Raw genomic sequence first — 123,658 nt, forward strand, 5'->3', positions numbered from 1 at the left:
CTGCATCCACTGGCTCCCCATTGTAATATTGTAAATTACAAATTGTAAATAAATAAATAAATTGTAAATAATATTACAATTGGTAAATTGTAATATTCATTTTCAATCTATACTATATACTATATTACTATATATACTATAATAGAGTTTGTTTGATTGTTTGTTTGTTTGTTTGTTTGAACGCGCTAATCTCCGGAACTACTGGTCCGATTTGAATAATTCTTTTTGTGTTGGATAGTCCATTTATCGAGGAAGGCTATAGGCTATAAAACATCACGCTATAACTATTAGGAGCGAAGAAATAAAGGAAAGTGTGGACAAAACGGGGGAAATTATTAATTCTTGAGGGCTTCCGTTGCGTGCGCTGCGAAAATGGTTCAAGATACGAAAATTATATGTATGAAAGAATTATTCCTCTTAAAATGATCTAAAAAAGTCCGCGACAGTATATGTCTATCTTTTAGGATTAACTTACTAGAATCGTTTTTATGGTAATCAAACTGGGTCGAAATTAATGCATTATTTGTTAAGAGTTGTATTAACGAAAAAATATTAATCTTTATCGAAATAAATGTGTTGTTCATTAAGAGTATATAATTGTGAACAAAATTGTCTTTGACATCACTAAACTTCAATAAACATCTTAGAAGATATTACAATTTTAAAATAACTCCGATATAAAATTCACCCGCGCCGCATGATGTGCGAAACACGACGCTGCCAGAAGGAGAGGCATTGTTTGCGAACGACGCGGAGCCTGGTGTAACTATACTCAAAAAAATTATAGTCTTACTAACGAAGTAAAACATTTTTTGATCATTGACCATCGAAAGCGTTTGTTTACAGCGTAAAATGGCAAAAAAGCGGTTTACCACACGCCCACATTTTATTGTGGCTGTCTAACAAAGTACAACCAGATTCTACGTATAGTGCAATAATATCGGCTGAAACATTTGACAAACAAAAAAATCCAGGGTATAAAATAAAAATATGGTCCGGATTTCATAACCTTGCGTCACCATGTATGAAAGAAAACATTTGTTCTAGAAAGTACTCTTTCTTTTTTTTTTTGAGGGGGGAAAATCATCCGTTGGCTACTCCTGCCTTGGGTGAAGCGAGAAGGAGTGTAAAAATCACCCCGTTCTGATTTGAGCCGGGGCCCCGGTAATCTTTTACGTTGTCTGTTAGACTATTGGGTCCCATCTGTAGTGGCCTGGCTCTTTGAGGCGCGCACAGAACGCGACGCACGGTACGCACGGGTCTGGTTTTGATCGGGCGACGAGCTACTCTTACTCGCCGTCCGCAGACCCGCGCTTACGGTGGCCGGGGATCGTCACACGATCCTCGACGCCCGGAGTGTCTTCTGCGGCGGCTGGGGCGTGATGAGGATCGTTCCCTCACGCGCTCCGCCTCCTCCTTAGCTAGGATGACTACTTCGCAGAAGGGGGAGACGGCGTCCCTTTCCCCCTCGCTCCGCACCTTGGCCTGAACTAGAGCCGGACGTAAGAGGTTACCTTCGCCATTCACATCCCTAAGGACATGGCGATGCTCAGCACATGCAATGCACACCGCCACTGTATGCTCCACCATATCTTCCGGGCGGTCCTCGCAATGACGACACCCAGACGAAACGCCCGGGTGTTTCCTCCCGCCGAATTCGAAACAGGTACCAACCGAAACTTCCGTGTCCGGTAAGTACCTGCATCAGGCGGTAGGTGAGGACGCCGTGACGCCTCTCAAGCCACTCTTCAAAGAGGGGACTTATCACTGCTATAACGCGTATGTAGCGAGCCCATCTAAAAAGTACCCTAGGAATTTTATTTCTGAAACACAAACCAGGGTGGCGGTTACCCAACCTATAGGCGCAGGTTTCCGGAAAACAGTGGAAACACATATATAGAAATGAGTGTGGATTGTTCCTTATAATCATAATCCTGTGCTATCACGAATTTTCAATGCACAAATTAACCTTGGGTAACAGCTATAATTTATGAAGCTGAGAAAGCTGTTTGCAAAAATAAATATAATGCCTAAAATAACTATTCCACGCGGACGAAGTCGCGGGCACAGCTAGTACAAAATATACGCCCGACCACATGGCGTGGTTGTGGTGTGGTTGTGGTACGTGTGAATTGACCCTAAGAAAACCATACAATAGCCTTAATCGATATAGGGTCAGGTGGGGTAAGTGAAACTCAGGGGGAAGTGAAACACCCATTCATAACTCTATAACTAACAAGTGTATCGATACTTCGCGCTTAGTCGGTAAAACAGAATGGCGATGTGGTTTTATTGATAAAACATAGAAGTCGCTATTATCATTTTCTACACCAATAAATAAAAAAGAAATTTTTCAACTGTCAGTTGTCAAAACACGAGTTGGAGGTGTGACGTTTTCGGCCTTCGTGAAAGTTTTAAAATAAGTGTTTTAAATGTACCTAATGGTAAGTACTGAGTAAAAAGTATGTACTTTCTAGTCCAATGATTATATTTCGATAATTCCTAAGGATAATTGAGTTTTGGCTTTGGTAAAAACTAAACCTAAAAAAGTGTTAAGTGGGGTAAGTGAAACTTAATACACGGGGAAAGAGAAACATATGTTTCACTTCCCCCGTATCAGAAATCACAAACATTTTTACGTGATTAAAAATGTTGGTAATCATAAATTTACTATTTGTGTCTAAATTATATTTGCGAAATTCTTATAACTTTTTTATTTTCAGATTGTCTTCACAAATATCTCGTAGAAAGAGTGGACACGGACACAGACTTAATAAATCGGTTACTAATGACATCAAAACCCTACAGTACAAGCTTACATGCCGCTCCCAAAACTAGATGTAGCCAAATGACTCCTGAAGTCTGTGAACTTTTACAAATGAGTACTATTGACATTGAACGCGAAGAAATTCAGTCAGAAAATTAAGATTCTGATACTAATAGCGATTTGGAAGAATTTCAGTATTCTGACTGAATTTCTTCCTGTTTAAGGTCTTCATGGTACTTCTGATTTGAAGTTTTAATTTTTTTTTTATACATATATTGAAATATATGCTGTGTTATATATTAATAATATGGTTACAATATATGTCTGAAACCTTGACAATGTCTTTAAATTTCATTCAATACATTTTATCTCGTAGTAAATTTGTACAGTTTGGGTTCAAGACTTTTGTCCCTTTATGAAATTACACACTGTGCGGTGTCTGATGCTTGTTTTCGTAATTGTAAGCAAACGTTAAGTCAGTAAAGAAATTTATTTTTATTTTGTTTTTGATTTCACTACCTATAATTTCTGTTTTAAATTCTATACAAATGTTTGAGACATCTGACCATGGTAACTATGTTTCAGTTACCCCAAAATACGTTTTTTGTTTTCTTTTCTAAAACTAAGCTTTATATTGATTGTAGAATATAGACATTAGAGAAACAAAATCTGAATTGTTGCCTTAGTCAAGTAACCGTTGCATAAATACAACATTTAACTATATTTCTGACGTTTGTTTCACTTACCCCTTTCCAGGGGCAAGTGAAACAAAACCATAGTCTGAAAATATTGATTGTTTTCTCGCTTATGGTAAGACTAAAGAGCTGTTTGTCATAACTCCATGAATCATTGGCTAAAGGAGAGTACTGTGCAAGCAATGCAACTGAAATTGATCGTCGCATTACTGCGTCAGATGCCGTTATGTTAAAATACAAGTAAAGTATGTTTCACTTACCCCATCTGACCCTATCGTATATTTTTAACAAGCTTGTTTTTTTGTCCTCTACGGTACTGATACCCAAAACCCTTATCGAAAACTTTACTGGATAATATAAATGTTAAATATTATGTTATCCGAAAGTACCTACCTACCTACCCATAATTTTTAATTAGCAACGAACACTTGAGTGGCCGAGTCTGGCCAACGAAAGCTGTCCAAACTACAACCACAGGGATCAATAAAATAGACAGCTATTTTAAAGAGTATTTAATAGAAATTGGACATTGGTATAAAAATGTTAATACGCACTGTTATGATTAACTGCTCGTAAATGCTTAAATAGATGTAACGATTGATTAGTTTTCAATTCGCCAGGTTTAGTTTCGCTTCTCGGCAACTTGTCCACGTTCCCCTCCTTCCCTCCTTTTCGTTCTCCCCAGATGTCGACTACAGACCTTATCTCTTCGTTGATGTGCGCGTGCAGCACTATGAGCACGTAGGAGGAGCCGATGCCGCCAGTCTTCATCACTGCACTGGCTCCACAGGATCGTATCGCCAAGTTGTCCACGTGGATATACTTGATCGTGTAATTAGGAAAATAATTTTCATACACGTACATTTGGCCTTCGCTTATTGACACTGGTGGGTTTTCTACAACGGCGGAGTCCATGTGTTTGAGGTCGTACCTCCATTTACCCAGTTCCAATGGAACTTTCGTTTTCTTACAGATCATTTTTGCATCTGTGACGATGGCTAGCAGAACTATTAGCAGCAGGTCCATTGAAGAGCGTTACATTTGCGCGATTGACTTGAAATTGTAGATTTTTTGTCTTTCTGCACCTGTAGACGATTATTTTAAACAATGGACTGATAAGTACATTACGAACAGTAGCTAACCAGCACACTTTGTTGCTTTTTTTATTTCTAGACAAAGCATGTGGAATGTGCGTTGACAAAAAAGAAGTACCTACGAATGTAAAGTTATATTAAATTAATTACTAATCCACTCGACGTCACACCAATCGCACATCTGCAAAAATACGTTGCGAACACGTCTACAATAAAAAGAAGAAGACAGCAAGGTAGTGTCTGACACTGGTTTTCAACTGCACCTACGGGTTAAGTGGTATTATACATACATTTATAATATGTTAATAAGAAAATTATACTATATAAAATAAAAATGAAGTGTAAATGTATAAATATATATTACAGGCACATGATAAAATGAAAACCCGTTCGTGCACTTGCAGTGCTGGCAACCGAGCGCGACGGACAAATGCATTACCTTTATTGATAATCAAAATCACCCAAATAGACTCGGGAGCAAATAAACGAAGTTACTAGCGATGTTTTTATGTATCTTTATAAATATTTTCAGTGGTTAGGTATGAATTTCATTAAGTTGCATTGTATACAGTACAGTAGGTACCTATAAAAAACCATTTCATCATCATCATCAACAAATTCGTAGGCCTCCAATAACTTCCAGATAGACCGGTTGAAAGCGAAAAAAAAAATAAAAGTGGTTATGGTAATCACTGATATTTGAATCGCATTCTCGCATCGCAACCTCCAGTTTCTTTTAGTTTAAACCGACGCAGGTACTCAGCGATCCTTCCATGTCCAGTCAACGCCTAAATGGGCAGGTCTCACCCAACCAAAAGATATGCTCATTAATATCAGGGAGAAACGTTTTAGTACTCTCGGATGGTTTCGTCTATGATTTTCTTTTTCACATGGGGCACAGGTACTCTACGGTAGTCAGCCGTGGTGTTATCTTTGTTTTGGCAGCGGGTTTAGCTAATTCCCTCATTTCCAATCATTCCAACCTCGACTTTCAAGCAGTAAAATCGAACCTCTTTCACCTGTTCCCTGAAGCTATAGATGCACTATTTAATTTCTTCAACCAACTAATGGCTCAACTTGGGATTTTTACTACTCTCTCTACCTACTGTCTTCCACCGTTTTGTTGGCTCCATTCAGTCCGGATTGAAAGATTGTGCAGGAAGAGTCTGGACTATAAATTCATTACCGGCAAAACATTAGGGTAAGTACTAGGGGAAGGTTGCGATCATTGGACCAGGTCTTTCATTGGACCACCACTCTATTTCCAAAACTATGCAAGCTAGCAGTACCTAAACTTAACGGAACGAGTCCGCGACGGCTCAGTTGCACCTCCCTTTTACCTCGGGGTCGCTGCGGCGCTTGGCGAGGAACCACGTGTGTCGTTGTGTTTGCGGCGGTCAAAATCTAATTATGTCGCTCAGGACAATTGAATGTAAGTATTGTAGTATTCTTATTTATTTTGGTACTATGTTGAAAATGTTAGCCAATTTAATAGTGATTCTTTGAGTATTATTTAACTTCAGACGAAGTTATCATTACCATTAATTTTTTTTTATACTAAGTTCCTTGTTGCCATCATTGGACCCTAAGAGAGTTCCACCATTGGACCGGTTCAATCATAGCAACTTTTTTATATTTTACTGGTCATAACAATGGGAATAGATCCCGATTATTTGACTAATTATGTAAAGAAGACAAATTATTAAGTTATACATGATATTTATTTTTGCAATCCTTGCGTAACCCCAGGTTGTAGTTAGTTAATAACCCACAGATAAATTATTATACATTAATTTATGATTCCAGAATGCTGCCAACAAAAAGGAATGAAACAATGTAAAATTCAATTACTTACTAATTGAAATGTTTTTGATTGACGTATGTGTATTGTTTGTCTCTACCTATGTCATAGTTTTAGAATATTGTTTATTATAATTAGTTCCCTTAATTGGACCTTTAGAGCAAACATCTCGAAGTCCGTTGATGGCAACCTGGCGGTTCATTAAATGTGCCCATGGTCCAAAGAAGGCAACAGTCCAAAATTATGTTTTCTTCATATATATTGAAAAGTATAAGCCCGAATTAATAAAATGCGTTTGATTATTATTAATAAAGGTCCTACTTTATCAAAATAATAAAATGGTTTAATTTTAACACTTATAGTTTTCGCGATTTGAGGTCGTAAAGTTAAGTGGTCCGTTTATAGCAACCTTAGGTTTGACAGAAATAATTTTGTCCTGCTCTGAGGTACTGCCTTTCATTCAAGTAAGTATCACTGGCTTCATAGGACTATGTGCCGATATTGTTCAATAGGCAATAATAAAACAGAACAAAAGGCAAAGCTCGCTAAATGCAATTTCATTTTAATGACAGTCCAGCAGGACAATTTCTCTTTGGATTTTTTTTTCACGATATTGGACGGAGAGCGGCTGTGGCGCTAAGTGTATTACGTCGTCAATAGAAATGGCAATTTGCGATTTTTTGCTTTATTCCACTCGAGGGGCTAAAAAGGTTACATTGTATGTTTCATATCGAGATCATAATATGTGTCATTTGCCATATTGTAAAAAGACAACATTTTGTTTGATGTTTCATAAAGCTTAGCATCCACAGGTCCGCATCATCGTACGCATCGCACGCATCCGACGGATTGAATAGATTGACTGCGTCCACTGTATCGGCAGCGTTCGGATTGCCGATCCCACTTTTACTCGGTTTTTTGGCATCGGCATTCCGTTTAACGTCATCGTCATATCGCATGTAGGCATTGCCATTGTTCTGTTCGGGCGGCGAGCTACCCTTGCTCGTCGTCCGCAGACCCGCACTTACGGTGGCCGGAGATCGTCACGTGATCTCCGACTCCCGGAGGTTCGTTCTCTCACGCGTCCCGCCTCCTCCTTAGCTAGCATGACTGCTTCGCAGAAGGAGGAGACGGCATCCCAGTACTCCTCGCTCCGCACCATGGCCTGAACCAATGCCGGACGCAAGAGGTTGCCGTCGCCGACCGCATCCAGACCGTATACTCCACCATGTCCTCTAGACGGTCCTCGCATTTTATTTTTATGGAACACGCCGACTAGTTGTCTATCTAACTAGTTGACATATCTCCTGATGTTAAGCAATCGCCGCCGCTCATGGACACTTGAAACACCAGAGGCGTTACAAGTGCGTTGTCGGCCTTTTGGGGGTTAGGAATGTAAGGGTTGTTGGCGAATTGGAAAGTTGGAAAGATTGGGAAGGAGGGAATTAGGCCTCCGGTAACCTCACTCGCATAACGCAAGTGTTGTTTCACTTCGGTTTTACCAATAGCTTTGACAAATTTAAGCTTTTGGGAATCAGCTTTTGCAAATTATTACTGGCATAGTTTTTTATTTAAGAAATCGGCGTGGCCGCGTGCCCGAAACGGACGCAGACCACCCCGTTTCTACATCTGCCCTTCAGGCGGGGATCCCGGTAAACCCCTCTAGGTAGTCCGCAGGTCCGGAACAGGCCTCAGTCCTACTGGGCCCCATCTGTGGAATAACCTAAACGAAAACAAGGAGATAAATAATGATTTTCCTCCAATGTTTGCAGAAATAACCATATCCGATCACACAGAAGGATATTTCCCGCGCTTATAATCTTTTTTCAATATGTACCTACTCACTATTCTGCTTTCGTGGTTTTAATGCGTTTTTCAGAATTGTGATTTTATAAATGGCTCGGTTTTACAAATTTATGTTTTTGATACTCGAAATGTAATTGTGCTATATCGGATGTTGTTGTTTTGTTATGATAATATTATGTCAGACTTAGGACTTTGTTTATCGGGCCGATGCACGTTAAATCCAAGTACATCTATACTAATATTATAAAGCTGAAGAGTTTGTTTGTTTGTTTGTTTGAACGCGCTAATCTCCGAAACCACTGGTCCGATTTGAATAATTCTTTTTGTGTTGAATAGTGCATTTATCGAGGAAGGCTATAGGCTATAAAACATCACGCTATGACCAATAGAAGCCGAGCAGAGCGGGTGAAACCGCGCGGAAGCAGCTAGTGGGTAATAAACGGCAAAGTCATGAACGGTCATGAACCATCGAATTAGTGCAAGGACATCCATCTTTAATGCAGTATTTGTAACTTTAGATAAGTTGATAACAAAAGTATGATACATTTTTATGCCGCCCGCCGAGATCAATACCGGCCCACCAAGCACAAGCCCAGCGTCGTAGAGGCGCTCGTCGGGGCCATGAAAAGCAATGACCTACAATTTGTAGATAGTTAGTTACCTCGACGCTCAGGTAACAGAATCCCCTCATAATCAGTGGTTATAAAATACCACATTACTAATCGATTTAGGAGCAAATAAATAAATTGGGTATTTAATGGAATAAAACAACTTGTTTTTCCAACGGCAGGATTTATTGTAGACTTTAATAATGGTCCCTTAATGCAAAGAAAACGTCGGAATAGTATCTTAAAATTATAATTTACAATAATTCCATGTTAACATTAACATCTAATCGATTGATGATTGAGCGACACTACAGACTTATCGAACGCGGTTCAAGTTCTTTGGTGTACCTACAGAATTTACGAAAAAAAATTAAGTGAGAAAAAAAAACTCCCAAAGTAGAGTAACATACGTTAATATATTTTACATAATAATATCACTATTTTATAACACTAATAACACCAAACGACGTACGGCTTCAAATCGATGTCGTACGCGACGAGTTCCGTAAGAGAAATGTTTCAATTATACAATTATTAAAGACTACATTGCCTTACACTACGGCCATTTAATGGCAATAAATGTTACATTTTTTGTTTATGTTTATAATATAAATGTGTAAAACTACAAAAATTTACGCGTGGTGTCCGCTGTCTTTTATAAAAATGTTTTTATTCTTTTACCCTTCACCCGACATATTAAAGTAAATGTACATAAGTAGTATAATAATACATATTTTGAATAAGAATCCAAAACTCACATGATAACACAATACAGTTTCAAGAATTTGATTTACAATTTAAACTTAGATGCCAAATAACAAAAATTAAATTAAGTAAATCGCCAATAAAGCAAAGATACAATGTAAAAATATAATTCTTGATTTTGTGATAAAATATCAATAGGTACTAGGTATAATAAAACATATTAATGAGATTTGGTGGAACTTTTTCTCAGTATTTATTTTGATAAACGTATGACACACTAAAGAGGGATGATAACGAAAACATTTTATTTGAGTATTTTCTTTTATACGTAAATCAGTCGTCACAATCTAATAGGCCAACTCTGGCAGTTGCCATGTAGAGAGAGGTAAATAAAATCTGTTGCATATCGAGTAAAAACACTTAGTTTGTAATCATTGGATTAGAAAATATAATAATATTTCAAGAACTTCCCAAATTGCATCAGACTGCATAGTTAGAGCATTGACAAATTGACAACATTCAGTATCACAACAAAAGCACGTGTTTTTGACGTTACCAATTACAACTTTGACATTTTGGTCTATACCAAAGAGAAGTAAGAGTGAATGAAATAGACAAAAAGGATTTTCAAAGATTCATACCATTATCCACAAAGATACTTATGTTAAAAAAATAAATGAGCAGATTTTGATATTTATATTAAATATTTAATAAGTATACAAAATCCATTAAGATAATGGATTTTAAGTTTATTAATTACGATCAGTTAATATAACTACGGTAATTGTAATAGCTGCCTTTTAGAATATAATATTATCACAATAAGTCGTTCTGTTTATATGGATTTCTATAATGTAAAGATAAATTTGATGGTAATAAATGATATTCTTTATGAAAGTGTATGAGTAACGAAATAATGAATTCAAATTTTTCATATTTTACATTGACGTTCCAGGACGTACATAACATGTTCTATAATGGTACACAGACTGACAAACGACAGTGTTGACCGCTTAGATTGTGTCGACTATAATAAAAAAATACTTGCGTTTGACATTAACCTAACCAAGTGATGGTTCATGTAGATGGTTTACTTTTCGTACCCACTTACCCAGTCCTCATCCCTATTTTTTTTATTAATATCACTAAATTCATGTGCAAATCAATTATATTTATTGCAAGGCGCATGCATTACCTAATACTTACATAGATTATATTTTTGAAAAGAAAATAAGGGAAAAAGCACCATTACTAATACCCACACAACAAAAAATCAAAACCTTCTAATAAAATGACATTGCAAATTGGATAAGATATTCTTAAGTTTTGTACATTTAGCTAGAGTCGCGTCAACATCTGGCAGGTGATAGTAATCTACTTGATATGTATGTATGTAACTGCTAAGCAAAAGGTGTTCGGTAAAAACGAATTGCAATCGCAGAACAGCATTTTTTATTAATTATATTAAGCCTAATAAGTAAAAAAGCCGTCGGCTAGATTTATTTTACAAAAAATCAAATCAATATACATTAATTTACTAAATTAAGTTGAAACTTCATTTAACCAAACACCTCTGACTTATAATCTCGGCTGTGAACACGGTACGTGTGCCCGTAGAGATCGCGACTTAAATACGAGTAGAAGCATACAAAAGAGAAACGACAAGAAAATATATCATTTTTTAAAGAATTGACATTTGTAGCGATTATGAGCTCGACAAAATACATTCTACTATCATAGATAGACTATTACTATCGTAGATAACCGTTGTTGCAAATCGTAGAAAATTCTTAATAAAGATAATAACACGACACCATTGGTATAAATATTCATATTTAAGTAGGGATACAAATTAAACTCTATGTAGGCGATGTACTACACGCACCGAGAGGTATTATTCTATCGTCGGCATAATATAAATCATATGGTGCGACATTTCTACGATTTGTCACAATTACAATCCAATCACACTAAAACTAACTCAGGACGGATCCTTCGATACTTACGGAACTCTGTTTAAAGGCACATAGATTCATATAAACGGACTTCTTTTATGTGTAATGTTCAAATTAACTTATAGAACAAAATGGTTATTTATTTTAATTATTATAAGATATGGATTACAATTAATATAAGAAGTAAACTCACCGGCAACAAGCCGTAGAAATAGAGTACGAAGAACAAGATGAAGATGAGCTATAAGGGTCGGCCATGAAAGTATTAAAGCCAAGACCCAGAGGGCAAATCTTGAAACAGGGAGTAACCGAGAGTCAAGAGATGGCAAGAACTAGTGCTTGTGGATGGAGAAGAGGTCAGGTCTCAAAAGTACGCAAGAAAGCACAGGAAACTACATTACAGAAATTCACGAAAAGTCAGAAGATGAGCTACATTCCCACCGCCCCTTAGACCCAGAAGGGTCCTGACATGAGCACGCTTATAACACTCGTGAGTAGTGTTCAACGTAATATCGAGAAGGTGCTCGAAACTTGCTAAAATGGATGGATAAAAAGGCCACTACAGACAGGCAGCGAATCCAGAACTTAGAAGCCAGAGTAAGCAGCCTTCAGGAGTTCAGACTTGCGGGGCTTGTATCCTCAGCCATTCGATCCCCTTGTCCACCACTACTCTTCCCGCTAGTGGACAAACACCCCATGCATGCGGGTCAGGGCCGGTCCCCTTATGTTTTCAAATATATTACAACTTCTTTCACTCTCGTGGCTTGTTGTCTTTAAGCAAAAAAAAAAGAAAATAAAATATAATGTAGGCAGATTAAATACAAAGACTATTTCAGCCATTGCAAAACTTGTTCATTAAATAAATTACTTTATTATAATTTGTTCTATAAGTTATTTTTGCAATTAATATTATCACGGCGTCACATGCTAACTGAAACCATCAGAATGTAGGCTCTATACAAATACATAAATCATCTTTACTTTTTCGATTCCTTTTTCACTATATTGGTAAAACAATATAAAAAAAAAATTAACTTAAGTTATGGAATAAATATAAACAATAACTATCTCATATCTAACAAGATCTTCAAATGGATATTCATAATTTTACGCCAACGTGATAAAGCTACTCATATTACACAGTGTCGACTTGAATACTGAAACACTACTCAATTTTAAGTTGTACTTAAATATCGTGCTATCTCTTTTATTTTATAAAGATTTTGTAGTCATAGAACTATTTTTGAGAGCGTCTCAAAATTGAGTGACGTTTGAGTATTTGACCATGATTGTCATAGATAGTTGCACATAGATAGCAAACATGCTTCAACCTACAATTGAAATAAACTTAAAACAATTTCATTTTAAAGCTAAAAGTGGTTATTTAGAAAATAATATTAATAGTGTTCATAACTGTGGAACTTTAATACTATGTTACTTCTCTCAGCTTAAGCACAATGTTTACGGTGCGTAACGTCCGCGCAATACGTCCAATTGCGGGTCCGTTTTTAATAATTGCTTACTAGTGACGCAAGTTTGATATTTTATGACACAAATGGTCTAGTAAGTAAATCTACCGGTAGATAGGTAATTGATAACCGTTAGAGAGGTGTGATCTAAGGTTTTCAATGAATCAGATACCCGCCAGTTAACAATCGACACTGCATAACACCGGGACATTGGCTTTTCTTCATGTATAATAATAATCTCATTGTTGGTCGTGTTGTAAATACAAATATTAGATATATTAAGTCAACAATACAACTTTCTAAAAGACACATTAGTATTTATAGTTGCCTCAAAATGTGTACAATGATAATAATTTGTAACAAATGTATAAATATACATAATATTTTTATTTAGATATGACAATGTATGTCGACGGGACGGTTTTAGAACAAGAAATGATATTTAAAACACATCGATTTCCTTAATAAGGACGTACCTACATAATATGATATAAAATATATTTCGTAATAAAATATATTTTATATCATATCATAGAGATAATGCTAGTTTTTAGATTAAAATATAAATATATATTTACAGCCTTACTAATAAACATTAATAGATGTATTGCAGATTGACTACTAATAAAAAACAAACATGTACCCAGATAACAGCGACACAACTTGCCAGTAGATAGGACCGACTAAAGGCCGGCGCCCACTGCCGGCATTCATTCATTGAAATAAGGTTCAAAATAACTTAATTTGTATTACACGGCATGCCATACCGTGCCATGCAGTGCCGTGCCGGCAGTGGGCGCCGGCCTCGAGCCAACATGGTAGTTTCCTACTAGTCAAATTCAATACTTTTATCGAAATGTCAAAAACTATACTTTTCTATGAATTTTGTAAGAGATCACCACTTATCGGCGCATTCCAATAAACTACCGATCGGTAAATTTGCTTACGAGCCGTACTTCTCTAAAATTAAATAAATAAATATAGTGTCAAATTAACGAATGAATGTACGATTATTTTGGGATATTTTATTGTATTAAAATATCAAAATAATTTATTTTACCTAATTATAAGAACAGAACATAGTTTAATACACTGAAACAAAAAAAAAAGTAATATAAAAGGAATGTTTTAAGGGTTTCATTATACAATTTCTTATTTGATATTTTCTAATTCTACATTTTTTATGCGTATGTTCATGCTGTTTCAACCGTATCGGTGCCTCTTTCTACTACAGTTTGTGCTCTACTTTTGCTAGAATTGATAGATTTTTTATTAGTAAGACTGTAATATTTTGGTAATTATGTAAATGTATATAAGTAAAATCTTTATACATAGACTTTCCATAATAACTTACAACAACACTTCTTGTAATATACATATTAGACGTAACTAAAATAAATAAAGATGTATTTTTTATTTATCTGAGAACATAGAACTTCTATTAAAATTACATTATTTAAGAAACAATACATACACTTACCTTTAAGCAAAACGGAATCCAGTTTACGTATGATTTTAGTAATACTACGATTCGTGTACATTTAACATCGAACTATGTAGATGCAGTGGATGGTATTTAAGTACACGTTGTATATTGATGGTGTCGTATTGCCAACAAACCTGTCGGTGCCAGTAAGCAGGTCGCGCGTGCGTGATGTTTACATGTGGATAGTAGCGGCGGTGTAGCGCGCCTCACCGCGACGCCAATTCCATTGAGACGGCCGGTACTGAAGAAGTAAATATTTATTTAGAAAAGGAACTTCTTGTCCTTTACCCAACTTACTTATGGTCGGTACTACGTGCATTCTCTTTCATTCTCCCATATCAGAAGTCATTATATCACAAACATACAAATTACACATTCTGACATATTTTGATGGGTTGTTCTCTTTTTTCCATTACTTTCTATAATTTAAAGTCAGAAAGAAATAGATTAAATGATCAAGGAAGAAAGCTGTTAGTGGAAAAATAGACATCATCAACCGGGACACGTCCACTGCTAAAAGAAAGCCCCGAGAGGAGGAGGATTTGCCATATTATCAGACTTTGCCTCGAGATCGCACTTACAAGAACAAACATTTTGTGGACCACTGGTGGTCTGCGTCTGGACCCAAATTTAAGTCAAAGTAATAAGTAATCGAAACATAGGTTATAGGGTACGTAAATCTCATCTCATTCAGTATGGGAGACCGGTAGTACACTTAGGGTGCTTTTCCACCAGAGATATGCTATGCTACGTTGTTGTGGATGCGTTTGGCTTCCACCTATCATATTCATTGGTACACATAGCTTAGGAATGGTGGCAACGGATTCAGCTAAGCTATGTTTTTTATATGGAAAGATGTGTGTACATATCGGGTGGAAAAGCACACTTAATCTGGTTATTTTGACTGATTATGCAGGAAATTTTAGGTATTATATACGAGTACTATAAGGTACCTTAATTAGCAGTTGTCCGCTACGTGTGTGTGGGTTCTTGAATGCATAGAATATCCACGAGACTGCCGCGCAGATCAGCGTGATGGAGATGAAGGCGGCGACCGCTCCACCTAGCGACGAGTGCGCTTCGACCGTGGGGGAAGCTTGCGCAGCCTGTCCGGTTCGTCCAGCATTCGATTTCGGTGCGTTTGCTTCTGTTGTTCATACAAATTGAATTACTGTTATCTGCCTCGATAGGTCGCAATTGCTACTATCTAACGAACGATCTTATCTCGGGTCAAAGTAAAGGTATTTAAAATTTTCAGTATTAACCCCCGTTGAGTTCCTCCGTCAGACGTCGGTTGAAGTGAAATATTTATTTAAAAGGTGTAATTTGATGGGCCTTAGGTGTAGTGAGTCTGAGTCTTGGGTAACTTTTACGCAATTTGAAATTGTTTTAATATAAATATTATCTAGACTAATCCATAAAATTTGAATGTTTGTCTGTAATATTCAAATAACCGCGTTTTACTACTACCAAACTTTGTCTGTCTGTTTGTTCTGGCTAGCCTCTGAAATGGCTTGACGTCATGAAGTCCGTAATCCACGCGAGTGAAGCTACGGGCATCAAGCTAATCTTTAAAAAACTAACTAAAGAAAAGCTTTTCTGAGAGTCGCACCACGATCAAAGACTGATGATTCAGAGATGATGAATGTCAACGAAACGAGGAATGCAATATGAATTTAAACGAACCAGAAGAAGTACATACCGAGGGTGGTATTAAAGACGGTGTCGTGTCGGGTGTTTTGCTGGTCGGTAGTGTACGCCGTGTTGCCGGTCGCCGGCACCCCGCTCGCATCAGTGGGAGCGTCGATACGAGTCGCCGCGCAAGCCGTCGCGTTTACTATTGTAGTCTTCTCACATTCTGTTCAAACATAATATCAACATTAAGATATGCAAACCCAATCTCGTTAAATATGAGCGAGGCATGCTGCGACACCAACAGGCCAGCTCGAACGACTTCACAGGAGGCGTGACAACACATGCCCTTTATGTTTTGTCGTGTAAGTGAGCTTACTGGAACCCCAAATGCCCCCCCCCCCAATAAGCCTGCAACGCATTCGGAACTCCTTTGGTGTTGAAGGTGTCAAAAAAAATATCAATCAATAAATATGAAGAGCTAGTCCCGTGGTCAAACTACGCTTTTCCTTTTCATTTTAATATTTTTTGTTATATTCAGATGGCTTCAATATTTACGCTGATAGAGTAGATCCAGAAAGGAATTTTCATAAGGAATGTTAAAAGCATTGTGAACATATCCATAAAACAATAAGTTATATAGTCTTAGTTTCCTAACTTACTTCTCAACAACCAATCTTGCTTGTTTCTGTCGGTTCCACTCGAACACTTTTGGATCTGCGGGCACCATGTGCACTGAAACGGAAACAAACTAATTACTATGTCTGTACTGAATCAATTATTATTTTGACAACAAGAATTCTTGTCGTTTGCTTTTATTGTATAAAAATTTCAAAGTTAAAATAAGTAGTGTTTCTGTGACCATGAAATATCAAATAATAGAAGACGATAAGAAAAACATGCCCCTAACTTTACTAATAATGAAAAATCTATTTTGTCCGAATTAGTTTTAAAATATAAAGACTATTGAAACTAATATGTGGCGGCTTGTCGTTCCCCGTGGAGGACCAAGGGGGAGGCCTTTTTCAGCAGTGGACGTCTCTCGGCTGATGATGATGATGATGATGATTGAAACTAAGAGTCCCGACGCTACCACAAATGTCCAAAAATTCGCCAACTGGAGACGGCTTTGCTGAACATGTTAATAATGTTATCATACATCTAATTACTTAAAAACATTTACGTAGATAACAACAAGATAACAAGATAATTTTATTATCTACTTATCATGAGCAATTCCTTATGCGCGTTTTTTTATTAAGGAGCGTTTTACCCACTCGTAAATGTTTTGCTTTTACATCTATAAAAATAAATATAAGATTGGCCTTACAAAATGTCTAAACTTTAAATACATATGTCTAAATTTAGGTACATATTTAGCAAATGCGTAAGTTACTATAGGATGCTTAATGATTTTTATAAATTACAGGCGAGGACAGGCCACACCCAGTCGCATTGCATAATTATGAAACATTCGATTACAAAAATGATAATTAGAATGAAACTAAATGATGTTAGTTTAAGGTAGTCTTCTAAATAATAAATATAGCAATATTTTATAGTACTAAGTTAAATCTTCTGTAGTACATAGTGTTAGTAATTAATAGGTTTACTAGGGATTTCAATATAAATAAGGACAAGGCCAACTCACGTTGAAGCCAGTGTTGTGGTTGAGACAAGAGTCACAAGTGTCGTACTGCAGGCAAGTGGGCAGGGCTGTCATCTTGAGGACAGTGTTGTTCGTGATCATATGGTCCTTGAAAGACACGCGGTGGTACTCGTAGATAGTCTTGCGGCGGATATCTACACATCGAACATAAAAAATATTAATTGAAAAACATATTCGTTCGTCTTCATACCTATATAGGTATGTGGAAATAGTTTCGTTTTGTTTTTTAAATTACCTTCGGTTAATAACCTAAATAAAGATTTTATTGAAAACCATCAATTTTACATTTAGCATCATCATATTTTACAGACATTACGACGTTTAACTTATAGCATTTAAATGCAGACATTATTACAAGCTTTTATTCATGTATGTAAGTGTGCTTCAGGTGCGTCAGTGTGCTCTTCATTGAACTGAATTTTCAGTTCATTTCAGCTGAATTCTTTTTATGACCTTATACGCTGCTCAATAGGCATGTCTCCTACAGCAGACTTATTTCTAGAAATTTAGCTAGAAAATTAAGTAGTTCATCAAATTGATGAATGAGAGTGTGATTTTATTTTTGAATATTTTATTGTATTGAAAAGTTGTCATAATTTATTTTTGACCCAGTCATCATCCTTATTCGAATGATGTAAAAACGTATCGAGAGACTAGATAACTAAGTATCTTGTATTTCGTTAATTTAGGCTTAACGTTTATTTAAATTTTAAATGATATATTATATTTGAACAGTAGCGCCGTGTAGTGCCGAGTACTTACAGAAAACAATTTTATCAGTGAGGTAAGCATCACTGATACCGACTTTGACAGGGTGTTCAGTGTCGTTGATTTCTTGCACGTCTATCGGAATGTCTTTGTACGCGAATATGATGTCACCGTTCTTGTACAGAGTTACAGCGAATGTGAACTTCTTCGTCGTGTCCTCTTGCAGAGTGACATTCTCCCAGAACGCTGAGAACTTTTCACCTGAAATTGTATTCAGATAACTTATATCAAATTCAATTTTTATTTGTTTTTTATTCAAACCGAAATTTGGTTTTTTACCCAACCACGGTTCAAACATCACATTAAGGTGTACCATTTTTGAGGTGGGAAAATCACGAACTAACTTCTCCCACATTAGGTGAGGTGAGAATGAGTATCAGACTCTTAACAAGATGGAGCCCCGGTAACCAGCAAGGTGATGCCCTACTGACTATAAAGGTGTTCCTTATCACAAAAAGTACCTTGTACAATTAATCTTTGGCCACGCAATCTTCTATACAAATAAACAAAATCTGAATAGCACAACGTGATAAGAATAGACGCAAGTCATTGACATAGATGTAAGTCAAATGTTCTATGTCAAATGTTCGAGCTACTAAATCGAGACAATTATGTAAACAAAATTACGCATATTCCGCATCAGCTGACAAGAATAATGTAGACGGACCGCAGAGCAAGCTGAGGAATATAACATAAATACGAACATACCATCATCGTATAGCTTAATTTTACTGTCGTTGGTGAGCGTGGTGTCGAAGTTACCCATCAACGGGGCGATGTACTGCGTGGCTGCCAACCAGTTGTGGACATGCTCGCCCGTGTAGATGAACCCCCCGGTCGCCACAGTCACGTTGCGGATGTTATGACCGTAGAATGGAAAATCGAAGCTCAGTTGTATCGACTGTAAATAAGTGAATTTGTATGTTACAGTTTTGTCCTTCCATAATATGCTTTATTGCTATTGGAGGGGGGGGGGGGGGGGTGAAAGTTCTTTTTTTACGCGACCTTATTATATAAGGTTAGGATCAACACTTTGACTGCAACCTGTTACTAAGACTTCTGTCGCATTAGGACACCACTGTGCCACTCCATCCACTCCAGCCACTCCATCACCAGTCAGCCACCGTTTTAACAAAAACGTGTAAGTAGTTATTTATAATCGTTTGTTATAATTATGATAATTACTACCATGGCGACATATACTTACAGTGGCTCTCCTGTGTGAATTGCTGAGCACTTGGTGAACCTCTGCCTTTTCAATAGTGATGTTCGCCCAGTAATCCTTAAAGAAGGTCAGGTTCCCGATGAACGTACTATTGTAGAAGTTGTGGTGGTCCTAAAAAGTAACAACAAACAATATTATTACAATAAGAAACTGTTCCATGAAACAAAGTGATACCTAAATGCAAAAAGGTACGTTTGCTCCTATTGTGAATGTTTCCGATTCATTTGTTAAGAAAATACATTTTACACTTACGACTGAAATTACTAACCGCACTTGGATTGAGACGAGACATTTTGTCAAGCACCCAGATTGATCGAGAGATATTAGATTATAATGGGTATTATTATCGGGCGTTAGACAAAAGCACATACATGGACTGCAGGCTTCCTTAAAAAGAGACCCTTTATAAATAAACGTCTGCTTTATACAAGGGTTGGGAAGGTACGAAATTCATAATATAGTCATTATATTCTCTGATGGGTACAATTGGGTAGATGACTAATTTTCATTTTAAAGTCCGTCTTGTAGATTATTTTAAAATATTAGACACATATTTTTTATTTTCTTACAGAAACAAATACTTTCGAAGATATATCGATTTGAAATGTGACGTCACAGTGTCACATTAATTACTTTGATTCGTCATTTTACAACAATGTCGTTCTCCAAATAAATATAGCCATGTATGTCTCTTGTTATAGTTATAGCCATGTATAAATGTATTACTACAACATATAACTCTGTGATTTGTCTCTTGTTATAGTTATACGCTACATACATACATAACCTCACGCCTGTCTCCCATGGGGGTAGGCAGAGACAATGGAACGCCAATTGCCACGGTTCTTTATACGCGTACTACACTTAAAATATACTTACGTAGGTCAAGTTAGAAAGGTTCTGCTCCGACATGATCCTTTCCGGTGTTTCTTTGAAAACATCAGTGAAATCTGCACAAATAAATAACAATTAGATAAAAATAACAAGGAAGATTTAGTAGTTTATGTTCTTGTGCCACAGGAGCATTAAATCGTGTGACATTGTGCCGGCTCGTAGAAAGAGGGTTCTAGATATATCAATTTAGTTAATTAAGCTTTGTCAGCCCGCTCATACACCAGCTTGTTTAGATCATTATGAAAGTAGCAACAATTACTCCGAACAAAGGTTACCGCCTTTTGTCATAATCATGATACATCAATAGGAAGTCGTAATAATAAGTTTTTGGGGATGAATAGTAATTATCATGTCACAGGGTTACAAGTTAAGTCAACATTATATATACTCTTTAAGGGTTTGTAACAGACATCATTTCTGACTCATTTAACTTGTAATAGCTGTTTGATGTTAAAATCTTAGTTAGGTTCTTGTTCTACTTGGTTTCTATTTAAAATTGGGAAAATTGTAAAGATTTAAATAAGAAATGAAAACGATTATGTACACAATTTTTACAGTATAATCTAATTCATACACGACGAAATACAACGAATGCATTGTTTCACGCCGATTTTCTGTGAGGCTGTGGTATACGAGCCAGTCGAGCCAGTCCATTCGTGTCGAAGCATGACTCTCCCACGTGAAGGAAAGAAAACAGCACAACATGTTTACAAAATTAAGCTTTAGGTATATACATGTACATTAAAGAAGTGTATAAGTAAAATTGTTGAAACGTGCATATTGCAATGAGGACTATCGTTTATGTGCTCACCAGATGGCGCAAAAGTAGCTTAATGTCCCGTTTGTCCAATCACTGTAGCTGTCGAAAATATCGATACTTTTATTAATCGACTTATTTTGAACTTATTTTTAGGTAACGTTGAGTACCTACTAATTTAACTATTTGATGTAAAAATATTGCTATTCACAGGTCACACCTACTCACACAAAACATATAAAAACCGTCTATTTAGACATTTGGAGAAATAACAATTGGATTTACCAGTTGGTAACATCCCTATTGCTTGCCGCTAATTTGTAATAGCTTTATAGGAAATGAAGATTTCAAGCTTATAGTATAAATTCCCGTTTTTATCATAGGCATGTACTACGTGTAGAATGACACCTGATCCAGTCTCCTGAATATACAAGCACGCTTGATATTACAAGCACTCCGCACCCGACATTCCTCTAGTACTTCCAAAGAGCATTTAAACTGTTCTTAGGGTCTCTAAAAGACATCTTACAACTTCAGAACAAATACCTTTTTTTATGTTAAATGGGCCGACGTTTGGCCGCTATCTCTACCTTTCCTCATAGAAATAGTTGTAACCAAAGTAAACATTCGAACATATATTGTTTGCATAAATTATACATATTGTTTCATATCGTACTGGCCAGTAGCCAGGTGGTCCCGAACCGCTATCACTAGATTAATAACGACGGTTCCAGATTCAATAGTTTACTCATCAATCAAATAAAATAGCAAAATAAAAAAATAAATGTCTTATTATGTGGATTACACCACATACTAATATAATGATTATAACTTTCGTAAGACACGGTATGGGCTCATATTCATATACGGCGAATGTTGAATTCCTCGCTAAACAGAAACAGTTACTAAAACTATTGGGACGACATCGCGGACCAAGCGCTAGTTTAAGATAATATCTCCTTTATACTACTGTAATATCTTTAGAGGCCGTCGCAAAATAGCGTCCTTGACGGTACCTTGTATTAACTTTTACTAATTTTACATCTAAACTGTTCAAAAACTCATTAAGATTCAACAGTGGCGATAAAACGGGAACGAAAACTAATGAAATCAAGTGAAGCCGCGTAGAAATTCCAGTTTAGACAAATACATATTTTCTGCGATAAAGACTACCATAGTTATGAGTTATAAATACGCGTGTCTTATACCGCATGTAATTCATTTTGTACGCTCAAAACACTTCATTACTTATGTTAATAAGCTACAGATTGTAATGGCATAGTTATTTTTTTTGTATAGGTAACACACTAGACCTATTTTTAGAAACTCCCATGAATTGTTCTTTTTATGTTTTGTGCCACACATGTATGTAGTTACGTAAGCTACAGAAATTGTATCCCAGAGGCGAAATAACAAAAATATCGTATGATGATTTCTAACTTTACTGAACAATGCCTACCTAAGCAATGTCCTTAACATTGTATTTCCCTTCAAACATAATAAACAATAAGTATCAGAGAACATAGACTGAGTATTATGCTAACCTATCCACCCAATACGAATTGTTACAGTACGGTAGCTACCGTCACAAATTTCTCAATTTTCCACATTGTCTATTGAAACTCAAACGGATTTCACTTTTTATTGAGTCGTTGATGTAACTGGTATTGATGGTCTGTTGATTTAATAGTATAATATGTATTTCAAATAACTGTCTTGTCTTAACTGTCCTTATCGAAAATACATTGGATACAACATAATTGACTATGGTACATAGGTCATTCTTAATGAGAAATCAAAATACCTAACTAAATGGTCCTTAGAATGTAATGTACTTTCTCAAGTAGTCTCTGTGTGTAAGAGGACAATTTTCCCTAGAGAACTTGTTTATTAGCTATTTGTGGTAATGTATACGCAGTAAACTTTACTAGGTATATCGTACAGTAATTTATAGTAATACATAAAGAAAACGATATCGACACTCCTTATCATTATTTCGCAAGAAAACGAAAATAAGCAATTAATTGATTGACACACCTGATTACAGAACTATTCGCTACATTATAATGTTTCATAACAAACTGAAGTAATAATGTCTGAAAGGAATTCTTATTAGTATTTGAAATTATCCAACACAGAATGGAGCCAATGTGTAACTGTCAGGAAAACGTTAGGCACACAGACTATTAGTACACACTATTCGTTGTTAATGACCCCACAAAAGAAGCATATCTATTGCTAGTATAGTAACATATCTTTTGAGAATATCAGAATGAATATCATAAAGTAATATTTTTAAGGACAACTGAATAATATAATTATCCAGTTCGTTCTGGAATAATAAAAGTCATTGTTATTGTAGGAAATCGTAAGATCAATGCTGACTCACAGATCTCGCGTCCCGCGTATCACGCGATTTACTTTCCTCTTAACCCGACTAATCTAAGTTCAGTAATAATATTTAGTACATACTGTCATCCGGCACGATCGGATCGCTGACTTTGGGCATCGTATCCGTTAGGTTGATGGGCAAATTAGCTGTGAGGTTTACATGTAGTATTCCCGAACCGTTAACGCCCAGCAATGGAGTGTGTGTCACTGAGGTTGCGGTAGTTGGAGCTGCACCTGTGAATTAATAAAAAATAACGTACATTATTTATTGGTACTACTTAGTAGTCAATAAGCTGTATGACGGATGTTCGTCACAAACATAGAAGAATGATATAATTATGTCGTAGATACATATGCTCATCAATAATAATAACATTCATAGGTACCTAGATAGTGAGATGTGCAATGTGATGTGTAAATAAGAACACGTCCCGCAATGGGTTTTTACGTCGTACTTTCCTTTATTTATAAATATAAAATAATGATGCAGTTCAGCAAAGTTGGGCTGTATCATTGCAGCGGTAAGTCCCCTCTTTGAGGAGTGGCTAGAGAGACGTTACGGCGTTCTCACCTACCGCCTGACGCAGGTGCTTACCGGACTTGGCAGCTTCGGTAGATTCCTGTTTCTGATAGGGAGGGAGGAAACGCCCGGGTGTCATCAATACGAGGACCGCCCGGAGGACACGGTGGAACATACGCCGCCCGACCAGAACCAGACCCATGCGTGCGGCGCGTCGCGTTCCGCGCGCCTCAAAGATCCATCATACCACCACAGATGGGGCCCAGTAGGGCTGATGCCTGATCCGGAGTTGCGGATTACATAGCGGGTTTACCGGAGCTCTGGTTCGAAAAGCAAGAGTAGGAACGGGGTGGTTTTTAGTCAGTAAGAGTCTGACACTGCCTCGCCCAAGGCGAGAGAAGTCATTGGATGATTTGCCCCACTCAAAAAAAAAAAAAAACCCAGCAAAGTAGAATGGGAGTGTGTGGGAATGTCCGTTTTCCGAGAACTGATAAAAGTGTCAGGGGGCGTTCAGATCAGAAGTACAACGTAAAAACCCTTTGCGTGCCTACTCGCGAGTATCACGCGACCCGCGCGCATGTTATGTTTCTGTTTTCAGTCTGCTTGTATAAGCGACGCATTCGCTAGATAAAGACGCACTGTTAGGATTGTACTAAAATCGATATCAATGGAGAAACTCAAAGATAATGCCACCATTCTGTTTGCGCTATTTTGCTTGGAAAGCAATGATGTGCTTAGGCTGACGGAGACCTCTTACTAGGTACAGGCAACTTGAAAGCCAATTCGATAGTAGCATAGACAGGGGAAAAGTCATTAAATTGATTGTTAATAAATAATATGTTTACTTAGGTAACAGCCAACCATAGGAGAAATACATGTGTATGTGAAATTACACGAGTTGCCTTGAGAATGTAAGAAATAAAAGCATTACGTCACCACTTATTGATTTTAATTTAATTTTGCTTAGTTTTAAGGAAAACCTTTCCAACAGGCTTATGGCCTTGGTTGTCTTTGCTTTTCTAAGAACTACACAGTAATAAAAACTCGTACTAAAAATACACACTTTTCCTTAATTTGGTTTAGTGTAATATAATCATGATTCGATACAACAACTTGAACTTTGTAAGAATAGAATATTTTTTTTTTTATAGAAACTAAAAAAATAAACAAGTAACTGTGAAATATATAACTGCCGTAGTCATATGCAATTCGAATGGATGGGTGCGACCAGGGAAGTAATATCCTTTGACCTCTGCGTGTGATAGTGCCGTAATGTTACTACTGCCTTTCGTCTTAGTGAGTTTCGGATGTGGGCCACTGATCAATTTAATTGCGCCGTGATTTTGAAGAAGGATTCTGAGTAGAAAACCCTAATACTGTCATAATCAAGCCAAAAGCCTAATATTGTTTAAACTGCACTACCAATAAGTACTTGCTACTATTATAATAAGCAAAATAAATGAAAGTTATCCGTTGATACAAAAGGTCCTCAATTCACCACAAAAGCGGTCACGCATGGGTCAATCGGTGGTGGAGACCTGCGCACAGTCCGCATATATTTACATTGTTGATACGACAAAACCGTGCTGCGACATGTGATGTAATCAGTTGATATTGAGAATGCACAAAATATAGTTGTAATTAAACCAAAACTGTGTATTTAAGATGCAAGGTTGCTAATTAATTCAACAATATTGAGGTACCTACTGGTTTGTTTGGTTAATTTGGTTTTGGATAGGGAGCTATTACTCCAAGTTAGAGTAAGACTCTAAGAGTAAAGTTTTCTAAGAAAATAAGGATCCTCCGACCAGACGAGGTGATCATGCCTGATGGGCTTTATGCCCAACTTCGTTGGAATTTTCTATCCACATTTATTCGCATGTAAACTTCAAGTGTGCGATGCAGGATATTTATGACGTCATTCGTTGATTTGCGCGTCGATACTCTATATACGACTTCTGTCATCTGTCACTTATTATTAGACAGTTAATACATATAAAAAAAACTATTGATTTTTCTTTTTCGTGAATACTGAAGTACAACTGGCCCCGATAATGAATGCGATATGTAGGCGAAATATGTAATTGTAAATGTAAATACGATACATAAGAACATTTCAACTGATGTATTTTTAATACTTCAAGGTTGAAATGGGTAAAATAATAAATTCAAAGAGTTACATTAACTTGGGCCTCTGAAACTGAACAAGTCCTCACTAAGAGTACAATGTGTTAACAAAATTGTATGTATTTATATTTTTAATTCTATTGAATGACTTGTGTTTCGTTGTGTGAGTGAGGTTACCGGAGACCCAATTCCCCCCTTCCCAATCTTCCCAATCCCTATTCCCGAACAACAACCCTTAAATTCCTAACTCTTCCTCCTAAAAAGCCGGTAACGCACTTGTAAAGCCTCTGGTGTTTCAAGTGTCCATGGGCGGCGGCGATTGCTTACCATCAGGTAATACGTCTGCTCGATTACCGATATGTTTCATAAAAAAAAAAACAAAATAAAAAAAAATGACATTACTTGTGGTGTTGCAACTGATCGCATGACAAGTACATCCACATTTAGAGTTAAATGAAAATATTGATGTTTCCATGTATGCAATGTCATTTTCTCACGGTACATTAGATATCCTACCTCACGGTATTATTTTAACCACAAGTGCGGTGTGAACAAAAGCAATACACTGCAACACGTCATGGTATTGCGTACCCTGACTAAGAGACAATAAATCAATTTCGTCAGGTCGTTTCTCCGTTGTCAGTTTATCGTTGATTTTAGAGCACAGTTGATTTCAATAGCCTTTATGTTTTCAGGATGATTCTGAATACAAATAAAAATTAAAACGAGTTTCAGAACTGAGTACGATTTTACTTAGTTTGTAAATCTTATTTGTGCCCGTGTAACATTACATAGAACACGAAATGAGTTCACTAAACGAAAATAATTTAAAAAACCTAAACGACACTTGCAGGCAATTGGCGTAAGACGTCGATGCTTTCAAATTTCGTTTAAGACGAGTTAGAACGAGGCCCCATTTGTCATTTGCGCTGCAGTGTAGTGGGGCAACGGACAAATGGGCCCTCGCTCTTAGGCTTAAAATGTTTTAATTAGAATAAAGTTGACACCAGTTAGACTTTACACCGTTCATCCAAACATCTTTTTGTATATTGCATATTTGACTTGATTCATCCATGTTCTGCTTGTTAATACAATTGGTAAGAACAACAAATCATTTTAATACATTGATCTAGCCTTTACATTTACCGTTAGGACATCAGACTGATAGATACTATTGAGTATCTATCAGTAACGAGCACTTAGTATACGAATGCATCTACCAAGTTACGGTTCACGTGGCACAACAATTGCGGATATTGTAGCAATAGAAAATCAGTTGAATGCATTGTTTAGACTTTTTTCCTTTGACGTCATCCAAGGCTAGCAGCAATGTTGACCTTTTGTATAGTCTACAATCAATATTTACCTACTCAGTGAGGAATAAAACAGCGATAAACAAAACAGCGATAAACACGTAACTACCTACATACAAATGAAGCATACACAGTGATAACAGCTAGAATCTACCCATCAACTGCAACTGCTGCAGGCTCTTAATATTATAAAAAAGTAGGGTATACATTTATCAGGAGCTGTTCTACAAGACTAGCGGAGAATAGATTTCATATTATACATAGTGTGTTCAAAAAGTATCACGAATTTTGAATTTACGCGGGTTACGTATATTCCAATTTCGATTTTTTGGGCATTATGTACATAAGACTCTAATATATGCTGACAATTTAGTCAATTTATAATATAAGTACACACTAATGATAACGCAGCCACCGTATTCCCCATATCTGACTTTTTCTTGTTCCCGATATTGAAGAGGCCCATGAAAGGGCGACGCTACGCCACGATTGACGAAAGACGGCATCTAACGAGGAGCTAAACAAATACAAAAAAAATTTTAAATCACATGTGTATAATATCCCAGAGGCTTATTTTTGAGGGGACAAAATAGATATTCAGGAAAAAATAAATATTTTTTTTAAAATACACAAAATTCGCTGTACTTTTTAACACGCCTCTTATACTTATCTACAACTCTACAACCAATATACACAGAATACTAATAAAAATGCATCGCTAAATGTGTTGTCAAGCGCAAATCTCGAGAACAGCTCAAGCGAATTTCGATAATTATGTTTTTGTTATAGTTAAGAGAAGGTTCTTCAGTACCTAAGATAAAATAACAAAAATGCGAAAGATAAAATAATAATAAAAAATCAGAAACAAAGTTCGCGGAGTTGGGTAGTTGATTATATTATAACTTTGATTCATTTTGTTGAACTACTTTTTCTCGTTGCAATAAAATGTCCCATATTGTTACACTATCTAACTTATACTCCATCAACATCACTATTGTTCAGATAATATGTTGATTTAATTCGCTGTAAAATTAAAAACGATGTAGTCATCGTTTTTACACTTTTATGTTAGTTTTCCTGTTAAGTTACAAATGTTTAAAAAATTAGTATGTAATAAAACAGCAAGCTATTTCGACACCAGCAATTTATACTACGCTAACTCGAAATTTGTAAATACGTTTTTTTATGCCAAGTTGCTTAAAATGTGTTTTTACATACGTCATAAAAAATTGAGATGAAATATGCAAAAATAAGAAAGTTACAAATCTTATAAAACGCTAAGTAAAGGTACTTTTTGAAATCACTCGATTTATATTACGCCAACTATTATTAGCGGAGTGTGCGCGGGGATCACTTTGGTCAAAGTCCGTGCAACACTGCACTAACTCATAGTTAGCGTAGTTTAGTGCGTTCGTGTGTATACTTGTTCGTTTGTAAAATGAACTACTTAGCGACTTTTACATAGTAAATACTTATGTATTAACGTATTAATTAGTTTATTAATAGTATGTTGACTATTCTTTTTGTAAGTAAGGACATGTTCTTTATAAAAATATTGATATATGCATCAGATGATTGATCATGCACTACGACCTCCCGTACTACACTACGCTAACTTAAGTTAAACGTGTATAAGATGTAACATTTTTTTGATGAATTACTTATACGGCTAACTTCCGCTAAATCAAAGAATAGAAATAATTAAGGAAATATAAATATGAGATATTACAATGAATTAATTAAATATTAAGCATACCAAATTTCAAAAAAGTATCTTAATTAATGTAAAAGTTATCACGTTTTTCCCTTTAAACGCCTCTACTGTAAAGTACGCTTTTTTGAGTTAGCGTAGTATAAATTGCTGGTGTCGATTTATTACAGTGCCTGCCACGCGGCGTAACCTAATCACATCAGAGATGCTTTATAAGTATGGGTAAGCGTGATATGAATAGCAACCAGCTAATATCAATTCAAATTGCCAGTTATCGCCTTGAGAATCAATTAGTGGAATATTCTAAACAAGATTAGGGTCATTGAACAATCAAAACAAAGGGCAGTAGAATTAATTACATATTGCGATGATTTATAAGCATGCAAAATGTTTAAGTCTATAAAACCTAGTTAGAGCATAATTCGAATAGTCGATGGTATTAAGACCAACTAAGTTTGCAACGGAATAAGACCTAAAATGTTGTATTCGCTTTTCACAACATGTATCAGTGAACTCGGCCACCTATTGCACAAGTAATCTAAAACAATTCTGTAATCAATTAAAATACGTGTCAATTATTCACACTTGTGAATTGTGCCAGTCAATCATAATATTCTAAAGATTAACAAGGTCTGTGTGAAAAATTAACAATGTAAAACATGACTGACATGAAGGTTGAAAAATGTAATGAAACATTCTATTTACGTACAATTCACTTTCAGTGTTTTGAACTTGTTAAGTATTAATTGGGTGACATGCATTACTGACATAAAACATTGTTAGCTTGGCATACACAACAGCCATCGCAACGAGTTCGTACACAACGTCACGCCTTTTATCCCCGAAGGGAGAGGCAGAGGTGCACATTACGGCACGTAATTATCGCATCAAATTCCTTGGTAAATAAATACGTGAGTAAGCCGAAAAACATAAAAATGTAGTATGTCTCACGAACGTTATAATATAAACAGCCATCGCATATTAAACAGTTTTTCACATTATGTCTGATCTCAATTGTGGTATCAGTAACAAATCATAATATTGTATACATGATAGCTTAATGCATTTTCATACTACCGTATCCTCGATAAACTGCGAAACATGACACATGTAAGCTATTGAGATAAGTAAGAAAATATATAAATGTGAAAATTTGTAAGCTTGTTTGTGTGTGTGTGAGTTTGGAACCCGCATGATCGGTCACGATTTTAATGATTCGAGATGAAATTTGTGTTTGTATGGGAATACGAGCGAAACCGGTAGCAGAAACTAGTTACTAATATTGCTAATAGCTGCAATTTCTTTTAGTTTAATCGGCAGTTTTATGTAGCTTTTTATGGAGATTTTATTCGATATTTTTGTTATTATCGTATTTTTTAATACAATTTATGCTTAAACCCTCTTTAGTGACACCAAATCCGTAGATATTGACCATATTTTAACGTTAAAGAAATAGTTGCACAGGTCAAGTGCAGTGAAATCATAAATTGAATGTTATTAATCTGCGTTCGCGCAGTACTTGTTATAACTTTGTAATTTATTAATGAAAACAGGTGAATTAAACATTCTTTTAAAAACACAGAAGAAAATTAAACAGGGGCCTGCTATTACAATTGTGTCAGAATGGTTGATCATTGAGCAGTGCATGATCAACGGAGCGACGGAGCTATGTAGGTTGTATAGCTCTGTCCTTCTTGCACTGCTCAATGATCGACCATTCTGACAGAATTAATTAATAGCAGACTAAGGCCCCAGAACTAATGAAATTACATGTGTTCTTTATTACAAATGTAAAATATCAAATCTTAAAACACAATAAAAGAAAAACGCAATGGCTTACAGCTAAACCGCATCTAAGTTATTAACAAATAAAAAAGAATAGTAGACTGGTCTTGCTGTCGATGCGTCGAGCCTGATCTCGTCTATCGAGGTCATCGTTCGTCATACGTACACACATTGATGGGGTAAAACCCACCTATTATAGCACAGTCGGTCGTGTTGCTATTTTACAATATGTCAAAACGAAATTTACCAATTCCGAATCCATTTTGGTATAAATTAAGGGAAAGTTTTAACTCTATATTCCTTTCTTGTAGACATGATCACAAATGTTGGTGTGCCAAGATCGATATATGCATATGCATAGCATGCTGAACCAGTGAACAGTTACGAATAAAGTAGTTTATTACCTAACGAACTCCTGCTCCCTATTTTTTATTTAAAAACCTAGCCGATTCTTTCGTACCCTCATCATTACGATTATATCGTTGCATAGTCAAAATAAACGATCACAACTAGACTACTTTTTTGGAATTGCGCTGGGACCTTTTGTACCGGAGATGTTCCTCATGGCCATGTGGCGACCTATTATTATTAAACTCTTTGGAGTTGCGACTCCTGTCAATTGACTTGATTTAATGAAAGAAAAAAAAAAGTGACAGGTGTCGAGAGTCGCACGTAGGCCATCGGAGAGTTGCGTTTGTGTTAGACTTCTACTTACTCGGGTTTAATTAAAGAGTTTTACTCCGATTCAATTTCGTCGCGTTTTTATATATGCTTTCCTAACTATCGTTTTCATCTATCCGTTCTCATCTAATATTTCACTCCTTCTGTAAACTATACTTGTGTTGTGCTGAACTCTTGTGACTTCTATATATAAAAATAAATTATATATTTCTACCGTGAGAGACTTTTAATATCTATCTTCTAATTCTTCAATCTTCACACTCCACAACCTACATTGGTGACCCCGACGTGATTGCCGAGGGAACTGTTTTCTTTACGAGAGTGGTAGGCATATGTGATAGGCTTGTGGTCAGTGTAAATGACGAAATGACAAGCCTATCACATATGCCTACCACTCTCGTAAAGAAAACAGTTCCCCTCGGCAGTCACGTCACCTGGACTTTATTGCCCAGTTTACAACGGACATCCGGCACATTTCAGGGAAGAATAATGTCGTGGCGGACACCCTTTCACGCGTGGAGGAGATTGCTCAACCTGTGCACGCCGAGAGGATCGCCGCTGCTCAACTTGAGGACCCTGAACTGAAGCAACTCCTAGCTGGTGAGACTTCCTTACGCCTGCAGCAAGTTAAGATTCCAGGTTCAACTTGTCAACTGTACTGCGACGTCAGCACCTCAACGCCGAGACCTTTTGTGCCCAAGGAATTGCGCAGGTCAGTCTTTACAAGCCTGCACTCCTTGAGTCACCCAGGTTCCAAGGCATCTGCAAGGCTGGTCGCAGACCGCTACGTTTGGCCTGGAGTTAAGAAGGACTGTCGCGAGTGGGTTCGTTCCTGCTTGGAATGTCAACGTGCGAAAATCACACGTCACGTCTCTGCTCCAATAGGCAACTTCAAACTACCTTCATCAAGGTTTGCCTTCATCCACATTGACCTCGTAGGTCCATTGCCTCTGTGTCAAGGATACCGATATTGTCTCACCGCCGTCGATCGCTTTACGCGATGGCCTGAGGCAATACCGATAGCAGACATAACTGCTGAAACAGTGGCAAAGGCTCTACTGAGTGGGTGGATAGCCCGTTTCGGCTGCCCATCCGATATCGTAACCGATAGAGGTAGGCAGTTCGAATCAGAGCTCTTTAAATGTTTATCTGGTATTGCTGGGTTCCGACACCGCAAAACCACAGCCTACCATCCAGCCTGTAACGGATTGGTGGAGAGATTCCACCGTCAACTCAAGGCTGCTATAACCTGCCACGCCAGTGTCAGTTGGGTGGAATCTCTTCCACTAGTCTTACTAGGCGTTCGCAGCGCTTATAAAGAAGACGCACAAGCCTCTGTCGCCGAACTTGTCTACGGTCAACCACTGCGCCTTCCAGGCGAATTTTTTGACCCGCAGACGGATGAGACTGTCGACACAGCAGACTATTTGTCCAGGCTCAGAAGTTTGGTTAGGCAACTGCGACCATCACCAGCTGCCAGGCACAACAAAAACAAGTTTTTTATATTTAAAAATTTACCTACCTCATCACACGTTTTCCTTAGGGACTGCACTGCTGGTGGTTTCAAACCAGCATACTCTGGCCCTCACAAGGTCATCGAGCGAGGGGACAAGGTATACAAGATCGTGGTAAACGGTAAAGAGGTTACCGTGTCGATAGACCGCCTTAAGCCGGCCTTCATACTACGTGACCCAGACACATCATACACACCACCTACCACAAACATTCATCACAATACATTTCGAACATCTTCCAACAAAAACACGGATAACCGGAACTTGCCTGATCCTGGCGATGGCGTCGTCAAAGCGACGCGGTCAGGCCGCCGCGTTAAATTTCCCGACTATTACCGCCCTTGACGGTCTCTGGAAGGGGGTGATGTGGCGACCTATTATTATTAAACTCTTTGGAGTTGCGACTCCTGTCAATTGACTTGATTTAATGAAAGAAAAAAAAAAGTGACAGGTGTCGAGAGTCGCACGTAGGCCATCGGAGAGTTGCGTTTGTGTTAGATTTCTACTTACTCGGGTTTAATTAAAGAGTTTTACTCCGATTCAATTTCGTCGCGTTTTTATATATGCTTTCCTAACTATCGTTTTCATCTATCCGTTCTCATCTAATATTTCACTCCTTCTGTAAACTATACTTGTGTTGTGCTGAACTCTTGTGACTTCTATATATAAAAATAAATTATATATTTCTACCGTGAGAGACTTTTAATATCTATCTTCTAATTCTTCAATCTTCACACTCCACAACCTACAGCCATAAGTATTTTTCGTAGGTGCCGTTTGTGGAATAATTTTTAATTTCATAAGATACTAGTGTTGGGAAGTTTACGTTTCTCAGCACGTTAAATAATAATCGAATGTGATCCGTAGTGTTTAGGCATTAGGACGTCATAAGCGCGTTGGAGTTGACATCGTGTACAGTATAGAGCAGTTGTGTGTTTTGAAGTAAACTATACGTAAACTAAGAAACGTAAACTTCCCAACACTAGTATCTACTTATGTGCAGATGCCATATGTGGAATAAAATATAAAATTAAAAATTATTCCACAAATGGCACCCACGAAATATAGCTATGAGTGGAACATCTGCGGTGCCATTTAAACGGGTGCCCAATGTGGAATACCTTCCTGTTGAGCTGGTTAATACCAGCTACACCATAATTATTCACTCATTTATCAACGTTAGAGGTTTTACACTGAAGATATCCCAGACTTGCCTACCAGCCTGTACGAAATTAGGATGGTTTTTAAACAGCTTAAAAACATTAAGGCGATCGTCGATAACGGAATCACGTTAGAACTTTTGCGAGCGGGTGGAAAACCGATACCTACTTTTAGTCTTCCAGAAGTTATTTAGTTCCGTCATACTCGAGGGAACTACGATAGCAGGATGACAACGGAGTGTGGTAGTTGTGTTCATTAAAAAAGGCGACAGCTGTCTACTGAAGAACTACAGGACTCTCTCACTTCTGAGCCATGTTTATAACCTATTCTCGAGGGTCATCCTAGAAACCTAGGCGGTGCTGCAGTCTCTCCAGCGGTACCACATCGACCATAGATACATCAAGGTTTTGAAGCGTTTGTATAACAACGCCACCATGCGCATCAGATTCAAAATCCAATTGCGGAAAGGCGTGAGACAGGGAGACGTGATATCTCCGAAACTGTTCAGGAACGCACTGGAGGACGCTTTAAAGGTCTTGGACTGGAGCGGACTCGTCATCATATAATGGCGCCATTAATATAATGGCGAATACATCACTCATCTTCGTTTCGCCGATGATATAGTCGTAATGGTTGAGTCGCTAGAAGACCTGAACACCATGCTCAGTGACCTCAATCGTTTCCCAACAGGTGAGTCTTTAAAATAACATGGACAAAACGAACTTTATGACTTTACGCATAAATTAATAGAGGCATAACCCCTCGTGGTGATGTATAGTCTGTCAATTTGTAATGATTACTAAGATTTGTAAAACAAAATATAATGCTAATTCCTGAACCAAGGGAGACAAAATTAAATTAAAACCGGCCAAGTGCGAGTCGGACTCGCCCATGAAGGGTTCCATAGCAGCAAGTAGATGACATAATATAAAAGTTATAAAATAACTTATTTTACAATAGTGTTTGTATGAACGACAAAGTTATATTTGCGATTTTTGAAAATGTATTATTATTTATGTATGGAGTACCCCCCCCTAAAAATTATTATTTTTTTCTGCATAAAATAGGTGGTGCATCAGGGGTGTTATGTATGGAGAGATTCATTTCAGCAATGAATTCTTCAACGGCACAACGCCGCTCCATGTCAGTAGCCCTAACTTTGCCATACCACAAGGATGAAGACGCATTAACGTCGGCGCCAATTATAATTTTGGAGCCTGCAAGCGACTGCAAGACGTGACGAAGGTGATGAATGTGAGGAGTAACTGAGTCAGAATATTGAAAGTAACAGCTCACAGCGTAAAGTCTATAGTTTCCCGAGGCAATCTCCGCCACGGCACAGTGTGACGTCATTAAATAAATAAATAAAATAAATAAATAAATTAAATAATAATAAATAAACTAAATAAATTAAATTAGTTATAGATGTTACTGTGAAATTAAGTAACCTCGTGACATAAATTCCAGCTCGCGACCTACCGTTCAGCTGCACTACCCTGTGCCCTAAGTGGGCATTTTGATATTGGTCTTGAACAAAACAAATACTATGTCAAGTTAATAGTCGACTATTAATTTATCAATTCGGACGTCGCAACCCTATCGTTGTGTAGATTTAACTGTACTATAGTCAACCTATCCATGTAATTAACCCATTCTTGGTCGCTGTGCCAATTTGGGACACCCAAATAATTTAGGGTAGAAACGTTGTATTCTATAGTATATCTAAACACATTTAGAGACAACTTTTCTTTTTCTTTTTGACCATTAACGGGTTAATTTAATAAGTTGTATTTAAGATGAGTTGTTGGAGTTTCGCTTTGTAGTTGCCAAACTCGGGCGAACCACAACGTTCATCGTGGGGCTTTTTAAAACGTTTACTCGCCACGCAAGTCGGAATATAGATTTTTTTATTTTTTGTATGAGGGCTGTTGTCGGTTTCATGTGGGTGTTTTAACAGTGCAATGTTTTCTTACGTGACAGAACTGCTGACACAAATGACACTTGACTAACTCAACGTCATTGATGAAATGGCAGGTAGTCCAATCGATAAAAAGATTTTCTTTCGTTGAAACGAGATGTTTACGAATATTACTGTCTATTTGAATGCCAAACATTTGCGACCGTTTTGCAATGTACGCCGGCGGGTAATTTTCCATGATTTAATAAAATTTTGCTCCTTTACTTCGATTTCCCCACTAATGTTTTGACGATAAAGTGAGGTCAAAAACCCGGCGTCTTCCATAGAACCAGGGACGTCCTTGACAAGGATACGCGGCCTACGACCTTTTGGTTTTTCTGAACGCAAACCGGCGGTACGAATCTCTGCCACGGACTCAAGTTCCTTTATTTGCTGCTCGTTAGCAACACTCAGTACGATACCTGACTTCGCGGTTTTCTTGACTCCTACAATTTGGAAACCGTCGTCGCATGGTTTGATCGTCTTCATAAGTGCCTTTTTAATTGCCGATGACGACGCAAAATCAGCCGAACGCTCGGTTGTGGGGTAGGCGACAATACGCAGGAGAGGCTCGCGGGATTCCATCGCGGGCGCGATCTTGGGTAATCGAAGTTTCAATGAAGTATGTCACCTATAGCGACCCGCCCCATTACGGTATTATACATAAAAATCATGTGACAAAACGTAGTTTTAAAGATTTAAGCGTTTATACAACATACCTATTGACCGGCTTATTTTCCGCTATCACGCAAAATGATGACTTACACCTATCCAACCCACGTTCCGTATTAGACAATTTGGCTTAGTCAGTGATTCTGACACTCCCTCTCGCCTCACTCAAGGCGGGAGAGTAGGACGATTTACCCCGTATAAAAAAAAAATGGGCGTGTCGTACATATTATGTCGCCGGTAGATACATTGTGTGGCGGTAAATGGCATCTACCTGAATGTTCCTATTCAATCTATAGCCCTTATTTGTTACCATAATGTACGCAAGATGGTATATTTGAACCTTGAATCTTTAATGTTTTGTATTTTTTTCAAAAATATGAAGTGTTTTAGAAAAATAAATTACTTTCGTTAACTAAAGGGTTATATGTGAACTTTCGACACTTGTGTATTCTTAACGGCGAACTCATATTCTAATTGGCTACTGCTTTGATGTTTATTTGACCAGACTAGAATTGAATGCATACAATTACAAATGAGTGCTGCGACTCCGGCTTCAAGCAACCCTCAAAATAAAGCCATAGAAACATGGATCTAAATTTTTAGGTCAGTATTAGCATTCACATTCGCATGCGCGAATATCGTTTTCAGATATGACATTCGTTAAATCACTAATACATGGTATTACATAGAAATATATTATGTATCTAGGTAACAGTCAATATTTTCGAAATATTTTAAATTTTTTGACAAGGTAATATCATTAGATCTTTTTTCTTCATTTAATCCCACACACGCAGGCATGGGGTGCCCACCATATTCGGCACTTACGGCAGTTTTGAACTTTAATGGGACCCAAAAGTGACTATAAATTCTCTATTTGTTTACATAATTAAAAAATTCATTGTTTTACGTTTCTGACATGCCGTTGACACAGTAATATGTTGTATGACAACTAGCAATGTTATGTTATGAAAGTACATACCTATCGGTAGGATGTATGTGTTCCGGCGTATATTGTTTTCAGATTGTTTGACAAACATCGATCTCATCATTATAATAATTATGATCAGATATTTTCGATGTCACTTTCTATAGCTTCACTAATATTGTTGTTTTGATATTGGGATTTAATACTATGCCTTTAATGGTTTAACAGCTTTAAAACTTATGGAATACGGACATGACTCACGCATATGTTTGTGACAATTGTAGAAAACACATTTTCACATATACATACAGTTATAATTTGATATACAGGGTGACTTTGAATTCGACGTATTCCTCTCGGGAGGTGATAATACAACTAATTTCCTACAAAATTAGCCCTGAGGTCCTTGGGCGGAAAGTGGCTAGTTTCTGAGATATTCAACATTTTTGGTTTTGGTAAAAAAATCCTGATTTGATTACAAAAACATCAATAAATAAAAAAATACTGGTTGGATTTAGTTATTTTAATTTTAATCAGTTGCCAATACATCACTTATCATTTATAAATATTAATGACAGAAATATCATTCGTTTTAAAATAGCAAGTAATTTCTTATCAAATTTTGTTTTGTGTCACTAATTTGGTCAATAGAAAACTAGATTTATTTCAAAAAAAATATATGACACTAAGCGTAGAAACTATTAGAAAAACTTCTATGGTTTATTAGCTACCCAGAAACGTAAAATAAAATACAAAATTCCCAAAAACAAATGAATTAATTGATGATAAGTAGAGTGTAACGAGAAAACGCAATTTCAAAAACATCTTAATTTGCAAAATGTTGTTCAAGGTGATTTCCCCTATGACGAATACATGCCTGAATACACTTCCTTATCTCTATGACGGTCACTCTTGGACTGAATATGCTTCTTATTTCATCACTATGTTCAAATATGTTTCAGAGAAAAATTTCGATGCACGGTCAATTCCTTCTGTATAAACAAGGGAGTTCATATACAAAACCAACCGGCGTTAGGTTCTGGTCATTGTGCATGCCATGTAGTTGGACCGCCCTACTAATCCCAATGCCTGAGAATCAATATATTTGAAGATAATGACGAAATAAGACGCATATTCAGTCCAAGAGTTACCGTCATATAGATAAGGAAGCGTGTTCGGGCATGCATTCATCATAGAGGAGGTAACTTTGAACAAAATTTTGCAATTTAAGAAGTTTTTGAAATTGCCCTTTACTCTTTACACTCTACTTATCATCAAATAATTCATTTATTTTTGAGATTTTTGTAAATAATTTTACGTTTCTGGGTAGCTAATAAACCAAAGAAGTTTTTCTAATAATTTGTACGCTTAGTGTCGTATATTTTTTTTGAAATAAATCTAGTTTTCTATTGACCAAATTAGTGACACAAAACAAAATTTGGTAAGAAATTACTTGCTATTTTAAAACAAATGATATTTCTGCCCTTGTTAGTATTTATTAATGATAACTGATGTATTGGCAACTGATTAAAACTAAAATAACTAAAATCCAACAAGTATTTTTTAATTTATTGATGTTTTTATAATCAATTCGGGATTTTTTTACCAAAACCAAAAATGTTGAATATCTCAGAAACTAGCCACTTTCCGCCCAAGGACCTCAGGGCTAATTTTGTAGGAAATTAGTTGTATTATCACCTCCCGAGAGGAATACGTCGAATTCAAAGTCACCCTATATAATACTTATGTATTTACATATTTTGTATCATATTTTTAAATCATTTAATATTGAATTTACCAATACATGCTTCAAGTTTAATATGGACTATGAATAAAGAATATTTTCAACCGATGGAATTATCAAGATCAAAGCTTGCACTCGAGAAAAGACATTACTATAATATAATTATAAACTATTGTTGTAATTGTTAAAAATAAAAATTTCAGTTTTAAAGATTCCCATCAAAGGATTTAGAACGCAAAGCAGTTGATTCGACGCACAGCAGCATTAAGCACAGCTCGCTACAGCTTATAAAAATCAATAGTTTACTAATACTCTATAATTCAGCTACTTATTTCTCTTTCTAACTACGAACTGTACCGAACTGCTTAGCACGATTTCGTTTATATGTACCCAGGTACCAATAAAAAGATATTAAGATACTCTGCATATACAGCGCTAATGAAAAAGCAATGCTGGTTTATTTATTATATAATTAGACTAAAAGGAAATAGAAAAATTATTTTATGAACACGGAGGATAGTCCAGTCATTTGGTAGTTTTACCTGGAATTCAATTGTTTTTAAACTGAAATGGTCACTAACACTAATATTAGAAGTTAAGACGGGATATTTACCATGTTTATTCATATTTTCATCCGTGATCATGACGCTTGCAACAGTGCCGAAATATCGGCAACTCATACATATTTATAATTATGGCAAATATCCCGTCTTAAGTTCTAATGTCATGAATAATATTTTCAAGTGTCAATCTTCGAAATATGTACTTAAATATTCAAAAAGTTAATACACGTGGTGGTGCAGATGAATAATACTTTGCGGCGCTCGTAGAACTATTGATTTTATGAAAAAGTTATCAATAAAAATAGGAAATTTTTTCTTGTTCGGAACGGAGATATTAATAAAAAACCGTTTTTAGGCGCCATTTTTTCAATATGGCGGCGCGAGCGGCGGTTGTACGAGGTGGCAAAGTTGAAATTCGAAAAGAGCATACCCAAATCTATAAATTCACCAATTTTCAAAACTCCCGGAATACATTCCAGGTAACCCCCTTTTTATCTACCAAATGACTGGACTAGGAGCTAATTCAATTGTTTTTAAACTGAAATGGTCACTAACACTAATATTAGAAGTTAAGACGGGATATTTACCATGTTTATTCATATTTTCATCCGTGATCATGACGCTTGCAACAGTGCCGAAATATCGGCAACTCATACATATTTATAATTATGGCAAATATCCCGTCTTAAGTTCTAATGTCATGAATAATATTTTCAAGTGTCAATCTTCGAAATATGTACTTAAATATTCAAAAAGTTAATAGGAAAAAAAGAACAAGTAAAAATACTTGTTTGGTTATTGCAATATTTTAAAAATTGTGGAGGGCAACGTTTTATATACTTTCATGGAGGAAAATAATAGTACAAGAATAAGTAGTCACCTTCAATATTCATACAAAATCAAACAAATATTATTTATTAAAGTAATGATACACAGAAAAACACTACGCCAGCATGACTTAGCAAGCTTGTTAGTAAGAAATTCGCTATGGAGCCAAACATACCAAAACACATACTTCTACTTATATACCAACTGTACAAATAAGTATGCAAAATATAATGGATATTTTTATACGCCCGATGATATTTCCTTATTATAGCTGTGACACGGTACATCCGCGTAGGTAAATGTGTGTCGTGAAAATTAAATAATTAAAAATTGCTATGATCCAGTGGATACGTCTCGAAAAAACATTTGACTATTAAGTGTTTCTTTAGTGTTGATTAGACTGCCTCGTTGGCCGAGTGGTTGCGATTGCTGGGCGTATTAGGTTCGATTCCCGGGTCAGGCGAAGTATTACTGGTTTTTTTTTTTGGATTTTCGAAAATTTCTCAGTGGTAGCACGGAGCCTGGAAATGTGCCCGGTATATGACAATAGGCTCACCACCTGGCAATTATACATAACATTGTGAAATGTACGCACATTAAACACAAACGTATGCACATTGCACAATAGTATTACGTGCAATAATGTTACGTTGACGTTATAAAAAAAAAAACAGATACCAATGTTTTTGTCTGTTCTGTCTGACCCCACGGGACAATGGTGCGATTCAATAGTCGTTGGAATATTTAAATATTTGTTTGAGAACATCAGAATAAAATAATGTAGAGTATACAAAAATACGGGAGGCTATATACATATGTTAGAAATTTCTTGACTGGGGGCTCTTCCCATCCAGCCTGTATATTCTATAAATAGACGCGTGGACTGTCGTCGATCAATAAATACAGGGGTAGAATAAAACACAGCATTAGACTATGGTAACCTGTTTCAGAATTATAATGCATCATTTAGATCAAATAGGTAACTAAGTTAGACATCTTACCTAACCCAAACGAGGGGCCTAAAGGGGGCATGAGTTTTGGGTAAAGAGGATAATGTTTAAGGTCAAGCGGGTTAGTTTTAATTATGTACGTTTCTTACAAAATTTATGCAAATGGGGATACAAGGTGCTATCAAGAAAAATATAAAATGAAAAACAAAGAATGTTGTATCATAGGTATTTTAAACAACCATTAGGAATGGGTACCAAACCTAGAAATAAATCTTATCGAAAACTGAGAAATAAGTAAGTACATAGTTAAAATTGGTCTTTTAACATAATTATTAGCTATCAATAGTTCAATCTCCTATTCTGCTTAAAAACTGTTAAAATCTTCCAAGTTATTTTTCGCATGATCTCGATTTGAGATGTGTCTGTAGAGTTGTTCTTGGGATGTCATACTTCGCTGCCACGTGCACACAGCTTTCCGTAACTCATTCATTTTTTTGCATTGCTCACTGCATCATTAAGGTATGCCTCAGACGAGAAACGACTGACTCCGCTTAAGGCCACAGGTCCGCTTTGCCTTGCCCTTTTTGCCTTTTCACGTTTTAAATTGTTAACCTCAAAACTTTGAGACAATTCAACGACAAACAGATATCGACTTAATGATGGATCACTTTTGATATAACATAGAAAATACAAAATAAAGAAACACAAGCGATATACCTTGTATTTTTTTCAAAGTAGTTCAAAAATGACTGTTTTCTGTCTAATTGCGTGCTCACAGGCAAACCGGGCAACTGATGCTGGGTTTGGATGGAGTGGAGTTAATGCCCACGTGTTGAGAGCGCGCCAAATTTTTAAAAGCATTTAAAAACGACACTTTGGGCAGTATGCCCACTTTGGGCCCACTTCCCCTACGCGTTCTGAATTTACTTTAGATCTTCTACCAGCTTCTTCGCCCACATTTCAGTGGGAGTGGGATGAAAAGTAGTCTATGTGTTATTCCAGACCATAGTCTATCACTGTTCCAAATTTCATCCCGATACCTTCAGTAGTTTTTGCTCTTATTATTAGTAGGATAGTAACAGTATTCAATTTAATGAACTTTTATCATTGACTTCTGTACTTGTATTCACTGTGTAATATAATTTGACTCTTGGCTTTGACATTTCGTGCCCGCTGCGCTAATGCATATAGGTCGCCACATAATATACCTTAGTTTTTTTTTAAGGGTGAAAATCAGGCATCAGCCCTACTGGGCCCAATCTGTGGTGACCTGCTGGCTCTTTGAGACGCGCGCGGAACGCGTGGCGCCGCACGCACGTGTCTGGTTCTGGTCGGGCGGCGAGCCACCCCTACTCGCCAGGAGTGTCTCTCGCGGCGACTGGGGCGTGAGCAGGTTCGTTCCCTCACGCGCCCCACCTCCTCCTTAGCTAGCATGAGTGCTTTGCAGGAGGAGGAGAGGCATCCCAGTCCCTCTCGCTTCGTACCATGGTCTGAACCAATGCCGAACGCGAGAGGTCGCCGTCGTCGATCACATCCCTGAGGACACGGCGGTGCTCAGCCTATGCAGGGCACACCGCCACCGTGTCCTCCGGGCGATCCTCGCAGTGATGACACCCGGGCGTTTCCTCCCGCCCAATCAGAAACAGGAACCTACCGAAGCTCCCATGTCCGGGGTAAGCACCTTCAAGCGTCAGGCGGTAGGTGAGGACGGCGTGGCGCCTCTCAAGCCATTCCTCAAAGAGAGGACTTACCGCTGCAATGACAGCGAGCCCAACCCTCGGTTGCAACAATTGTTGCTGCCATTCCACCATGAGCATAATGAAGTTACGGTATTCATAACAGATAACAACTAGCAAAATGAGAAATACATTTAATATGTACTCGAATATATCGAACAGCTCACACGGTAGAGAATAAAAGATGCGTGAAAAAATATGACCGTACATTAACATGGTGGAAGTTAAACAATATATTTTTTTTATTTCCTTTGATTAATTCGAAGTCGCTATGTCCCTTCTGACTGAGCTGGACTGAACCAGGCCTTAACCTTAAGATAATTAAAAAAGAAGACATATTTATAACATTTAGCGAATAAAATGACATTATCATTAAAAATAACCCGTGTATGACATTTTTTCGTCTCTTTACTGTTTAAATGTGTCTGAGTTTCTTTTAAACAAATTTTTCGTGTTTTTTATTTGTTTTGAGTTCCTGACTTTAGTTACCAACTTTAGTTACTTTTTTTAAATAACTATTTACTGCCTTTTTCTCTACACAAACCTATATTAGGTTAGCTGATAGACCAATGCCATGATGAATGCCATGTGGTATTAAGCCTGCCTTTATGTACCGTCATAATTAATTTTATGTACTTAAAAAGGCTAAATAAATAAATAAACTTTACCAATAAGAGCACACCCTCTAAAAATATCATATATGTAATTATGTACTTTACCTCCCTACTAATTATAAGTGCGTCTCTACTGTAAATATCCATCTACCTTCCACCGGAGCCAACCAACCTTAATTTGTACGTTTTTAACCGACTTCAAAAAAAGGAGGAGGTTCTCAATTTGACCGTATTTTTTTATGTGTGTTAATCCATATCTCCCGCAGTTATAGACCGATTTGAGAAATTCTTTTTGTGTTTGAAAGAGCACGATGTCAGTGTGGTCCCATATAATTGTTTTCAAAGTCTGACCATAAATGTGGAAGATAATCCAGGGAACTCCTTAAAAATGAGCAGAATGAGCTCTGCGTTTACGTTTAAGTGATGCATACTAGCTTATCTTTCTGAGTAACCATAAAATTCAGGACAGATAGTAGCATATCTGGTATAGAATGATGGGTAGCTTGATGTGCTGTCTGAGTTACATGACTGTATATGTAGGTATCTAATCTGTTTGTGTGTTTGACAACTGACTATGTATGTAGCTTATGAACAGGTTACTGTCAGCTGTCGGCTCAGCAGATCATAAGTAAGGGTATCAGGTTAATATACATTTGAAAATAATGTACTTATGCGTCAATATGGATAGATATTAATTTAAACGGCGCTGTCTCATATGAGCAGCGCGTTTAATAGGTCTACCCATACTGAAATTACTTATTTCAGTATGGGTAGACCATTATAATGTGTGTGATGAGTTAGTAAAGTTAAAAATAATTGCGTATTTTTCGACAACTTAATAGATCAATCTATTAAGTTGTCGAAAAATACGCAATTATTTTTTTACTTTTTAGTGCATATTAATTTGTTTTGGAATATTTATTTTTTGACGTCGGTTTTTTTTTTGTTATTATTGTTTTTTGGAATCTGCAAATAGTGATAGTGGTCTCTCTATGCAACTTCTTAACCTTGTTATACGCCGCTACTTGATAACTACCGCAGCCCGAGTAGCATACACTATTTGCAAGCATGCACTAAATTAAACTTATTACAAAGAACACACGCAAACATGTTTTATCTACTTATGGAACACGGTGTACACAAGAATTTAAATAGATAAGTCGATGTTTTTAATTCTAGAATTCGTGTCACGTGATGATATTTCAATTTGTTAGAGTTTGTGATAAGAACTCAAGTCTGAAGAGAGTAAGTTATTACACATAAATATTTTAAAATGTTTTTATTTGAGCATCATTAAGAACGGCTTCACTTACCCTCAGTAGCGTTGGCAGTTTTGTTGGATCCCGGTGTAGCATTTGATGATGTTGTGTTGCTGGCTGTTGGCGCGGGATCAGACGGCACGGGAGCAGGTTGCGTTTGTGTCAAGTTGGGTGAAGAAGCTGTTGGTGACAGTGTGGGTGGCGGAATCACATCTCTACGCTGACGAAGACTATGGTCTAAAGTCTCTACGTCATAGCGGAACGGACTCGAGCTTCCACTGTCCAGAACATATTCTAGGTTCCAAGCTGAAATTAACAAAATACTAGATTTACTATTAAAATAAAAATGCCACAATCTACATGTAGATACCATGAAAACACGGAAAACCGAATACAATTCGCTGTACCCCAGGGACATGAATAACTACCTTGGGTCCCGCAACAAAATAAATTAGATGATATAAGATAAGAGGAAATAAAACGACATAAAGAATTTAATGCAAGAGACAATAAGTTAAACCTTAAAGGCAATATTAATCATGTACCTAATTGACGTCAAAGTTTAGGTAGCACAAACAATCGCGTTCTTAATATTCTTAACCGTTAGTCATAGTGGTCAATAAGAGAAACCCATCTTTGGTAACTATGAATAATGTGAAACTCATAAGGATTACACAATAAAATACAACACAGCTCAATTAATCGTAGTCATCAAAGTAGATTCATAAAATAATTCCGACATCAAGCATCTCAGGGGGCCAACTCTAATTCAGCGAAAAACGAAGTTTCGTCTGAAATTTCGCAAATTGCATACTACAATTCTATTTATTGCGAACTTTTGTGAACAAAAATTAACGAATTAAAAGAAGATAAAGTCAAAGTCAAAGCATTTATTTCAATTAATCCTAAATAAGGCACTTTTGAAACGTCAAATTGAATTGTCCGTCAGTCTGTCTGTCAGTGAAGCTAGGCGCTCGTTCCAAAGTAGCTTCGAATGGAGAAGAACGAGAAAGAAACTCCATCGTTACTCTTTTTAAAAAAAGTTTTTACAATATCTCTGATACATTATTTGATCATTTACCTATTCTACATATATGTAGGAACAATGAAACGACAATAGGACGTCAAAACTAAAGGGACAATAAAACCAATTTGTGAAGAAAATAAAATAGCGGGTTATTTCAAACATAGTGCCCACATATGTACACTTACAATCTTGAAATAATGAAATATACATATAAAAAAATAGGTTTTGATGTGATTTTTTTTTTATGGAATATGAGGCAAACGAGCAAACGAGTCACCTGATGGTAAGCGATCAGCGCCGCCCATGGACACCCGCAACACCAGAGGAGTTATTAAAAATAAAACGTCATTTTAAGTAATTCTATTAGTAAATCTATAAAACCTACGGCCGAAAATTAAACGAAACTTCGGATTCGAGAACCGGAGTAGGCCCCTTGATATGTATGAATGTGTGCGACAACAACTGTATCCTCGATCGCAGAAAAGGCGTCAATTGGTATCATTGTGGAACGCATTGACAGTTTATTTGCTTTAATGAACAATTGCCTTCAATAAGCACAGTGTAATAATGACTTAGATGCATGAGTCAAAGAGCAATTGTTTGTTTATTAAATAGTAAACAGATACCAGGTGTCACGTTTTATAAACATACAGCTGAGTGATATGTATTCCTTATATTGAAGACAAGTGTTGACTATGAAACAAAATTAAATTATTTGTTTCTGCATCGGTACTATCTATCTAAACTTGTTACGTTTGTAAGGCCATTATACCTACCTATTTTGATATTATTATACAGTATGGAGATCACTGATCACATGATTTAAATGAAACTACAAGCCACAGAAGCATAATACAACTAAATATTTCAACGAACCAGAAAATTTAAAAATTGAAATTATAAAACTAAATTAATAGGTAATAAAAAAAAATCAATTCTGTGTGAAAAACTCCATGTCCCTTGACCAGAGAAGAGCTGTAATGTTATAGGTTGTCTAGGGATGTTACGGACACGTGGCGCTGCTGTTATAATGCACTTAGGGAATAATGTACTTTTAAGCTGCGTATATCGCCAGTCAAGATGATAACAAATATGTGCTTTATATTAAGTCATAAGAGGTCTCCTCATACGTATTACATTTTATTATAGTCTATCTATTATATAAAAATAAGTCGGGATTTCCTTCCTGACGCTATAACACCAGAACGCACGTACCGATTTCCAAGCTTTGGCATTCGTTGGAAAGGTTTCGGGCTCCGTAAGGTTTATAGCAAAGAAAATTCAGGAAAAAATTCAAAGAGAAGCAGGAAAACGGAAAATATTTTTTCACATACAGAGCCATCTCTGATACGAAAATACGCGAAGCCACCTGGTGGCGAGACGGAGTTCTCCGGGTTTGCTAGTTTATATATTTTCTCCCATTTATATGCTTTAATTATTTTCACAATTGCTTCAATTGATTATACCTATTTATACTCTTTACTATAATTTAGTTTAGTTAGCTTATCTCTCTCTTCGGCATTTTCTTTTTCTTATAAGATACTAGCATACTTGGCGAACACCGTTACGCCACCAATGATTTTTCCTGTTTTTCTCTTGAATTCTCTTTGCTGTGAACCTTAAGTTAATGAGCAATTTTAATTTATTTTATTCCATAAGTAGATACAGACGATATATATAGAAATCGTACACAACAATCTTACTAAATGACGGTTAATTGCAATAAAATATAAGAAAGAGGTACACTATGCCACTTAATAAATCTAAATCCCTATAATAAAGTTAAAAATTCCACGTAGGCACGGGTTAACTAGATGTGTTAAGGAATTGGACTAAGTACATTTATCTTGGACAATGTAATCATGTTATTTAAAGCCCGACCACAATCTATGTAAGTCTGATAGTTTGATAGGGCTTCACTTACAGCTATTAGAAATACTAATTTTCGCTAAATTGGCTGTTCCGTTCAATATAAGTAGTTACACTACTTCTAATTACTTTAATGTTGCCACGGTAATCTAACCGTGTGAGTATCACATCAATATTGATGTTTAATTTCCGCCAATAAGTGATACCGCATGGAACCAATTGGCCAATCAGATACACAATTGATCAATTATTAACAATTTATCTATACAACTTTGTATAGAGACTTATTATTGAGATGCTAATAGGTCTTACATAGAATAAAATATCTCATTATTAGGCTTACTATTTCCCGAAGACGTAAAACGTAGACCTAATGGTCCCTATTAGTCTTGTTTATGGCGATTAATCCAGCGTCACTCTATAAACATTTTGTATAAATAATTCTATTCTGCACTTGTGGCTAAACAATCGACTAAGTATAAATATACAAAGATACCCCTTTATAAAAAAAAACAAAATTTTCCTTATCATTATTGGCTTAAAGTAAATAAAAGTTCTTTATGCTCCTAACAGTTTAATTACAATTGATCTACAGTCATGTCTCACACTGATAAATCTACTATTTCGATAACCCGTGGTTCATGCATGTCATTGACCACTATTATGATTACATTTTGCAGCCACAACACGTTGAAATTGGTGCGACACGACAGTGAGAACTAGCACTATGCTTCAATTTACAATAGCTTTATTTCCTGTCATTCCAATTAAAAATGTGTGTTGTTGGTCGTACTGTTTAATTTGTGACTAGCAACTAGCAAGCGCCCCACGTTTATTTGTCATTAAGGTTAATAATGTGTCAGCTCTGAGTGGGCGTCCGTCTGTAATGTTGTTAACTGTTGTCGCTACTTTCTTCTGGTACTAAAAATGTTATTACTTTTGTTTTGTTCACGTTGTTTTTGTCTTTCAAAGGTCAGTTTTGAGACTGACGTATGAGTTTAGTATAGGTAAATAAAAATAATGTTTGGTATCGCAGTGACTTTCATCGGTTACGGCATCTTTATGTCTTGTTTGTTACATTTGTATTTATAAGTTTAATATTTTCCACTTTTCAAGTGCCTTACTTGAAAATACAAGTCTATACTAGCCGAACTCCAAACATCCATGAGGCTCACCACCATCTGCCAAAGAAGATTTTTTGACTTCTTTGGCCACATTGTCAGGAAGAGAGGTAATAACCTGGAAAAGTTGCTGATCACAGGAAAGGTAGGTGGAAAAAGACCAAGGGGCAGGAGTCCGATACGTTGGTCGGACCAAATCCGTGCCACACTGGAGACCACAGTCTGCGACGCCATCCACATTGCCGAAGATAGAACAGCATGGCGAAATATAGTTAACCAGAGAGTTATTCGTCGGGGTCACGACCCTCAGCATTGAGGATAAACGACGCAAGGAGGAGGACTTGAAAATATACATATATTGATTTACCATAATTATTGCAACGAAAATTGAAATTTCCTTTGTCTTCATACAAGAATCCATTATCTACATCTACACTAATATATAAAGCTGAACAGTTTATTTGTGCACTAATCTCCGGAGCTACAAGTCCGATTCGAATAATTATTTTTGTGTTGGATAGTGCATTTATCGAGGAGCCGAGCAGTGGGTGAAACCACGCGGGAGTAGCTAGTCATTTCATTTGTATGAGTGTACACAATTATAATTAACACAAAGAACTTGACAGACAAGACAGAAACAATAATATTTATTTAAAATTCCATGCACAATGAATTTGCTAGCTCACAAGTATATTATTAATTAAGTTGCCAGTACGCATCATGACTAATCATGAGACACGAGCGCACATGTCTAAATAGATTTTATGTCTATTGTTTTGAAATCTCGTAATGGAATATCGACACGCGAACTTAGGACTAAATAAATTGGGTTGGTGGCCAAACGCAGACTTTACGTTACGTTAAAAAAAAAGTATAAAAATATATCCTGCTTCAACACAGCAGTTGGCAAACCTTTTTTTTTGAGGGGGGAAAATCATCCAGGACTTCTCTTTCTATAGAGAACATCCAGACAAACAAACAAAATGTTTACTGATTGCATTTTAGGCATCCGTATCAATCAATATTCACCCCCTAATAGTTATTTTTTAAATAATGTACAGAGTTGACCTCACTAAAGATTTATTATAAGTATAGACATACTTAGACGTATTTCCCAATTTAATATTCGAATAAGAAATGACAATGCCAGATCCTGCCCCACTCAATTTCATAAATGTACAAGAAAAGTAAATTAATCAAAATTTATGCAATGAAAATAGAACCCTTGGTTACTTAATAATTATTCTGATAAAGTTGCGGATAAAAAGTAGGAAATAAAAAGAATTTAAAAAACCCAAGGCCTATTTTCTGTTCCTATTGCGACCATCTGCGTTTCTTAGTACACATACACGAAGAAGAAAAGTTATTCAATAAAAAAAAGATTTATTAATGTAACGTGTACGGATTTCAATATGAATTTGGTTTTAATACGTATGTATTAAAACCGTTTGTTAGTTAATTTAATTTTTTTATAATATATATTATAATGAATGCATATTCTAATTATTATTTCGTGTTTGAACGTTAGTGATTAAATGTAACGAAACGTCATTGGCGTGCGTGCGCCAGTTATGTCCAAAAAGTCATTATTTGACATTCGCTCTGTCTGTTCTGTTTACATTATTGTTTCGTTATGACTATGAATTAAAAGTAGGATTACTAAAGGTGATATTGGTGATGACATTCCTGCCTTTCATAGCTAAACACCCTATGATAGCATTGTAATAATATAAAGCACTTAATTTAATTATTTCTACCATTATAACTGCAATTAACCTAAACTGGTGCTTAACCTAAAAGTGGTATTTTTTCTTAGATTTACATAAAAACCGCAACTTCTAAAGGCTTTTAAACATGTTTTTAGTTATCACTAATAAAGCAGCAATAGAATGCTACATTTGGCATGCCTGTACAATATAGTTTTTTGGTGGGGCAAAGCTCTATAGAGATTCTGGCGTTGTCATTTCTCACGGAATTCCCGTCCATTTCACCAAAACGGGGTAACTAACCCCCTGTATTCTGAGTCATTTGGCGTTTTGCAATTTTTTTTACATCTTTGGTTAGATTATTCAAGTTTTAGTAGGTATCCCTATTTACTTTTTTGACAATGAAACATAGCCTATGTCACTCGGAAATAGTGTAGCTTGCAATGGTGAAATATTTTTTTAAATCCGTCCAGTAGTTTCGGAACCTATTCATTTCAAACAAACAAAGAATCAAACCTTTCCTCTTTACAATATTAGTATAGAAAATAATATATTATTACTTTATTTTCTTTTATATAAACACACGTCATGATATTGTTCTAATAATAGAAATATTAAATTTGCACTACAACAAAAATAATGTTTACAACATAAATGTGGTTTATTATTTAAGTGCAGTCGTATCTCAAACCACAGTGGTTACACTGGAAGACATAAAAATAACTTTATTCTTAGAAATAAGTACTAGCCTACCAACATGGAATATAATGCATGCATGGCTCAACATTAACCACATACCTATTATAAGTAGTATAAAGAGATAAATGGTTCAGAGTCCAATTCTCAAAAGAGCGACTTGCATCCAACTTGGATGAGTTTAGGTTATGACTGTGACCAGCGTGATAACGCGCGACCAAAGCGAAATTTCGCTGTTAAGGGTACTTTTCCACCAGAGATGTGGTATGTTACTATATATAAACTATGTAGTTTCACGGCTTAGCTATTATATCCTCGTGACCGTTTCCACAGATACTAAGCTGTGTAAGTAAGATGAGCTATGAAGATGCGCCGCCGCAAAGTAGCTGCTGAAGGTACTCTGCTATGCACATAGTTACATCACTCACGACCATCCATCCATAGCACACATATTTTCCATATAAAACTCTTATTTTAGTTGAATCCATTTCCACTAGTGCTAAATTATGTGTACCAATGAATATGATTGATGGATGCCAAACGCATTTACAGCAACGTAGCATAGTAAATCTCTCTTATTTCTAGTTTTGTATTTTCACGAGATTATTTTAAACCCGGTTGTATTCTCCTAACATAGCCCACCGTATGATTCCCTAAGATGGCCCGGGCCTTTATATATATATATATATATATATATATATATATATATATATATATATATATATATATAATCTTTAATCTTACAAAAGCTAATATTTAAATAAAGATCTGAAACAACTGTGTCCTTTTTCTTGATTAAAGGATTAAATATCAAAACTATAATTAAAGCATTCTTAAAATATAACAAATCAACAGGCTTATGGACTGACAAATGTCTAAGTAGTTTCCTGAGTTAATATCGCTGTCATTTTTTTTAGTTCCTTAGCCAGTTCTTTACTAAAATTCATTATGCTTTTTTGTCGTAGCCAGATTCGTCGTGAAGTCGTTCAACTTCTGCCCGAGACCGCGTGTGGCTGAGGACGGATCAGATCTGACAGGTATCCACCGGGCACATCTGTGGGTAAATGGTCAGCTATTTCATCATGTGGTCAAGCAGTAGCCAGGCATATACTGACTACTCGACCTGACTGTTCTCGCGCCCCACTCGTCATAGACTAAAACTAAAAAATACAATAATATAATTTTAATGTTCTGCGTTTATTTATTATAACAAAAGAGGTCACTCTTGTTTGGATTACATTTGTGACCCGGCCCTACGTAAAAGTGTTCCGATAAACTTAGAACTTAGAGCCTTTTATATATAAAAATCAGTTACTGTTCGTTAGTCTCGCTAAACCTCGAGAACGGCTGTACCGATTTGGCAAATTTTGGCCTTAAATTGTTTGTGGAAGTCCAGGGAAGGTTTAAAAGGTGAGAAAAAATATTTAAGGCGGTACGAAGTTTGCCGGGTCAGCTAGTTTCTCAATAATTTTGTCACACAACGATTTCTTGTTACTAGAACGTTCTGTTTACTTTTTTACATTTTACTAAAAACAATACGATATTTTATGACTACACAAAATCAAATCCATCACAAATATGCGCTTTTAATTCAGAATATCAAGCAATTCACAATTTCGTTGTGACAACTTACCTATGCAAGTATCTACCATCATAATCAATTTAGTATTGCTTTAAAATTACCTAACAACGAAATCGATACTTTCCGAAACTAGGTCAGATGGGTCTTTTATTGATTCCTGACTAAATAACACGATATCCGTTCATTTAACCTTTGTACATACAAATTTACTTGCGAGTTATCTACCAATAATGTTACATGATCAAATTATCTGTGTGAATTAGGGCATTAAAGTACGTTTTGAAGTGATAAAATAAACCTAACAACAATAACTTGTGTTAGTAGAGAATTTAAGGCTCACGACACGAGTCATGCCGTTGTAAGAAATTAAAACCGGCCAAGTGCAAGTCGGACTCGCCCATGAAGGGTTCCGTAGTAGCAAGTAGATGACATAATATAAAACTTATAAAATAACTTGGTTTTACATAGTATTTGTATGAACGACAAAGTTATATTTGCGATTTTTGAAAATATTTTATTTCTTAAAAACTTACAATGCTATCTCGTTCAAATCAATTTTCGTTGAAACTTTCCATTGAAATCTACAGGATATAATATTTTCTTTTAGTTTTCTCACTCTCTTATTTTAAAATTTAGAGCGGGGACACTCATTTTTCCACTTTGGAAGCGTCTAACTTTCAAACGATTGATTTTGACGAAAAATGATTTAAGGAACCTCACTTTCTTTTTTAAAGACCTACCCGTAGAAACCCATTACGAATATTATGTTAGCTAAAAATTTTTTTTTAACCAGTTCATGTATGGTGTGCCCCCAATTTAATTTTTAAATTTGTAAATTTTTATTCAAAATTCGAATAGGCGGTTACCGAAATATATCAACCTAAAAGTTTCAACTATGTAGGCCCGACAGTTTCGGAAATAAATGGCTGTACATACATGGACGAGTTCCGTTTTTTGCCATTTGGCTACGGATCCCTAAATATGACATGACCAGACCTGACCCACTCGCTATATCACGGTCCAAGAAATGCAAAATTATCAAAATGATTCAATTGTAATAAGACCCTTAGTTAAGTAACTCTTAAATTGCCCAAAAACAAGAAAAAAGAAAAATAATTAAAGAAACCAAATCCTATTCCTTAACAGGAATAGGATTCTTTCCAAGAAACCAAATCCTATTCCTTAACAGGAATAGGATTTGGTTTCTTTAATTATTTTTCTTTTTAATTACAATAATTACAATAACTTAACAGTTATTGTAATTATACATGTAACATAACGTCATTAATGCTGTTATTTCATTTTGACAATCGCTAACCATATTATCAACATATCCGGCGTATAAACAAATTAAAATAATTTGCACCAATAGTAACTACTAAATACATTTTAAGTCCTTTTAACTAATCCAAGAGTTTCTCTATAAAAAGAACGGATATAACTTATTTGGTGGGGTTCTGAAATTTTCTTTTTTCGCTGTAGGTAACATTTGTTCATACATAGGTAACATTTAATTCTTGCGATAAAAATAAAATTAATAACCTCCAAGGGGTGAAAATTAAGAGATGGTACTTCAATATACAATAAAAAGACTTTTCTTTAAAAAAAGATTTAAATGTGAACTTTCTTTTGAGACACCTTGTACATTTTAAGACGTTTTTATGATCCAACTGTCTGATGTAAAAGGCAATAAGGACGAGATTAATAATATGTTGCCATTTTCTTAAGTTCTCGATAACAATGACGTATTTGATATCTCTGTTCTTAGTAAGAATGTAACGCGTGTTCTTTGTATTAGTGTATGCAGAAGCAGAATCAGATCTTATGAAATTTCTTCACTTGTAAACAACAACAATGAACATTGTATGGTACGGTGTATAAAACTATTTTCAAAGAAAAAAGACAAATTGAATTACAAGATTTGACGTATCTAGATTCATTTTCAAGGTTTAATTTAATAAAGCAAGGCACGGTACCTCTATACTGGTAGGAACAAATAAAGCCTAACTATTTTTATGACGTCTTTGTATGACTAATGAATGATTTGATAAGTAGTACACGTTCATTATTTTTTTCTCATCGAATATTCTAAGTACTCTAATACTAAATACATTAATGATGATATATAATGATGAGTAGGTACTTAATGTAGGAAATGTTTATTATCAACCATTGCTACTTCTCTGTTTGATAAATGTATACCTATCAACAAGGTTGGCGCAATGGTTATGTATGGATATTTCCTGCATAATGGGCTAGTTTAGTAAGACTTACCACCATGATCAATCGGGAGATTCATTTACCTATCGACTACATTGTGAGTGCACAACGAATATGGTTTAAAATTCAGTCAAAGCGAGCCAGTTCACAATTATATATTCAAGCACAACATCAAAACACGAGGATGAAATGCAACCTTGAGTTTACGAGCTTGTTACTACGTCATCATAACTCGTTGAGCTAAAAGAGACAAGAAGTCCTGATCAACGTTCGTTGACCTCGGACCTGCAGAAAAAGTACCATAAAAACAATATGGTTGGTATAATATCGATAACTGAAAATTAAATTGTGACGGAGTTTCATAAAAGGAAACATCTACGTATCTATATTGTATAACTATAGGTATTATAGTTAGGTAGTTTGGATAGATAATATTGTGCCTGAAAAGATAAAATTATTTGAGAGACTTTCACGAAGCTAGCGGTGAACAAACCAACGCCGAGGACAAGACAAGTACTCTGAAGAAATTGCGCTGTCACTGGTGTTGTAATTTCTGGCTTTCTTCACTGTCTGGATGCGTCAAGATCCACTTTAGGGGTGCCAACCACAGGGGAGAAGAAGGTTCTAAAGGTTCTTGCAATAAAACATTATTTTTTTGCTCAGATGACCATGGCAAAACCGGTGACTCGGCAAAACATGGAAGGCATGCCTGCTTTTACAAAAGATGGAAGGCAGCCCGTGCATCTCATAACATCGCAGACGTTGTTTCTACCGCCCCGCTTGGCCAGGCATAACCGGGTTGGCCTCAGCCTTCCACAACACTGTGTCGGCTAAACCTGACCTGAGAATAGAAATCGTAGATAAGCTATTGAAGATTAACAAGACAGGGGCAGAGGGTACCATTCTATCGCAAATAAAATGTGTGGGAATACTCGTCAGTGAAGACGGTTCGATATAGGGACTTGTTTATAATATCCCATTGCGGAGCTCTCGAGATACCCGCGGTGCTTGTCCAGGCTGTGGTTCATCACGAACGATGGGAAGCTGCAAAGAGCACCGACCCCAACTAGGTATAGCAGAGTGCGTGACCCCAACAGGCATCCTGATCTTAATCACGCACACTTTCTCGATTTGTATTTTGCGGCCATCTCCTATGCTAAGGCAAACAAGCTTTCGGGGAACAACTTTCAAATGTCAACCTCCCACTAATCATCACACACTGTGATGATAGAGAAATAACTACATCACAAAATTGTCGGTACAGCTTGGGGAACTAAAAGAAGATGGCCACTCACCCTACAAGCGGAGCCCAGCGTTAGAGATGAGAGTAACTATATCAATATTTAAGCGATGTGCTCTAAACGTGTGTGCTCTAAATGTTGTGTATATGTGGGTGGAGTCAATGTGTACCTGTCACACAAATTAAATTGTTTGTTGTTCCTCTTTTCTTATGATACATCTGTTAACAATTTGTATGTCGTTCTTTGTAATGACTTGAAAAATATACAACAGGTAGTCAATGGTGTAACTGTAACTAAATAACACCAAGGTTAAATAAATACATTTATGTTGTACTGTTTGTAGTACAGAAGTTGTTTAAGCAGCTCTTGTGCTACTTAGCAGAGGCTACCTTTATTAAAAAAAAATGTTCATGGGGTATAACTACAGTGAATAAATATATTTTAATAATATAAATGTTTTGTCACTAAGTTCTGTGGCTCAGGTATAAACATAGAGCAGTTATAAACACATACAGATGTGTCCACCAAGACTGGCCGACTGCTCAGTTGTAAAAAATTGGATTACGTAGTTAAATCGCTCGTTTTCATATCCAATACAGTCATTTGTACTGTAGTGAGTGACTGCATATCGTTTTAATTTCATAATTAATAAAACGCACAGTTTAATGGCTGACAACAAACTATATTACAGAATAGAAAAAGTACAAAACCGGAAACCGGAAGTAGTCATAGTTAATAAATTATCAAAGACAACATTACTTTCCATAGACTAAGGTTTCGTGTGATGTCATTTATAATCTCAACACCCCCACTACATCACATGAAACAATGCAATTATAAACTTTATAAACTAACAAGTCCTAAAGCTTCAACACATAAATAATGTTTACATGCACCAAGTGCCTTAGTTAAAATGTCTGTTGGCATATTATCAGAGCACATATATTTAATATCGAGGAAGGTTATTATTGACAGCATCCCTAAAACATCACGCTATAACTATTAGGAGCGAAGAAATAAAGGACTCTGAAATGTGGACAAAACGGGGGAAGACTCTTAAATACATCAATTCTTTGCAGGGCTTCTGCCATTGCCATATATTCGGCTTCCATGCTAGAAAGAGCCACGGTCCTCTGCTTTCTACTTTCCCAAGATACAACACCCCCCGACAACACAAAACAATAGCCTGTAAATGATTTTCTATCAGTACCATTTGCCCAGTCAGCATCAGCAAATCCTAACAACTCAGAATTACCTTTTACATATTTTATACAATAATGTTTAGTTTTCTTCAAGTACCTGAGAATGCGTTTAGCATAATGCCAATGAGTGCTAGTATGACAAGTATTGAATTGACTCAAGAAACTGACGCTAAAAGCTATATTAGGCCTTGTCAACACTGATAAATACATGAGGCTACCTATCAACTGCTGGTAGGGTACTTTAGTATCACAGACACTGTCATTTTTATCTATATTTAGTTTCAGTTCCATAGGTGTATTTGTCTCTTTGCAATCTAACATATTGAACTTAATCAACAATTGATTAATGTATTCCTCCTGATCTAAGGTACAAGTGTTATTCTCATTATCAATATTTACTCTCATTCCTAAGCACTGTTTCACCCGCCCAAGATCTTTTATGTTAAACTTTATCGAAATAAATGTGTTGTTCATTAAGAGTATTTAATTGTGAACAAAATTGTCTTTGACATCACTAAACTTCAATAAACATCTTAGAAGATATTACAATTTTAAAATAACTCCGATATAAAATTCACCGTTCAAAAAAGCTGTTTTGACATCTAGGTGTGCGACATTTAAACTAGTTGCACAGAAAGAGCAAATAATAATCTTAAAGTTGAATGACGCACTAAGGTAAAACATTTTTTGATCATTGACCATCGAAAGCGTTTGTTTACAGCGTAGAATGGCAAAAAGCGGTTTACCACTTCCCACGCCCACTATTTTCTTCAATTGCCTGAAGTTCTTGTCTCATAGCCGCAATCCAATTGTCTTTATCAGGACCTTGAAGAGCTTCTTGGATTGTCGCTGGATCATGTAGACTTTCAGTATTTGAAGAAATGCACAAGTTTGAGAAACCATAGCGTTGTGGTGGCTTCCTTACTCTCTTTTGCCTTGGTGCTTCGGTGGGTGGAATCTCTTCTACATTCTGCAACACAGAGTTCACATCAGTCTCGTCAACGTTACTTTCAGGTTCAGTACCAGTAACTACATTGACGGATTCCTCATCCTTAGTCTCAATCTGTTGCGTTTCAGAGATTTCCCCCACTGGAACTGATATCCTATCATCTGTCACAATGTTACTTTTCAAGTTTTCTTGGATAATAACATCCCTGCTAACAGAGACACATCTCTTTTCTGGGTCATATATCCTATACCCTTTAATGTTCTCAGCATAACCAACAAGAATGTGGGGTTTGGACTTAGTATCCCACTTGAGTCGTTTTTCCTTTGGGATATGGACCATGACCTGGCTCCCAAAGATCCGAATGTGACTTAAATCAGGCTTCTTATTACTCCAGAGCTCAAATGGAGTTTTATCCTGTAATCCTGATGCTGGTGACCTATTTCTGAGATAAACCGCTGTATTCACAGCCTCAGCCCAGAACTTTTTATCAAGTCCTGCATCAAACAGCATGCAACGAGCTCTCTCTACTAATGTTCTGTTCATACGCTCACTTATAGCATTTTGTTCAGGGGTATACGTATTAGTTTTTTGGTGGACTATACCAGCTTCAGTGAGATAACTGTCAAATTCATGGTTACAGAACTCAAGGCCATTATCGGTTCGAAATATCTTAATTTTCTTATTCTGTTGGTTTTCTACTAAGGCTTTGAACTCTTTAAAATATTTGAACACTTGATTCTTAGCCTTCAAAAAATAAACAAATGTCATGCGTGTGTGATCATCAACAAAAATAAGGAAATACCTGCAACCACCAATTGAAGCCGTCTCCATGGGTCCGCACACATCTGCATGAATGATATTGAGTACCTCACTGCTCCTCGTACGCACATGGTTGAAAGGCAATCGTGATTGCTTCCCCTGATCAGGCACACGACACATGAACTCTTACGATGACAGCTTTATCCTTGAAGTCTATACCCTCCACTGCACCTGCTTTCATTTTATTCAGGTCGTTGCTATTTAAATGGCCCATCCTTCTATGCCACAATTCACGCTTCATATCATCAGATGTTGTTGTAAACAAACAGTCGTGTTTATGTTTCACATTCAATTTATAAACACCATCAATTAATCGTGGCCTCTCCAACCAATTGATTACTACTGTTATAGATATAGGCACAGTCTTTCTTGAAATCCACTCGATTTCCATTCTGAATCAATTTGCTAATTGATAACAAGTTCGTAGCTATTGTCGGCACACATAACACTTCCTTCACTGTTATTGCATAGTTGCATTTATCTGTGATCGTGACAATATCAACATCTCCCGAGCATAACACAGGCATCACTCCTTTATTAGCCGCTGTAATCTCCTTTATACTCGTATTCTCTGATGTATTCCGAATATTGTTTACGTCTGAGGTTATGTGTACACTCGCGCCGGAATCCAGATACCAGTCGTCCTTGCTGAAGTTACCGCTTAAAAACACTGCAGAAAATGCATTCGACGTTTTCGTATCTTGAACTTGTGTACATTGATTCTTATAGTGGCCAACTTGCTTACAACGATAACATTTTATAACTTTCTTCTTGTTGTTATTGTTTTTGACATTTGACGTTTCGCCATCTTTGAATGAGTTCTTGAATGTTTTTGGTTTGCCTCTGCTGTGCTGCCCCCTAGTGTATAACGCACTAACTTCCGGAGATTCATCGTTTCCCGCCATATCTAATAGCTTCGATTTTACAACATCCGATGTAATGGCGATTCCGGAATGTTCAATGGCCATCAGCATTGGAAAGTATTTTTCGGGCAATCCGGCCAACATGAGACAGCCGATCCACTCATCGTTCACTAAGAAACCAGTTCCTGATAGTTTCTGTCCAGTTTCAATTATTTGAGTAACGTAACTGGTCATCGAATCTGAAGTTTCTAGTCGTATCGATATTAAATTTCTCAACAACATGATTCTTCTCGAAAAACCGGAGTCATCAAACATTTGTTGTAACTTCTGCCATAACTCTTTTGTAGTTGCAGCACTCTTGATATGTACATATAGCGACGGGTCAATGGTTAGGATCAACTTGGCTTTCGTATGGCCCAACCTATAGTATAGGCGCAGGTTTCCGGAAAATAATGGAAACACATATAGTATAGAAATGAGTGTGGATTGTTCCTTATAATCATAATCCAGTACTATCACTAATTTTCAATGCACAAATTAACCGTGGGTAACAGCTATAATTTGTGAAGCTGAGAAAGTTGTTTGCAAAAATAAATATAATGCCTAAAATAACTATTCCACGCGGACGAAGTCGCGGGCACAGCTAGTTTCATAATAAATAAGTTACACTTTATTAACAGGGTAACCAACATCATTTGTCAAATTTTGTACATTTACACACAGGTAACTAGTTAGAATGGATGTGGTTGCTCATTGTATGCAAAATTTACTGAACCTATAGTTACTTGAGAAAGAAACCTTTGCATCCGAAGGCGCTGGATATACAAGTTGCTCATAAGTAGGCGTGCTCTATCGTCGGTCACGTTATCGCTTACTATTAGGCGAGATGATAGCTAAACGAAATACTATAAAAAATATAAAAAATTGCCTCTTCTACAGCTGTAGTAAGTGTCATCAGATTCTATTGCTGTGCTATTTAACACTTATTGCGATATTGTAACAGACTGATAAAGCTACTTCTATAAGTCCGTTTCCATCTCTCGTTGCTAATGGGCCTCCAAATACATATGAGCTCCAATTACAGCTAAGCTCATTACATGTTAATTAATTTAAGTGGTTTAAAAGATCACGGTTAAACATATACTTCACTTTCTCAAAGATTTTTGGGATATGAACTATCCTCGAACATATAAAATTTACCTGATGAATGATGCTGTAAATGTTTACTAAATGTTTACCCAGGCTTTATGAATGTGATGCAATCAGGCCCGAGTAAATCTTTTAAAGTATATTTTCACAAAATATTTAAAGCTTAACTCATAATACTATTATTTCCTAATCTATATATTAATATGTGATGCAAAAACTTTGGACCACTTTTTACGAAAATTGCGCGGACGTAGGAGCAAATAATGCTTATAAAGTACATTAAATCAATAAATAAAACATTATATACATACTACCATGCATAGTATCTGATCGTATTTGACAAAAGGTCAAAATCGACAGACATTGCGATGATATTCTCACGTCTCATATGAATAGAGTTTTCCTGTTCATGATGCGCCACGATATATTAATAAAACGATATATTAATTTAAATTTTACAAAACTAATAGCAATTCGTTAAATAAAAATTATCCTTGAACATATGTTAAGTGGTATTGTAAATTAAATCGTATATGGTTGAATTTCGACCACTAGGTGACCACTAGTTTATTGAAATACCTATTATAATTAACTATTTCAATAAAAAAAACCTACAAAACCTTCTGTCAATCTCATTTGAGCCCCAATCTTGCAAGATTTGCATCCTCCTAGTCTTAATAAACAATATTCAACACAACACAGTTATGTTCTACTCAAAATAACAGCAATTCATTTTTTTTTTATGTCAGAGGAGGGTAGAATACTCCTCAGCTTTAATTTAAAGAGTACATCCTGTAATTCTAAATCAAAAGGTTGTGAACTTATACAATTTGGGCAAAGAGCTTTCCTTTAACATTACAATAAAACTAGCAAACTGGTAAAAAGGAAACAAACTATAAGTAAATTTCTTCTGACAATATAAAACAATGATTAGTTTATCATTATAAGAGTCTCACATATGAAACTGGACACAATACATGTGACATTATATCTGAATTTAAATATTTAACAACAACACGCCTAAATGTTATGAACTGCATTCACTTGGAATTATTAACAATTATAAGTGACAAATCTCAATTAACAACTAAGTTAAATTCACGACATTCCTAGAGTCCATCATTATTTTCATATATGTACCCTTAATACATGTTTGATTTACATAAACTTTTACTACTTCATCTAATAAATAATACAGAAATCTTATAAAACATCTGTGGAATATCTTAGATTGAGATGACCAAGACATATCTCTGAAAGTATGAAAATGTTATTAATATATATATATAATAAGCATTTAAAAAGTCATCTAATGTTAATTTCACTATTGTTAGGTGGATCCAGACACTACACAATAGGTATAAATACCACCTTTGTTAAAGTTTGCTAAACTTCAACTGTTCCAAAACATTTCCCAAATGAAGCAAATTATTAAAAAAAACGTGTATTTCTTGATTTATATTACCTAATTATCATAATTAATCATCTACTACTTAATCTGTACATGTTATAGAAACTATTTGTAGCTTTAAAAATATTACAGATTATTACATATAGGTATCTGTTTAAAATATTAATTTTAATGTAAAAAAACCAGCTTCAATAATTATTTAAATAATAACTTTACTACTACATATACAGTATAGACCAATAAAACAAAAGCTCCGTGAAACGACGTAAATATCTGAATAGTTTTTGGAATAAATATAATACCTAAAAGTTGAAACATGTCTATCCTTGACCACTAAGTCGAGATCATCAGAAAACAAGATGGTATTCACAGTTACCTACCAGTACCACCGACCAGACTACCTCCGACTAATTTGCATTCGACCTACGAAAGCAACAAGTTGTTGAACAAAAACTTCAATACAATCAAAATTTGAAATGAATAAACTAACGCAAATAATAAAAATCACGACGGGTGACGTAGATATCACACTTGCCAATAAAAAAAGCCTAGAGGTTTTCAAGGTTTTCTATGCCTCTTTCTTTCTTACAATAGTCGGAGACGAAAATGCTAAATAATTTCGTGGCCTACAAATTGTCTACCTTACCTTACCACAAAATAAGTTTTGGTAAAAAGCATGACGCCAATTTTTCAACAAGGTTTGTAATGTGTCTCAGATAAGTACAATAAAATAATTAGATGGAGGTGCATTAAGTCTGTATTTTAAATATTAAGATGCATTGTTTTCATTACGTGGGCAGTAAAGTTGCGACATACCATTGGTAGACTGGCTGACTGCAAACACCAAAAGGAACACACTAGTTATATATTTAAAGTTCACACGCACTAGCAAACGATCCATTCTCATAATTTAATAAAATTTACGTTTATTTTATATTACAAAAATGTACGTCAGTCACGTCATTGAATAAAGCACTATGCCAGACTGAGGCTGTACTGTTCTGAGTTACTGACGGCGGACAGAAATATAGGTTGTACAGACAGACGTTTACAGCAGTCGACGCTACCCACAGAATAAAAATTGTTACAGATTCTGTTATATATACTATAGTGTTGCTGTTAAACTTTACCAAAAATAATATATAAAAATAATTAATTGAAGGAATCTTATATAATAAACAGTGTTTACATAATTTAGTTATTTTAATTTATTTATAATTATAATTTATTTTAAGATATTGACACAATTTCACTCTGACATTAATAAGGCTGAAACCCTCAGACTAAATCTAATGGACTGGCATTACTTACGAAGAGAAAATGTGTACAGGGAACATTAAAACAATTTTGGGTATTTTATTAATATTTTTATAGTGCATTTTTAATGGTTTTATGGGGCCTACTGTAGTTTTGGTCATTATAGTCGGCACAATCTAAAAGGTCAACTTTGACGTTTTTTGGTCTATATGTTACAGTCATAGTGATTAAATAGCAATTATTCATAATGACTGGTCATTATTTACCGTATGACTGGTAAAATAGGCTCAATACTTATACAATATGATAGGGTAAGAGTGAGACTTCTAACCCGTTAAGGCTGACCACACTGACATCGTACTCTTTCAAACACAAAAAGAATTTCTTAAATCGGACTATAACTGCCGGAGATATGGACTAACATACATAAAAAAAAATACGGTCGAATTGAGAACCTCCTCCTTTTTTTGAAGTCGGTTAAAATATGGAATGAATAATGGATCAGAAGCAGTATCGAAATAGTATGACATTTACCCCGGTAATTATGGGAAAAAAAATCACGTCCTCAAATATTGAACGTATCTCACCAGTCAGTCTGTATTATTATGAAACCCGAAAAGTGCAGAGCAGACGGATCACTTGATGGTAAGCAATAGCCGCCACCTATGGATACTTGAAACACTAAAAGCGTCATAAGTGCGACGCGGGCCTTTTGGGGGTTAGAAATTTAAGGGTTGTTGGAGTATAGGAGTTTGGGAAGGGGGATAATTGGGCCACTGAAAACCACACTCACTCAACGAAACACAACGCAATCGTTGTTTCACGTCGGTTTTCTGTGAGGCCGTGGTATCACTCCAATCGAGCTGGCACATTTGTACCGAAACATCTTTCTCACTTAAAAATCTATAGGATCATGCCCATAATTATGAATGTCACAGTAAACTTGCTAAATTTCTCCTTGAAAATAGAGATAGAAATAAGTTTGGAAGCATAGCAGAAAATTAAAGAATCCTGACTGCGCCAGAAGGAAGATTATGTTTTTTTTTTCGAGAGTATGTATGTATGTATAATTGTTTGGCACGCTCTGCAGCTTAAACGGCTTGATGGATTTTGGCTTGAGAGGTGTAGTTAGATTCGTGATTACTGTGAGAGTGACTATAAAAATAATAAAATTAAAAGAAAATGAAATAAAAAGGTAATTTAAAAAACTAAATAACCCGACTGCGTTTCTTCTTTATAACATGAAAAAAACACTAAAACAAGAAGGTCATCGTAAAATTGAAGCAGTCGGGACCCATTCTGCTGTATGTGCCCTCACTAAATGTTTAGAATGGGTCCCGACTGCTTCAATTTTACGATGACTTTCTTTTTTTTTAGGTTTTTTTTTCATTTTCATGTTATAAAGAAACGCAGTCGGGTTTTTTAGATTTTTAAATTACCTTTTTTATTCAGTTTAGGCAAAGGAACTTAAGTAAAAAAGAAACAATTTACTGTCTAGTTAAGTCATCGTTGTTTTATATATATACTCTTGTTCTTTTAAATTATGAATACCGCTCTTTTTTGCTCGACTTGGCGGGGCGGGGCACAGCCGTGCCTCTATTATTATTAATGGCCATAGACAATACTTTCCTTTCTATGTGTTCCCAAATCAGTGGTTTTCTTGAGTTAGAAAGATGTACAACTAAAATGTCTACGGTTCAAAATATTATAAACTGACAGTGGCAGCTGGTATAAGTGGTGACGTGACAGTTGACAGTGACAATATAGACAACAGTAAAGAAAGAAAAGAAAACTCTTTTGAACTTGAAGTGTTATTTTTATTTCGTTTTGTGTTTCATGTTTTTTTTAAATTTAATTCGAAGAATTCTAAACAAGTTCGAAAATAAAAATTCGAATAACGCTGATTCGTTTTTTATTTTACACTTTCAGAATTTTTCATTTGATTATTATTTATAACACGTTACTATAGCAATAATAGTGTACAAATAAATTGTTTTTTTTTTGTATTAATCTACAAAAGTACAAAATGTCTGACGAAGAAAGATGGAATAATCGCAATAGAGGTAAGTTTACTTATAATAAATATCGGGCCTTTTAAAATCCGAGATATTGTTAAATGCTTTCTAGTTTTATTTTTATTAGTTTTTAGTTTTATCAAGCAATTTTTATTTCTCATTCTTTGCGGAAATGTTTGCTTTCTCAAATGTCTAACTAGTGTTTCTATTCAAACGATGATAATTATAACAGTCTATTATTACCATAATTCTGAAACCTAGTTTTACGTCTTTGTATGTATTTTATTCTATTTTGTTATTATTATTGGTTGAAAAAATAAAATGGATATTCTCCTACCTACTTACAATGTTGCGATAGCTAGGCGTTGAATATATTATTTGGGCTTGTGTATTGTATTGGTTTTGGATTAAATCTTCTAAAATCTGGTTGGATGAATCTAATCAGAAAATAATGTTCCATCTAAACATCATTAACATATTCAGTTTGTAATTCTAAGTGTCGTCTTCGTCTTTTTTGACTATATTGCCTACTTGTTGTATTAGTTGTGTCTAGTTTTAGCGATTTTCTGTCTTGGGATGGGATTGGGAATTCTTTGTTGGTTTTTTAAATACTTAGGTTATTACTTGGGTTTTAGTGGTATTGTTGATATTTTAGTTATTACATATATAAAATGACATATATATGACATGTATAGGAACATAAATCAAAATAATACACATAAGTTCTTGTCAATTTGTTTGTTCTAGTATTGTATAACTGGTAAAATTACCTAGACAATATTAAAACAATCAGTAATAGTAACACAGTTATGATTAAGATAATTTTAATGAAAAGTATAACAAACCCAAATACATTTATTAGTTATGTTGAAGCCGTTGCAGCTTTTTTTTTGGCAAATACATATTTCCGTTTATTTTATAGATTAAACAAACCTGAAGAAAAGTATTTTTAGAAGAAAATGCTGTCATACAATAGGGACAATCAAAATAGTCCACAATTTGTAACAATTTGCATTATAACTGACTCTCAGATAACCCACTAGTATTAAAATCATCCTATTTTCATTAAAATATTAGGAACTGATCTTACTTATAATATTGTTATTACGTAAAATCGAATATTTTATGTTACTTGTTACTTAAAAACCTTAAATTTTGAATTTGACAAATTATTTTCGATTTTATCACAATTTACAATAAATTTCTACCAAGAAAAACACGCAAAATCTATGTATTATGCTTCTTAACACGTTGACTGTCCCATCTATTTTGGATAATCTTGTTGGTACGTCCAATGGAACTTAAAATATTCTACTGATAAAAAAAGTATAAAAGGGGTTTGAGTAACTTTGTATGGACTTGTGGCATCATTTTTTTTTTCAGCGGCCACCAATAAATTTTGCTGTGTTCAATACACATATATGTTCAATTATTTTTATCCTAAGTTATATCAAAGCTGAGATATTTGAGTTTGAAGAATTTAAAAATGTAGTCTCTATAAATACTTCAATTACCATCCTGTGTGAAAAAATCTTAGTTATTGTATATTATTAGAAGATTGATATTAGTTATTGGCTTTACTGTTTCTCGACCTCTCGTCTGTCAACGTGACGTCAGTATTGGGCCCTAGGAAATAATAAAAACACAGTATTATACCTTATTGCATTTATTACATGATTTTTAAAAACACATTTACATATTAACTTTCTTCGTCCATTTCGTTCTCAATGTCATGTCGAATAATGGTATCTAAAAATTGTGCCGGCGGAGTCAGATTATTTTGATATCTGCCCCATCCCATGTACCATATAATAGACATTATATGCAAACAGCAGCCTGTCAAATTATACGATCTACGACGAGTGCCGCCAACACGATTTAAGCTGCGTCGGCAATAGATACAAATTGCAACGTTAATTACATCCATGGCGTTATACTAAATCGTAAGAATATCAGAGTCCAAAGAGCTATGCTGGGTCAGTCAATGAAATGTCCAATGAAATGCCAAGTCGTTATAATTATCCACAAGTCCACGAGAGATTAGAAGCGTAAAAAGTAACACACAACAGTTAGGGACGTTTCTGTTACTACACACCATCGGCCCATAGATAAAAGACATTGGGGGTCCGTACGATTCATCTACGTCACTGTATTTGAATTATTTTATTTAGCATTCCTAAAAAAATATGGCAGGCACCCAAAAGAGTGCAATAACATTTAATAACTTCTTCGATTTCAATTACCAATATAAAACCAAATATCTCAGTTCCGATATGGTTTAGAGAAATATGACCATAATAGCTTTTGATCGCTGTATTCTGTTCTTTCATAATATTTAAGTTTCATTACTGGCCGCTCAACTTCAAAACGACGCCAACTTTACCCAAACCCCTTTCGATGGAACATTTAAGTCTTATTTTTTCAAGTCTGTGTTCATTCGTCCCTAGAAAATTCAAAGTTCTAGCTCACACATCCCAGCGCAGTAAAGGCAGTTCAGTTGCCACTGACTAAAGCATTATATATAATGCACGGACGTCACAGCCAGATCATATCATGCATTACATGTAATGCACGGACAATCAATGTGTTAATAATAGTGATTAAAAAAAAAATTAAAAATTACCCATAATCATAAAAAATATCAAACAAAGTAAAATTTTTAAATATTCAGGATCATTATGAACCTTACTTAAGCATTAAAAAAATTAACCAGCTTTCCTTTTTTAAATAATCGGGTTCTTTAGAAGCGGTAATCTTTTTTTTTCTCTGTATTCTTTTTAACACTGATATTGCTGGCGGTGTTTCTTGTCTTACAGATCCCTATCGTTTTGATGTCTCCTAGCTTGTAACGTTTCTTTGTCCATATTCTTAGAAAAAAAATTGCCTATTGATGAAGCCGACATAATATTATTTATATCAAAAAAAAATCTTTGTATACTAATTCATTTCCTTGATATACATACTTACTTGTACTTTACCAGATTTTTTTACATTTCTTATAATGTGCACCTATTGATTAGGTGTAACTATAGTTATGTGGGTCCTGATTTCTTTCCTCTTTCAATAAGGGAGTAGTACTTTCTTTTACTTCTTCTTATAATGTCAATAAGAGAGTGATATTATTTATAGTATTTATATAGATTTATATTATAGTATTTTTTTATTTATTCATCTTTATTGGAGGCTGATTCACCCTCGTCCGTAGGAGAGCACCCATAAAAATGATTCTCGACCCATCCTCTCATACGGCTTCAAACATCTCGACTCGAGATGTTTGCTCCACTATGGGTAGACCGGTCTGGCGCGTGCTGGTGTAGCTTCATCGGGTCGCCAGTCGCGGAGGGTAGCGGGATCCGAGGCACGGTGTACCGTTCGTATGCACCGGTGTATCGTTGTCGGTAGTTTAAGATTACAAAACAATAATTGAATGTTAAGAAGCTGTAAATGAGACAGTATAATTAGAAATTTGAATATAGAATAATTTCAACATAACCATAAACACTGGGTCGTATGACTTGTTACATTTTCCAGCACCGAGTTTTCATATCTTTCTAGGTGTTCATCTATTTGTGAATGTAAGATGTTTAACACATTTGATAAAGCAATACCATAAAGAAAATCGGAAAATTTCTTGTTTTAACATAAGATCACACTCGGCGCTATTGTAGCTTTCTATTAGTAAAAGAATTCTTGGAATCGGATCAGTAATTTCGAAGATTAAATAATGAATGAATGAATTAATAAAAATATTCAATTAATAAACTGATTAATTAATTCTATTCAGAAAAAATATGTATTTGCAGAACGCCATCTATGGGTGAATAGATAAAACGTCCGCACCGCACAAAGCGTGTTAATTGTGCTAGCGGCTTTTTGCTTTTTAGTAATTTTACATTATCTCCGAAACTGTATGACCTATTCACATACTTTAAATGACAAATCATATCTTTATGATGTCCTTGTGATACTGAAATAATTTATTTTGATAATGATTCATATTTTGTTGCTTAAATAATCAACCAAGGTAAGTAAGCCGAAAATATATTTTTTCAAAATATAGTGTCGCGGACTTTTTTGTAGAAATCATTAAGACAGATTGCCATATATATATATATATATATATTGTTTTTAACCGACTTCAAAAAAAGGAGGAGGTTCTCAATTCGACCGTATTTTTTTTTATGTATGTTAATCGATATCTCCGGAAGTTATTGACCGATTTGAGAAATTCTTTTTGTGTTTGAAAGAGTACGATGTCAGTGTGGTCCCATATAATTTTTTTTAAAGTCTGACCATAAATGTGGAAGATAATCCAGGGAACTCCTCAAAAATGAACAGAATGTGCTCTGCGTTTGAGTTTAAGTGATGTATATTAGCTTATCTTTCTGAGTAACCATAAAATTCAGGACAGATAGTAACATATCTAGTATAGAATGATGGGTAGCTTGATGTGCTGTCTGATTTACATGTTTATGTAGGTACCTAATCTGTTTGTGTTTGACAAATGCATATCTCCGGCAGTTATAGTCCGATTTGAGAAATTATTTTTGTGTTTGAAAGAGTACGATGTCAGTGTGGTCCCATATAATTGTTTTCAAAGTCTGACCATAAATGTGGAAGATAATCCAGGGAACTCCTTAAAAATGAGCAGAATGTGCTCTGCGTTTACGTTCAAGTGATGCATACTAGCTTATCTTTCTCAGTAACCATAAAATTCAGGATAGATAGTAGCATATCTGGTATATAATGATGGGTAGCTTGATATGCTGTCTGAGTTACATGACTGTATATGTAGTTATCTAATCTGTTTGTGTGTTTGACAACTGACTATGTATGTAGTTTATGAACAGGTTACTGTCAGCTGTCGGCTCAGCAGATCATAAGTAAGGGTATCAGGTTAATATACAATTGAAAATAATGTACTCATGCGTCAATATGGGTAGATATTAGGTAATATTATTAATATATAGTTACATTTACAAAATATTAAAACCAACTTCAAATGTGTTCACTGTTATTGTATGTTATGATCTCACAATATATATAATTTAGGTACTGACATTAACTCATGACATTTCCTGCTTGACCTTGGAAAACGAAACCATTGAGAAAATCATTTTTCCACGCAGAGAAAGTCACGGGCAAAAGCTTATTACAAGTTTCGCAGCCTCGTCATTTCTGCTAATGCTCTCTCGTCATGGGGCCTACTTAATAATTTGTTAGTGTCTAAATCAGACAAAACAATGCCCTCCAGTGTTTTCACTCGACTAAGAGCGACATAAGTCTGTCCTTTGGCAAAATTTTTTTTGCCTAGATCTATGACAGCTCGCTCAAGAGTTGTGCCTTGTAGCTTATGGACAGTGACGGCCCAGCTCAAAATTAAGGGAAGCATTCGACGCTCTACATCTCCGTATCCCCTTGTGGCTTGATAAGTGGTACACACTGGGGGTATGGCAATGCAACCATCATTATCTTTTAACCGGAGACCAATAGAATCGTCATCAAATTTAATGAGTACAGCTTCTGGAAGCTCCCCTTCTTCCAATTGGTCTCGGCGGAGGGCAGGCCATTTAAATTTTTTTATAATACCCATTGCACCATTGACGAGTCCTTCAGAAACGGATATATTGCGTCTTAACATTATTCTTGACTCGACACTCAATTTGACAGTCTTCAATAGGCCACCACAATTGTTAACATCCTTTGGAATAACATTGTCTGGTGGCCTTTTACCGTAAGTCGCAACCTCGCGAGATTCGTCGATAGCATTAATCGTGTACAAGCGATGTTTCTTTGATATCATACTGCTAATTTTTTCATTATAAGCATCAACTTGTCTGATGGTTGGATATATACGAACAGCAACTCCATCTGCGAACTCACCGGTCAAAGGTATGTGCCGTCTTTCACAAAGGAGTTCTAGCTGAGCCGTCGTCAATTCACCCACACGTAAGCTGTTCAATAAATCTATAAATTCTGTGTCGTTACGCTGGCGCATGTTGATCGTCAGTTCACAGAAGGAGAACAGCTGCCACAAATTTATTTCTGCCGAAAACCGTGGTGGTTGCATAAAGCACCAATGTCCTTTAACCGGGGGAAGCTGCATGATGTCTCCAAATAGTAAAATATTTACTCCGCCAAACAATTTATTATTATTTTTGAACTCCTGAAGACGAAGATGGATAATTCGTAGATTTTCATACGATACCATCGATATTTCGTCCACAATGAGCCAATAAATGTTTCTCCATTTTCGCCTTTCATTTTCTAGCTTTTGTCCGGTAATTTTTTTGTAATTCATAATGTTTCCCTTTTCGATAGGAAGTGAGAAAATAGAGTGTAAGGTTTTACCAAACACTTGTCGAGCGGCTACACCAGTCAAAGACCCAACTTCAACAAAGTTAGCCTTGAGCAATATGTCAACTGTGGGTGCATAACACCGTTTTATATGCTCTACAAGTAGTTTCAAAACGAACGATTTTCCACTTCCAGCCCCACCTGTAATAAACATTAATAACTGGTCATCTCGTCCCTGAAGATCATTTTCTATAGCCGCCGAAATTTTTTGAAATAGATCTTTTTGTTGAATGTTAAGTCCATGAATGTTTCTAAGAAAAACTTCGTCTGGCATAACGGTCCTTTCGTTTTCACTTTCGCAGTAGTTATCGTCATCATTCATGATTTGTTCACCACCACAAATCGGGGGACCATTGTCTGTTCGGGTGTCACGAGCTGCATTGAGGGCAACAGCTTGAGCGAGAGCCTGTTGAATGATTTGCTCTGCATGAGTGAAATCTTCTGCGCTTATGTTACTCTGTAATGGCCTCAGTTGTCCTTGGCGTCTTATAAAACACTGTTCCGCAGTTTCCTCTTCCAGTAAAAGTTCACTCTCAACACGAAACGGTACGTGGCAGACTATCAAACTATAATAATATGCTTCTTTGTCACTGTTTAATGTATAATAGCGTGTACGCAGTACAGCTGCTCTGTTTCTTATACGCATTCTTGTATCGTCTATCAATTTGATATATCTTGCTGGGGTAACGTCTTGGTCCATCAGTTCAGCATCACCATCATCTTCACTCCATTGTACGTTTGATACAGTTTCAAAGCGCACAGCAAATTCAGCAAGGCTTAAGTCTTCTAATTCGTATGGTCGTAAGACGTAGCGATCAAAAATGTTATTATATATACTTGTTTCATCGGCATCAAAACGCAGGAGCCTAAAACGTTCACTTGGTTTACAGCTGTTTACAAATACAGTTTTTCGTGAAGACATTTTTAATGGTAAATGGCATAGCCTATAAGCACATTTCGGAGCACTTACCAACCGTTGACCTAAAATAGCCATGGATACATAAAACAACTGTTTCCATATATCACCACCTTGCCTTTTAGCTTTTGCAATAGCTTCGCGTATAGTATCGCCAGTATCGTGTGGTTCACACTTGCTAGCGTACTTAGCAACGTAATATGCAACTGACGTCACATTGCCACATGGTTGCACGTCAATATTTCCCTTCCATAATTTCAATAAAAATTCATTGTAGTTATTGACCATAGTTTCGTCAGAGGATCTTTTTTTTTAATACGCAAAATCGCCCATTGTTATTTAGAGCTTCGTCTGCACCTAAACAAACAGTATCTGTACTGACTGGTCTTGGAAAACCAAAGCGGCAACGGTGATTATCGCAATTTTTATAGCACGTCGGCGTATGTTTGTGTGTCTGTACATCTCTGACTAATTGATTGAATTCAGGGCTCTCCGTATGTAATGAGTACGAGACGACTTGTTCAATCAGTCTAACACCCTCTTGAGTAGCAAAATCTGGTATATTTTTACACCAAACTAACATGTGCAAATGTGGACTTCCTCGATTTTGAAATTCTATTCTGTACCAGAAGTCTTCAACAGGACCACCTAAACAATTTGAGTCACGCTTTAAACATCGCATTAAAGCATTTACACGAACTGTGAATTGCCTGGATACAACAACTGGATATCTTTGCACCAGATCCAAGCGTTCTGAAAATGATAAGCTGTGTACTTCATTATGATCACGACCATCTGCTATTAATAATGCTTGTAACATGTCCGGCCAATTCAGGTCATTACAAGAAAATGTCATAAACCATGTAGGTGGTCCTAAAGATCTTACCATAGCAACGAGTTCAGAGCAACTTTTTTGCCAATACGATGCTGATCCTCTGATATTCCTCATTGTCAAATGTATATTATCTACAAGGCCTTGAGGTGTATGTTCTCCTTGTCCTTGTCGCATCCTACAAGATACTGAAACGCTCGATTTCGCTCGGTAATATTCGACAACAGACAAGGCAAAGAATAAATAATCGTTTTTACTAAATCTCTTGTCCTCGTTCATTATTCTACTTTGGAAATAATCCAATGGAGTTATTGGGTTTTCCCTATTCTCTCCAAAGCCATTCCTACCGTCAGGAAATAAAAAATACCAAGCTAATTCCTCTACTCGCCGTTCTCGCTCTAAATTCAAAGGTGGTGCGGTTTTTCTTTTAATTTCAGCTAATTGCAACTCATTATCTACAGCTGAGCCATTAACTGATACAATGTTTTCTAAATTTGGAACTGCCTCATCTATATTGCGGAGCATACTAGTTGTTTCAATAAGTATAGTGTGACGTCAAGAATCATGTAAAGGTTGGGATGAATTAGGTTTTTCAAGGTCGGTAGTTACTAATCTAGGACTAGCTGGAATTAAAATAGGCGATTTTTCACTAGCTGTTGGTGATTGTTCCTGATTTTCATACATGGAACTGTGGGTGGGTGAAGTATTCGGAGTTATAGTTAAAACTGTAAGAGAAAAGATATTAAGACTGTCTCTGAGATTACGGAAGTTTTTTCTGGGTGTTACATACAAGTTACGACGCAATATTGAGTGCATGCTGTTTAAATCAGTAAAACGCATACAACATGCTGCACCTCGTGTAGGTGCTTTGGCTCCCTTAGGACCACGAGCATGAGAATCGAATAACCAATATGTAGATATGCCTTCTTCGATTTTACAATGAACAGCCACAGTAGTAGCGTTAGCTGTAAGTATGCCAAATGAAGATTCTCTGAAAAAAGATATTAAAGCTTTTATCAAATTAGGGAACCCATCAGTACTGTTATCATCATCTATATGACCATTATAATTTGACTCTTCAAGGAAATTGATATTAATGGTCCTTCTGTTGAAAATTATTTGTGGTAAGAGATCTCTCACCGCAAGATATTCTTGATTAATTTCTCCGATTCCAGGATTGTTGCGGGCATTTATGCAATCATTGTAATACTTGTCTCCCAGCATTACTATATAATCAATATCACTCCTAGCCCAAATATTTGGATTAACCGTACAAAATGCCACACAAGCGACAGTCGCAATTCCTGTGCATTGCTTACCACGAGATTGTGGTGGAAATCTTGAATCACCTTGATGAAATGATCCATGCAGTATAGCTACATTGTCATTCAAGGTTACAAAATAACATTCTCTTTCGGGGACAGCTTGCTGTAATGTACTCGCTGTGTTTTTGTCACTATTTACAGGCTCATCCGCAATCTGAATGATCATGGAAAGATCAATTATGTTTTTAAAATGGGGTCTAACATCTCTGTAAAGAATATTATTGGACATTAACCAAGTCAAAGCGCGATGCAGTTTGTTCATATCCACAACGAACTCCTTGGAACGTTGGATGTTTTCGAGACTTTCTACTACAAGAACTAATCCAGCTTCATTTGGAGCAAGTGGTAATTGCTCTGCTATTTCAATAACATCTTTTGCAAACAAAATTACTTGACCCTTACACCAATCTTGACTAAAACGGTTTTGCAGTTTCATTATTTTAAGAAATGGTACTACACGGCAAAGCAATTGTCTCTCAACATTTGTTAGATCTGCTAACTCTGGAGGTATGGGAGCAGCAGTCAATTTATTCCAGTATGCAAGTGGAGGAATCTTACGCTTTCGGAAATGGTTATTGCATCGGGAACAAACAGTAATTTTACCCATTACTACTAATTGTTCAGGCATTATAGAGCTGTACTTGGTTGTTTGTAAGGTGCAGCGTTGTTGGGGGTACAGTAGTTTTTTGCAAACTTCACATGGAACATCTGCAAAAACGTTATTTTTAGTTTTCTAGTTTAAGCAGTTTTATTTTATTTTTTTAGTTTTCTAGTTTAAGCAGTTTTATTTTTTTGTTTAGGGCTTGGCACCGACTTCAAATTTAGCGATAGGTAGGATATAAAATAATAGACTGCTATTAATTAAATAGGTACTTAGCTGTAGTGTTTATATTGCAAGTTAATTTTCATTTATTTTTAGTTTTTTAGTGTTTTTGATATTTTTGTGTTTTAATTAGTTTTTTTGAAGTCGGTTTTAATTTTTTTTTAAATTTTATTTTATCAATTTTAAGCAACTGTTTAGGCAGCGCATGCGTATTATTCTATTTAATGAGCTATTTCTGTCCGACTTTCTGTTGTGATTGCTCGGTTAATAAACATGTTATAAAAATAATTTATAACCTATAGCACTCAGGAATAATGTAGCTTTCTACCAGTGAAAAATTTTTTAGGATTGGATCATTAGTTCCAGAGATTACCCTCTACATACAAACTTACAAATTTTACCTCTTTATAATATTAGTATAGACTAGACGACTAGGCGAACTTCTAATTTGGAATGCTTAGTTTAAAGGGCCATCTTTAATAAAAATTGTCCGGGTGTTTCATCACCTTGAAGTAATTTCATTTGTTCATCTAAGAACATCTTTTTGCAATTCGGCTATTACTCGTTTTCGGGAATTATTTGTGAGTGCGTATTTATTTAATTTATCACCGTCTTTTATTATGTGCAAAAAATGAACGATGTTTACATTTTTTGGCACTAGTCTATTTAATTTTCTACGATTATTCCACCGCATTATTAGTGTGGTGACGTTCCCAAAACACACACCACACCCTTGAAAAGTTATTTTTCATCCAGTAGTTCTCTATGTAGTTCTTAAATTTATATTCGGCTTCACTGTCACCCATCTCTGCTAAAATATAATTCCAACCACCTTCAATTATATTATTCAATTTCGTGCTGATGTATTTATTCATGCCAAGAGATTTAGCTTTCTTAGTCAACGATTTGACAAAATGAAAATAGCAGCCGTTTATTTTAGCTGCAGGAAAGCTTGCTGTTAAGGCAGAAAGTAAAGCTCTTTCAAAATCAACTGTCAGTTTAGTAGGAGTTAAATAAAATGCATTACGCTTTTTTTTATGGGACATGCCGGTAATCGAGCAGACGTATTACCTGATGGTAAGCAATCGCCGCCGCCCATGGACACTTGAAACACCAGAGGCTTTACAAGTGCGTTACCGGCTTTTTCACATTTAGAGCTTAATGTTACGACGTCTATACATACATATAAGACTTTTTAGAGGACTACCTGAAACATTGACAGCATCCTTTCACGGTACGCAGTGAGGTTGGTTCCTCCCTCTGCAGCACCGTAGTACGCGCGCATGACGTTCTCATTTATAGATTGAGACCATTTCATGCGCCGCACACAACCGACCCGTCCCGGGGTCTGTTGACCCCTGGCTCCTAAGCCCGTCGGTGGCCGACCTCTCCCTGGCCGACGTGCAGGTGGCGGCGATGTCGGTGGGGAGAAATAGTCCTCGCTCGAGCTCGACGCTACTGCTGTCACCGGAAGTTCTTCGGGGTTGGGTTCCAGTGAAGCCGAGGTAGAGCTGAGCAACGAGTCCAGGGATGGTGGGGGGCGTTCCGTCTTCTTGCTCGCGTCAACATAGTTTTGTATAAATTTTCACTGGTATAATATAATATACTAGCTGTCCCGGCGAACTTCGTACCGCCTTAGCGTAACAATGATGATCCAGTTTATTTTGTATAGCTGAAACATCGACAGCATCCTTTCACGGTACGCAGTGAGGTTGGTTCCTCCCTCTGTAGCATCGTATTACGCGCGCATGACGTTGTCATTTATAGTTTGAGACCATTTCATGCGCCGCGCACAAACACCAGTAGCAGGGTCCCGTCCCGGTCTGGGGGGGTCTGTTGACCCCTGGCTCCCAAGCTTTCGGTGGCCGGCTTCTCCTCGGCCGACGTACAGCTGACGGCGACGTCGGTGTGGAGAAATAGTCGTCGCTCGAGCTGGACGAAACTGCTGTCACCGGTTCGTGGTTGGGTTCCGGCGACGGCGAAGCGGAGCTGATCGACGAGTCCGGGGATTGTGGGGTGCGCCTCGTGTCCTCCTGGCTCTCGTCAACATGTTTACGATTAAGTTTGCTTCATTTTTGTATATATTTGATTTTTCTTCTAGTTGTCAATGTCACTATAATGTCTTTTATTGTTATTTTTAAATCTGTAGAAGGGTCAATTCTGTACATTGAAAATATTGAAAAAATAAATAGCACGTGTTACTGGATCGACACCAAACCCAAATATGTGATTAAAAAATTTTTTTGTCTGTCGGTCTGTCTGTATGTTCAATCATCACGTGAAAACTAACGGTTCGATTTCGATGAAACATACATACATACATAACCTCACGCCTGTCTCCCATGGGGGTAGGCAGAGACAATGGAACGCCAATTGCCACGGTTCTTACACACTTCTTTCGCTTCATCAACAGTCATCAGTCTTTTCATGCATGCTCGTATTTCGATGAAACTTGGTATAATTATACTTTATTATCCTGGGCATAAAATAGGGGGTACTACGTCCGAATGGCCCAAATCGAATGACCCATGGGCCATTCGGACGTAAACAAAAATCAGCTACGTCCGAATGGCCCACTCAAGGAAAAAAGAAGGAAAACAAATGAGTAACTACATAATGTACATTCGGGTGCAATGTATATTTGGGTACGGTCGGTGTATTTTGGTAGTATTTACCCGACTGCGCCAGAAGGAGGGTATGTATGTATGTATGTATGTATGTATAATTGTTTGGCACGCTCTGCAGCCTAAACGGCTTGATGGATTTTGACTTGAGAGGTGTCGTTAGATTCGTATTTACTGTGAGAGTGACACTGGATATATAAAAATAATAAAAAATCAAAATGGCGGATTTTTGGCGCCAAATTCGAATATTGCCCACTCTCTAGCTTGAACGACTCGATGGATTTCAGCTTGTTGGGGGTCGTTTGATTCGTATTTACTGTGGGAGTGAGAGTGACACTAGATATATCGAATATATAGATATACCAAATTCGACGCTTATCTGTCCAGTCAGTAATTCGTTTATAGTAGTCTGAATTATCCAATTCCTTTCTAAAGTTTTAGGCTTACTTTTTTAACATTTGTATACCATTAGGTTTACTTATCTGATTTAAATAATATTTGATATCATTATGCAACCCTTGTAAAAGTTGACCAATATTTGGTTTGACTTTTATATATTTTCTAATTCTATTGTTCCATGACTCTACAATGTTATTTGTTTTATGGTATTCATTATATGTACACCATTCACATTATCTTCTAGCCATGTGCTAACAAAGTAATCGTTGAATTTTCTATAATTATCTATGCTCGGACTCTCTGCCATTATATAAAGCCAACCATCGTCAACGAATTGTGGCGGTATGTGGGATAATGCAGCACATAATTTTACGTGTGTCTTGCCTGATTGTGTCTTATGTAAGTCAAATTTTTTTGCTGCACGCCACAAACATTGGTTGAAATGAAAATTGCACCCTGTTATTTTTACATTTGGAAAATTATTTTGTAATGCTACTATGGTAGCTATTTCAAAATCCATTATGGCATGAGTTGGATTCCATTCTGGCTCGCGACTTTTTATTAATTGAAATAGCACCTGATATGTGTCAAGCTTCTTATCAGGTAGTAGAGCATACAGAATTGGAATTACATTAACAAATTCTTCGGTGCTTCCGATATCTGCATGAATTGTAAAAACTTGATAAAATCCATTTGGGCAGATCTTAAATGTCCCATCAAAGAAATAACTTCTTGACTGCCTCAAGTAAACAAGTAAATCCTTATGTCCAAATATTAATATTCTCTTTTGTCTGTATTGATAATCAGCAAATAACATAAACAAATATTTTTGAGGGATAATAACGTCAGCTCCTTTTCTAAAGCAAAGTTTCTTAGCGCCAATTGAGCTATTTCGCTTTTGGTACAGATTTTTGCTTACATTTTCAAACTTTGGTAAATTTTGAACTCCTTTTTTAGCAAGTATTTGCATATGTTCATTAAATACTTTAGGAACCGGAATAGATAAATCGTGGCAAACAGCGTTTTTACATTTTTCCATTTGTTCTTTAATGTCCGTTGTTTCTAACTCTTCAGGTCCATGCTTGTGTGCTGTTTCACGTATAACTTTAAAAGGGTTACTTTTCGTTTTAATAGAAGCACTGCACGTATTTTTTTTTGCACAACGCCAAACTTCTGTTCCGTCTTTGTTCAGCCTTTTCCAATTGTACTCATAGCCACCTCTCCGTAGAAGTCGAGCACCTTTCCTCGATATACCCTCACTTGTACAAGGCTGCACGTAATCCATTATTTAAAGTAAAAAAAAATTAAATTCAAGCCCGTGTCGGGTACAAAGGAGGACCTTGGAACGACGTCTGACGTGACGTTTGTTTTGTTTTTCAGAGTGTAAATGAAATCAGATTTAAAAAGTTACAAAATCGGTAAAATTATTGAAAAGGTTGAAAGAAAAAGAAGTTTTTATCAACATCGACAGGCACTAAATTAAGTATATACAATGTGAACCCCTAATTGAAAATATTGAAAAATAGTGATTTTTTCGGTAAAAATAATTCACAAACGATTTTTTTTCTCACCAAAACATTATCAAACATATGAAAAAAGTAATGAATTAGTTAGCCAAGGTTATTAGGTACCGTTTGTCGTTTTTTTTTTGTTTCTACGACGCATACAACCTTTGATATCAAAAAAAGTAAAAAAAATATTAAAATAGCCATAACTTTTAGGGGGAGGGGATTCGACCACTTCGACCCCCGACTTTTGTCGATAAAATTAGGTGTAGAACTCAGCCTTAACGGGTTAGAAGTCTCGCCCCTATCACATTGTATAGTATTTAGTATCCCCAGTGACAGCGGACGAGTACTTCGACGTCTAACCACGCCTAACACCTTTATTTTAGTTTTAAGTTAGTATATTTATTCCTTTTTTTTTGGTATTTTTAAGTTGTAAATAATGTGTTAGTTTAGATTAAAAGTAGATTATATTTTTGAAATAAAATAATATATAAATATATACATCAGTATATAGTAATTATATATTTTATGTCGTAAATATTAATAGTATAATAAAAAAAAATATATACATAAATATATATATCAATATATTAAAAATATTAATAATATATTTTTTTTTTATGTTAATATAATGTTTGCGAATGTACTTTCTAATAATTTTTCATTTATTTTAACTACTCATTTGTTTTCCTTCTTTTTTTCCTTGAGTGGGCCATTCGGACGTAGCTGATTTTTGTTTACGTCCGAATGGCCCATGGGCCATTCGATTTGGGCCATTCGGACGTAGTACCCAAAATAGGATACTTTTTATCCTGGAAAAATACGTAGAAAAAAAAATCTTTATTTTTCAGTTTTATTCTGCTCAACAGCAGTAGCTCAATAGAGGGATCTCTTTAATTATTATGGGCCTCGCCGTATTTGGGTCCAATAGATATTTACAAGATGTCATTGTCAGAGTTACTCAAAATGGAGAAATAAAACTTCCACGCGAAGACCGACATCCACGTGGACGTAGTCGCGGGCGGAAGCTAGTCATAAAATATATTTTATGGGTGAATATTATAAAGTTTGTAGTTCTGAAATAGGTGTTGATCCTTATTTGATTTTAAAAACAATACGAAATATATAAATTATAAATATAAGAAGCAGACAAAAATTTCACATGTTGACGTCATTAATTAGTTTATTTTTTCTATATTTATTTGAAATTCTCTACATTTACATTTTTAAATACTATACATACAAAATAAATAAAATAATATTTAAAAATATAAAAATAGGAGCCGACCAGTAGCGGGAGCATGGTCCAAGCCACCGGTGGTTAGGGCTCCAGAGACAGAAACCTCCTCACAATACGTGCCGTTTCGAGGAGTACTGCCTTCTGCATCAGGCCCTTGATCCATCCACCCAACCCCAGCCTCCTAAGGTAGTTGTCGAGGCTGTTGGGTATTAATCCGTTGGCCGACACGACTATTGGCACAACGATAGCCAAATCCACATTCCACATGTCGACAACCTCGTGAGCCAAGTCAAAAGCTTTCACGAGGTTCTCGTCATGAGGGATGGTGATATCGATTATCATCGTGCGGCGCGCTTGTCGGTCTATCACCACTATATCAGGTTTATTGGCTACAATAGTCCTGTCAGTGATGATAGATCGATCCCAGTACAACGTGATATGGCCGTTTTCGAGAACTGGATCGGGCGCATTCTTGTAGTATGGAACCTCAAACTCAACAAGTTGGTAGTGCAAAGCAAGCTGCTGGTGGATAATCTTGGCCACCTGATTATGTCTATGCAAATATTCACCATTAGCCAAACGACCACAACCAAAAATTATATGTCTTATGGATTCACCAGGACTATGACATGCCCGACATATGTCAACGGTCCCATCCTTAATAATATATTTCCGGTAGTTATTCGTAAGGATAACTTCGTCCATAATTGCACAGACAAATCCTTCAGTTTCTCCAAAGAGATTACTGAATCGTAGCCAAGATACGGACGCCAGAAAATCTACACTGGGTCCATGAAGGGCCCGGAAGAAGCCTCCGTGGAGCTTCTTGCTATATGCCATACCTCCTTGCGGTCATTGAATTGAATCAATTGTCCACTGCTGCTACTTCTCGATGCATACCCTCGTTTACTTTCAGGAAATATTCCCTGAGGTTGCACACCTCACGGTTATGAAGGATCTTAGCATTTAATAAGCCTCGACCCCCACACTTCCGCGGGATGTATAACCTCATGATCGATGAACGAGGGTGATGCATACGATTTGCAGTCAGCAGTGTTCGGACTCGCCTATCCAGAGTGTCAAGTTCAGTCTGAGTCCACTTGAGTATACCAAAAGAATACATCAGAACCGGCATGACTCAACCGTTATAGGCTCGCACCTTGTTTCCGCCTGATAATGAACTTTTCAGCACTTTATTCAGGCGGCCAAAGAAGCGTTCCCGTAACGATTGTTTCATGTCCGGTCCATTAATGCCTAATCCCTCTGACATACCCAGGTACTTGTAAGTATCATTTGCGGAGAGCGCTCTTAGTTTTGTGAAATCTGAGAGTTCTAGACCCTCAGATTCCACAATCCCTCCTCGCTTCACATGCATGACAGCACATTTATCTACTCCAAATTCCATTCTGATGGAACTACTAAATTTTTCATTTTTTTTCAGTAGTCCCATCAGTTGTTTGTTATTTGGAGCAAACAACTTGAGGTCATCCATGTAAAGCAAGTGGGATATGACTAGACCCCTTCTCCGCAAAGGATAGCCTAGCCCTGAAGCCTCCAATAAAGTACTGAGAGGATTCAACGCCAAGCAGAACCATAGTGGGCTCAGACTGTCACCCTGGAATATTCCTCGCACTATCCTTACAGGTTCTTCACTCCCTTGGATTTGTCTACATCCCGGATAGCAAAGCACAGTACTCCATTGCCTCATACATGACTGCATGAAGGCGCGTAGAGTTGCATCTATTTTATACAACTCCAGCACCCTCATGAGCCATGTATGTGGCACAGAGTCATATGCCTTTTTATAATCTATCCAGCATGTAGACAAATTCTTTCGGGACCGACGAACCTGTTGGCTTACAACCATATCAATGAGGAGTTAGTTATATTATATTATTATCCCTTAGTTCCACGAGACCCCTTCCTACATCCATTTTGAGATACAGACATAATGGAATGTTTTGTTATTTTTGTTCTCAAAATAGATGTAAGAAGTTTATAGACCGTTGGTAAACATGTAATTGGTCTATAATTTTTGGGTTCAGTGGAACTACCTGATTTATGGAGCAGATGGGTAACGCCTGTTGTTAGAAATTGGGGCAACGATCCAGCTTCTAAAGCTGCCTGGAACTGCGATGCTAAGCGAGCGTGTGAACTGGTGAACCATTTGAGCCAGAAGTTGTGCAGCCCGTCTGGCCCCGGTGATTTCCAATTTGGGACCGAACAGGCTGCATTGCTCACATCAGAGGAGGTGATTATCACCTCTTTCATCTCTGGCACAGTTTCACACCTTCGCTCAACATCACAAATCCAGTCATCCTCTGTGTGGCTGACAGGCACCGACCAGATGTTGCGCCAAAATGTGTTAGTGGCTTCATCATCCGGTCGTTGCCCATCAGTCACATCTTGGTTGTGACTGATGGGCAACGTCGTTGTCGTTTCTATATACCTATCTCTGATCTCTTTGGAACATGCGATTCTGAGTATATCGCTCAACTCGTTTTTTGTACCGCCTGATACGATTTGCCCATGCGTAGACTTCCTGCTTCAGGAAGTCGATGCGTTCTGTAACACGCGACATGTATTCATGAGGACTGGTTTCAGTCCCCACAAATGCACGTCTTACAAAGCGCATCACTCTAGGACGAGTATTGCCCTCCCTGAAGCAGTATAGTTTGCCGATAAGCACCCTGGCCTCACTGATACGACGCTCAATCCTGCACTGCCAGGCTGGCATTGCTGGTTTTGGTCGGACTGCTGCGTCAAGATTCGAGAATCTGACGTTAGCCACTCGACAAGCTGCTACCGCCCCACAGTACAGAATCGAGTGTGTATCATAGAGGTTTTCGCTACTTTCAAAATATGTTTTAAGTAGCGAATCCAGAGCGCTTACCAGCGCCCTATTTCTTCCACACATGGGCAAACGTGGCAGTTTTGGTTTTAAAGGAGCAAATCTATACACACGAATTGCATCCTCCAAAGCAATCCTCAGTCGTTCATTGCACTGAGTACTTACTTGTTCAACCCTGTTGTCCTCCACTCCAGCGGCAGGAGTGGTCGGTATCACATTTTGTGACACTGTAGGTGATTGTGCCACCTCTTGTGGTGGGGCGGGGACGACACGGTTGCGCAGTGCTTCTGAGCGTAGCCGATCAAGTGCAGCCTCGTCCAATCTACGATTGCGTTGGATGACCCGCACCTGATCCGAGAGTCGTTGAGCCGAGACGTTGACGGATGGTTCGAGTACCTGAAACATCGACAGCATCCTTTCACGGTACGCAGTGAGGTTAGTTCCTCCCTATGTAGCACCGTAGTACGCGCGCATGACGTTCTCATTTATTGTTTGAGACCATTTCATGCGCCTCGCACAATCATCGGTAGCGGGGACCCGTCCCGGGGTCTGTTGACCCCTGGCTCCCAGGCCCGTCGGTGGCCGGCCTCTCCTCGGGCGACGTACAGGTGGCAGCGACGTCGGTGTGGAGAAATATTCGTCGCTCGAGCTCGACGCTACTGCTGTCACCGGTTCGTGGTTGGGTTCCGGCGACGGCGAGGCGGAGCTGAGCGACGAGTCCGGGGATGGTGGGAGTGCGCCTCGTGTCCTCCTGGCTCTCGTCAACATGTTTTTAATGTAGTTTTCTTCATTTTAGTTAGATCATATTAGATTTTTCTTATTGTTGTCACTGTTACTGTGATGTCTATTTTTATTGTTATTTTTATAATGTTTTTTTTTTTAATTTTGTAAAATATTTATGGGTAAGTTTATAGTTGTTAATTAATTTATTATTATAGTCTACGTATACTAGTATTACAGGCCACGCTTGTGATAATAATACAAAAAAAACAAAGGTTTTAAATTTAATAAACATGTGTTATTTGTACACCTCATACCCTACTTGTAAAAGAAAATGAAAACTAAAGTTACTAATTCTCAGTGTGTATTTGGGAGGCTATTTCTGGTATGTTAGCTGTCATCTACGAAGCTCGTCAAATACGAAAGACGAGAAGCATATTTATTCTATAGTTGAGAATTGTAAGTTTGTTAGTTTGCTCAGCATAGCGCGTATTGACATATAGGTATACCTATGACTTATTTACAAAACATTCTTGGGCCGCAAAGAAGACGTCGGCGGGCCGCGTGTTGCCGACCGCTGCTTTAGCTTATACATTAGTTACTAAGTAATCCGGCGCGGTTTCATTTGCTCAACTAAGTTCTTATAGACCATTATTATATTGTGTTGAATAGTTTATTTATCGAGAAAGCTATAAATATAAGAAAATTGAATTCAGTTTTTAACACGTTTAAATATTTGCGATGAGCCCTGAACAGTGTCTTTTTTTTTAGTTAAAATCCACCACGTGTTAAATGACAATGCCTGATCCTGCCTCACCTCAATTTCTTCAATGTACAAGAAATGTAAATTATTCAAAATTTATGCAATGAAAATAGGACCCCTTGGATACTTAACTATTATTCTGATAAACTTGCGGATAAAATTAGGGAATAAAAAGAATTAAAAAAACCCAAGGCCTATTTCCTGTTTTTATCGCGACCATCTGTGTTTCTTTGTACGCTTGCACGAGGAACAAAACGAGTCATTCAATAAAAAAAAGATTTATTAATGTAGTGTGTACTGCGGACATGTCTGGTTTGTGTGTAAACGATAGGTTTAGGTTTGATAAGTGTTATATAAAAGTACCAAGAGTATAATTATCTATATTTATTGAGTTATTATTTTTTTAGTGACAGTTGAATGACCTTTAGAAAAATTAAATTAAATTATAATTCCAAAACTGGTAAACTTGTTAAGTTTATTTGTTACAAAAATAAAGTTTGTAGCTATCATATTTTAAGAAATATGGGCTTTTTTCCCATTTCAACAAAACATTTTTTTTTAATTAAGTGGTACTGTTGTAGCATGTTATTTTTATTAAATAACATGCGCAATAATATTGTTGAGTATGTCCTAAAATATTATACGCGACAATCGCGCTATATAGGAGATACAGCATTTCTAAGTATTTATGACTTTTCCATGGAAATAGGGTTGTCAACTAGAAGTTACAAAAAAAAAGTTTTAATTATTTACGAAGTAGGTAGAGTCAATAGACCTATAATTCAATTTGTTTAGTTATTTTAAAAAAGAAAATGAATAATCATAATATGTTTTTCATATTAAAATATGTTTTAAAAAAATAAGAAATACGTTTCGTAACATCAGATCGTTGTTTTTATCATTTGGATTACGGTGCACTATGGTTGAAAATTTTTAATGACTAAGACTACACTAACAAAGTTTTGTATCAGACAACATCAAAATTATTTACATTTTTATATGTTCCTAATCAAATGGACTATAGAGAATTTCCTAACAAAAATAATTTTCTTTGTCATCATCTGAACATATGAAAATATCTTCAGATGGTAGTATCAGGCTATCTTCTGCCTCTATTGCATTTTCAGTAATAGCATCAGTAGTCGAATCTGTTATTTGTGGATCAGTAACAACATTTTCCATAGACGGCTTTAACAGTGCTAAAACCTTCGCAGGAAGAGCGGAACGTTTATTTTTTTTATGTCGACTGCTAATGGACATGGTCGATATAAATGGATCTGAAGATTCCAACGCTCGGTGAAACAAATCCAACACTGTGGTTTTTCTATTAAATTTTCTTGTGTGATGCTCACGGTCATACCGCCAAAATTTATTTCTTGACTCACCAGCCTGTTCTGAAAGCATACCTATGGGCAAGGAAATTGATTCTATTATTTTTGCACCGTGGATAAGTATTTTATGTATGGTGACTGACATATAATACCAGCCATACTTTTGAACATACTTTACGGCCAGATTTTCACAAAAAAGTTTAAACTTTTCAGAATCAATTTCCAATTCACTGGTTAATGCAACCAAAATTGTGTGCAGATCCTCAACCAGCCATTCCTCGATTCCCAAAATATCTGCAAAGGTTTTTCTATGAGGGTCGGATAATGCAGTACGGGCAGTATTACCGTCGTTCGTAGTACCCGAATTCGGTCTTACTACATCTACTAGCAAACCCATCTTTTCTCTTATTTGGGATTGTATGAGCTTTTTTCGGTTTTCTACAATACCAGCTTCTACCGATTTTTGGGCTACTCTCCACTTTTGCACACCTGGAACGTTTTTATAGCCTAAATGAAGAAGAAATTCAAAAACTCGGATCCAGGCATGCAATGGGCTAAGTCCATGTTGTAGAGCTTCCTGATTTAGTGACTTTTTTGCCACTACATCTAATTTATTAAACTCGGAGCAAGTAGCTCCACAACATGCACACCGCAATTGTGAATTAGTTTTCGTTGTGGTATTGTACACTTTGCCATCTATAATAGTTAAATACAATTTAGGAAGGCCAATAATAGAATATCCTGCAGAGTTTTCCGCATAAATGTGAGTAAGCTGCTTAATTTCTTCTTCCACGCGATTTTTCTCTCTAAGAATCAATTCTGTGGTTTCTGGTCGATACTGGATTTGTATTGGACGGCAAAACCTAAAAGATTGTGGACTTGGGTTCCACCATAATGCAAATCCATCAACTGTTTTAACACGTAACGGTATATATGTGGTGGTAAACAGGCAGTGTTCATCATCACTGTTGTCTGAAAATCTCTGTTTGTAAGTAGATTGACCAGTGCTGCCATCGAAGCCCCAAGAACCTTCAAAAGTGCATTGAACAGTATCCAACCCTTTTTGTTTACAATAGTCTGAAATTCTTTGGTCGCACGAATCTATAATGCGGCGAAATGTATGCATTATCAAATCTAAAAGTGGAAGTTTCGCTTCTCTCTCTGATATAAAAATTTCAACATCAGGATAACACAATTTTTTTGCTGCCTTAACTTTATAATATGGAGGATAAATGTTAAAACCTTGTGATTTAGCACCTTGCTGCATGTGTATGTAATCTTCAACCGAGAGTTTTCGATCTATTATAAAACAAAGAGCTTCATTGGGTGTGTACTGTTTTTGACCTTTGGTTTCTTGACCAAATCAAATCATATTGGCAATGGTCGTTGATCGTGTTGGGGATTTTAAACATTCTTTGACGACAAACTCAAAATCGCTGGCATCACTTACCATCAGGTGAGATAGCGACCAAACGTCGACCCATTAAATGTAAAAAAAAGCAGTCTTACTAAGTATCTGACCATTTTCGTCTATAGCTATTTTTGACATAACCTTAATAATTTTGTCTATAGGTTCGTCTTCAAAATTCCTCATATTGCTTAAATGTTGAAGGAATGACGTGGGAAGAATCTAATGGGTGTCCCAAAATTAACGCAAGATTTGAATTTGCCGCCATTTGTGCAGTGAAGTGTTGGCAAGCCTGAAAAAAAAGCAATTTGACAGCTAACAGTATAGGGTTATTAAAAATGGAGCGTTACACGATAGATCACCGTGTCTTCATTATTAAAGAATATTTCAAAGACATTTCCAGGTCGTGTACTCTCTCGTTTCGATGATCAAAATTGGCTTCCTAGATCTCGATCTAATGTGATTTAACACCATTAGACTTCTTTTTATGGGGTTATTTGAAATCACAAGTCTATGTCAACAAGCCCACAACCACCCGTGCATTAAAGGAGGAGATTCAACGCTGCATCAACGAAATTCAGCCACATTTATGCAGAATGGTCATGAAATTTTCAACAAAAGAGTGCGCATGTGCATGCGAAGCCGTGAGGCCATTTGTCCGATGTGTTATTCCATACATAACCCTATCCTATGTACTTTACGAGTCAATAAAAATATAACTATCAAAAGACTAAAAACGGCGTTTTCTATTTAATTCAAATCTTGCGTTAATTTTGGGACACCCTATATTTGATTGCTTATCCTGATAGATTCTTCCGACGTTCTTGGAGGAAATTCTGTTAATTCTTGTATCAAACTTGTAGTTTCCTGCTCTTCGGATGCTAAAACCATTTCAATACCCAATGCATGTGGCTGATCTGGATTCGTTTGACAGTCTTTTGAGTTTTGTGTGTGTTGGGGGATATCCAGATGAAAAGTGGATGAAAGCCAGGTTTTATTTTTGCTTAAGAACCTTACGCGATTCCTATGAGAGGCTTTGTAAAGTTTTTCGCATTTGAAGGTAAATGTTGTAATTGATTTCTCAAACGTGCCAGAAACTTTAAGAATACTATCAGGAATGCCTTTAGGGTACAGGGCGTTTAAAACAATAGCGGTTCTCTCAGTCGGAGAAAGCTGTATAGGTCGGTCTCTTTGTCCTCGCATATAAGCATTTCTTTCCAAAATTTTAAACAAATCTAAGCGAGTCAGTTTTTCTGGTAAAGTATTTACTCCAGAAGTGGTTTCATTGCTTAAAATAATAACAGGCGCTCCTGTAGATTGAAGAGCACTTGTGTTTGCTAGTCGCACGTGACCAGCATGAGAGTGGTTGAGATCCTGTTGTTGGTTTTCGGTTTTTAATATTTTATCCATTTAATTCCCACGAGTAATATATCATTCTGTACCTGCTCAAATATGTGGTTCGCACTAACGACTAATTTAGCTACCCATTAGTCAAGCTAACAACCTCCCTCACGGTAGTCACGGTGCGCCGCCGCTTGGAGGTTTGGGGTAATTTTTTATAGAGGTTGTCTTCCTCGCGGCCCGGGCGGTTAAGCCAGGGCCCTCGACCCCCGTCATAAGTCAGAGAGATGACCTTAACAATTTCCGGGGCTACGAGACGAACGGTGGCAGAAGGAGAACTTTTGTACCTCCTGCCTGCCCGGCGGCAGGGTGAGTGCACGTCGAGCCCGTTCTCACTTCAGCACTATGCTCTCTACTACAGAGGGACTCATGGCTCACCTGACAGAATATTCGGAGGCGAGCAACAAGACCCTTTAGAGCGCCTTCAAATTAGTCATAACGTGCCGCGCGACATATGAAAAATCAAAGCAGCGCTGCTGTCGCCAAAGAATTGTTGAGAAAATTCCTATCATTCTACAAAACATTTCATTAAAAATAAACAAAAAACAAGAGAAGATACATTTTTTGGTTTCTATGAACTATATTTGATTTTTTATATATAGAAAAATTTTATACATAAATGTACTAGAGTTTCGACAAGAATTTTCTTTGAAATGTATATTTTCGGAAATTAGAACGTTTGTGTTTAACTTAAGAGCTCTTAGTTGACAACGCTAAGCTAAAACTTAAAAAAACAATATCTAAAGTATCGCGCGTCCGACGCGTCTGGATTTTTTAATGGAGATACTTAATAGTATAACTAATAGAAAATAAGTTATGCTACATCGAAGTACTAATTACTTCAGAAAAAAATAAAAACGAAATCACTGAAAACATTTTTCGTGGTCTGTAAAAACTTGATCAAACGGATATTTGTAGATTTAAAGGTTGTTTTAGTGAATTCCTATCATATTATGACACAAATAATGTAAAAGAAACACCAGAAAAGGAGATACAAAGTTTTTTTTGGTTTCTATGGACTTTTCTCGATTTTCTCAATATCTCGTATGGATAGATGGAGTCACGAGAGTTTTAAAAAGAGTTTTCTTTGAAATTTATCTTTCCGAAAAGCATATAAAATGGGCATGTCCGCAACTTAGGTAAAATAACACACTGCATTGTTGTTTCGTTATGACTATGAATTAAAAGTACGATTACTGAAGTTGATATTGGTAATGGTATTCCTTCCTTTCATTGCTAAACACCCTAGGATAGCATGGTAATAATATAAAGCACTTAATTTAATTATTTTTACCATTATAACTGCAATTAACCTAAACTGGTACCTAACCTAAATGTTATATTTTGTTCTTAGATTTATAAAGAAACCGCAAGTTCTAAAGGCTTTTAATCATGTTCTTAGTTATCACTAATAGAGCAGCAATAGAATGCTACATTTGGCATGCCTGTAAACTATATTTTTTGGTGGGGCAAAGCTTTATAGAGATTTTGGCATTGTCATTTCATCGACATTTCGAATTCTTTCTCAAAAATGTTCTGGATAGGTTTTACGTTTCTTTAACAAGTCTAGCAACTTGATAGGTATCGCATGCAAAATGTAACCTAGTGGATACGAGGTTTTAAGGTACGCTTTGGGTCTACTAGAATAAATTTTAGTAAGTCAAGATAAATTGTTTGAAAAGGAGTTTCGTTGAAAAATAATGCTTGTGTCGAATTTAGGAAATAAGGTACAAAGTGGTATGTCATTTTAGAATTCTCATTAAAAAGAAGAAGTATTACAATACATACAAAATTACTCTACGTCCTATAACAAAATGACAGATCTAAAAAAAAGTAAATTATATACTTTGTAACTTCATTGTGAAAAAATTGGTATGAAAATAGTTCAAGCGCTGTTGTAAAAGATTCGTCCGAATTAGTATAGAAAGACAGATTTAAAAAAAAATTGGAGTGCCTAGTACGGAAACAAAGGTCACCGGTCTCCAGGATACAGAAGAAATAAAAGTAAAATCTCAAAAATAAACCATTTTTTTCATTGTTTATAATTTAAACATCATCGAAATATGTTAACTACGTCTTAAATTTACTTAGTGTATGACATTGAGCTGACCCTTCTTTTTACTTAAAACCAGACGGAGCTAAAACGCGCATGCGTCATATCGACCCCTCGATAATTGCGTCTAGCTCGAACCCCTCGTCTCGCCCAGTTTCCGCCGGGTCCGCAAGCTAGCCGCTACTCTGTGTGACGAGTCTAAATAATGGATTAATTTTATTCGTTCAATACGTTATCTATTTAAACCGTTATTTAAAATCTAATCATGCGTTCCCCATTCGTGTTTTACGCCGATTGCGCAGTCTGCGTGAATATTCGACTCATCGAGCTTCAGCAGGCGCAACAAGCAAGGGAAGCTCGAGAGAATGGCGTTGTAAACGACAACGAAAATGAAGATGATAGTGACTACGAATATGACTATAATGACTATATCAACTATGATGGTAAGATTTTAAGTCATATTTTATAGATGATAATAATATGTCAAATTACCACCATGAAAACGCATTTTAAACAGTGTTATTTAAATATGTTTTGAACTATAATTTTATTCTCGTCATTTCAGCGCGGTTTCACTCACTAGGTACTTAGCTTCTACTCATAGCGTGATGTTTTATAGCCTGTATCCTGTCTCGGTAAATGGTCTATTGTTATAGACATTTACATTTAGTGTTGAGATGTTTTATCTCATTTATGTATCTGCCTTACCCTTAATAATGGCTAGTTAAAGGCGTCATGAAATGTTAGTAAAACAAAATGGCGATCCTACTGCTGCGCCATTGCATGTTATCGATCCGATGCAACGTTAGCAGAGAGGGGTGGGCGGAGAGGTCAAGTGGATTAAACCCCACCTCTTCATTCCTATTTCGATATTATGGTGCTCCCACACAGCGGTTATATAACGTTATATAACAATGTGTAATGGTGCTCCCACACAGCGGTTATATAACGTTATACAACAATGTGTAACAATAATGGTGCTCCCACACAGCGGTTATATAACGTTATACAACAATGTTACATTTGTGTTTAAACAAATTATAACAGTGGTTTTAGAGTATGTTACATGCTGTTATAAATGTTACACAATGTTGTATAACGTTATATAACTGCTGTGTGGGAGCACCATTACACGTCACTTTTCTAGAAAGATTCCAAATAGTACAAGAAGTCGATATTCTGTTTACGATAGAGTTTGGTTGTGGTTTGTCGATTGTATTTCGCAATTCAAAATTCAAATAGCTTTTCATGTATATTATGTTTAATAATGTTTGCGTTGGGATTCGTCATGTGACTGAGATTACCTGAGTTATACCATGGTTATGGGTGGCGCTGATCACTTGATATCAGGCGATCGTTTACCTACCTCTTGTCTCACAAAAAATTGGTTTGTATCGTGCCCGATTATTCATCATCATCAACGTGAAAAGGAGGATGCAATTCCTGGTCCCACCCTCCAATAGCTATGCGGGTTACATCTTTGATTAGATAATTTTGAACTGAATAAAAGTTATTATGGCGCCAAGTTCCGAAGTCTTAGTCTAATCAGAGATAGATCTCTCTGATTTATTCAACATGGTAGTTTTGGTAGTTTTATCGGTAGCCAAGTAATGTTATTTTTACGTCTTACTTGCATTTGTGCTTTATTATGATGTAAACGTAGCATTACTTGAATACAAATAAAAATTTCTTGTTAAAAAAATCTTGAACGAACCTTGTAAGTATTTACGATAAGTATTTCGTTAGCATTTCACATTTCAACCCCGCCCAAGCCTATTCCGGTAAGCATTTGCACCGAACCCCTTCCCCATCCTCACTCCGCTTTGTACCTTGTTAGCTATCTATCTCGTTCTTCCCCATATAAACTGATATATAATGTGCCGGGTACGTGAGGAGAGAGCGCGGAGGGGAAGGCACCCGGCACAGGTACAGCTGCCACAGCGTTTTACAAAATGGAGTTTGCATTTGCACTGCGCATGCCCCATATTGATCCCTGAATTGTGTGTTGGGTATTTATATAAAACTGTGGCCGCGACTTCTCTTTCAACATTCATTCTCCATTCTTGGTAATATTTTTAAGTTATATCTACGTAGTAAAAACCATTACAAAATTGTCGCTATTCAAACATAGTGGTTCGTATTCAACTGATTTACCTGATCCCCTTAATACCTTTTAATAATGAGCTACGAAAACGCGCTGTATGTATGTATGTAAAATAGATGTATTACTTGGATGTGGCTAGGTAAAAGTATGTAGATGTTAGGACCCGGATCGAACTGCCAGTTTTAAACTGCGCAACATTAAGTTGTATTAAAATTAGCAGATTTCTCCTACGCTCAATTTTAGTAGCCCATTGTTTTTGTGATTTTTATTTTTAATGAGACAAGCCCGCGACGTCTTCCCAAAACCGCTGCTCCAAAACCAATACAACCTACATGAAATTTAAATATATGAATATGAATATGAAAAACATTGACACACTAAAGTTCGTCTCAAGGGCATGAATTGTCTCGGTCTTGGATCACAAAACGTAATAAATGGACGTTTTTTTGTATTATTTTTAGAAACGAAAATGTTTTTTTTTTTGTTTTAGATATCTACGCATCACCGACGCATTCAAGCTTTGAGGTACTCGATCCCCATGACCCCACTTTGAGTCGATTGGCTACCCTTCTGTTTAAACGGACAAATGAATACTTGCAAGGGGAAATTGCTTCTGGGGGTGTAAGTATTGCCGAATTCGTCTAATGTTGCTAATTTAAAATGTTAAGTTTAAGTTTTTTTGATATTAAATATATTATTGTATTTTTAGGATCATTATATGTTGCTGGAAGAAATTAATCGTTTGGCCATCACCAAGTACACAGACTTGCGCAATCTCGCTGTGAATTTGAACCGTACGCTGACGGAATATAATGATCTGTGTAAGTAATATAATATAGATTTACTGTACTTTTGGGCCCTGTGGGATTGCACCATATAATTAGACTAATATAAACTTGTTTGTTCGTTCAGATGGCAACACCATCAAACCACTTCTTTCGCAAATTGACGATATTGACGTCATGGTAACCAGACTTGAAGAAAATGCCTATCGTTTGGATAGTTACACGAAGCAACTGAAGACCCGCATCAAAGAAATGTATGACGCCAAAGGATAAGTACCCACAAATTCCATTACAATAAATCGAATTCTAAACCCAGTTCCAATAAATCTTTAAATTGTAGTTACAAATATTTTTCCAATATGTGCTTGTAGATTTTGACTTCGGGTGCCAGTTTTAGACTGCCTGACTGCCTGTTCGTTTAAGACTACTAAAAAAATTCATAAGCTCCATTGTTGACTACATTCCTATATTAGTAACTCTTGATGATATTGCAATTACCTTTAATAATACTGTAGATATGCACTATTATATGTACTAAATTAATTATTAATCATACATTCGTTGTTTAGATTTAACTTAAATGAATGATTATTGGACTGTGGTATAGAATTCGGATTTTAGACGTATTTAAAAGATATGTGTCTGTCTATTCGATGTGCAACAGAAGGCAAGGCTCTAAGATTGAGATGTTCAAATTATTGAGAACGATAAGAATCGGGATGTTAATTTGGAATGTCCGGTTGGTCGGTAATCGATGCTAAAGTACTTACAATGTTCTGATTGTTTCATAGATATTTCAATATTTAAAAAAAGGTATAAATAAGAAACATTTGAAAGTGAATCATTTTGAAGAGCGCCGTCTTTAAGCCGTCGCACATTCTGCGCTCGGTATCTTCCTTACTGATGACCTAGTTTGTTGTTAAGGTGTGATTACAATTCACAACCTTTGCGAAACAATTTCACATATTCACTGTTTTCGAGTATATTTATTAGTTACTATTTATTTGTTCGAACTTTTCTCAGTGTCCACAAAAATAGAATTGCATTCTTGGGGCCTTATGTCTCATGTTGCTCGTCATAATTAATGGTAATTATATATTCTTTGTATAGCCTACAATTTTGAACCTAATATAATTGTATACTGCATTATAGAACATTTTGAAGTATAAGATTTTTCTTTTATGTGTATTATATGCTTGATTACTGACACTCCTAATATTTAAAAGATTTTACATATTATATCTATTGTAGGTAAGGCTACAGCATTCGATTTTGTCTAGATATTAGATTAAGGTCACTTTACGGCAACGATAATTCTACGTAAAATATAATTAATTCGGTGGATATTTTTCAGTTGCACTTAACGTCTATTAAACGAAAATTATTCTTAGAAATTTACTCTACTTCTAGAAAATTACAGCAAATAGTTGTTAGTAAAACTGTATTGATTAATTTAACATTTATTATATTAGGTTAAGTTATGACCTAAAGTGGCAGAAAAAAGAGAAATTCAGTAGATTGTAAAGGTGTGATGTTGGTAGGAATAATAGTATACCGTACCGTAATTAGGTTAAGTCCGTAGTTAGAAATTGTAATCAAATTAAGGTTTTGTTTCATTAAACTGGTAAACGGTATATTCTGTAGAATGTATATAAAGTAGGCAAAATAGCAAAAGTAATAAAAATTATGCGTAAGAAAAGTTAAGGAATAAGTTCAAGATTTCACGAAGTGGCACATAAAGATTAAATGAGTAGATTGAAAAATAGACATAATTGATAAAGATTTATTGCAGTAATATTAATAGAGTTAAATCGAAAACTTATCTTTCATAATAGGGTAGTTTACTAGATCAAAAATAAATTATTGTGACATTTCAATATAATAAAATCCAAAATAATCGTACTTTCATTCTTTAATTTGACGATATACTTATTCTTTTAGTTTATCTAGCTAATTTTAAAGAAGTAAGTATGCTATTTGACGCTAAAAAATATGACTTCATAAGTTGCGATCTCCTGGGTGATTTTTCAAAAAACTTTAACTTTTATTTAACAAATCATTAATCTCCTGCGTTATTAAGAATCGCGGTAGCTTATCATCCTTATTTTTATTGGATTGGTTGAGAGCGGTGTCACAGCTTAATTTATCGAAACGAAATTCCGTGTTCTAATCTGCAGAATTGTTAACATTTGGTTGAGGATAATGACGCCGTTAACATTTTGTGATTTTTTTTCGGAAAACCACCTCCTACAAAATTAATAGAAAAGTAACGTTTTTGACATTTCGATAAAAGTATTGAATTTGACTAGTAGTGAACTACCGTATTATTGTTGAGTTTTAGTGTTAACAAATTAGATGTAGGTATCGTATGGAGATAACTAACTATGAATAATGTATATTTGTACGTGGATATAAACAAGTGAAAAAGTAGATTTGTTGCAAAGTAGGAGTAGGTCAAGCATATTAAACTATAATTATAACTGTTGATTAACAACACGTTACATTTTTGTACATATTGAAGAAATAACATTATTTTCAAGCTAATCATTACTAGTGAATTGAGCGATCGCGTTGTTTGATTAAAAATTTTTTTGCAATAGCCATCTTACTTTTTCTAAGCTATAATAGAAACAAACAACTTATATAATTTAAACACACTATATAACTTATATCTTTTAAATAGGCATACAACATTCTTGGATTATTATAAAGCAGAAGTGTATTTTTGGGTTGAACTATAATATTTTACGGTTAGCTTCATTTATTTATTTATAGCTTCAATATTCAAATAGGTCGGTAATTGGGTCTCGCCTACTCGACTACTAAGTGTTCGTTGCATACCTTGTTTTCATTTATACTAATAAACTATTGTGTACATGTACGTTTATGTTTATATTTTACGTTTGTCGGATCCAAATTACAATTACAAATCCCTTACGTAGTTTTCTTATTTCTTCTTCTTTCAAATAGAAATATAATCTTTTACCTTTTAAAAAATAAGTTTCAAAGGTGCCGTGACCATTGAGCCACAATGACTTTTATTAGTGTACAATGTACATAGGAATATCTTACTAATACGTATTCATATTACACATTTTATTCTTTATGGATTGTTGTAAAAAGATTACTAATCGAACTCTTGCCGGTTAAGTGTCTTAGGTTTAATGGGATTTATTCGACGGCGATTTTTTTCTTGTAGATAATGGGATTTTTCATAATCATATACTACTTAGATGTTTACATAGGCTACGTCCGCAAAGGCAATTAGCTTGCTTAGTGCATTTTTAAGTCACCTAGGGCAGATGTCAGATGCGCAGTATGACGAATGTTCGGCGCTTGGCGCCTAGTCATTCACGTGCGAGACAACATAGAAAAAATGCATAAAATATCAATAATGCACGGCTGGCGTTTGGTTTCGCACACATTAATTAAGTATTGCAAATAGCCGTTTATCAACACATATAGGTACTTTTTCTAAAATCGAATGTCGAAATGACTTTACTGGTAAGTTAATCAAATGCTTCTCTGTTCATACGTAAATATTCGTAAAATTTATCGTCAAAATTACAATAAAATTATTTAGAAAGAACATTAAACTGCTTTTGATTATGACTTGTAAACATCATGAACCCAACGTAATGCATGAGACCGAGGACGTGTACTCGTATATTTTAATTTTGATTTTTCTGTAAGTAACAGTTTTAGAGCTATTTTTGAAAGTGGCATCACGTCGACGTGCTATCAAACAAGTAAATAACCAAGGCACCTGTCGACCCATCACGTTTACACTTTTCAGTGCAGCCACCGGGTATCCTAGTATCCTGTGACTTACTAGGCTCTAAGCGCTAAGCATGTATTCTGTCTGTGCGCACGTGACCTTTATATAGCTGAAATTATAGTATTCTTGTAGATTTAACTATTAGTACATTTATTATTCATAAACTTCCCTGAAAATTCGTGAGCATTTTTATAATAATCTTAATGTTATAATTAATAAGAAATCGATATTATATGGTCGAATCTGTAATGTTCTGTGTCTATATCCAATAAAAATTGTAAACACCATTATTTAATATAATGTTTCAAAATATTAAGTAACGAATATTACTTATTGGCCTGATAGCATTCCGGTCTATATTACTTATTATTTGTCGATTTATTAGTGGCATAACGCATACACGTAGGCTTAAACGTATCATTGAAGAAATCCGTATATTTCACCGATAATTATATAAGATTACTCGTCGCAAGGTTGCAGCAAGTGTTAGGTAATGAACGTATTGATAATAGTAGTATTCCTGGCATCTGGTGTTCCTCCTTAATGTTAAGAATTATAGCTATTAATAGATATTTCAATTTTTAATTAATTCAATTCGATATTATAGAAATATACAATAATACGTTTGGAAATATTTTTCTCAATAATAGATCTTTATCACAACTTTATAGATTAAGATTTATAAACATTCAGAGCGCCAACTAAATTTTTATGGTTTTCTGTAGGACGTAATTGGGCTGGCTTAGCCCGCGTAGAATCGCTTCATTCTGTGAGTGATGTGTTCCGGAGGCCCAAACTCTTCCTTTATTTTCCTTTTTCTCTATTCTTAAAGGATTGAACCCATTGCCTTTCCTCTTTCTTTTTTGGGAAAAACATCACCGAAATTAAGCTGATGTGGTTGGCATTACCTCTGTTAAATAAATAATTTTCTGTCCATTTGATATTAAGAGTGTAGAATTGGGAAGAACTAGGTCCATAGTTTTGATGTGATTCTAATTTCATAACGGTTTTCAGCTGCACGGGGCACTGTGGGTCTTGTAGTTGTATATCAATAACCTACCACATTATAATATTACTGTATTTTCGTATATATTTTGACTGCGCCAATTTTTTAAGTACTTTTGTATGTTTAATCAGCACCTGTAGTAAATAAATACACTTATAGCAAAAAATACATTTTAATATTTTTAATCCATAACAAATTCTAACCAATTCCAAATAAAAGTCGTGTTCTTCTAAATATTTTGTAGTTGTTTTTGAACGTTTAACACAAAGCGCCTTGAGTGTCTTTTAAAATTTTTAACATAAGTAATAGTTTTATAGGATAATAATTTTCAACTCTACTTGTATTGATAAGAAGATAATTCTATGACCGCCATAGTACAAACGTGGATGTGGAACCTCTGTTAAAATATTTCTGATCTTAAAAAATGTATAGTAAATTCGCTATAATGACTTTATCTCTTTAATGCAGAAGTTTATTCAAACGTGATTATTCGTTAAAAGTAAATATTAATATCTAGATAAAATTACTCCTACTACTACTACTTTAAAACCATATTTTTCTTTAATGCCGATTTAAAAGTTTGGTATGATTACTAGATTTGTGGTTATTCATTATAACAGTAAAACTTGCTTTGTCGTTTCGACGATCTTTGGTTTTGTTAATATGTTGTATGGCCACAAACAAATAATATTTTCCGCTTTGTTTGAAATCGATTGTAAGCTGTGATAGGTACATTCTCGTCGGATTAGGAAAATCCTCCTTTTTGATGTCAGTTTAATAATTTAGTTACTAAATATACTTTGTAGGTCGGCTATATATAAATTATATTTGTCTTCTTGATGTATTTTGCATACTTGTTGATTACATTTTTAGGTAAATACTTAATAATTAAAAAATAACAATATAAAAAGTAGCCTACTAGTAACAAGAGAATTTTCATTATATTGTTCAAAGTCAAAGTCTAAAATTATTTATTTCAAATAGACCGGGAAGGCACTTTTGAACGTCAAAGCAATGTTGTGTTATGATTTTATTCATCACATTACATCGATTTCATTGGTATTATAACAATTATTCAGGTACTTGGTCTTTTACATTATCGACTGTCATTCACATCTTAAAACGATACTGATCTTAGTTGCAAGTTGTTGTTGTATAGAGACAGTAGAATATTATAACATGTACATATATTGTTCAATTCCAAGAAAGTAAAACTCCATATATATATATATATGTTACGGTAAATCTGATTAATTGAAAATTATTAATAATTTACAAAATTATTAATATTAACCACATGTTTTGGTAAATGTAAATAATCGATCGAAATTTATTACTTTTTGTAGTGATTATTAATAATTCACGACACATATTGGTGAAAGTAATAAAATAAATATAAACCCAATGTTTTTTGACCGGCATGTATTTATTTATAATAATTAAACACAGTCTTACGATTTTATTAATAATAAATCACACAAACAAGGTTACTTGTAACTTGCACATTTATCTGGGCTCGCTGTCATTGCAGCGGTAAGTCCCCTGTTTGAGGAGTAGCTAGAGAGGCACCACGGCGTCCTCACCTACCGCCTGTCATTAATGCGAGGACCGCCCGGAGGACACGGTGGAGCATACGGTAGCGGTGTGCCCTGCATGGGCTGAAAATCACCGTGTCCTAAGGGATGTGTTCGGGTACGGCGACCTCTCGCGCCCGGCATTGGTTCAGGCCATGGTATGAAGCGAGGGGAACTGAGATGCCGTCTTCTCATTTTGCGAAGCAGTCATGCTAGCTAAGGAGGAGGCGGGGCGCGTGAGAGAACGATCCTCCCCAAAAAGGGCACCTTTATCACAAAATTAACAATAAAATTATTTTTAAAATCAAATCTACCATCAAATTAATGCCAGAAAGTCTTTCGTGGTACATAAAATTGTAACAAAAATAAAATTAAACAATTATTGTTTCATTAACAAAATCACTTTTACCTCGAGTTTCGGTAATTATTAATAATAGTAGATAATTATTAATAATTTTCAATTATTCACTCTTACCGTAATAACATATATAAAGTAGAATCGGCTGTAGTTTATAGTTATCTATAAATATAAGCATAAGTCTATGTTACTAGGAGGTGGAATAATTATATTTTTCTATTGTAATTTAATCTTAGGTTAAGTGAATAAAGCAATTGGCCCAATATTTTCGATTAATGTGTAGTTGCAAAATGATAGCAGCGCGCTGCATATTCTTTTTAGTTATGTAAAATAGAATTTTTAGAATAAAGCTATTTATTTTTATATCTCCTAACCTTAATACATAACGATTTGATGTAGATTTCCGTTACATATGAAGGACATCTTATTTGCACGTGCTCAATCAGCAATTCGAAATTATAAAATAAAATTATCTTTTATTGTTTTAATATAATGTATATATTTGCCTACCCCTTCTGGGATAAATGGTGTGACGTTACGTGTATTTATTTGCTCACTATTCAGGTTCTGCAAAAAAAAAACGTTTTCGTGGTTCATATTATGATAATAGATGTATAAGCAATGGTCATATTGTCCTAGGGTTAATAACGAAAACTCAACAGCGCCCTTCAAATACTACTTCCATCTAATTAAATAGCTGGTCAAAAGATTAGGTTCGATGTCGTTTTATTTCCTGCATATGCGAATGGTAACTTACGGAACTTTGTTGTATCACATGGCATAAAGTCGAACTTGCCATTAGGACTATTAAGTGATTGCTATAATATATGAAAATCTTGCAACAGGTTCTGGCGAGTCATACCCTTTATATAAATCTAATATTAAGATTAAGATCACTTACCTTAAAATACTAGATTAGTTGATTAAAATAGTAATAAAGTAGTAATAAAAATATATAAATAACAGTAGTAGGTTTTAAAATTATACCCTATAGATAATCACTTTTAAATTCACTAAAGGCAGTCGAAACAGTTTAAACTTAGCATTAAAGATCTTTGAATAAGAAAAAATAGCGTACATTCGGTACATAATTATTGTGCATCGTTAATAACGACCAGGACTAGAAGTGTGTATGTGGTAGTAATATATATAAGATTTTAGATATTTACTGATTATTATTATTCAAAATAGCCTGTCTGTAATTAGACTTAATTTGTACATTGAAATGGAACCAGTCCATGTACTTAATAAACAAGATACCTGCCCATGTTTTAATGTAATAGTCACCCCATTAATAAATACCACACAATAAACCGAAATCAGTCACTAATCGGCTATATACCAGATCAATATTATGGAGTGCATAATACTTATTATTTATTCGTAGCTTCCTCATTTTATAGTAAATCTAATTTAATAAATTACTTATAGTGGTCTAGCTCCATTTCAATATATGCTTCAGTAGTTTAACGTATATAAAATCTAGAAATATAAACACGATCCGTTGCATATATTCTTTACCTATTAAAAAAAATGTATATTATGGAAATTATAGGGTTATCGTATGTAGTTTAGTCTTTATTGTATGCTTATTCAGAAATAAATGTGTCAAGTTATCAAGCATATAATTAAATCATATTTGTCTTACGGTAGATTTAAACGTGTTTTATCTAATATGTAATCAAAAGTGTATTTTTATCTAATCATTATACTAAATACTAGATTGGCGAAATTGAGCTACATAGTTGCATAATGGCAAATGTGTATTTTTTCATACTTGAAAGTCCTTTTATTAAATATTAAAATAGTAGTAAGTATATGTATTCCCACTATGTAATATTGGTGTGGAATGTTTATAACCTGTGTGTTAACCAAATGGAAAATAAGTTAGTTTCGTGAAGATAAGTTGTAGACTACTACTACTAATTAAATAATTGCAGAATAATATTCACGTACATAAGTATCAGACTTTCTGAGTGTATCTTAATAAAAACTGTAGTGAATTGTAGTTTGTGTTGTATTAGTATAAGATGTATTTTGATTACGGTAATTCCTGGGGTCGACCGCAATACGAATAACCGCGGTCATGGAATTTCAAGGAAGGTACACGCACTGCTGGTTTTATTCTGCATCTATCATGAAAATCTAAAGTATGTTTTGAGGATATACAACCATCCAAAAGTTTGGAAGCATTAATATTTTTGAACAATACAAAATTATTCTTACTAAATCAATGTATACTTTGGAATCGACTACTCGTGTGTGTAATGCAATTTTCGAAAATCGTAGAGACCTCCAATATATTAAAAGTAATTCGTTCATTCATCATTCTATAAACATATTTGAAATTATTCACACTTCTGTAATAAGTAATCACTGTAGTTGTTGTATTATGCGAAAAATTTGTAGGCCCTTTATATATTTATTAGGGCCTAGTTTAACCATTGTTAATTTTTGTAACAATTAATTATATTATATGAGCGGTACCGATAAACCTTATAGACCTTACGAAATAAAAGTCTACTGCGTAGTTGTTCATATTTCTACTTCACATTCCTAAAACCGTCACTAACTAATATCTCTATCTGTATAGACGATGGTTTAAAATTTCAGTAAAATAATATTTATTTATTCGTGTCAAATCATACCTACATACAATAAAACTACTCAAATTCAATATTTAGGATGCACGCCAAGCGACTAGCTAGGCGCTAAGCGCGCAGTGCAGCCGGTCGCGTTCATTTTAGAACGTTCGTTTTACTGGGCTACTCGCTAGGTGACGCGCTAGACACTAGGCGCTAAGCAAGCCACCTGCCTGTGCGTCCGCGGCCTTAAGCTAATATAATTTGGTAAATTATTAAGATTAAAAAAATGTTTAAATGAATTTAGTATGTATGCCTAGTACCTACTTGACTTTGGCAAAATTACTGTTTGTATAGACTACTACTTCTAGTTTGGAGAGTTCATGTAGATATGGTTTGACATGTTTATTTTTAAGTCTATCAATGTAAATCTATTGAGGACAAACTTTATATCTATTCTTATGTCTTGGAATTGTGTAATAAACATGTTTCGGAAATAAAATATCTTTTTGTGTCAATATGTTTTTTATTCGGCTAATATTTAATTTGTTAAGGAATTGCATCCCCTATAATTACTGCCATATTCCAATATTAAAGTCGCACTGCACTTAGGTTGGTGAAAAAAAAAAATAATTTAAATGTCACTTAGCTTGGGTTTACATTTAAGACAGTTTATATTAACAGTTTTAATCCAACCATAAGATAGTATGTGGTACTAAAGAAAAAGCGTTTTTGTTTTGGTCGTGGTATACGTATGGTCCACTTCCAGACATATCGACGGCACGTCCGTGTTTCCGACCCCTGGTTTGTCGGGTGCATATCCTACCCCTATATTTTTGCGGACGCATTGACCACGCCTATTTGTACTTTATTGATTTTACAGACTGCCGCTCTAATAAAAGCCATTACAGACGTAGCTATAAATTTTAAACGTGTTCAGCTGTGGTTCATTCTCTAATTATATTCTGCAAAGTGTTTGATAGTCATTAGGGGCCTGAAGATGAAGTGGCACAATAGTTAAGAAAACTAACTAAGCGTTAAGAACGGTTAACAATAGCTATCTTGGGCTTGATTAATTTGTATTTATGACAACTTTGTACCCATATAGGTTGTAAGTAAAACGGGCCTGTATAGCCCTGGGTTTACGCACAAGATTTGAAGCCTCATTAGTAAAATTTATCTTGAAGTTTTGTATATTAATTAGAAATTGAACAATGTTAAATGCAGAGTAGGAGTATTCGCGTCAATCGTAGTGTTAAAAAAATCTAACCTCATAGGAAATGACATTTGTTAGAAAAGTAAAATTTAAGAATAGAATAGAATAGAAACATGAATAATCGTTTTGCTAATACAAAAGTTAGGGGCATAGACACCTTTAACTAAACAAAATAAAATACTGCGTTACCACGGACATAGCCTAGCGGATCAGTAAGCTAAAGTAGAAAGCAGGAGATGGGACACATCTCGAATAATCCACGACTATATAGCAGATAGGTTCTCGAATGGACATAGTGAACAGAAACCCGCTGGATGCAGGTTGCTTCCAACTGGCCGATCTGAAAGTTACTGTTATTTCAAGAAACAAGACGACAAAATGAAATTCCTACAAACACTTTATTTGTTACCACAGAACATTTAAAGAGAGTAGAAATGAAATAGTTCCCATTTGTATCAGAACGCGTGTCGCCGTTTCTCCCACCCTTTAATTTCACTACAAGCAAGAGACCAATGTCTGAGCGGATTACCCCCACAAATAAATAACACACATTTAAATCTCGAATTTGCTATTGGTTGTCACACAAACGCAATGACTGCATTTGACGTACACTCTAACACTCATAAAAACTCATGTATGCTAGGGTGAGAGAAAGGTCGATTGTTGATATCGATAAAATTTAAGTAATCTTGTTTTTGTTTTACAAGTATTGTTGAATATTGTGAAATTGTATTCATGCGAAATAGAAACCAAGTATTAAAAGTAAAATAAATAAAAAATACATAACTTAATTTTAAAACCAATTTTATTACTCACTAAGTTAAAAATCAGTAAAAGAAATAAATCATAGGCACTTTTGAACGTCAAAGCAAATATAATAATATTAATAACGTCTGTCTGTCGGTCAGCCCTCTAGTGAAGCTATTCGCTCGTTCCAAAGTGTAGATTCCTATGGAGAAGATCGAAGATCTGTTCGTTCGATCTTTTTCAATCAGATTCACAATACAATTCTTGATTACATTGCTTTTCTTTGCATCGATTGCTTCAACTATGTGAGAACAATGTAAAACTAATATTCAGTCAAAGCGATAGAAAAAAACCTTAAGAACAACAAAATTAATACAGTCTGGAGCTGACCAGTCCCAGTTGACAGCGCTCGTTCACCAACATGGCACGTACACCAGCACCGTCCAACTCAACTATGTTGCAGGGAATCGAACGATCCAATGCCCGTGCCACCGCCAATGAGACCTTTGAGTGAGCATGACAACTCTAAGCTGACACAAATGCATTCTACTAGTCTAATTAAATGACAATGCCAGATCCTGCTCCACTTAATTTCATCAATGTACAAGAAATGTAAATTAATCAATATTATGCAATGAAAATAAGATTACTTAATTATTATTCTGATAAAGTTGCGGATAAAAATTAGAAATAAAAAGAATTTAAAAAACCCAAGGCCTACTTCCTGTATTTACCGCGACCATCTGCGTTTTTTAGTACGCTTGCAAAAGGAACACAAAGAGTCATTCAATAAAAAAAGGATTTATTAATGTAATGTGTACGGATTTTAATATGAATTTGGTATAAATACACACTGTTAGTTTATTTATTTTTTATAATATATATTATAATGAATGCATATTCTAATTATTATTTCGTGTTTGAACGTTAGTGATTAGATGTAACGAAACGTCATTGCCGTGCGTGCGTCAGTTACGTCCAAAAAGTCATTATTTGACATTCGCTCTGTCTGTTCTGTTTACATTGTTGTTTCGTTATGACTATGAATTAAAAGTAGGATTACTAAAGGTGATATTGGTGATGAAATTCCTTCCTTTCATAGCTAAACCCCCTATTATAGCAGTGTAATAATATAAAGCACTTAATTTAATTATTTCTACCATTATAACTGCAATGAATCTAAACTGGTACCTAACCTAAATGTTATATTTTGTTCTTAGATTTATATAGAAACCGCAAGCTCTAAAGGCTTTTAATCATGTTTTTAGTTATCACTAATAGAGCAGCAATTTAATGCTACATTTGGCATGCCTGTACAATATGTTTTTTGGTAGGGCAAAGCTCTATAGAGATTCTGGCATTGTCATTTTAGCTAATTACAGGGCTCTCACATTTACAATAATTTGTATAAAGTACAGAACACATTGAAATAACATGGTTATATTATTTCATTTTTTCGTTTTTTTAAATTTACGAAAGATGATATTTTAAATAACGCCATTTTTAGACAAAAAACTGATTTTACTTACTGAATTACACATTGCGATATTGTGCGGATAAACGCCTAATTTTAAGTTTCTTTTCCCTGACTTTGTTATTATGTAATTATCAACATCGAAATGTTGCGAACGAAATATGCTACATTTAGTAGGAATCCAATTAATTCTACCAGTTGTGTCAATCCACAATTTTCTTACACCTGGATCTGTTGGAAACCTAACCTGTATCATACTTTTGAACTTTTGTTTCGGTACTCGGGACTCTCGCAATGGACGTAATACATTGCGCGATTGCTCACGTAGTGCAAGATTGTACTCATCTATCGCAAGCAACGTATTACTATTAGTCTGCTTGCGATTATATCGTTTTTGTCAATAAATTTCATAATGCTAATGTTATAGTTTCAAATATCACAAGTATTTTTATGTTTTTGGATTTACCGGTGAAAAGAAATTCCTTCTCGTGCTATGCTACACACCTGGCTTCTTTTCCGACACGTTATAATAGCGCAAGACGGCATAATATAATATTTTTGCGGAGATACGTACGCTGTCAAAACATGACAGCGATTGCTAGTCGGTAAGTACGAGCATTTGAGCGCTTTGCACGTTCGCTCGCACCCTCGGCGCGCGTGGCCCGCCCTCAAGGCCAATCCAGTCTCTTTCTTTTATCCATGTTTGTTACAGAGCAACCATCCGTCACTCGACCAATATTCGAATTAAATTATTTCATTTGACGTTCTATTTCAGCTAACAATTATTTTAAAACAATTTATATAATCTATGAGATTATGCAAGGGGTTTAATATATTTATTCCTATGAGTAGTACTCAATAATTAAATACTATTCTTTCTATATTAGAATTACATTCTATATCACATCTATCTGGTGTTGCTAGTGGTTGTTAACACTATGTTTAGCAGTGTACATCTCGCAGCTGATATGAAGACGATGATGGTGAGAACTGGCCGAACAACTTTTTGCAAAAGCATCTATATATTAATACGTGATGCAAAAACTTTGGACCGCTTTTTACGAAAATTGCGCGGACGTAGGAGCATAAAATTTGGTACACTTATAGTTTATGTGTAGGAGAAGTGAAGAACGCTAATATTTTTCAAAAATAATGCTTATAAAGTACATTAAATCAATAAATAAAACATTACACACACATGCATAGTATCTGATCGTATTTGACAAAACGTCAAAATCAATAGACATTGCGATGATATTCTGACGTCTCATATGAATAGAGTTTTATAAAAGAGTTTGTTTGAGTTTGAGTTAAATAAAAATTATCCTTGAACGTATGTTAAGTGGTATTGTAAATTTAATCGTATATGGTCGAATTTCGACCACTAGGCGACCACTAGTATATTATAATTATATAGTTTCAAGGCACAATCTTAACAGTCAACCGTCAGTTTTAATATGGGTGCAATTAATATAACTCCAGGAAATTAAATCATTAATAAAATGTTTGCATGGAACATACAACAACAACAAAGTTGGGTTATTCCCGCTCGGTAACACCATTTCGTCAACACTGTTGACGATCGGGAATAAAAAAGTTTCGTTCGTTCAGTGTTGACGAACGCTACATATTATTTCGGATAATTCCCGGTCGGTAACACCTTTCGTTCCTGTCGTTAACACTATTGACGATCGGGAAAAAAGTTTCGTTTGTTCAGTGTCCATGATGCTGGCTTATATTTAAAAATTTTTTTTTTTTTTAATCTTGGTTGTCCCACTGCTGGGCAAAAGCCTCTCTACCCTCTTTGGAAATGGAAATTAAAATAAAACATGTGATGGATTTTCAAATATTTAATTACGACCTTCAAGGAAAGTGTAGGTGTTAAAACTAATAAAAAAAAATGTTAACATTAAAGAAGTGCTTCCTAACTTTTTGTCGGTAGTGTAGGCACTCAAAGTTATGACTTCTATTCAATCACTTAGCTTAAGTATAATATAGACAGTCCCATATAATTCGGCTCAAGAGTGTAATCAGTAGCATATTTTTTTTTCGTAATTCACTTTTTAACGCAACATTTCAAGGAAATGTCCAACTGTCAAGTTTCCTTGTAACTCTATTTGAGCGTCCTGTATAAATTCGTCTTTGATCTTATATTTTTCAATTCTTTTCGTCACTAGCGTCTCTGTATGCCTTTGACGATTTCGTACTGAATAAAAAGCAGCGTCTTCATACAAACAGTGCAGTAAATGCAACAAATTGGGTCCTTTTTTACCTACAGCACTGTTTAACTAATGATGCCAAGACTCCAAAGAATTTGTAATTCTGTGTTTCTCCCCGAATGCATTCCATATTGGTATAAATTTATCCTTATGCCATTGTTTTTCCATATAAGCTTTGAACTTTTTTACAGCTGAATCGTCAATTTCATGGCGCATGATGTAAGCCCATCCATTCATTACTTCAGTCTTTGGTAATAAAGGAAGAACTGCACTGAGTGCCACCAAACGTCTTTTCTTTGTCTTTTGTATTAGTAAGACTCAATTCCCAACCTTTAGCCCAAATTGATTTGTTAAAATGAAAGTAACAACCCTTAAGCTCAACACTAGGGAAAACGTTGACAATGGTTTTCATGGCTGCCTTCTCGTAGTCTATTTTGATTTTTTTTCGGATTCCATTTTGGAATTTCCGCTTTTATTAACATCTATACAATAATAAATCTGTAGAAGGGTCAATTCTGTACATTGAAAATATTGAAAAAATAAATAGCAGGGGGTGTTACTGGATCGATACCAAACCCAAATATGTGAATAAAAAAATGCTTGTCTGTCTGTCTGTCTGTATGTTGAGGCATCACGTGAAAACTAACGGTTCGATTTCGATGAAACTTGGTATAATTATACCTTACTATCCTGGGCATAAAATAGGATACTTTTTATCCTTGAAAAATACGTAGAAAAAAAAATCTTTATTTTCAGTTTTATTCTATAGAACGCGGGCTCAACAGCAGTAGCTCAATAGAGGGATATCCTTAATTATTATGGGCCTCGCCGTATTTGGGTCCAATCAATAGATATTTATAAGATGTCATTGTCAGAGTTACTCAAAATGGAGAAATAAAACTTCCACGCGAGACCGACATCCGCGCGGACGGAGTCGCGGGCGGAACCTAGTAAATAATATTTTGTAAGATTGTCGTTCGGTTACTCATGAGAGCGTACACCAGTGGCATTAAATTTGTGTGATTTGTCGTACATGAATAGTACGAGTATAAAGTTGGTCAAAAGGAGGTGAGCAACTTTTAAAAGTGCCGTCTGCGTCAAATTCTTCTATTTCACATATGATCTCCCTTGCTGTTTTTGTACAAAATATAATTATTCTTGTATTGCCGTGTGTATAGTCAGCCAAAAGAAAATCTTGGTAATCCGGTGGAACTTGTACTTCCTCTACAAATTTACATTGAATTTTTGGCAATTTTGCTGCAGAATTTCTGTATCTATAAAGAAAGCTCTTTACGCTACTAAATGTTGGTAAATTTCTTAACAGGTCTGCATTTGCATCTCTTAAACCTGCGACTTCGGCGTTATACGTTTCTGGTACACTTGGAAATGTTGGTGTAACAAATGACAATGCCAGAATCTCTATAGAGCTTTGCCCCACCAAAAAATATATTGTACAGGCATACCAAATGTAGCATTCTATTGCTGCTCTATTAGTGATAACTAAAAACAGGATTAAAAGCCTTTAGACCTTTCGGTTTCTATATAAATCTAAGAACAAAATATTACATTTAGGTTAGGTGCCAGTTAAGATTAATTGCAGTTACAATGGTAGAAATAATTAAATTAAGTGCTTCATATTATTACAATGCTATCATAGGGTGTTTAGCTATGAAAGGAAGGAATGTCATCACACAATATCACCTTTAGTAATCCTACTTTTAATTCATAGTCATAACGAAACAACAATGTAAACAAAACAGACAGAGCGAATGTCAAATAATGACTTTTTGGACATAACTAACACACGCACGCCAATGACGTTTCGTTATATTCACTAACGTTCAAACACGAAATAATAATTAGAATATGCATTCATTATAATATATATTATAAAAATAAATAAATTAACTAACAGTATGTATTTATACCAAATTCATATTTGTTCCTTGTACAAGCGTACTAAGAAACGCAGATAGTCATGATAAATACAGGAAATAGGCTTTGGGTTTTTTAAATTCTTTTTATTTCCTAATTTTTATCCGCAACTTTATCAGAATAATAATTAAGTAACCAAGGGTCTTATTTTCATTGCATAATATTGATTAATTTACATTTCTTGTACATTGATGAAATTAAGTGGGGCAGGATCTGGCATTGTCATTTTTGTTTTATATTATCGATGCGTCAATTTTTAATTTCTCATTTCTCAAAGTTAAGTGTACATATATGAAGTGTTTCTTCTATTATTTAGTCATTCTAAAACAATATATATTTAAATAGATTTATACAAAATGTTGAAATTTGCTAATTTTTATTATTCAAACTTCGATTTATCTAAATCGGTGTTTTCTTACTTCTTATACTAATTAACTGCGATAATAGGGATTTTATAAAGCTAAAGTGAGTACTCGGTAACACTATTTCATCAACACCGTTGACCACCATTGATCGGGAATAAAAAAGTTTCGTTCGTTCACAGTGTTGACGAACGCTACATATTATTTCGGATAATTCCCTTTCGGTAACACCTTTAGTTCCTGTCGTTAACACTGTTGACGATCGGGAAATAAAGAACAGCATTCTATTATTATTTGTATAAACATAAAAATAATATAATTAATACTTATCTAATACAGTAGATATAACTTAATAAACAGGCAGGTTTGTACTTACTAGGCACTAACCTGAGCGTAGTAGTGTGAAGACAGCAGTACCATTATTTCAGGGGCAAATGGTATGTAATAGCCCTTTCGTTGTGTGTATGTGAACTGAGGGACCACACTGGGAATTCGCGAAATGAAAGTTCTAGGATTTAGTAGTAGACTTAAAACAATAATTTTATTATAGAACGAATCTTTTTTTATATATATATTAAATGGGCCGACGTTTGGCCGCTACCTCGCCTGATGGTAAGTGATGATGCGGCCTACGGTGGAGCACGTCTGCCCATAAGCAACCTATTCACTCGGGCTTTGAAGACACCCAGGTTGTACCCATCAGGAAACACAGACTCCGGCAAGGAGTTCCAATCCCTAGCAGTTCGCACAAGGAAGCTTGAAGCGAAGCGTTTCGTGCGAGTGGGTGGGATATCCACCATGAAACAGTAATGCCTCGCCGATTGTCTTGTGGTTTGATGATGGAAAGGACTAGGAGGAATCAAGTTGTGCAGTTCCAAGAATCTGGGAATTTGTAAACAAATATATTAATAAAAAAAGGTAATTTAAAAAACTAAAACAGTCGGGAACCCATTCGAAATTTGAAGACTTAGTGAGGGAACATACGGCTGACTTTCTAGAATGTGTCCCGACTGCTTCAATTTTACGATGACTTTCTTGTTTTTCACTTTCATATTATAAATATGGTCCGAGATCCCAGAGCTGTCAGACATATCTTATTTTTACAAGCATTTAACCTTCGGCTTACGGTAGTCTTGTATATACTTTTTAATGCCTTAATGTTTGTAAAGCTTGCCGAGTGACACCAGCGCAGGTACCAGGTGAGAAAGGTAACTAAAGATTAGACTCACTTAACGTAAATTTTTATGTCTGATTTTTATATAGGTTTTGTAGAATATAATTACTTTGAAATCATATTAAAAAAATCAGACACTTTCCATGGACCAAAACTTTTATCAGACGGCTTAAAGCTCTAAAAAATAGTGCGCCTTACAAATTGTAATAGCAATATATGTGAGGTTGGAGAGAAATATCTTTTCGGCAAAGCAACAATTTTGTAAGGCGCACTATTTTTTAGAGCTTTATAGCGTCTGATAAAAGTTTTGGTCCATGGAAAATGTCTGATTTTTTTAATATGATTTCAGAGTAATATTCTACAAAACATATATAAAAATCAGACATAAAAATTTAAGTTAAGTGAGTCTAATTTTTAGTTACCTTTCTCACCTGGTACCTGCGCTGGTGTCACTCGGCAAGCTTTACAAACATTAAGGCATTAAAAAGTATATACAAGACTACTGTAAGCCGAAGGTTAAATGCTTGTAAAAATAAGATATGTCTGACAGCTCTGGGATCTCGCTCTAATAGTAGTCGGGTTTTTATTAGTTTTTTAAATTACCTTTTTTATTTTCTTTTAGTTTTATTATTTTTATATTTTGATTTTGATATATCTAGTGTCACTCTCACAGTAAATACGAATCAAACGACCCCTATCAAGCTATCTATCCAGTCGTTCAGGCTAGAGAGTGAGCAATATTCGAATTTGGCGCCAAAAATCTGCCATTTTGTTTTTTTAATTATTTTGATATATCCAGTGTCACTCTCACAGTAAATACGAATCTAACGACACCTCAAGCCAAAATCCATCAAGCCGTTTAGGCTGCAGAGCGTACCAAACAATTATACATACATACATACATAAATACATACTCTCGAAAAACATAACCCTCCTTCTGGCACAGTTGGGTAAAAAATACGACCAATAAAGTGTGGTCTCTCAGTTCTCACAGACGATCAGCCAGATCTCGGAAAGCATCTTATAAAATAAGGTTTTGTGAATAAGTACCGACATTTAGTAAAGAATTTGTAAAGATATTTATTAAATAACAGACCACAAAGCATTAAAGATAAAAAAATGTATAGCAACTGAACTGTGGTCCTTCAGTCCACATAACTTAAGTAACACACATTACACTGAAAAAATATCTTAGAATAATATTATTATGTTCAAATATATGTCAAAGCCAAAGTAATAAATCTTGATATTATATATACTGTCTAGCAATTATGTATAACGTCTACTCAATTTAGATAAAGTGATAAATGACACAAAATTAATCACATTAACTAGCAATTTTATATACTATCTTCGAAGACTTGGATAATGTAATAAAACGAGCAGCATGCAAACAAACATGCACCATGCAGCAGGCAGGGTTTCTGTGATCTGGGCTCGCTGTTATAGCAGCGGTAAGTCCCCTCTTTGAGGAGTGGCTAGAGAGGCGTCACGGCGTCCTCACCTACCGCCTGACGCAGGTGCTTACCGGACACGGAAGTTTCGGTAGGTACCTGTTTCGGATTCGGCGGGAGGAAACGCCCGGGTGTCGGCATTGCGTGGATCACCCGGAGGACACGGTGGAGCATACAGTAGCGGTGTGCCCTGCATGGGCTGAGCACCGCCGTGTCCTCAGGGATGTGATCAGCGACGGTGACCTCTCGCGTCCGGCTTTGGTTCAGGCCATGGTGCGGAGCGAGGGGGAATGGGACGCCGTCTCCTCCTTCTGCGAAGCAGTCATGCTAGCTAAGGAGGAGGCGGAGCGCGTGAGGGAACGATCCTCCTCACGCCCCAGCCGCCGCAGAAGACACTCCGGGCGTCGGGGATCGCGCGACGATCTCCGGCCACCGTAAGTGCGGGTCTGCGGACGGCGAGTAAGGGTAGCTCGCCGCCCGACCACAACCAGACCCGTGCGTACGGCGCGTCGCGTTCCGCGCGCGCCTCAAAGAGCCAGACCACCACAGATGGGGCCCAGTTGGGCTGATGCCTGATCCGGAGCTGCGGACAACGTAAAAGGTTACCGGGGCTCCGGCTCAAAGCAGGAGAAGGAACGGGGTGGTTTTTAGTCAGTAAGAGTCTGACACTCCCTCCCGCCTCACCCAAGGCGGGAGAAGTCATTGGATGATTTTCCCCCCTCAAAAAAAAAAAAAAAAAAAAAAAAGGGTTTCTGTGATGGCTCCGGCGCTGCGGGCCTTCGGCGGCCCCACGCGTGCTAATCGTCGCAGACGGCTTTCGCTCACCACCGCAGCTTCGGCTTGTTGGCCGGCATCAACGGCCAGCCTCAGTACGCGATTTTAAATTACTCTCTAGGGGTAGGATAAACAAGACTACGTGGAGTCGGATTTGTAGCAATTCGGTTTTGTCACTAACTTTTGTTGCATAGCATATTAAATTTTTAACCAACATTATTATTTAATTGTTGCAGAAACTATAGCAAATTAGTTTGATCGGAATTATGTATAGGGCACTACAAGTTCTCTACCACCATTTCCTACATAAGTTATTAGGCCTACTAACGTTATGCGAATCAAATTTATGCCAAAACAAATTAGTCTTTGATCTTAAAGATTAATTTTTATTCTTACAAGTTATTCTTACAAGTAAAAGTCTTGTGACATTTTGAGTTACACATGTATTATTACTTTGACTAACTTGGACTCCCTATTATGAATAATATCCAGATAAAGTGATTAATTTATTACATTGTCTAGTGAATTTGGCATTTTTATACGAATAATATTATTATGTTCAAATATATACGTGATATTACACTGGCAATCATGGCTAATATCGTCTCCTTTCTCATTTAATGAGCTAAAATATTGTGCAGCAATTTTTGCTCTCATTAAATAAAGGTCATCGTCTGTAAATTTAATGTCGCAGAGGATTTTCATTTATTGTGGAATTAAATCATTGTCAAAAGTGGCCATAACGTCTCGAATATTCTCATTTTCGTTAAATCCTGCACTTAAAAAGTACATTACAGAATCGACACCACAAGTATTCTTAAGGGTCTCTTTCACCATCTCCAAGTAAAGTGTTGAGTAGTTACTGTATCGTCGCTGTGTTTCGCTCATTGTTTTTGAGAAAAATGCTAGAGGTTTCCATACGTTGTCCACTTGTTGTTGAAGTATGGCGCCGATGCTTGAGTTCGATGCGTCGGTATATAAGCGTAGCGGCGCGTTATGTATCGGGTGCGTGAGCGTCGTAGCGTCGAGAATGCTTTGTCGGCATTTCTCAAAGGCTTGCTTTGCTTCTGTTGTCCATGGGATCGGAGTCTTGTCTTTTTTCTTAGTATTATGAAGATATTTATTTAGTTCGTGTTGAAATTCGGCTTGATGGGGTAATCAGCTGCGGTAAAAGTTGATCATGCCGAGAATCTTTGAAATGTTTGTCCGGAATTTCTTAGGCCGAATGTCATGAAGTTAAACTCGAAGAGACCAAATGGAGTTATTATTGCAGTTTTCTGTGCGTCTTCTTTAGCGATAGGTATCCAGAAGTATGCAATCTTAAGGTCGAGTTTTGAAAAGATTTTCTTGCCGTGGAGTTGGTAAGTAAAATCTTGGATACGTGGTATAGGGTATCGATCGGGTACTGTAACGGCGTTGAGCCTTCTGTAGTCGCCGCAGACTCGAAGTGAACCATCTTTCTTCTTGACGACGTGCAGTGGACTCGCCCAAGGACTGTTTGACGGCTTGCAAATACCCATCTCCATCATGTGTTCGAACTCGAGTTTCGCTACTTTGTATCTGTCGGGCGGAAGAGGTCGCGCCCGCGAGTATATAGTTATAGGTGGTCCTGTTGTCTCGATGTGGTGAGTCACGTTGTGTTTAACTGGAGTCTTCAAAGACATAGGTCGCAGAACGTCTGGATATTTCTTCAGTAGGTCGTGATAGGCGTGATCGCGGTTGACTGTGTAGATTGTTTCTTGATTGACGACGATTTTTCAAGACGACGTGCTTCACTGTTTCTCGATAACACAGAGAGTCAAAAACGAAGGTAACTGGTTGGTTCTTCACTGAGGTATGGTAAAGGTAAACTGGTTTTGCACGGAGGTACGGTATTGGTAATCTGGTTTTAACGAAGGTTTTTTTTAATATTAAATGGGCCGGTACATTACATGATACATTACCGATTTTTTTATAGTAAATCGGTAATGTGTCGTGTCGCTATAAACGCTATGTTTTTTGACCAGTGGGTATTTATTTATAATATTAAACACCGTCTTACGACCTCGTCACCTCTTCCCTAAAAAAAAAACAAAAAATAAAAAACAATATGTATTGTATTGTATTCGACTCAGACTAAAATTGTAGATCATTAAATTACACTGCTATACAGTCATTTTGCGGAAGGCATACTTGAAGTCGATTTTGTATAAGACGAGTGTGCTGATAACGGGAAAAATACCAGAATGGTCAAATTGACTCCAGTTTTTGAGATAAACGCTTCTAAAATTTTCCATAAAATGCTTCAATAAATGGGCCAAAAGATGTATTTAAAATCTATTTTTATTGTTTATCTTTATAAAAATACAAAAAATAAGGGTAGGTTCAGATGACAAGCGCTCAGCGCGCGTTGAACGCGCGTTGAATTTTTGTATAGTGTTCACATGGTGCGCGCTTGTCAGGCGTTAAACGCGCGTTGTTGCGGCCAGTTTGAGTTCTAAATTTGTCGAAGATGGACGTAGAAACAGTTTTATCGGTGATTTTATACAGACGGCAGAAACGACACAACAGAAGACGGAGATATTGGGTTCACCCAATTTTGTCAACCAGGCTGACTGAAAGTCAGTACATTATTTCATATCCTAAGTTAAGGCAATTTGAGCCCAAATTCTTTAACTACTTCAGAATGTCCATCAAGTCATTTGATGACTTACTGACTCTCATAAACGATGAACTCGTAGCAGATAAAAACGCTGTGCAATATAGCATTTCACCGGAAGAAAAACTCATAATTACATTGAGGTAAGTTTTTTAATAATCAACATAATCTATAAACCCAAGCCCGTCTTCTCAAATTCTTATCTGAATAATCGCTACTTGTCATGTCCCATATCGCAGGACGTTTCTCTATTTCATCAATTAATAATTCCGTATTAAAAGCTTCGGTTTCCATTTCGGACGATTTTCGGACGAACTTGACGAACCCTAAAATACGTCCATCCGCGTCGAAAGCGCGCGCTCAACTGAACGGAAACATAGAAAACCAATGATCTCAAAGCGGCGTTGACGCGCGCTGACAACAGTCGAGCGCTAGCGCAGCGTTGAACGCGCGCGTTACTAAAACGCGCGTTAGCATGTGTACGGCTTGAATAAAATGTATGTAGTTGTAAACGCGCGTTATCAAAACACGCGTTGAGCGCTTGTCATCTGAACCTACCCTAATAGTTTGGGGTACCTTTAACTAGAATAAATAAATGAAGATCATGAAAAACTTTTTCTTTGGGATTTTCTCTTATTTACTTTATCAGGACAATCTCTTTTCAAGGTCCAACAATAGTCAGCCATCATATGGCTGTCCCATCGACCTTGATATCTTTCTTCCATTATCCTGATATCCTGATGGAACCTTTCTCCTTGTTCCTCACTGTAATCACCCAGGTTCTGCGGGAATCGGTCCAAATGACTGTGTAAGAAATGCAATTTTATGCTCATGTTGACTCCAACTCTGTTAAAATTTTGCAACTAGTTCTTGATATTCCGGAGCTTTGTGATTCTCCAAAAAGTTTTTTACTACCAACACAAAGCCTACTCCACAAGTCAGTAATTATCCAGTTTAATTGAAACTATCGTAAATAATTGATATTAGCCAGAAAAAAAGCGATGTTGATAAAAAAAAGTACAGACATTTATTAGTCGGAGTCGTAATTTTCGAATTCTTCCCGATTTTCTCCTTGTTCTTCTTCTTCTAGATTTTCTCCTTGTTCATTTTCTTCTGGTTCATCCTCGTCTTGGGTGCAAGTAAATTCAACCAATAACGATGTATCGCAACTCGGCTCGTTGACGTCGAATGTATCATCAATTGTTGGTGATTCAACATTAGAGCACGACTTGCCTTGGCAACTTGTACACGCCATAGAACAGAATAGACCTACTTTTTTGCAACCACATTTAGCGCTGCATCCCTTTTTGCAGTTGCAAAAAATTACGTTTAGCAATTTTTCCGGCGCAGGTGGAAGCAAAGTTGGAACTGGTTCCAATTCATTATTTACAAACTTCCAACGTCAGTCTGTTGGGTCTTTCTAACAACCAAGCCACACTTGAACTTGGTAATATACCCGAAGAAGATGTTGATGAGCAGCAGCCGACGTTGGAGGAAGACAAGCTAACTGTACCTGTTTTTTGCTTTTGGTCTTTTTGACGAAACATGCATACCGATGTTTATCTAAGCACGTAGTTTTTTTAGCCCCGTACATCGAAAGAAGAAAGCGAATGCCAATTGTGATGATCTCATGTTGAGTTGAATTACAGTTTTGAAAAACTTCAGCACATTCAACTAAATTTTGTTTTTCAAACATTTTGAAAACTGTCTTTTTATCTCTCCTATAAAATGCAGATGTCGTATCACAGCCAGTTATTGCATGCAGAAATAGTATGTGATTTTGACTCTTTGCAAAAGAAGATAATAAGCTTTTAGAAGTATATATTTCCGATTGATGTTGAGCTTTTCCTGGTTTTAAAAAGAAAATTGTTTTTTCAGTTGGAGTTCAAGCAGCGAGCAATACGAGCAAATCTACATCTTCACCAACAACAATAATTGTATTTGTCAAATTGAATTGCATTGCTGTGTCAACAATCAATACTTCATTATATTTTATATTTTAAATGCAAGTTACAATGACCGACAGAAAAATATTTTAACCTATACTACATAATATTAAAACTCTAGGGATGAATATACGTGACGTACTCATGCATGTTATGGCAATTGGAACTGTTACAACTTTTTACACTGCGATATCTCCGAAACCGTGTCTCGTGAGAAAAAAAGTATTGATATATGTTTATAGATAATTTAATGATCTAAAATTTCAGTCTGAGGTATTTTTCTGATAAAACTTACCGTTTTGCTGAAAATCGCGAAAAACTAATTTTTTTGACATTTAAACTTGAATAACTTTTTTTCCACACACGGGAATGATGGGGAACTTTCAGCTATTGCTTATAATCGTGTTTTGAACAATTGTACCAAAATTCAGCTTGTTGCGAATTTATGTAATTTCACCCTAATATTTTGGTCTAATTTGACCGGACTAAACTGCGGCGGTTAAAAGATTAAATATTTAAGTAAATATTTTGCTATACTTAACTTTAACTGTCATTAAAGCACGATAATGGGCCATTAACTGTCTCTGAGAGTGAACTTTTTTAATTTTACTAAGGAATTACTGTGTTAAACTAAAAGAATGGAGGCAACAATTTTTGGATTATAATGTCCGTTACTAGTATAGATTTCACAATTTCACAGTTACTTATTTTAAAAGACCTGCTGTATAAACTGAAGTTTCTATCGGTGAAATGTCCGTAGGCGAAAGACTTTGCTAGGGAAAAGGAAATAAATGAATCGTGTCGACAAGCAGTTCAATGACAAATAGGTTATAAGAGAACGATTGCGATATCGTTTGTAAAACATCTGGGTTGAATTCTAATACCCGAAAGCAACTTTACTGGTCAAGTGGTCTTTCGACGCACCTACAATTGTTTGACCATATACAAGACGGATAAAGAGGGATACAACACCGGATACAATGGGTCAATCAATACATCTTCTAGTACAGTAGGTGACGTGTGATTCGAACGCGTCTTACTGTCACTGAATATTTAGTTTCATGAGGCGCTCATATGTGTTTGGGAATGGTGGTAGAAGTTTATTAGTTTGAGTCCGTTACTCTTTCAAACTTCAACATTCATTTATTTGGAAAAATTGCTCTTTATCTTTTTGGCACAATGTCTGATGCTATAAAGGAAACGAGGGAACATAATTTATTCGTTATTCATAATACACGTGCACACCAGTATATTATATTCACGCAAATAATGGGGATAGTCCAAGGCCCCTTTTTATTCAGTATACCCCTCACAACAGCTGTGTATTCATTTTAACCTTGGCTTGGAACGGTGTCAAGGTTGTTTAAAAGTAGATGAATTATCTTTACGTATTAGGTTGGGGAAAAAGTCTTTTCGCATTATATCGGGTGTTTTTTTAGAGGTATATCGAAATGGTTAGGTTGATTAATACGTATTTCTGGTAAGTATAGTATTGTGTACAACATATGATTTTGTTTATACTATAGAAATGGAGACCCACAGAAGGACGGAGTGGGAGACTAAATAATTTAAAGACCTGGTCTGAACTGGCAAATGTTTTAATTGCCGATGCTGCAGGAGATACCAAATCAAAAGGTTTGTGAGTCAAGGGTTTAAAACATAGTATAGATTATTCTAAGGTGGAGTTAATTTTTTTATAAATTATATACACATACTAGCACCGCTTATTTAATGTATCACCGATTGAAGAGTAAGAAAATAGATATTAAAAGTGTCTCACAGTAAAAATATATATAATTTATTATTATACACGGAAGTTGTCACTACAGTTCAACACAACACAAGTATAGTTTATAGAAGGAGTGGAAGATTAGACGAGAACGGATAGATGAAAACGATAGTTAGGAAACACAGAATAACATTTATAGAAGCGCGGCGAAATTATATCGAAGTAAAGCTCGTTAATTAAATCAGAGTAAGCAGAGGTCTAAACTCTAAAGAAAACGCGACTCGCCGAGGGCCTACGTGCGGCCCCTTGACATCTGTCACTTTTTATTTATTTCTTTTAT

The 123,658-nt window shown here is 35.9% G+C and overlaps 3 protein-coding genes across 5 annotated transcripts; 1 reads left to right on the forward strand and 2 right to left on the reverse strand.

Moving 5' to 3' along the window:
• Window positions 1-3,959: 3,959 nt before the first annotated feature.
• On the reverse strand, window positions 3,960-8,331 carry LOC118268574 (uncharacterized). The gene has a single exon (XM_035583115.2). The coding sequence runs from the start codon at window positions 4,486-4,488 to the stop codon at window positions 4,006-4,008; it is 483 nt and encodes a 160-aa protein (XP_035439008.2). The 5' UTR covers window positions 4,489-8,331; the 3' UTR covers window positions 3,960-4,005.
• Window positions 8,332-9,005: 674 nt separating this feature from the next.
• Window positions 9,006-64,711, reverse strand: LOC118268008 (plexin domain-containing protein 2). 2 transcript variants are annotated; one of them, XR_004783001.2, is made up of 13 exons: window positions 64,457-64,711; window positions 45,840-46,091; window positions 23,804-23,956; window positions 20,560-20,630; window positions 19,663-19,791; window positions 19,164-19,356; window positions 18,450-18,656; window positions 17,670-17,821; window positions 16,681-16,753; window positions 16,089-16,244; window positions 15,340-15,533; window positions 13,716-14,627; window positions 9,006-13,600 (listed from the first exon to the last, which is right to left on the reverse strand). XR_004783001.2 is itself a non-coding variant. In XM_035582283.2 (12 exons), exons 1-12 carry the CDS (start codon window positions 64,545-64,547, stop codon window positions 14,559-14,561), a joined length of 1,740 nt encoding a protein of 579 aa, XP_035438176.1. In that variant the 5' UTR covers window positions 64,548-64,711; the 3' UTR covers window positions 9,006-14,558. The 2 variants fall into 2 exon arrangements, 1 of the variants encoding a protein (XP_035438176.1); XM_035582283.2 differs by having other exon boundaries at window positions 9,006-14,627.
• Window positions 64,712-66,670: 1,959 nt separating this feature from the next.
• On the forward strand, window positions 66,671-106,168 carry LOC118267995 (biogenesis of lysosome-related organelles complex 1 subunit 2). Of its 2 annotated transcripts, none has more exons than XM_035582273.2 (4): window positions 66,671-66,960; window positions 96,058-96,188; window positions 96,277-96,388; window positions 96,480-106,168. In XM_035582273.2, the coding sequence occupies exons 1-4, from the start codon at window positions 66,924-66,926 to the stop codon at window positions 96,623-96,625; spliced, it is 426 nt and encodes a 141-aa protein (XP_035438166.1). In that variant the 5' UTR covers window positions 66,671-66,923; the 3' UTR covers window positions 96,626-106,168. The 2 variants fall into 2 exon arrangements, with proteins under 2 accessions (XP_035438166.1, XP_035438159.1); XM_035582266.2 differs by lacking the exon at window positions 66,671-66,960 and adding an exon at window positions 93,604-93,906.
• Window positions 106,169-123,658: the final 17,490 nt, after the last annotated feature.

The sequence above is a fragment of the Spodoptera frugiperda genome, chromosome 25, assembly GCF_023101765.2.
Source record: "Spodoptera frugiperda isolate SF20-4 chromosome 25, AGI-APGP_CSIRO_Sfru_2.0, whole genome shotgun sequence".
NCBI lineage: Eukaryota > Metazoa > Arthropoda > Insecta > Lepidoptera > Noctuidae > Spodoptera > Spodoptera frugiperda.

What these genes read in the sequence shown, in the direction of transcription:
- LOC118268574 (XM_035583115.2), bottom strand. Translation starts at nt 4,488, where the DNA reads ATGGACCTGCTGCTAATAGTTCTGCTAGCCATCGTCACAGATGCAAAA.
- LOC118268008 (XM_035582283.2), bottom strand. Translation starts at nt 64,547, where the DNA reads ATGAGAATGGATCGTTTGCTAGTGCGTGTGAACTTTAAATATATAACT. An exon ending in ACCTTTCTAACTTGACCTAC is followed by an intron (nt 19,792 to 20,559) that starts GTAAGTATATTT and finishes GTTACTTTTTAG; the next exon opens with GACCACCACAACTTCTACAA. An exon ending in AATTAAGCTATACGATGATG is followed by an intron (nt 18,657 to 19,163) that starts GTATGTTCGTAT and finishes ATACAATTTCAG; the next exon opens with GTGAAAAGTTCTCAGCGTTC.
- LOC118267995 (XM_035582266.2), top strand. Translation starts at nt 93,729, where the DNA reads ATGCGTTCCCCATTCGTGTTTTACGCCGATTGCGCAGTCTGCGTGAAT. An exon ending in TGACTATATCAACTATGATG is followed by an intron (nt 93,907 to 96,057) that starts GTAAGATTTTAA and finishes TTTTTGTTTTAG; the next exon opens with ATATCTACGCATCACCGACG. An exon ending in GGGAAATTGCTTCTGGGGGT is followed by an intron (nt 96,189 to 96,276) that starts GTAAGTATTGCC and finishes TTGTATTTTTAG; the next exon opens with GATCATTATATGTTGCTGGA.